At 44.5% G+C, this 144,179-nt stretch overlaps 3 protein-coding genes across 4 annotated transcripts; 2 read left to right on the forward strand and 1 right to left on the reverse strand.

The window, feature by feature from the left end:
• Positions 1-11,796: 11,796 nt before the first annotated feature.
• LOC120989509 (junctional sarcoplasmic reticulum protein 1-like) lies at positions 11,797-96,163 on the reverse strand. Of its 2 annotated transcripts, XM_040417657.1 has the most exons (5): positions 95,972-96,163; positions 64,429-64,597; positions 21,598-21,755; positions 19,927-20,000; positions 11,797-12,486 (listed from the first exon to the last, which is right to left on the reverse strand). In XM_040417657.1, the coding sequence occupies exons 3-5, from the start codon at positions 21,737-21,739 to the stop codon at positions 11,866-11,868; spliced, it is 837 nt and encodes a 278-aa protein (XP_040273591.1). In that variant the 5' UTR covers positions 21,740-21,755; positions 64,429-64,597; positions 95,972-96,163; the 3' UTR covers positions 11,797-11,865. The 2 variants fall into 2 exon arrangements, with proteins under 2 accessions (XP_040273591.1, XP_040273590.1); XM_040417656.1 differs by lacking the exon at positions 64,429-64,597.
• LOC120990922 (protein ZBED8-like) lies at positions 35,960-46,770 on the forward strand. Its single transcript, XM_040419813.1, has 3 exons — positions 35,960-37,313; positions 43,598-43,756; positions 46,592-46,770. The coding sequence occupies exons 1-3, from the start codon at positions 35,960-35,962 to the stop codon at positions 46,768-46,770; spliced, it is 1,692 nt and encodes a 563-aa protein (XP_040275747.1).
• A 129-nt stretch (positions 96,164-96,292) lies between the features above and the next one.
• Positions 96,293-106,459, forward strand: OAZ1 (ornithine decarboxylase antizyme 1). Its single transcript, XM_040417658.1, is given in 6 exon segments — positions 96,293-96,496; positions 99,771-99,828; positions 99,830-99,916; positions 101,202-101,374; positions 104,099-104,184; positions 106,024-106,459. Coding segments are annotated over 6 exon segments (654 nt in total). The 5' UTR covers positions 96,293-96,377; the 3' UTR covers positions 106,155-106,459.
• Positions 106,460-144,179: the final 37,720 nt, after the last annotated feature.

Below are 144,179 nucleotides of genomic sequence, written 5' to 3' on the forward strand. Positions count from 1 at the left end.
CCGTTCTGTTGCTGAACTTGCTGGTCACCACTGTCCATCACAAGAACTATAGAGGGGAGAGGCGGAGCAATGTCACTGAAGTCAGGACTCGGAGGTCAGTGACAGAGTGCAAGTGCAGGACTCTGGACCCCAGGAGAAGTCAGCTGCTCTGACAGGGGCCCGGGCCCCGAGTGACGAAGTACAGTGACTGCTCTCGGGCCCCGAAGCAGCTGCTTCCCTGATAGTTACGCCACTGGGAAGAGCTCATCTCCACTCCTGCCTGCCACATTAATTTTAAAAAAAAACTCAGCCGGCGGTCCGGCTGATTGTGTTCGGCCCGGCCCACCAGGCGGCCCGGCCCACCGGGCAAATGCCCTGTCTGCCCTATGGCCAGTCCGGCCCTGGCTCTAACTATAGGCCACTCACGCGGCCATTTTACAATGGGTAAGAAATCTACAGCCGTGCGCACATGCCCATTCATGCTTAATGCGGGCAGAGCCATCACGGAATCTGGCAGCTCTCCCAGAGTCACATATACAGGGTATCTTGGAGGATATATATATGGGGAGGCTGCTCCTCGTCAAAGGTACAGACCCTCTACCATAGTGGGCATAAAGTGTCGACAAACATGACGCGACACGCCACGTCTGTCACCACAAAGCCCGCAAATCACCTCTTATCTATAACCCCTGTCAGGGATCTCCTGATGGCCCAGAGCTGATATTTAATAAAATAAAGTTATATATTTGACACAACCTGGAACAGAATAAAACATTGATAATATAGATAACATATAATAACATAAGCATGTGGACGCAGTGTTCCTCTGCAGGGCACGCTTGTTCCTCATTTCCCAGGATCCATCACATCTGTGAAAATATAAAAAGAAAACCATAAGTCTTTAATATGGCTTGTTTGTGTTCATAGTCCACTATATACACACAGGATCACGACCAAAGTACATATGCAGAAACATTGTAGGGCAAACCACTTCCCTATGAATACAATCCCGGATTATAATCCATATTAAGCCCATTAGGTTTTAAACAATCCAAAGTATATATCCAATATAGCTCCTTCTTTTCAACATCAATACTCTATTGCCCCCACGCCTAGGCATGGGAATATGATCTATAATCAAGCATTTAAGATCCTTCTCAGAGTGTTTAAAATCAGAGAAATGTTTCGGAATCAGTAAATCTTGTCGTTTTTTACGAATCGTATAGCGGTGGTTGTTAAGATGCGTCTTCAAATCAGTAGACGTTTCTCCCACATACAACAACCTACATGGGCAGGTTAAGACATAAATAACAAAATTGGAGTTGCATGTGAGATGAAAGCGTATGGGATACGTGACCCCTGTCGTTGGGTGTACAAAAGATCTACCCTTGCATATCATTCTACAATTGATACAACATAGGCAGGGGAAGCTCCCCTTGCCCTGTGTAGTCAAGGTAGTTTGTGTCAGTCTAGACACATTCTTATGTATCGCATCACTCCTCCCACTGTTACATCATATCATGATGCACACATGCATTCAATTTATTGCACTTTTTCCTGTATTTTACAAGATCGTTATTATGTATGCAGTTTAGTTGTATATGGGTAGGTCCCCACATGGACCATATGCACTGTATATGTATATTGGATATTTTTATACAGATTTAACAATCTTTTTTATGCACAATATGTTGGTTGATGCAATTGTTTTATTGATAATTGTATGTAGGGATTGGGCTATATATACCCCATGTTGCACTTGTTTTCATTGCTTGAAAAAGGCTCTTTGTATGAGCTCAAACGTTGCCTACACCACATGGGTGAATAAACCACTATTTTTTTTATCTGGAGTGCTGTCCGGTTTCCTGTCTATAATATTGGGTAAGCAGCTATACCCTTGGACCTAGCACCCACCATCTTTTTTTCATTCAGTGCCGCCATCGTGTTTCATTGTATATATCAGCACCTTGTTGAATCAATGCCACGTAGAATTAAGGCAGTTCTGAAGGCAAAAGGGGGTCCAACACCGTATTAGTATGGTGTTCCTAATAATTCTTTAGGTGAGTGTATATATAGTATGCAGTAGATGGGAGTGGTAGTGGCCCTGATGAAGTGTTGTTACAGTGTACTCCCTCAAGCTTTTGCTCCCTGGTGAGTGATACAGTGGAAATGTAGTATTGAAGAATGAGCCCAGACTAAAACATATAACAGTCCTTTTACTAAGTGCAATATAGAACTTAAAGGGTTTCTGTCATGAGAAATAACGTTATGTAGCTGACTGACATTAGCGATGGGCTAATGTCAGCAGTACATAACAGTATGCTTTATAACTCCCTGCCTGCCGCCGTTCTCTTAAAATAAAGACTTTGAAAATATGCTAATGAGCCTCTAGGTGGTATTAGGGCGTTGCTTCAGCACCTAGAGGCTCGGTCTATGCACCCTTTGGCACACCCAGCTGGAGACTGGGGTACCTCAAACGGAGTGGCCTCCACTTTCTCTAGACCTAAATCCCATTGAAATCCTATGGGATCAGGTGAGTCGCCGTGTAGAGGTTTGTAACTTTGTACCCCAAAATCTCAATGACCTGATGGGTACCCTTCAAGAAGAGTGGGATGCCATGCCTCAGCAGACAATATGTCAACTTGTAAACAGCATGAGACATCATTGTCAAGCTGTAATTGATGCTCAAGACCAAATGACAAGTTATTAAGACATTGACATTTTTTTGTGGGGGTATACCCAGCACTGTTGTTGGCTTTTGTTTTAATAAATTGTTTGAGATGAGAAAACCACCATTGCATGCTTTTACTTAAATGCACTAATTTCGTGATATAATATCACTGTAGTGTGAACTTTTTACGTTTTCCATAAAATTTCACCGAAAGCCAAACAACCCTAACTTTTTGTAAATAGTGTATATATACAGTGAGGCAAAAGTCTCACACCCTTTTAACTTGTGTAATTTGTAGAAAACGGACTTCCAGTGTGTGAAAGTATGAGGGCATTAATTGGGAGGGAGGCTGCATTATTTGGTGAAGGAAACATTTTCAGCTGCCAGTTTGAAATCAGCCATATTGAATTCAGCTCTGTTTTTTTCCAATGGGAAGAGGGTTATCTAATATATCAATCTTGGCTAGAATTTATTCAGAAACAAATTAGAAATGTCAGTTTTGACCTAACTTTACCTGTTTAGGAGTAAAGCAATGTCAAAAGTTCTTTACATGTCATGTTCAATGTGTCCACCATTCTACCAGATGAATAAGTTAAAGAACTGCAGGTGATACTTCTTCACAGCACTGTAGGATCCAACATTTCAGGTGAGCCATATTGCATATACACCCAAGGCCATTGCAACTTGAATGTATTGAGACCATGAGGCTAAGTCCAGATGTGAAGGATATTTTGTGATATATGAGCAATAAATCCATGGCAAAGTATGTGCTACATGTTGATTATGTTACAGATTTGGCATGGATTTCATTTTTTGAATTGCAACAAGTAGAAACTTGAAAAGGAGCATTATCTGTAAATTTTGAAAACAAGTATTGTACTGCAAAGTGCAGCAGATTTGAGGATGCCATGTGTTTTTAATGCATCCATTAATGTACTTCAGTACTTGACATTCCCAGACTTAATTAGCAGTGACACAATGACGGATGGCAGCAGGCCCTGCAACATGTGTGCGCACTGAAGGGAGAACAGTAGAACAGTGCCGCGCTGTCAGCGATGCGGCTGCGACGGACGAGTGCAGAACCAGGGCGGGCCTCACACTCCCAGGATCAGGGTGTCACATGATCACAGTCCGGATGTTGAGAGAGACCATTAGAGGCACAGACCATCAGTGGAGTCTGTTCTAACTCACTGCCAATGCGGAGTCAAGTCCTGATGGATGACACCCATGTAAAATTAGCCCCGCCTCCAAATGTTTACATGCGCTTGAACCAGTAGTATATGGGAGTCTATTTCACTGTGGACTGGAGTCTGTCCACTCTACTGGGGACTGGAGTCCCAGGGGCCAGGGCCAGGATGCCTCCTCTACAGCGACTCAGACTGCCCCTTCCTGCCTCTGCCTAAGGCCCAGCCTGCCTAAGTGCCTCCCTGCCTCAGGCCTATTCTGTTTCACTGACCAAGGCCCTAGGCTGTTATGGTGAGTACTTGCTAGCCAGTTTACTGGTAGGATAACTGTTTAATGTATCTATAATATATGTCTGAAAACCGAAAAAGGGCATTTAAACATATACTACAAAGGTCAAGTGTGTTATTTTCTGGCTTTTTTGTCAGAAAACAAATAGTATGGTAAACTGCGCTATTCTGTTTTAAAATATTCAGAAGTACTAAAAAGCAGTATGAATGAATGTATGCATGCATGCATGTATATATAGTGAGAAACAGAAGTATTTGAACACCCTGCAATTTTGCAAGTTCTCCCACTTAGAAATCATGGAGGGGTCTGAAATTCAGGAAATCAGATTGTATGATTTTTAAAGAATTTATTTGTCTTGCACTGCTGAACATATGTATTTGAACACCCGAGAAACAGCAAGAATTCTGTCTCTCAAAGACCTGTTACTGTGCCTTTAAAAAGTCCACCTTTACTCCACTCATTAATCTAACTTAGTAGCACCTGTCTGAGCTCTTTAAAGACCCCCTGTCCACCCCATAGTCAGTCAGATGCCAACTACTACCATGGGCAAGACCAAAGTGCTGTCAAAAGACACCAGAGACAAAATTGTGGACCTCCACAAGGCTGGAAAGGGCTACGGGGCAATTGCCAAGCAGCTTGGTGAAAATAGATCAACTGTTGGGAGCAATTGTTAGAAAATGGAAGAGGCTAAAGACGACTGTCAGTCTCCCTTGGACTGGGGCTCCATGCAAGATCTCACCTCGTGGGGTATCACTGATGATAAGAAAGGTGAGGAATCAGCCCAGAACTACAAGGGAGGAGCTGGTCAATGACATGAAGAGAGCTGGGACCACAGTTTCAAAGGTCACTGTCGGTAGAACACTACGCCATCATGGTTTTAAATCATGCATTGCACGGAAGGTTCCCCTGCTCAAGTCATCACATGTCCAGGCCCATATCAAGTTTGCCAATGACCATCTGGATGATCCAGAGGAGGCATGGGAGAAAGTCATGTTGTCAGATGAGACCAAAGTAGAACTTTTTGGTCTAAACTTCACTCCTCTTGTTTGGAGGAAAAAGAAGAATGAGTTGCATGCTAAGAACACCATCCCTACTGTGAAGCATGGGGGTGGTAACATCATGCTTTGGGGGTGCTTTTCTGCGAAGGGGACAGGACGACTGCACATTATTAAGGAGAGGATGAATGGGGCCATTTATTGTGAGATTTTGAGCAACAACCTCCTTCCCTCAGTCAGAGCATTGAAGATGGGTCGTGGCTGGGTCTTCCAACATGACAACGACCCGAAGCATACAGCCAGGATAACCAAGGAGTGGCTCCGTAAGAAGCATATCAAGGTTCTGGAGTGGCTTAGCCAGTCTCCAGACCTAAATCCAATAGAACATCTTTGGAGGGAGCTGAGACTCCATGTTGCTCAGCGACCAGAAACCTGACAGATCTATAGGAGATCTGTGTGGAGTGGACCAAAATCCCTGTTGCAGTGTGTGCAAACCTGGTCAAGAGCTACAGGAAACGTTTTACCTCAGTAATTGCAAACAAAGGCTTCTATACCAAATATTAACACTGATTTTCTCAGGTGTTCAAATACTTATGAGAAACAGTTGTGGTGGTGGCTCACTCCTAATTACCTATGGTATGGTGCTACCAACCCAATGGAGAGGACACTCTACCTCTCAAGAGTATAATAGGAAATGAAGATATATATTGGGCGAGCACTCTAACATAAAGCACACATTTAATCAAGATAAAATGTCAATCAGATGGGAATAAAAACAGAAACATAAACTAGATAAAAATGCATCAATAAATTAGCAATAACCACGATGGGGCAGCTGGTACGTGTTGCTGTGAATGTCCACAGTACAGATAAGGAGCTATTCCGCCATATCAAATCCTTATGTTCAAATACTTATGTTCAGCAGTGCAAGACAAATACATTCTTTAAATATCATACAATGTAATTTCTTGAATTCTTTTTTTTTAATTCTTTCTCTCAGAGTGGGAATGCACCTACAATGTGAATTTCAGACCCCATCATTTCTAGATGGGAGAACTTGCAAAATCGCAGAGTGTTCAAATACTTCTGTTCCTCAGTCTATATATATATATATATATATATATATATATATATATATATACAGCCAGGTCCATAAATATTGGGACATTGACACAATTCTTACATTTTTGGCTCTATACACCACCACAATGGATTTGAAATGAAACGAACAAGATGTGCTTTAACTGCAGACTGCCAGCTTTAATTTGAGGGTATTTACATCCAGGTGAATGGTGTAGGAATTACAACAGTTTGCATATCTGCCTCTCACTTGTTAAGGGACTAAAAGTAATGGGACATAATAATAATCATAAATCAAACTTTCACTTTTTAATACTTGGTTTCAAATCCTTTGCAGTCAATTACAGCCTGAAGTCTGGAACGCATAGACATCACCAGACGCTGGGTTTCATCCCTGGTGATGCTCTGCAAGGCCTCTACTGCAACTGTCTTCAGTTCCTGCTTGTTCTTGGGGCATTTTCCCTTCAGTATTGTCTTCAGCAAGTGTAATGCATGCTCAATCGGATTCAGGTCAGGTGATTGACTTGGCCATTGCATAACATTCCACTTCTTTTCCTTAAAAAACTCTATGCTTTGGGTCATTGTCCATCTGCATTGTGAAGCGCCGTCCAATGAGTTCTGAAGCATTTGGCTGAATATGAGCAGATAATATTGCCCGAAACACTTCAGAATTCATCCTGCTGCTTTTGTCTACAGTCACATCATCAATAAATACAAGAGAGCCGGTTCCATTGGCAGCCATACATGCCCACGCCATGACACTACCACCATCATGCTTCACTGATGAGGTTGTATGCTTAGGATCATGAGCAGTACCTTTCCTTCTCCATACTCTTCTCTTCCCATCACTCTGGTACAAGTTAATCTTGGTCTCATCTGTCCATAGGATGTTGTTCCAGAACTTGAAGGCTTTTTTAGATGTCGTTTGGCAAACTCTAATCTGGCTTTCCTGTTTTTTAGGCTTACCAATGGTTTAAATCTTGTAGTGAACCCTCTGTATTCGCCCTGGTGAAGTCTTCTCTTGATTGTTGACTTTGACACACATACACCTACCTCCTGGAGAGTGTTCTTGATCTGGCCAACTGTTGTGAAGGGTGTTTTCTTCACCAGGGAAAGAATTCTTCGGTCATCCACCACAGTTGTTTTCCATGGTCTTCCGGGTCTTTTGGTGTTGCTGAGCTCACCAATGCGTTCCTTCTTTTTAAGAATGGTCCAAACAGTTGTTTTGGCCACGCCTAATGTTTCTGCTATCTCTTTGATGGGTTTGTTTTGTTTTTTCAGCCTAATGATGGCTTGCTTCACTAATAGTGACAGCTCTTTGGATCTCATCTTGAGAGTTGACAGCAACAGATTCCAAATGCAAATAGCACACTTGAAATGGACTCTGGACCTTTTATCTGCTCATTGTAATTGGGATAATGAGGGAATAACACACACCTGGCCATAGAACAGCTGAGAAGCAAATTGTCCCATTACTTTTGGTCCCTTAACAAGTGGGAGGCACATATGAAAACTGTTGTAATTCCTACACCGTTCACCTGATTTGGATGTAAATACCCTCAAATTAATGCTGGCAGTCAGCAGTTAAAGCACATCTTGTTTGTTTAATTTCAAATCCATTGTGATGGTTTATAGAGCCCAAAAATTTTGAATTGTGTCGATGTCCCAATATTTATGGACCTGTGTGTGTGTGTATACATATATATATATATATATATATATATATATATATACACACACACACACATCAAACTAACCCCTTGAGGACCCAAGGATTTTTCTTTTTTACTCCCTGCATTCCCAGAGCCATCATTTTTTTATTTTTACGTTCACATAGCTGTATGATGGCTTGTTTAGTACTTTATAGTGGCACCATTTAATATTGCTTACGCTGTAGCGGGAAGCTGGAAAAAATTCCAAATGGGATGGAAATGGAATAAAAAAGCTATTCCATCATAGTTTTATGGGTTTTGTTTTTACAGCGTTCCCTACTAGATAAAACTGACCTCTTCTCTTCATTCTCCAGGTCAGTACGATTACAGCGATACAAACTGAAAAGAATGGCGTGGCATTAACCAAGCAGGAAATGCTCAAACCCACATGCAGTTGTGCATATATATAGGGGAGCAAATCCTGCACTTGTGGCCCGTTGCTACTGACGATCCCCAGCAACAATGCATACAGTGAAGGATGCCCGCAGTGAACCACAAGTACCACAATAGACATCCTACACAAGATAGCAATTATGTGGATGTGGTAATCAATATAACAAAATAATAGCAAAGACAGGTGCACCTGTCTTTGCTATTATTTTGTTGTACGATTACAGCGATACCACATTTATATATTATTCCTTTTGTTTTTATACTTAAAAAAACAACTTTGAAAGTAACCTTTTTTCTTTGCATTGCTATATTCTGCCCTCCATAAATTTGTTATACATATTTTTTTGGAAGGTAAAGTGAACAAAAAATTTCTAATTGACCATTTTCCTTATTTTTCCATTACGCCATTCACTGTACGATAAATAGTATAAATGTTGTCGGACAGGACGATACTAATGATCTTTATTGATATTTTATTTATCATTGCAGTCTATGGGAGAATCGCTACTTTCCTATAAAACCTTTCCACAGGCAGGGCCTGGCAGGAACTTTGCTGTGGCAGGCTTTGGAGCCTTTAGAGGGCCATAGCAAATAAACAGCTCCCTGAATCTGAGTCTGGGAGAGCCGTTCAGGCTCCAGGAGTGTAATGCCCCTAGAAAAATACCGCTCAGATGCCAAGGTTGCAGTTGGTGGACAGCAGTAGTGTCAAATGTGACAAAATATGATGCATACACAGCTTACTGTGTTCACATCTAACCCTATGCTGTGTTTTCCATCTTGTGTTGACCAGTTAAAAAAACAAAACATTAGACAATTTCTTTTTCAGTGGGTCCTATGGTGACAGATGTCACTATAATGTTTCACTGACCTCGCCTACTTGTGTTAACCCCACCTTCTGCCAGTTTAGTCCCGCCTATAATAGGGCCACTTTTAGCTTTTTTTTCTAGGGCCTTTACATTCCCAATCTGCCCTGAGTACAGGTAGAGAGCACTGCAGCTTACATAGCAAAGATAGATAGCTATACATATAGTACCGGGGAGAGCAGTCTTATCTATGTAGTACAGCAAGGGGGCAGCACAGTACATGTTGTACAGTTAGAAAGCAGTACAGTAAATAGCTCAGGTAGAGAGTGGCACAGACTATTCAAGTCATATGGATAACATTGAAACATTTGCTCATTTTCTAATAAGCAGTAGACATGTTTTATTTAAATGATACACCAGCAAAACCAAAAAGGTTCTTATTTTTATTAGATAATTTGCTGAATTTTAAGAATGTCTAAATTAGTGTCATGTCCAGGTTCACACAGTGTCATTCATAAATAAAAAAGGAAATATATAGATATAAAAATTACTATATTCCCACTTTCACTATCTGAGGGTTAACTATATTCTGAATCTATTCAACAAAAAAATCAGCATGGGGTCTGGTTCATTGGTGATCTTGACAGACAAAATATTCATGGACAAGGCCATATAGTGTTTGTTCTTATTGTATTCTAGTTACTGAATAAAATACATTATATTACCTAAAGTACCACCCTTTAGTCACAAAAAGATAATGCTACAATAAGGATAGGGTCACACAGAGTTTTTTGGAGGAGGATTTGAGGCAGATTTTCCTGCATGTTTTTCAACCAGAGCCAGAAGTGGGTCCTTCATTTACAGTGGGGCAAAAAAGTATTTAGTCAGCCACCAATTGTGCAAGTTCTCCCACTTAAAAAGATGAGAGATGCCTTTAATTTTCATCATAGGTATACCTCAACTATGAGAGACATAATGAGAAAAAAAAAAATCCAGAAAATCACATTGTCTGATTTTTAAAGACTTTATTTGCAAATTATGGTGGAAAATAAGTATTTGGTCAATAACAAAAGTTAATCTCAATACTTTGTTATATACCCTTTGGTGGCAGTGACAGAGGTCAAATGTTTTCTGTAAGTCTTCACACGGTTTTCACACACTGTTGCTGGTATTTTGGCCCATTCCTCCATTCAGATCTCCTCTAGAGCAGTGATGTTTTGGGGCTGTCGCTGGGCAACACAGACTTTTAACTCCCTCCAAAAGTTTTCTTTGGGGTTGAGATCTATAGACTGGCTAGGCCACTCCAGGACCTTGAAATGCTTCTTACGAAGCCACTCCTTCGTTGCCCGGACTGTGTGTTTGGGATTATTGTCATGCTGAAAGACCCAGCCACGTTTCATCTTCAATGCCCTTGCTGATGGAAGGAGGTTTTCACTCAAAATCTCACAATACATGGCCCCATTCATTCTTTCCTTTACACGGATCAGTCGTACTGGTCCCTTCGCAGAAAAACAGCCCCAAAGCATGATATTTTCACCCCCATGCTTCACAGTAGGTATGGTGTTCTTTGGATGCAACTCAGCATTCTTTCTCCTCTAAAAACGACGAGTTGAGTTTTTACCAAAAGATCCTACTTTGGTTTCATCTGACCATATGACATTCTCCCAATCCTCTTATGGATCATCCAAATGCTCTCTAGCAAACTTCAGATGGGCCCGGACATGTACTGGCTTAAGCAGGGGGACACGTCTGGCAATGCAGGATTTGAGTCCCTGGCGGCGTAGTGTGTTACTGATTGTAGCCTTTGCTACTTTGGTCCCAGCTCTCTGCAGGTCATTCACTGGGTCCCCCTGTGTGGTTCTGGGATTTTTGCTCACCGTACTTGTGATCATTTTGACCCCACGGGGTGAGATCTTGCTTGGAGCCCCAGATCGAGGGAGATTATCAGTGGTCTTGTATGTCTGCTTGCCTATTGCAGATTCAGTCTTCCCAGCCTGGTGCAGGTCTACAATTTTGTTTCTGGTGTCCTTCGACAGCTCTTTGGTCTTGGCCATAGTAAAGTTTGGAGTGTGACTGTTTGAGGTTGTGGACAGGTGTCTTTTATACTGATAACAAGTTCAAACAGGTTCCATTAATACAGGTAACGAGTGGAGGACAAAGGAGCCTCTTAAAGAAGAAGTTACAGGTCTGTGAGAGCCAGAAATCTTGCTTGTTTGTAGGTGACCAAATACTTATTTTACCAAGGAGTTTACCAATTAATTCATTAGAAATCCTACAATGTGATTTCCTGTATTCTTTCCCCCCATTCTGTCTCTCATAGTTGAAGTGTACCTATGATGAAAATTACAGGCCTCTCTCATCTTTTTAAGTGGGAGAACTTGCATAATTGGTGGCTGACTAAATACTTTTTTGCCCCACTGTATATTTGCAAATCCTTTCTAATCCACTTCTGGCTTTGGCTGAAAAACCTGTAAGAAAATCTACCTCAAAACCTCCCCCAAAAAACGTAGTGGGTCATTTATTAAACAGAAATACAGCTATATTAGCTGCTTACGGGTCTAAAGAAGTGGGCGTGACATGGATGGGGAAGGGGACCATTTTCTACGCCTGGTTTAGGAATAGAAAATGATCGAAATGTAAGACAGCTAAGAAGCGGTCTTACGTTTAGAAGCAGCAGTGGATCCGCCAAAGTTATGTAGAGGCTGGCGCACAGGGCCTTATTAAGACGCTGGTCTTAATAAATGTGCTCCTAAGAAGCATTAACCATAATTTCGTGAATCATGTTTCCTCTTGTATTCCTTGTCCTGGGGATATTGCTTATTTCCCTTATATTCCTTTTCAACTTTTCTCCCCTTGTCTTGTTTGACATATTTATGTTGCTCCTCTTTTTGATTTTTGTATGGCTTTCCAAAATCCTGTTTCTTTGAGTGATCATGTTTCTTTTCATCATATTTTTTCTGGTAACTTTTTTCTTTGTATGACTTGTCTTTGGCATCTTCAAAAGACTTGATTAGTTCTTTTGGTTTCTTATGAAACGGAAATATATCCCTTCTCTGAGAATCATCCTCAGTTGCTATTTTTATCTTGCCGACTTTGGCTTCCATGTATTTGCTTTTGGGCTTTATCCCCCATTGTCCATTTAGTTTTTCACTGTCTTTTCTTTCCTCTGTTTTCTTAAAGTGTGGTGATTCTTCGTCAGTTTCAGTTGTTTCAGCTACTTCTTCTATGGTTAGTTCCTGTTCTTCAACTACAGGTGGTGGCTCTTCTTCTTCCTCTATTGGAAGGTCTGGTTCTTCAATATCAGGAGATCCTGGTTGCTCCACTTCAGGCAATTCTGCTTTCGATGAACCAAACCAGGCTTCAAAAACCCATGGCTCTGCCTGACAGAAAAAAAAAAGATAAATATCAAAATATTTCTATTTGACATAAAAGGGAACCTGTCATCAACTTTATGCTGCCCATACTAACGGCAAAATAAAGTAGAGACAGGTGAGTTGATTTCAGCGGTCTGTCATTTATAAGTTAAAAGTAAGTTGCTGCCGAGAACCAACATCACAATCGCAGACTAGGCCTGGAAAAGAGTCACGGCCACCTGAGAAGAGTCATGGTTATTCATGAATTCCTTCTCTCCCTGCCCACCTGCTGATGATTGACAGGCTTCTACCTAGTTTTCTCCCTTTCTCTCTAGGAGAGAACTGCCAATCATCAGCAGATGGAAGGGGAGAGCAGAGATTATGAATAACCATGACTCTTCTCAGGTAGATTTGACTCTTTTCAAGGCCTGTGCTGCAATGATTATGATGCTAGTTCTCAGCAAGCACTTAGTTTCAGCTCATAAACACACCGCTGAAATCAGCATTTCTGTCACTAATTTATGCTGCCCTCGGTGAGGTCAGCATAAAGTTGATGACAGGTTCCCTTTAAGTACATTAACGAGAAAAGAAGAAACAGCCCAAAATAAGAAATAATGTTAAAAACAGTTAGTGAATTTTAGTCAATAGACATGTAGATCAATATGAATAACTACTGCAAGTTCTATAACTACATTGGCAAAATGTAAATGTTGACTCATCCAGTCAAGGGCACTGTAGTAAAACTGTACATATGGATATTGGCAAGATTGAGGTCTCCTAAAGATTTAGTTTGATGTCATCATTAAATACCCTTTAATCCTACCTCTCCAAAAAAACTTCCATCCCAAATAAACCTCCAATTCAGTTTATCAAAGGTACCTCCAATATTGTTGTTAATAAAAGTGTATCTTATGGAAATGTCTCACATGCAACACTGAAAAAAATTGCCAGGAGAGGCTTGTAATGTTGTACAGTTGCCTAAAAAAAACACAAGGGGTCATTTACTAACAGAAATTCGCCTATTTTGGAGTATTTCTGATGCAGATTACGCAGCAAAGGTTATTTGCTCCACAATCTGTGACTTTTCCCCACTCATGCCAGGTCTAAAAAAGCGGGAGTGGTGTGGGTGGGGGAAGGTCATTTATCATTTTGTACCCGTGTTTAGGCATAGAAAATGGTTTAAATTTAAGCCAGCAAGGAAGGCTGCATAGATTTACACCGGCAGTGGATGTGCCGAATTTATGTAGAGGTCGGCACCTCTTCATAACTTCAGCACACCCAACGCCAGTGCACGGGGTTATTAAGACCGGCATCTAAAACTTTGGTCTTAATAAATAACCACCACAATGTCTACATTTCCAACCGCATCTCCTGACAAAACTTGTAGACTTCTGGTGGTAAACACACTTGTTAACAATACTAGAACTACTAAACAATTTCTCTTATGAACAAGAACCATTCTGCAATAAATGTAAAACTTTTGGAAAAGTGACCATCATGGTTGGGTGCATATGCTTTATATATTAGCTGATGCCTAAATATGTGACAACATATTTTTTCTAACAAATGGCGTGTATCCAAAGAATAGGCAGCACTCCAAATGTGGTAAAAGGTGATGACCCGTTTATTCCCAGGCAATGTTTCAGCCCACACACTGGGGCCTTTGTTAAGCCTTTCAGACCTGCGGTTTGCGGCTTTTACATGCGGTTGTGGCGGTGATCGGGCGTGCCATCGGGTCCCCATGCGGCTGTAGGGGGGACCCGATGGCATGGAAGGTAGCGCGATGCCTAAGGAAGGCATCGCGCTGCCTTCTGGCGACGAGCCTGTGAGATCCAGCCCCCTGGATCTCACAGGCCAGAAGATGTATGAGTAATACACACTGTATTACTCATACAGCCAATGCACTCCAATACATAAGTATTGGAATGCATTGTAAAGTATTAGACCCCCAAAAGTTCAAGTCCCAAAGTGGGACAAAAAATAAAGTGAAAAAAAAAGTTTCCCCACAAAAATTTTTAAAGTTTCAAGTAAAAATAAACAAAAACGTCATTTTCCCCAAAAGCACAACTCCCAAAACAGCTGCTAGTCAATTTTTACAGGTGCACCATAGAATCTGTTATCACATACTGCATTACAGTGTGGTACTCCGGCTGCTCTTCTGAAGATCTCTTGTCTGCAGTGGTGTCTGAATCAGTGTGTATATATACTCATAAGCACTTCCTACCTTGCTCTTGCTATATATATGCTGTGAACTGTGAATAGTAATGCTTTCTAGTGCAATGTTTTTTTTTTTCTAGTGTAATGCTTTAGTTTAAATGTCAGTCTTGTTCCTCTGTCCATGGCATCTAGGATTGCTCCAAACAACATTTCATTGTATTGTACATTGTATTACATTGTATTGTACAGTGACAATAAAGGCATCTTATCTTATCTTATCTAAGTAAAAAAAAAATTGGTAAAAAATAGGGGGGGAAAAAATAGTATACATATAAGGTATAGCCGCGTCCGTATCGACCGGTTCTATAAACATATCACATGACCTAACCCCTCAGATGAACACCGTAAAAAATAAAAACTGTGCTAAATAAACAATTTTTTTGTCACCTTACATTACAAAAAGTACAACAGCAAGCGATCAAAAAGGCGTTTGCCCACCAAAATAGTACCAATCTAACCGGCACCTCATCACGCCAAAAATGAGCCCCTACCTGAGACAATCGCCCAAAAAAAAAAAAAAACTATGGTTCAGAATATGGAGACACTAAAACATAATTTTTTAGTTTTAAAAAAGCTGTTATTGTGTAAAACTTACATAAAAAAAAAATATATACATATTTGGTATCGCCGCGTTCGTATCGACCGGCTCTATAAAAATATCACATGACCTAACCCCTCAGATGAACACCGTAAAAAATTAAAAATAAAAACTGTGCTAAATAAACTATTTTTTGTCACCTTACATCACAAAAAGTGTAATAGCAAGCGATCAAAAAGTCATATGCACCCCAAAATAGTGCCAATCAAACAGTCATCTCATCCCGCAAAAAATGAGACCCTACCTAAGATAATCGCCCCAAAACTGAAAAAACTATGGGTCTCAGAATATGGAGACACTAAAACATGATTTTTTTTTTTGTTTCAAAAATTATATTATTGTGTAAAACTTACATAAATAAAAAAAAGTATACATATTTGGTATCGCCGCGTCCGTATCGACCGGCTCTATAAAAATATCACATGACATAACCCCTCAGATGAACACCGTAAAAATATTTTAATAAAAACTGTGCTAAATAAACTATTTTTTGTCACCTTACATCACAAAAAGTGTAATAGCAAGCATCAAAAAAGTCACACGCACCCCAAAATAGTGGCAATAAAACCGTCATCTCATCACGCAAAAATCATACCCTACCCAAGGTAATCGCCCAAAAACAAAAAAAATAAATGAGTATACATATTAGGTATCGCCGCATCCGTGACAACCTGGTCTATAAAAATATCACATGATCTAACCTGTCAGATGAATGTTGTAAATAACAAAAAATAAAAACTGTGCCAAAACAGCTATTTCTTGTTATCTTGCCTCACAAAAAGTGTAATATAGAGCAACCAAAAATCATATGTACCCTAAACTAGTAACAACAATACTGCCACCCTATTCCGTAGTTTCTAAAATGGGGCCACTTTTTTGGAGTTTCTACTCTAGGAGTGCATCAGGGGGGCTTCAAATGGGACATGGTGTAAAAAAAACAGTCCAGCAAAACCTGCCTTCCAAAAACCGTATGGCATTCCTTTCCTTCTGCGCCCTGCTGTGTGCCCGTACAGCGGTTTATGACCACATATGGGGTGTTTCTGTAAACTACAGAATCTGGGCCATAAATATTGAGTTTGGTTTGGCTGTTAATCCTTGCTTTGTAACTGGAAAAAAATTATCAAAATAGAAAATCTGCGAAAAAAGTGAAATTTTGAAATTGTATCTCTATTTTCCATTAATTCTTGTGGAACACCTAAAGGGTTAACAAAGTTTGTAAAATCAGTTTTGAATACCTTGAGGGGTGTAGTTTATAGAATGGGGTCATTTTTGGGTGGTTTCTATTATGTAAGCCTCGCAAAGTGACTTCAGACCTGAACTGGTCCCTAAAAATTGGGTTTTTAAAAATTTCAGAAAAATTTTAAGATTTGCTTCTAAACTTCTAAGCCTTGTAACAGCCCCAAAAAATAAAATATCATTCCCAAAATGATCCAAACATGAAGTAGACATATGGGGAATGTAAAGTAATAACTATTTTTGGAGGTATTACTATGTATTATAGAAGTAGAGAAATTGAAACTTGGAAATTTGCAATTTTTTAAAATTTTTTGTTAAATTTAGTATTTTTTTTTATAAAGAAATTTTTTTTTTTTTTACTTCATTTTACCAGTGTCATGAAGTACAATATGTGACGAAAAAACAATCTCAGAATGGCCTGGATAAGTCAAAGCGTTTTAAAGTTATCACCACAGATTTGCAGAAAATGGCCGGGTCTTTAAGGTGAAATAGGGCTGAGTCCTTAAGGGGTTAATACAGGAGGCAGATGCCGGCAGCAGAATCACATAGCCGACACCCTGCCTCTGACAGGGAGCTGCAATCAGCTCAGTGCGGCACCTGAGGGGTTAACTGCCACTGATCTGCTGCCGGCACCCGCCTCCTGTATTAAAGGTTTATTATCATTGGTGGCGCAGTGAGCCCGCCCCCCTCCACCCTCCTAGTATTAAAATCATTGGTTGCAGTGGCCACAGGGTCCCCTCTCCTTCTCATTGGTGGCAGTGGCAGCTTCTGATCGGAGCCCCAGCAGTGTAATCCTGGGACTCCGATCGGTTACAATGGCAGCCAGGAAGCTACTGAAGCCCTGGCTGCCATAATCAGCTCCCTGCTGCTGTGTGTACTATGCACAGGGCAGCAGGGAGAGTGTGAAGTCCTATTCAGCCTGATAGAGCTCTATTAGGACCCATTCATTTTCAATGGGTCCTGAAAAAAAAAATCTGACATTGAGCTGTCTGTTTTTTTTCAGGACCCATTGAAAATGAATGGGTCCAGATCTGTTCCGCAAAAAACGGAACAGATCAGGAAAGAAACAACGGACGTGTGAATGGACCCTTAGGGTGAATAGGACAAGGGATGAAAAGATCCCAGGTTCTAGCCTCTAAGGGGGGGAAATAGTTATTAAATAAAAAGTAAAAATAAATAAATAAAGTTTAAAAAAACAAACACCAAAATATTAAGTATAAATCACCCCCTTTCCCAATTTTACATAAAAAATATATAAACAATAAATAAATAAACATATCACATATCGCCACGTCCGAAGAGTCCAAACTATATTAAAATATTAAAAAAAAAATCTATGCGGTGAATGCCGGAACAGAAAAATAAATCAATAAAAACTGTGCGATGCGCCATTTTTTAAAATGCGGAATGCATGAGGCTTTTTTGGCGTTTTCTTTTTTTCACGTGGTATCGAATGGTATCGAGTATCGCAATACTTTTTTATGGTATCGAAATTGAATAAAAAATTTGGCAACAACTCTACAAGCTACACCTGAAACAAGAGGTGAAAACCGAGAGACTGTCAGATAACCTCACGTGTTGCAAGTCTCTCAGATCTTCTAACCTCTGTCACCGGAGGGATCATGACAATAACATCACCAAAACTTATATAGTCCTTTGTGTTTGACTACCTTTGCATAACTAAAATGCTTTTACAAAAATAATAATTTGTTTATGTGTCATAGTTAAAACAAAAATCCAATGACGGAGCTGTGTGAGGGCTTGTTTTTTGGAGGACAAGCTGTAAATTTCACTGTATCATTTTAAAGTACACAATTTTTGATAATTTTTTTATTTCATTTTTTTGTGAGGCAGGATGAACAAAAAACGGTATTTCTGGAATATTTTTTTTTATAGAATTCACTATGCACTATAATTGACATGTTAACTTTATTCTATGTGGTTAAACTTGATCCAATCCCAGACAATGTAGTGGATACTCCGACTGTATAATGTATATTACATCTAGCATCTGCTGTGGATGTTGTGTAGACTCAGCCCCCGAGCCTGCACCATGTGAATATTTTAAATTATTGTGGTACAGCTCACCTACCCTGTGGGGAGGGGTTAAAACAACAATTATTTAAGGGCACGTACATATTAAAAAGGGTTTAAGTACATAAACATGAGACAAAAGCAACAAATACAATAAACATGAGTTTAACCCCTTAGTGACCAGCCTGTTTTTATTGTTGCCTTGCAAGAGCTATAGCTTTTTACTTTTTCTGTCGATGTAGTAGAATCAGTTTTTTTTTTTTGCAGGAAAAGAGTTTTTAATGGTGCCATTTTGGGGTACACATTAATTACTGATTAACTTTTATTAACTCTTTCTAGGGGGGTGGGAAAAAACAGCAATACTGTCAATGAGTTTTTACATTATAAATGCTGCAGCATTTATCTTTTGGGAAAAAATAACATGATAACTTTATTCTCTGGGTCAGTACGATTACAGCAATACCAAATATATATACGGTAGTTTTATTTTTTTTTACATTTTACTACTTTAACGCTTTTTCTTTAAAAGAAAATGTTTTTGCATCCCCACAACCCAAGGCCCATAACTTTTTTCTTTTTCTTTCTACGGAGCTTTCTGCGGATTTGATTATTGCAGGATGACTTTTCTTTAGTATCATTTTGGGGTACATAACACTTTTTGATTGCTTTTTATTCTGTTTCTTTCATGTAGTTCATCGTACAGGATAAATTACATGATAATTGCATAATGTGGGTCGTTACAGAGGTGGCAATACCAAATATGTGGAGATTTAATTTTTGCAATTTTTTCCAATGAAACTGGAAAAAAAGGTGTATTTTGTTTACTTGCAATTGTTTTAATTTTTTAACCATTTACTAGTTCCACAAGGGGGCTTTAATTAACGATCTTTTGACAGCTTCTAAAATAAATTGCACTGTTCATGCAGTGCAATGTATTTTACTGTCAGTGCCATACTAACATCCATCAGTAGGCTGTGCCAGAGGCGCTGTCTGCTGGGACATGCTGGAGGCAGGCATAGGGTATTTCCCAGGCCCCGGCCTGTGTGCACATTTGTGGTGTGCTGAAGGGGGGACAGAGGGAGTCCACTCCCGCTGTGACAGCTTACATATCGCAATCGCTATTGCTTGCAGCATCTAAGAGGTTAAACGGCCCAGATATCCATTTCTGCTGGTACGAGCGGTTACAGCAGGAGCGCGGGAGACCCGCCTAAGACCCCTAAGTGACCGTTGTAAAAATTGGTGGTCAATAAGGGGTTAATGAATGATGTACTGTAAAAAAAGGAGATAGGACTCTGCTTTTTTATGTGTTAGGTGTTATTTTTGATTTTTTTTTTTTTTTACTATAGTATGTGTTTATTATCTTCCCCTAACTATATTCTTACAAGTTCATCACTTTGATCGGGTTGAGTCCAGGCTTCAGCTTCTACATCTGCTAGGTCATCATCATCAACAGCATCTGAGGAGTAAACCACAAGTTTCATTTACTTCTGTTTACATCATTTACATTTTCCAGCTTCTGAATTGGCTACTTCCATGAAGCAGACCTCAACTTGAGGCCAGCAAAGGAAGCAATATTGACAATCACAATACATTAGTAGGTGCCTTGTATTAACTTCCTCTACATGATAAATGCCATCAGTGGCGTACACACAATCCATGGGGCCCCTGTGCGAAACTGATCCAAGGGCCCCCCCGCTCCCCCCAGTGTCCCCGCCCACCCTCAAGCCACACCTACGCACAGCCCTACCTATATATCGCGCCCATACCTCTTACATCCAGTGACGTCTCCTTTGATGTAGATGTTCTCTTTCTTCATCTTCTCCATTCAGACCGGACCACCATGATGATTTCTTTCAGCCATCTCTCATCTCTGCAGAGTTTGACAGACAGACATCTTAGTTTCCTACCCCCATCAGACCCCCAGTCAGCCCCCATGAGACCTCAGATCAGCCCAAAGACCCCCAGTCAGCCCCCATGAGACCTCAGATCAGCCCAAAGACCCCCAGTCAGCCCCCATGAGACCTCAGATCAGCCCAAAGACCCCCAGTCAGCCCCCATGAGACCTCAGATCAGCCCAAAGACCCCCAGTCAGCCCCCATGAGACCTCAGATCAGCCCAAAGACCCCCAGTCAGCCCCCATGAGACCTCAGATCAGCCCAGACCCCCAGTCAGCCCCCATCAGACCTCAGATCAGCCCAAAGACCCCCCCATCAGCCACCAGATCAATCATCAGCCGAAAGAGTCAAGACCCCTCAGATCAGCATCAACTCAGGGTGGGCCCCCAGGGGCCCTCACTACTCGAGTCAGGGGCCCAGGCCCAGCCTGAGGCGGGCTTTTCCTGCCAGGCAGTTCAAACGCCCCCCGGGTGCCTGGGGGGCTAGTGTGCCCTGCTGCTGCGGCCTGCCACTGCCCCCCCCCCCCCCCCGGTCATCTGCCAGGGGGGATGCCTGGGGGGCTGGGGGCCTAGTGTGTCCCAGAGAGACGACGAGTGCCAGGCCAGCCCAGGGTCGGGTCGGGTCCGGTACGCCCCCCCCCCGGCTTTTACTTACCGTCGAGTTACCGGCTGGCAGGGCAGGGGAACTTCAGTTCTTCTTCTGTTCTTCCGGTCAGTGCCTCGGCGGTCCTCTCTTTCGAATCGGACATCCTCTCTGAGTCACGTCCGGATCCCGTTCAGGCGCGTGTTCCCGCGAGACCTGCACAGGAGTTCACACAGGTCTCGCGGGAGTTCACGGGCCCGGCGCTGACCACAGGGAGGAAGGAGGAGGGAGGAGGGAGGAAGGAGGAGGGAGGGAGGAGGAAGAAGGAGGGCGGGGGGCAGGCGGGCCCGGGGGGAGGGCAACTTAAATGTGATGTGATTGTTGAATATGTGAATCGGACGGATGGATGCCAGACACAGCTGCAGCAGGGGCCAGGGGTCCGCAGGCGGCCGGGCCCCCCTGGGGGGCCGGACCCGGTCGCAACTGCGACCCCTATATGTACGCCACTGAATGCCATTTACTGAAGTGAGACATCCCCTTTAACAACTACCAGTCACAATCACATGGTTATCCTACCTTGCAGCACCTGAAAACCCATACTCAGAAGGGCGGCAATAGCAGCAACAGCTAGACATCTATTGAGGGTAATCCCATTCCATGGAGAAGACTCCTCTTCTCTCACAGGGCCGACACTCTTGGATTCTGACTTCTTTTTCATTGTTGCACTTTAGGCACTAAGAAAGAGAAGATATATATTTATTTGGTTATAATAGTTAGTCTATTACATTATCATAATATTACATAATCTTGATTATATGTAGAAAATACTTCCTTCATAGTTGTCAATATTGCTGATTGTCAAATCACGATATATAAATTTAAGGGCTCATTTAGACGGCCGTATGCTGTCCGCAGAAATGCGGATCCGTTTTTTGCAGACAGTTCAGCATGTCCACAAAAAAAGGGAGCATTCCGTTTTTTTGCTGATCCATAGACTTCAATAGGGCCATGTCCTGATTTTCACTGACAAGTATAGAACATGTTTCATTTTTTTGCTAAGCCGTGCAATGGAAGAAAAGGGCCCCATAGAAGTGAATGGGACAGTATCTAATCCGCAAAAAAAATGATCTGCATTTTTGCGGACAGCATACAGCCGTCTCAATGAGTCCTAAGTTGTCTAAGAGCTCTCATGGTACGTCATTTCTGTGAAACAAAACAAAAAAAATCAGCTGGGGACATTGTGGCGTATAGTCATTGGCAAAATTCATGTAAATTTTGCTGCAGATTTCACCCTAATTGTTATAAAGGGTGAAATCAGCAGTAGAAATCCCCAGCGCAATGTGACATGCTGTGGATCTAGAATCTGCACCTCATTGTTGCTACTGTAAATGCTCCATATTTTTTGCCCGGAATTCCATGGTGGAAAATCCACAGTGTATTCGCCACGTGGGAACATAACCAAAGCGGTGGTGACAATACTAGATTACAGAAATGTTACTATATATTAATATTTGCAAAATCTCAATAGCTGAATAACATCTACAGGCTATATACTGTTCTACCACAGGCAGGCTAAGCTCCATTAAAAAACAAAGGGTACAAATGACCACAATAGATGCTTTACTGTCATGTCATTTTAAGCCCCATTTTATTTTACACCAGCAAAAACTTGTGACCACTGAGTCACTGGAAGTGTCTACTGAAACACCACTGTATTTTTAGCATCTATAGACAACAGATCTTGTTTCGGTTTGGCAAGACATATAAAACTGCCCAGCTAGTCTGCACACTGCCGTTACAAGACTCAGCATTCATGTCTTATCAACCAGTGTTTTACCTTTTTGCAATGAGCCACCCTAAATGCCCCGATTACAAAAAAAAACTGATGGGGTATTCTTATCTTGAATATTTAATGCCTCACTGTACCAGGTTCCAGAGGAGGGACCCAGACCTACCTTGAGAATGGGGGTCCGTCAACCCCTGTATTGTGGCTGGTGTGAATGGAGACAGCCATGCATGTGTGGCCGCCTCTCCATTTACAGCTGCTGCTGTGAATATGCTATAAACTTCATAGATGGAAATAATCCTTTAAATCTTCCCTGCTGGTTCCATACAAGTAAACCACCACCAAATAAAAATAAATAAATCAAAGACTATGGGGGTCATTTATTAAGACCTAGGAAGCTGGCTTACATTAGTTATGGAGAGGGCACTGGAGTAGTTAGAGACGTGGCTTAGTGTAGCCGCGGCAGTGCAGACTTTGTTCCTTCTTCTGCAGGATAACCCACTGACTTTCCACTAATAGAGGGGTTGTCCAGGAGAAAGTGTTTAGAACCCAGAACTGCTAACAATTAACCCTTTTGTTGTGTATTGAGCTGTAACTTGCTCTTTGACTATATTGTTGTTGGATTTTGATGATGGGATTTCCCCCTTGCATTCAGTATCATACTAACAGTCACACTCTGTTGTCCTACAGTTATAGATGGTTGTAACACTGACCAGTTTTCGATTGTACCTTGTCCCCATATTCTCTCTCTCCTGATGAATCCTTTGAAACTCAAGGAAGAAAGGGTCAAATTAGGATACAATAGAGGCAGATTCTGATATAGGGCCACCCTTGTCAAGGCAACACCTGTATTTGTCAAAAAGGGCATATTGGGTTTGCTTAGGGATAGTTTATGTAGGTTGTCCCAATTAGCAACACACATATCTGCAGCCTACTCTACAGTTACCTGACTGCTGCATTATCCATACAGGAACCAACCATCAACCAACTCCTATCTAATGTATATGGCCATCTTTAGTGTTCACTGTCACTGCAGAGCCACTGCTAAAGGCCAATAGGGAATGAGCAGGCCTAGTGTTTGTCTTGTGTTACTTAGGCAAAACCGAGGCCTTGGAAGCCAATGAGTACCGAGAGCTGTATTGTCTGCAAGTAATTGCTTAATTGATTTCCAGATTTTCCTCAGCTCGGTTAGTTCTTCTGTGTTTGACCCTAGTTTGTTTCCTGGATTCTGCCTTTGCCTGCTATTCTCATCTTGATTTGCGCTGAACAGGTTATTGACTTTTGGCTATGATTCTTGGATTAGATGTCAGTCTGCAGATCTGGTACAACTGACTGATTAAACTATACCTGGTTTGCATGATTATGTTCTTCTCAGCCACCCACTTTCTAAAGGCCGTCTCAGAGATTACAACCGAGGGGCACACTTGCATTAAAGGCCCCCCTTTTGGTCTAGGTTGAGTACAATAGGGCTCCTTAAACTCCATCCCCTAAGTCAGTGTCAATTTGGTTGCAGTATCGCATACTGCTCTTCATCCACCTCAGGCGCTGCATGCCTCTGATCTATATTTCAGCACCCTTCTAAACACTCCTGGTTTTGCTCCATATGATCCTGTCCAGTGCATTGGAGAATATTTGGGTCACGTGCTTACCTGTCTGCGTTCCCGCGGTGAGCCTGTCTGCAATATGACGGTGCCGCAGGCTTTGCTCTGATGCTGGACCAATCAGGCTCCGCCAGTGTCAGATGTCTCTTGGGGCAGGCTAACAGACAGCTGCTGGCCACATGTGCCTGGTGTTCTAGCTAGCTGTATGTTTGCTACTCTGGATCACTGACTTTTGCCTGTTTCTTTGACATTGCCCTCTGACTGATTTTCCCTATTTGACCCCTTTGTCTACTGATTTGGTCTCTGACATTTTCTCCTTGTTTCACAATGCTGTGTATTTGTATGTGATTTTGGATCCTGATCTGGTCCTGGTTTTGCCTGTCAGTTTTTTATTTACCTCTTTTTGTCTGACTACTCTTTTCCCATTTAGATTTAGGCCCCTGCACTTAGCTAAGAAGGGACTGTCGTCCAGTTGTGGGCCATCACTTAGGACAGATCGTGCAAGTAGGTAGGGACAGTGGTGTGGGTGGAGTACAGGTCTCAATACTGAGTGAGTTTTTTCCACTGTGGTCCTATAATGCATATTGGGAACTTGTCCTTATACAGTTAAAGATCTATAGGTTAAGAATAGTTTTGTCACAAACAAGAATTTTTTTACTTTTTGTGCAAACCATGAGAAGTGGTGAAACTATTCTTAAATCAAAACTCCACATTTCAAGATGGTTTACATAAAATAGAACAACTTCGGGTATTTTCACACTTGTGTCAGAGGATTTCGGCAGGCAATCCGGACGCAAACTGATGGCATTTGTCAGACGGATCCGGATGCGGATCTGTCTGACAAATGCATTGAAATACAGGATCCGTCTCTCCAGGGTCATCCGGAAAAACAGATCCGGTATTATTATTTTTTGCATTTTTAAGGTAAGGCCACGTGATATAGACTTAGGGTCCATTCACATGTCCACAAAATGGGTCCGCATCCGTTCAGCAATTTTGCAGAACAGGTGCGGACACATTCATTTTCAGCGGGGCCGGAATGTGCTGTCCGCATCCGCAAAAAAATAGAACATGTCCTATATTCTTGTCCGTAATTGCGGATCCACAAAACACATATGGACGTGTGAATGGACCTTTAATCAGCTGTTGACTTTGGGGAAAATCCTCATGCAATCGATGGAGAATATTTTCTGCATTGTGCTATTCTTTTATTATTAATACTAGGAGTTTTCAAATAAATTTATGATAACTGGGTGTTTCCAGTTGGGAAAGTTCAATAAGTAAACCTGTGATCACTTTTAACCTCTTTGTATAAAATACGATATAATAAGCTTCTTAATTCATAATCACGAACCACAGGAAGTTCATCTTCATATTTCTTTTATTGAGTAAAAAAAATACAAATTGTTTAATAAGCGTATACACCTTGAAGGACGCTGAGAAAAACATCACTCCATCCTCCTCCCCTCTACACAATGTTTTGAGAGACATGCCCCCTTACTCATGCGTGTCTCCCGAAACGTCGCATGGAGGGGAGCAGGATGGAGTGATGTGTATCTCAGCGTCCCTTAAGGTGTATACGCTTATTGAACAATTTGTATTTTAGAAATACTCAATAAAAGAAATATGAAGGTGAACTACCCGCGGTTCATGAGCATGAATTAAGAAGCCCACTCGCCGCTGCATTGTCGATGGCAAGCAGGTTAACAGTGAGGAGAACACAGCACTCGTACAAGTGCGGCCTTCTCTTCAAAAAGCTGATCGTCGGGGGTGCCTCTGAGGATAGGTCATCAATATTACAAATGCGGACAACCCCTTTACTTTGAAAATATTGCTAGAAAGTCATACAGATCTCTCACAATGGAAAAAGGGCAATACAACTGTACACACAAAATGGCATAAATTGTCCCCATACTAGAATAAGTACAATATGACGGCCAAAAGATAGAGAACTAAAAAATAGAGAAGTTATTTTTATTGTGGTTGGGTGACGTAAAAATTTTCTGTTGATTCAGTTGAAAAGTCCAATTTTTGCAGATATTAAGAAAAAGGTAGAGGAAAAAGGTTGAGTAGCAATAGATTATAGATGGTTCAACCAGTATAAATTTCAAGAGTACATTCTGCAGTGTGCTATTAAAGTGGACCTGTCACCAAAAATGCAACGCAATCTGAAAACTCTATGTTATAGAGCAGGAGAAGCTGAGCGGATTGATGTACCATATATTTTTCTGGGAAAAGATCCAGTAAAGCTTGTAATTTTTACATTTACATCTGCAGCCCTGTGAAAAGCTATTGGTACAGGGAGGTGGGGTTATCAGTGACTGACAGTTATCTGACTATGTACACTTATACACACAATGCTATCAATCACTGATAACTCCTCATCCCTACTGTACCGATAGGTGTTCACAGAAGGGAGAAAAAGCAGAAATACAAGTTTTTAAATGACAGGTTTTACTGAATCTTTTCCCACAAAAATATATACATCAATCTGCTCAGCTTCTCCTGCTCTATAACATGGTGCTGTCAGATTGCACTGCATTTTTCAGTGACAGGTCCTCTTTAGGTTGCAAAAACAGCAGGTGCAAAGCAGAGTTCCAAGCCAGAAGAGGCTATATACAATTTGCTCTGTTTTTGTAAGATATGATAGCTATCGCCCAAATCCCTTTTTTAGAGTAAATTTTTTTTATTGATTTTCACATTTCAATAAAGATAAGCAGTACATGTATTACAAATTCACTTCAGTAAAGTTATTTACAGTTGTTAAAGCGATCTTTGAGTCTCAATCCCAGGTTACAATATAGCTTATAGAAATGAGTTTTGAAAAAAATACGAAAAAAGAGGAAGATAACAGTAACAGGTATCCAGTGTATGGATGAACAATGTTTGCCGCTATTATAAATCAACGTAGGCACTTACAGTTTTTAAGGGGAGTATTTGGGATTAGTTATCCAGCGAGCCCATGTAGTTTATTGTAGCTGGTAGGGATCGCTCGTAGAGACATGTTGTGTTTAGTTCCTGTATCACCTCCGATAGAGCAGGCGGTTCTGCCTGCTTCCAATGGCGAGTTATCATAAGTTTAGGACTAAGTAGTATGTGTCCTATAAAGTTTCTGTATTTGGGATGTATTGTCTGTATGCCAAGGGACAGTAATGCAAGTTCCGGAAGTGGAATTACAGTTTCCAGTGTTATTTCAGATACTAACGCAAATATCTGTTGCCAAAATTGGGAAAATTTGGGGCAGGTCCACAAAATGTGGTACAGAAAACCTATGTTACCACACACCTCCAACAGCAGGGAGAAGTATCTGGATAGATTTTGTTCAGTCTCTGAGGGGTAAAGTACCAATACAAGAGTGTTTTTTATCCCTGCTTCATAATGGGTAACGCATTTAAAGTTTGAGGCGAGGAATTTTATAGCGGCTGTCCATTTGTCTTCGGAGAAAGATTGTCTCAGTTCGGATTCCCATCGTTTAATGGGTGTAGATTTGACGAAAGTAGCTTTGTCTCCCAACAAGTCATATATGTGTCTTGTAGTGTGTTTTTTTAAAGAGAGAAGGGAATTGGTAAAGTCTAATAATGTCATTCTTTACAGATGGGGGGGATTGTATTATGGTTGCAAGGAAATGACGTACTCTTAGGTAGTTGTAAAGTTCCCCTTGTGGCAACATAAAGGACTGTTTAAGTGATTCAAAAGAGAGGACTGAGTTTGCTTTCATCAGTTGGGAGATATTATTAATATCTCTTGCATGCCATTCAGATAAGCTAATGTTAGATTTCGCTGTTTCTAGTGTGAGTAGTGGCTAGTTGGAATAGAGGTGACTTCGAGTCCCCCTGTGGCCCGTGAATTTGGGTCCAGAGTCTACCCGCATGATCCACTGTCAACAATTTAGCTTTTTGGAGCCTTTGGTTCCATAGAAGCTGTATTAAGTAATCTTTTAATGTGCCCTGCTCCATTGACTGGGATTCTATGTGAAACCAGGCTTTTGTGCTATCATGGGACCACCACCAATTGCTTTTTAATAATCTTCAATGTTCGGTAAGCCCACTCCTCCTGCTCTTTTTTTCTTAAACAACAGCATTTGGGCGACTCTGGGTTTAGATGAACCCTTAATATAACTACTCAATATGGCCTGTGCTTTCTTGAAGAATTTGGATGGTACGGGGATGGGAAGAGCTCGGAATATGTAGATAAGTTCGGGGAGAGTCATCATTTGGAATGATGCAACTCTGCCAACCCATGATGTTGTTTTCATTGCAAAATTTGAGAAGTCTTTGTTAATAGTTGAAAGAAGTGGCTCATAGTTCTGTTTATAATAGAGAACATAGTGATGTAAGCTTGACTCCCAAATAGGGCAGTTCAGATATTTGCCAATCTAAGTCATATTGGGACTGTAACAGTGTCACTTCGTCCCGTGGTATATTAATGGGGAGAGCTTGGGATTTGGAACTATTTTATAGTAGGATAATCATCCACATTAGGAAATTATGTCTAAAGCTTAATTTAGAGAGGTAAGAGGTTCTGTTAATGTAATGATGATATCATCTGCATAAAGTGTGATCTTGTAGGTTTGTCCCCCTATCTCGATTCCTGTAAGGTTTGGTAAATTTATGATGTGTTGTGCTAGGAGTTCTAAGGCGAGGATAAATAATAGGGGCGATAGGGGGCATCCTTGTCTGGATCTGTTGGTTATTCAGAAAGGATCAGTGATCACACCGTTGACCAAGACTCTAGCTGAGGGAGAGGAGTATAAGTTTTCAATGGCATTTATTATGTGTCCCATAAATCCTATCTTGCGAAGGGCAGAGAATGCAAAGGACCAGTAAAGGCGATCGAATGCCTTTTCTGCATCCAATGTCACTGCAAGCATTGTTAAGCCATGTATTTCAGCATAATTAAACAGAGCTATTATTCTTCCAGTGTTGTCCGAGGCTTGTCTCCCTGCTACAAACCCAGTTCTGGTCAGTCTTAATCAGGGAGGGGAGCAGAGGGGACAGTCTGCTTGCAATGAGCTTGGCAAAGATTTTTATATCAGAATTGAGTAGAGAGATGGGCCTAAAATTTTAAGGTGTGTCCGGGAGTTTACCCGGTTTTGAGAGGGTTACTATTAACGCTGTCAACATGTCTGTTGGAAAGGGGGTCCCCTCTAATGCTCGATTGAATATGTCTTGTAAGTATGGGATTAGTATAGTATGAAAATGGCAATAAAACTCATTAGAGAGCCCATCCAGGCCCGGAGATTTGCCCAGTTTCTTGATTTCCAGTTCAGTAAATGGAGCATTTAGAGACTGTAATTGTGCAGGGGTGAGGGTAGGGAGTGTGGCCTGTGCTAGAAAGTCTGCTACCAAGGTTGACTAGTTATCAGGTAAAGAGGTAACGTCTTTGAGGTTGTAGAGTCACTGGTAGTATATGCTAAATTGTTCCACGATGTCTCTTGGGTCTATCAGTTTGGCTTCAGTGTTGGAATGTATTATATGGGATATTTTGGATTTTGATTGTTGGGATTTAAGTTGTCTTGCAAGTAGTTGTCCCACTTTATTACCTTGGGAATAATGTTTAGATTTGAGCCGAAAGAGAGACTTGCTATAATTATAAAGTAGTATTCCTCTTAGTTTGTCTCGTTCTGTTTTTAGTTCATCAGAACATTGGATTGTGGGGGAGCTTTTGTTAATTTTTTCCAGATGGGGAATTTTATTTTTCTCTAAGTTTTTTCACTTAACATATTTGGGGTTATGGAATAAAAATGTGTTGTTCCTCCATACAGGAGCTCTTTGGGATGGATAAAGTTCGTTCAAGGTAATAGTAATCAGGGCATGATCAGACCACTGAATTAGTCCGATGTGACGGTCACGTACACTACACACAGGGGGAAGGATAGTGACCACTGCGCTCCACCCTCACCCCTGGCACTGCCTACTTGCCTCGCAAGTCCTAATGACAGGGGACAACTAGACGGCAGTCCCTAACTTAGCATACGTGCTGGGAAGACAGACAAGACAAATAACGGAATGTGAATGGACCGGGTCAGAACCAAGAGAGCTACGCAGTACAAAAGGTTAAGCAAAGAATGGTCAGGAGAAGCCGGGGTCAAATACCAGGAGAGTAGAGAAGTACCAGAGGAGTCCGCAAAGAGTAGTCAGGTGTGAGCCGAGGTCACAATACCAGGAGGGATGCGCAGTACAGGAGGAACAGGCAAAGGATCATCAGGGAACAGGATCAGGTGAGTATTCAGTAGTCCAACAAATAGCCAGGAACCTAGAATTAACAGGCAACCTGTGGCCAGCAGGCTGCCCGTATTTATAGTGGGGTCTGAGGGTCATGTGACGTGGCCAGCGTCACATGACCGACTGACAGACAAGTCGAGCACCGAGTGAGCAGGGCAGACCTAGGAGCAGGGAGCCTCCCAGCTAGCAAAGCCGCCCTGGGAACGAGGCCAAACACAGATCCTCGCTCCCGAAGCGAAGCAGCAGGTCTGCGGCTGATGGGAGACAGAGTGCGCCTTTGGCGCCCCGTGACATCCGATATCTGTAGAGAAGGTGTGTGGCAGAGTGGTGTGATCGACTATAAACATATCGATACGGGAATATGATAGATGAGGCGGTGAAAAGAAGGTAAAGTCCCTCTCCTGACTCTGTTGGGCTCTCCACACATCAACAAGGCCTTCAGAGTGTAGGAACAAAGCTATTCCCACTTCAGATCTCCGTGTTGGGGATGTAGAGTCCAGGGATGGGTCTAATACGGAGTTAAAATCTCTACAAAGAATAACTTTTCCTTTTTTCAGTTTATTTACATGTTGCATTATTTTGTGTAGGAAAGACAGCTGGTGCGTATTGGGCGCGTAGAGGTTAACCAATGTGTATGTAATGTTGTTAATGGAGCATACCAATATGAAGTAGCGGCCTCCAGGATCAGCTCTGGTGGTGATAGGGGTATAGGCGACCGTATTCTTAATAGCTATAAGTACCCCCCTTGACTTCTTACTGAAATGAGAATGCATAATGTTAGGGAAAAGGTGGTGGCGTACTCTCGCCGCATCACCTTGCATTAGATGGGTTTGATGAATACACAAAACATCAGCATTGGACGCAGATGCTTATTTCCAGATATAGGACTCCTTTTGAGGGCAATTGAGCCCCTTGGCGTTTAATGAGATAATTTTAAGCCCCATAGTGGTGGAAAGAAAGCTGCTGTGTAAGTTCCGTAGTACCTAAGAAGATGCTATGCTGGCACAAAATATAATCACAGAGAATTGTCTGAACAAGTTATAACCAGAACTTGGGAATGTGAACCAGAAAAAGAAAAGGAGAGAGAGATAAGAAAGATAGCAGATCAGGACGGTACTCAACCGTCTATAATGTTGTAGGGCGTAAGTCCCTTTTTGAGGCTGAGAGTGGTAGTTATAATATGGTATTCTCTAGAGGAGGGCTGGCACCTTATCAGTAAACACTAGGCTAGTTCCCAAAAGATGTAGTCCGTTGAGTGCTCTTCTGCCCAGTGTGAAGTGTTTGAATAGCAAGATGCTTGTAGAAGTCTCTTCAATATCAATATCAGTCCATATTTTTGAACTTCAGTTCGCTGCATATCCAGTTGAATTAGAAGGGTCCATCGAGGGGCCACGCTATGATTTCCTAGAGGGTAATGGAATTTTCCAGGCATGGAGTAACTCCTTTCCATCTTCAAGGGACTTGATGACTTGAACCTGGCCATTCTTGTGGAGTAGTAATTTCAAGGGGTACCTCCATTTATAAGGAACACCATGTTCCCGGAAAGCCATTGTTATGGGTTGTAGTGATCTGCGTTGGCTGAGGGTTGCCATTGACAGGTCAGTGAAGAGTTTGACAGATTGATATGGCGATGGAAGTGTTCCTTGTTTCCGGGCTACTGTCATTAATGCTTCTTTTGTATGGTCTCTTCAATTTAATGGCTTCTAGTTTATCTGCCATATCGTTATGGGCGTCTATAATAGAGTTTTGGGAGTTAGCAAACTCACCCATTTTAGTTTCAACATGGAGGATTCTATCGTCCGCTTCTTGTACTCTGGCAGTGAGTGGGTTAATCAAACCTGCGTTATCTGCATGCAGGGAGGATTTTAATGCTAGGAGCATATTCTTTAATGGTTCCTCTGATAGAGGTTTATCTGAGGTGGGGTAGTCTTGAAATGAGTCAGTGGTTGTGGTAGCAAGCCTAGTGTGCTCACTGACCTGTATTTTGTCTGAGATCTCTATTCTAGGTCTCTGCTTCTGCGGGCTGCTGGATGGGGATTCCCGCGGTGCGTTGGTCCGGGCGCCATCTTGGATTCTGTGAGCTGCGCTTGTGGGAGATCTGACATCCTCTGGTGTTGGAGGTAAGGAAGGTGTTGCGATGTCCAGCAGGGTTAGTGTACCGGAGAGTGCCTGAGATGGTGATCTCAGTGTTTGTGAGGGAGACATGTCGCATGCAGGCGCTGGTGGAGACATCACACTGTTGGGCTCTGCGCCATCTTTGGTGTTTCCTTTATCGGAGTAGTTGTCCAGATTACGACTTTTTAGTCTGGGTAACTGCCGTTTGGACTTCCCCATATTGTCAGGGAGGATGTTAGGAATTGATAGGGACTGAATGGAGCAAACAGACCAGTGATGAAAGTGGGTTTGTTAGCTTTTAGTCGCCTCAGTGCTGGACCTCTCCTCTCAAGCGGCCATCTCTCTGAGCGGCCAAGCCACGCCTCCCCCCAATCTCTTTTTTTAATATAGACACGATTGACTTTTATTGGGAAAAATAGCTATCATGTACATTCAAAGACTTGGAACAAAAGTCTGAGAAACATTAGAAAAAAATGCAAATGTAGCACTTAAAGAGGACCTGTCTCCATAAAAATGCACGTTAGAGTTGATGGAGCCAAGCAGACTGACATATAGTTTTCCGATATTTTCTGGGATTTTATATTGATAGCTTATCCCCAAGTAACCAGCTCCATTCACTATACAATTGACAAAGTTGTAGCTCCAAAGCTATTGCAGAAATGCTGATCAATGGGGATGCAGAGTGTATATAATATAATTCCGCAGTTTTCGCACTTGCCACTAAACCTAATGATAGGTGACAATTCCTAGTCTGTACAGATCACTTTTCAGCAGTCATCAACACAGGCAGGAGTACAATTACAGATATCACCTATATATAGACAACACAGGATCCACCACTCACAAAAGGTGATTGTCAAAGCTTATCTACTCTTTCCTGGTACAATGTCCTCTGCACAGGTCATGCCTAGTAAACTCTCCCTTAGAAGTCAATAAGACAGCCACTGTTCATTGTATTTATGGCTCATAGGGGCTACTGTAAAGCATGGCTCTAAATGCTGTTAACAGCTCATGCAAGATGGCCGCCTTCATAATCATGTTCATGAAAGAGAACCAAAAACATGTACAATCAGAGAATTGTTTAAACTGGCAGAAAAAAAATCTAAGTGACACTTTCCCTTTAAAGGTGATATTTCACGGCCTAATTTTCAGGCCATTTATTGGGAACAAGCTTACATAGGAACTCTCATTTACCGTAATTGGCCATACAATTGTGCTCCATTACAGCCAACAAGCGAGCAAATGCTCATTTGTTGACTGACTACATCTTTTAGGGTACGGCTACACAGGGACTTTTAATGTAATGTATTTCAATGGTGTCATAATGCGACAAGAGACCTGTGACGTGATTTTTTTTACAACTGTCGCATCGCAGTTGCAGCATGTCACATTGCAACACCATTGAATAAGCAAAAACTAAAAAACAATGTAGCAGCGCTCTGCAAACACAAGTAAATACAATAGTGCCATACACATTATAGAAAATGTACTAATGCCAAGTTATAAATGTGAGAGTTTTGGCAAATACATTTTGTACAAAATTATTTGTGCCTGTCCGCCACGTTAAGGCGATCTCTTTAGGACCGGAACCTACATTAAAGGGTTTCTACCACCACATTTTGACCTAATTAGCTGTCAGACACTAGCGATCTGCTAGTGTCTGCTCTACCTAACCATGCTATTGTAATTCCTTTCTCTGCAGCAGTTACCCTAAAAAACATAGTTTTATTGGTATGCAAATGAGCCTCTAGGTGCTATGGGGGCATCTTTTCAGCACCTAGAGGCTCCGTCCACTCACCATTTCTGCCACCCAGCGCGCTCCAGCCCGACCCTCTCCTCTAGATTGACAGCCTACTCGCGCCTGTGCTGTGTGCTTCTGTATTCGGCGCAGGCGCAGTGACTGTTGGACTGCTCCCTGCGCCGTAATCGGCGCAGTGAAGATGCCGGCGCAGGGAGACAGTCACTGCGCCTGCTCCGAATACAGAAGAACACGGCGCAGGCGCGAGTAGGCTGTCAATCTAGAGGAGAGGGGCTGGCTGGAGCGCGCTGGGCGGCAGAAATGGTGAGTGGACGGAGCCTCTAGGTGCTGAAAAGACGCCCCCATAGCACCTAGAGCAGTGGTTCTTAACCTGGGTTCGATCGAACCCCAGGGGTTCGGTGAGTCAGTCTCGCGGGTTCGGCCGCCGGCCCTGGGGGGCCGCTTTGATAGGTGGGTGCCACAAGACAGGAAAATATTTATTTCCTGTTACTCAGACACCTTTTGCGCCCGCTGCGGCTCATGATCAGAAGAGCCGAGCGAGCGCAATGATTTTGCTTCCGCCAGCCGCCGGATGTGAGCGGCATATGACGACATGACGTCATATCCGGCGGCTGCGCGGCGGCGGATCTAGTGACTGCACAGCATGGTAGTGGCGGCGGCATCCTGTCCCTCCTGCACACAGACACCGGCATCACTGAGCTAAGCTGACCTGTTGTACTACAGGTAAGAGTAAAGGGGCTTGGAGGACCTATTGTGTATTGTATTTAAGGGGTCAGCATTGTATTGGAGGGGCCAGCAGTGTATTGGGGGGGCTGGGAGGGTGGGGGTCAGCAGTGTATTGGGGTGGCAAGGATGGGGGTCAGCAGTGTATTGGGGTGGCTAGGAGGGGGGTCAGCAGTGAATTAGGGGGGCTGGGAAGGGGGTCATCATTGTATTAGGGAGCTGGGATTGTTTTGGGAGGGGGTCAGCAGTGTATTGAGGGACTGGGGGGTCAGCAGTGTATTGGGGTGGCTGGGAGGCTGGGGGTAAGTAGTGTATTAGGAGGTTGGGAGGGGGGTCAGCAGTTTATTAGGGGGTGGGAGGGGATAAGCAGTGTATTAGGGGGGTGGGAGGGTGTTCAGCAGTGTATTGGGGGTGGTGGGGAGGGGGAAGCAGTGTATTAGATAGTGGAGAGGGGGGGGGGGCAGTAGTATATTAGGCGCAGTGACTTATGGGGCTGACATAGATTTTTTTTCCAGGGCTGCTTTGTATCCCCAGTCCGGCCCTGGAGGTCAAGACACACACCCGACTCGCCCCGCTTGTCCATCATTGGCTGCAGGTGATCACGCAACATCGCTTGGCCTATCCCTTCATACTAACTATGTCGAGCAAAAAAAGAAAGTGGTCGGACGAATATGTACAATATGGATTCACATGTATAACAGAACGTGATGGGAGTCAGCGTCCTAACTGTATGATTTGCAATGCCAAGTTGAGCAATTCTAGTCTAGCACCGGCAAAACTAAGAGAACACTTCCTTAAGCTGCATGGAGATGGAAAATACAAGAACACAACGCTCGCTGAATTCAAGGTGAGGAGAGCCAGATTCGATGAAAAGGCTAGTCTGCCTGTTCTCGGCTTTGTACCCATCAACAAACCGATCCTCATAGCATCGTACGAAGTTGCTTACCTGATCGCAAAGCAGGGCAAACCCCACACCATTGGTGAAACACTCATAAAACCAGCTGTGTTGAAGATGGCGAATATCATGCTGGGAAAAGCGGCTGAAGTTAAGTTATCCCAAATTCCTCTTTCAAATGACACCATCAGCGACAGAATAGAGGACATGAGCAAAGACATCTTGGCTCAAATAGTTGCAGATCTGATTTCAAGCCCGGCAAAATTCAGCCTTCAACTCGACGAGACCACAGACGTCTCCAATCTAAGCCAGCTTGCAGTATTCATGCGCTATGTGAAAGACGACGTGATAAAGGAAGAGTTTTTATTTTGTAAGCCTCTTACAACAACAACTAAGGCAGCCGATGTGAAGAAACTTGTGGAGGACTTCTTCAAAGACAACAATCTTTCGTGGGATATGGTTTCTGCAGTTTGTTCGGATGGAGCTCCAGCCATGCTGGGAAGAAAGTCTGGTTTTGGTGCGCTAGTGAAAGCCGATGCACCACACATCATTGTTACGCATTGTATTCTGCATAGGCATGCATTGGCAACAAAAACCTTGCCTCCAAAACTGGCAGAAGTATTAAAAATTGTAGTGGAATGTGTGAACTATGTGCGAAATAGTGCTCTAAGGCACCGCATCTTCAGGGAGCTGTGTAAAGAAATGGGATCTGAATTTGAGGTACTTCTGTACCATTCCAACGTTCGGTGGTTATCCCGGGGACAGGTGTTGAATCGTGTTTTTGCCGTGCGTGTGGAATTAGCCCTGTTTTTGCAAGAGCACCAACATTGTCATGCAGATTGCTTCAAAGATTCTGAGTTCATTCTCATTTTAGAGTACATGACTGATATCTTTGCAGCTCTAAATCATCTCAATCAACAGATGCAGGGCGGTGGAGTCAACATCATCGAAGCGGAAGAAAACCTGAAGGCTTTTCAAAAAAAGCTACCGTTATGGAAACGACGAATAGAGAACGATAACTTCGCAAACTTTCCCCTGCTAGACGACTGTGTAAGTAAGATCGAAGATGTATCTGGAATCAGAGACATTTCTGTACCCACGGAACTGAAGCAAGCAATTGCCACGCACTTAGATGAGCTTGCAACGTCTCTTGATGGATACTTCCCTACAAGAGTCATATCCAGCATGGGTGAGACAGCCGTTCACATTTAGTGTTGAGACAACAGATGTCAATGATGAATACCTCAATGAAATCATTGAACTTCAGCAGAGCCAGGTTCAACAGCAACTCTTCAGAACAACAACGATCTCAACGTTTTGGTGTCAACAAATGGTAACGTACCCTGTTATTGCTAAGAAAGCTCTGGAGTTTTTCATACCGTTTGTTACAACATATCTTTGCGAGCAATCCTTTTCAAGGATGCTGGACATAAAAACGAAGAAAAGGAACAGACTGTTGCGAAAATGACATGAGAGTGGCACTTGCCAAGGTAAAGCCGCGCATTTCTGACCTGGTCTCTGAAAGACAACAGCAGAAGTCACACTGATTTGCAGTAAATATTCATTATTATGTTTTTATTTTTGTGTGAAAATCATGTTTTAATGGTTTTGTTCTTTGTTCTTAATGGTTTTGTTCTTTAATGGTTTTATTCACTTTGTGCACCTATGTATAAATATATACCTATGTTTTGAATTTGAAAAAATCTTATTTAATTTTTCCAATTAAGAAGGGTTCGGTGAATGCGCATATGAAACTGGTGGGGTTCAGTACCTCCAACAAGGTTAAGAACCACTGACCTAGAGGCTCATTTGCATACCAATAAAACTACGTTTTTTAGAGTAACCGCTGCAGAGAAAGGAATTACAATAGCATGGTGAGGTAGAGCAGACACTAGCAGATCGCTAGTGTCTGACAGCTAATTAGGTCAAAATGTGGTGGTAGAAACCCTTTATAGTATGACCTCCGATGGTGCCATACCGGCCTCCATTAAATTCAGTGAATGCAGGTTCCACGTGTATGCTGAGCCCACTTACCTCTTCTGGTGCCACAAAGGCCTCCATTACATTCAGTAATTGCAGGTTACACATGCAAGCTGAGCCCACACTATATTATATCTCTTATGGTACCACAGTGGCCCCCATTAAATTCAAGGATTGCAGGTGCAGATGTGTTTGAGCTCAGTATGAGCCTTTTTCGAACAAGCTGATAAAATTAGTTTTTTGGGTTATAAAGGAAAAATGTGGATGCTTGTATATGTTTTTGTTTGTTAAAACAACAGATTCTAATAGTTTAACATGGTAACATAGTTTATAATGCTTAACAAAAGCATCCGTCCATCCAGATAAGCTGTTATCCTGCAAGTTGATCCAGAGGAAGGCAAAAAAAACACGAGGTAGAAGACAATTTTGCTAATTTTAGGGGAAAAATTCCTTCCTGACTCCAATCAGTCAATCAGAATGATTCCCTGCATCAACAACCCTTCTCCAGAAATCTAGTAACTATAACCTGTAATATTATTACACTCCAGAAATACATCCAGGCCCCTTTTGAACTCTTTTAGTGAACTCACCATTACCACCTCCTCCATAGTCTCACTGCTCTTACTGTAAAGAATCCTAATTCATAGAAAGCATATACCATTAAAACATAACTTTTAACAGATTATTAATATATTATTATTGGGCAAAGGGTCTATAAATTCCTACCACATCTCAGTTGGAGTTCCTGAGAGGCTGTGAACAGGTGAGCCATTTGCACCAGTTCACATGCGGCGCTGGACGGCGGCCGTCTCTGCTTCTGTGCCGTGCTGGTAGAGTGATGGGACCCGGGGCCCATGTCGCCTCACTGTACAGTGGGGCTGCTGTGCGGCTGCTGGATCCCGTTGCCTGCTGGAGCGGTGTGGAGGCGTGGTGGTCGCCGCACGGCTCTGCGCCATGGTTAGAGTAGGTTCCCACTTAAACAAGAGGCAACCTTGTCGCGGTAAGTGGGCCTATGCGCTTTGATCAAACTGTATACTAATTTGTCTCTTTATAGTGCACAGCAAATGATTGATAGCATCGCTGTATAGCCATGTTTTATCATAAGAAATGCTGATTATTGAAAACAGTTGTATATCAGAAGCATAGGTATGAGGATGTGCGATTTAGAGATTCTCTCTACATATCCATATTATTATTGGGCAGACTAGATGGGCCAAATGGTTCTTATCTGCCGACACATTCTATGTTTCTATGGATAAATAAAGGGCAATAGACACAAAATAATCTTATAATAATGCCAAAATAAGACAAATATAAATTCAATGTATGCACAAAACTGAAGATGCAGTCCAATACGGTCCAAACTGACCACTCATGTGCGCCCAATAGAACAGGACCTGGGGGTCTCCAGAGCGCAGGATGGCAGCCAACATATTGTCACGGCCTCTCCCGTGACAGGGGTCAGAAGATCTAAGAGACTGGCTGCACGTGATTAGGGTTGAGCGAACCCGAACTGTGAAGTTCGGGTTCGTACCAAACTTTAGGATTTTTGGACCCTGGACCCGAACATTTCAGTAAAAGTTCGGGTTCGGTGTTCGTCGATTTCTTAGCGTTTTTTTAAAGGCTGCAGAGCAGCCAATAAACAAGCCTTTAAAGGGTTTCTATCACTTCGTATGACATAATTAGCTGTCAGACACTAGCGATCCGCTAGTGTCTGCTCTGGCCAACCATCCTAATATAACAGCTTTTGGGGCAGCCGTTTTGCTAAAAAAAGAACTTTTATAAATATGCTAATGAGCCTCTAGGTGCTATGTGGGCGTCATTAGCACCTAGAGGCTCCGTCTACCTTCATAAATAGCCACCGCCCAGCGCGTCCCTCCAGCCCGCCCATCTCCTGCTGAATGCGATCCTCCGTGTGACGCAGCGGACGAATTCTCGCGCATGCGCCGTGCGCGGCTGTATTCGGTGCATGCGCAGTGAATGTCTGACCGCTTCCCTGCTCAGACATCTCCACTGCGCCTGCGCCGATGACGTCATAGTGCTCCAAGGAACAGGCGCAGTGGAGATGTCTGAGCAGGGAAGCGGTCAGACATTCACTGCGCATGCGCCGAATACAGCCGCGCACGGCCATGCGCGAGAATTCGTCCGCTGCGTCACACGGAGGATCGCATTCAGCAGGAGATGGGCGGGCTGGAGGGACGCGCTGGGCGGTGGCTATTTATGAAGGTAGACGGAGCCTCTAGGTGCTAATGACGCCCACATAGCACCTAGAGGCTCATTAGCATATTTATAAAAGTTCTTTTTTTAGCAAAACGGCTGCCCCAAAAGCTGTTATATTAGGATGGTTGGCCAGAGCAGACAGCTAGTGTCTGACAGCTAATTATGTCATACGAAGTGATAGAAACCCTTTAACTGTGTGACCTTAGAAGCCATCATAGCCATGCCTACTAATGGCATGGCTGTGATTGGCCAGTGCAGCATGTGACCCAGCCTCTATATAAGCTGGATCAAGTGAAGAGAAGAAATTCCCACGGCGCAAAAAACAGTCTTTGACGATATAAACTTGATTTAATAATTCGGCAGGTGGTACAACTCGTTTCGGGGCAGAAGACACCCCTTCATCAGGTACAAACTGCTCATAAGCTGGAGTCACGTAGCGCTGCACGTCACTCTGCTGTGCTTAGTGTAGGGAGAGGATGCGGCTGGTGATTTCAGGGAGAGAATAGGACAGAATCTGTTAGGAGAACTCCAATTGAACTCAGCTATCTACATAGATTTAGTTGTGTGGGTGCAGTGCACAATCTTTTTACCCTGCCCTGAGCCCAGTGACAGAGAAAAAGAACTTTTATCCATCTGTTAGTTAGGTGGGCGGCGGCAGCCATTTTATTTAAGCTCAGTTCACCAGCACTGCATCTGTGCTTTTGTAACATTCAAATCCAAGCTTGAAATACTCTGGTTTTAAAAAAAACACCCTTTTTTGGCAATATCCAACATCTGGTGCCTTTGCAGGATTAGTCAGTGTGCAATTTAAGCTAGAAATACAGCTATAATTTTCTGGGTTTTTAAAAACACCCTTTTTTGGCAAAATACTTAATATTGCAGCCCTTGCTGCATCTGTGATTGTTAAAAACAAGTTTGAAATACTTCAATAATTTTCAGGCTTTGAAAAAACACCTATTTTTGGCAATAACCTTCATTTTGGGCCTCTGCCGCATTAGTCAGTGTGTAATTTAAGCTAGAAATACAGCTATAATTTTCTGGGTTTTAAAAAACACCCTTTTTGTGCAAAATACACAATTTTACAGCCATTGCTGCATCTGCACGTGTGAAATTCAAGTGTTATATACTTACAAAAGCCCCGCCTAACCCAGGAAAGTGCCCGGCAGGGGGGTGCTCGTGCGAGGGGTGGGGCCCCTAAAAGGGACACAAGGTCCAAAGCTCAACTCTGGCTGACACGCTCCGAAAGGTCCAAATCTGACTTTCTGAGACCAGAACCTGTCAAATGCTTCCGGTGTAAGGGACCAGGACATATTGCTGTTAACTGTCCGTTAAACTCAGAACCCATGCAGTGTGATATGAGTGCTATGCCAAATATGAAATCGATGTTTGCCCAAGAGGTTTGTTCTATTGGGACCCCTGAAAAGGTCTATAAAAATCTGTGTCCTGTGTCAGTAGAGGGGAGAGAGGTGCAGGCTCTCCTGGATACTGGCAGTATGATCACGTTAGTCAAAGCCAGTTTGGTAAACTCTGATAGCTTACAGACCCAGTCAGTAGGGGTCACCTGTATTCATGGGGAAACTCGCGAGTATAAAACGGCACGGGTTACCATAAGAACTGTGCTCAAACAGGTAACCTGTCAGGTAGCGATAATACCCACTCTCATGTATGACGTAATACTGGGGAGGGATTTTCCTTTTTTCTGGGAATTGTGGGAAAAAAGGGTTAAAGAGCCAACAGTGGTTACGATCTCTGGAGAAAACCTGAGCTGAGCTTCTTCATGAGGTTCTGTCATCTCCTGATAGGGCCGTTTTTCCTTTTGATGTAATGTCAGGGGACACCGAAACCACTGATGTAAGTGGGGAGCCAGAGGAGAGGGTTGACAATGTCTTAGCGGATATAAAGGTTTCACGCGACAATTTTGTCACAGCGCAGCTGAATGACCCTACTTTGGTTCGGGCCCGGGAAAATTTTAAAATAATAAATGGAGTACTGGTTTACCCAGGTGTCAAGCTTGCTTATCCCCATATCGCGATTCAAAATAACTTACTGTATCAGGTAGACAAGCAAGGTGAAGACATCGTAGAACAACCGATAGTTCCCAAGCCATTTAGGAAGATGGTCTTGGATCTAGCACATGGTCATTTATTGGGGACATCTTGGGATAGAAAAGACAAAAGAACGAATTTTAATGCGTTTCTTTTGGCCAGGGCTAGTAGCAGAGGTACGAAATTACTGTGCATCTTGTCCAGAGTGCAAATATACAGCTCCGTCCCCTAACTTTAGAAGCCCATTGGTACCCTTACCCATTGTGGAAGTGCCATTCGAACGAATAGCTATGGATCTGGTAGGCCCTATGGTGAAATCAGCTTGCGGACATCAGTACATACTGGTGATCCTAGACTACGCCACCAGTTATCCAGAAGCTATTCCATTAAGAAATATGACGGCAAAGACCATAGCCAAGGAGTTGGTCCTGGTGTTCAGTAGGGTTAGGATCCCTAAAGAGATCTTAATGGATCAGGGCACCCCATTTATGTCCAGGGTGACCAAAGAATTATGTCAGCTATTCAGGGTGAAGCATATCCGAACCTCATTCTAGCATCCGCAAACGGATGGATTGGTGGAAAGATTCAATAAAACCCTAAAAAACATGTTGAGAAAGGTGATCGCCAAGGATGGTAGGGATTGGGATTGCCGACTTCCCTATTTACGGTTTGCCATACGAGAAGTACCGCAATCGTCTACAGGGTTTTCACCCTTTGAACTTCTGTATGGCAGGCAGCCCCGAGGGCTACTCGACGTAGCTTAAGAAACGTAGGAGCAAGAATCTACCCCGTACTGCAGTATAATTGAGCATGTGTCACAGATGCAGGACCGGATCAAGGTAGTCATGCCCTTGGTTCGAGAACATATGCAGCAAGCCCAACAGGCCCAAAGTAGAATATATAACCGGGGTTCGAAACTGCGTCATTTTAGTCCAGGGGACCGGGTGCTTGTAGAGAGCAAATTCTTAGCAAAATGGCAAGGGCCCTTCACAATTATTAAAAAAGATAAGCGAGGTGAACTATAGAGTTCATCAGCCCGGGAAGAGAAAACCCGAACAGAACGATCATATTAACTTGATAAAGCCGTGGAAAGATAGGGAAGCTCTGGTGGTAAACTCGGTACCACGAAGCTACAGCGTACCTGAGGTTAGAGTTGCTGAGTCCCTGTTTCCCCATCAAAAACAGGAATCACAGGAATTCGTTATGAGAAATAACGATTTCTTCTCAGAACTCCCAGGCCTCACTCATATGATAAAACACGATATTGTCACAGAACCCAGTGTTAAGGTGAAGATTAATCCCTACCGGGTCCCCGAAGTGAGGTGCGAGGTCATTACCCAAGAGATTAACAATATGTTAGACCTAGGGGTAATAGAAGAGTCCGTAAGTGAGTGATCTAGTCCCATCGTTTTAATTCCCAAACCTGATGGGTCCATTAGATTCTGTAATGACTATCGCCAGTTAAACTCGGTCTCAAAGTTTGATGCCTACCCAATGGCGAGAGTAGACAAGCTAATAGACAAGCTGGGTAGTGTTCAGTACTTAACAACATTGGACTTAACTAAAGGGTACTTACAAATTCCGCTAACTGAAAGGGCCAAGGAAAAGACTGCTTTTTCTGCACCCAGCGGTCATTACATCAATACACTAGGTTGCCATTTAGCCTGCATGGGGCCCCGGCGACATTTCAGCGTATGATGGATAGGATCCTAAGGCACGGGTTATACATCAGCATATCTAGATGATGTAATAATTTATAGTAGCGACTGGGAGTCTCACCTACAAAAAGTGCAGGCGGTCGTGGATTCACTAAGACAGGTGGTGGGTCTCACCGCAAACCCTAAAAAGTGTGCCATCGGCTTGGAAGAAGCCAAGTATTTGGGATACACCATTGGGCGAGGTCTGATCAAACCCCAGCTAAACAAAATAGACGCAATACAAAACTGGCCTAGACCCCTAAACAAAAAGCAAGTGAGGTAGTTTTTTGGAATTGCAGGGTATTACAGAAGGTTTATCCCTAATATTGCATCTAGGGTGGCCGAGAGGGCGTTCCAATCCTTGAAACAAGCCCTGTGCTCCCAGCCATTACTGGTATGTCCGGATTTTCATAAACCATCCTCACTGCAAACTAGGGCTGCAGCTAACGATTATTTGATTATTTGATTAGTTGTCGATAATTTTATATGATTTTACTTGAAAAATGATGTTCAAAGGCCAAATTAAAACAAATTGTGAATGCCACTGTTATGGGGTATCTGTGGATGGCACTGTTATGGAGGGGTTCTGTGGATGGCACTGTTATGGAGGGGTTCTGTGGACGGCACTGTTATGGAGGGGTTCTGTGGACGGCACTGTTATGGAGGGGTTCTGTGGACGGCACTGTTATGGAGGGGTTCTGTGGACGGCACTGTTATGGAGGGGTTCTGTGGACGGCACTGTTATGAAGGGGTTCTGTGGACGGCACTGTTATGGAGGGGATCTGTGGATGGCACTGTTATGGAGGGGATCTGTGGATGGCACTGTTATGGAGGGGATCTGTGGATGGCACTGTTATGGAGGGGATCTGTGGATGGCACTGTTATGGAGGGGATCTGTGGATGGCACTGTTATGGAGGGGATCTGTGGATGGCACTGTTATGGAGGGGATCTGTGGATGACACTGTTATGGAGGGGATCTGTGGATGACACTGTTATGGAGGGGATCTGTGGATGACACTGTTATGGAGGGGATCTGTGGATGACACTGTTATGGAGGGGATCTGTGGATGACACTGTTATGGAGGGGATCTGTGGATGACACTGTTATGGAGGGGATCTGTGGATGACACTGTTATGGAGGGGATCTGTGGATGACACTGTTATGGAGGGGATCTGTGGATGACACTGTTATGGAGGGGATCTGTGGATGACACTGTTATGGAGGGGATCTGTGGATGACACTGTTATGGAGGGGATCTGTGGATGAAACTGTTATGGAGGGGATCTGTGGATGAAACTGTTATGGAGGGGATCTGTGGATGACACTGTTATGGAAGGGATCTGTGGATGACACTGTTATGGAAGGGATCTGTGGATGACACTGTTATGGAGGGGATCTGTGGATGACACTGTTATGGAGGGGATCTGTGGATGGCACTGTTATGGAGGGGATCTGTGGATGGCACTGTTATGGAGGGGATCTGTGGATGGCACTGTTATGGAGGGGATCTGTGGATGGCACTGTTATGGAGGGGATCTGTGGATGGCACTGTTATGGAGGGGATCTGTGGATGGCACTGTTATGGAGGGGATCTGTGGATGGCACTGTTATGGAGGGGATCTGTGGATGGCACTGTTATGGGGAGCGGGATCTGTGCACTGTTATGGGGAGAGGGATCTGTGGATGGCACTGTTATGGGGAGTGGGATCTGTGGATGGCACTGTTATGGGGAGTGGGATCTGTGGATGGCACTGTTATGGGGAGGGGGATCTGTGGATGGCACTGTTATGGGGAGGGGGATCTGTGGATGGCACTGTTATGGGGAGGGGGATCTGTGGATGGCACTGTTATGGGGAGGGGGATCTGTGGATGGCACTGTTATGGGGAGGGGGCTCTGTGGATGGCACTGTTATGGGGAGGGAGATCTGTGGATGACAATGTTATGGAGGGATCTATGGATGACACTATATAGCATCTTATGCTATATGTGTCATCCACAGATCTCCCCCATAGCAGTGTCATCCACAGATCCCTCTCCCCATAACAGTGCCATACACAGATCCCCTCCATAACAGTGCCATACACAGATCCCCCTCCCTATAACAGCCCTGGGCCCGCCGCTCACAGCAGTATTCCTTAACCGGCAGTAACTTTTACTTTAAATCACTGCATCTTCTTTTACCTTACAATGAAGCTCCAGTAACAGGCAGAGCAGGCGGCGGCGTAACGTCACTTACTCACGTGATGAGCCTGCTTCACCTACTTTATGAATGAAGCAGGCTGAGCATGCGCGTCACGTGAGTAAGTGACATTACGCCCCCGCCCGCTCTGCCTGTTATTGGAGCTTCATTGTAAGGTAAAAGAAGATGTGGTGATCTAAAGTTCAAGGACCCGCAGGCATAGCGCCTGACCACCCGCTCCCGCCCGCATAGCAACCAGATCGGCCGATTATTCGATAACGGGATTCGTTGACAACGAATCCCGTTATCGAATATTATCGATAACGTTGATTAATCGTTGCAGCCCTACTGCAAACAGATGCTTCGGAGGCCGGGTTAGGAGCAGTGTTATCACAAATAATTGATGGGGAAGAACGACCTGTCATATACCTAAGTCGAAAGCTGAATGACCATGAAAAGAGGTATGCCACTGTAGAGAAAGAGACTTTGGCCATTAAATGGGCCCTGGACGCTCTCAAATAATACCTACTGGGCAGAGAATTCACCCTCATCACAGACCATGCACCCCTAAAGTGGATACAGAATAACAAGGAAAAGAATAGTAGGGTTACCAGGTGGTTTCTGTCCCTCCAGACTTTTAGGTTCACAGTACAGCACCGAGCAGGCAGTCTCCAGGGAAATGTAGATGGTTTGTCTCGTACTTACTGTTTGTCAAGCCAGGGTGCCCCAACCCATAGGTTAGTGCAAAGGGGGGGCAGGGAATGTGGTGTCTCACAGGGTGAAGTAATTGAGGGTATATATGTGTCTCCCAGGTTCTTAGCATATGCTGAAGAAAGTTATTTAGGAAAGGGTTAAAAAAAACTAAGCCCGGGTCCTGATGAGCTGCAGCTGGGGAGTTGCTAGATAACTGGGCTGACAACACACTTGCTCAGAACTTCCTGGGAGTGAGAGAAGCCACATCTCACTGAGGGACCCTGAAGGTCCAGAGCCTGCAAACTGCAAGTATCACAGGTTGCTGTTCAGACAGCGTGCTTATTTTGGGTGGACTTAGGATAGCTCAGCCACGTCCTAGAGAGGGACCTATTGTTTAGTTAGAGCCTGGACAAGGCTAGGTGTTCCGTTTGTTTTATGTTTTAATGCAACCTATGAAATAAAGCTGGCAGGATGCCAGTTGAAATGCACTTCTGTCTCCTGAGGTCTCCTTGTGCGAAATAATCTGACTAATCCCACTACCTTTTCACCTCCGGAAAGGTGAGCTAAATAACGGACTATCACATCTGCTATTAAAAAAACACCTATTTTGGGCAAAAATCTTTAATTGCGGCCTAGTTTGCATCTGTACGTGTGAGATACATCCTTTACATACTGTGGTTCTATTCTGCTATTAATAAAACAACCAATTTGGGCAAAAATCTTTAATTGAGGCCTAGTCTGGATCTGTATGTGTGAGATACACACTTTAGATACTGTGGTTCTATTCTGCTATTAATAAAACACCCATTTAGGGCAAGATCCAAAATTTGAGAAATATGACGAGAACGTCAAATAAGGGACGTGGCCCAGCTCGTGGTGCTGCTAGTGGAGCTCATGTTGCAAGGAGAGGACGTGGTCGATCTGTGCCAGCTACACGCACAAGTGAAACCCCTTCCTCAGGTGCGAGTACGCGAGAGAACCTGCAGCGGTATTTGGTCAGCCTAATGCGGCTCTACGAATGGTGAGGCCAGAACAAGTACAGGCGATAGTAGATTAGGTTGCTGACAGTGCCTCCAGTTCCTTCACATTGTCTCCCACCCAGTCTCCTGCTGAAAGATCAGAGTTGGCACCTGCAGCCGATGTTCATCAGTCTTTCACCTCACCCCCTTGCAAATCAGCCAAGCAGTCTGAGCCCCAAGTCATGCAGCAGTCTCTTCTGCTTTTTGATGACTGTTAGCAGGGTTTCCCAGGTCCATCCACCTAGCCCTGCACCAGAAGTGGAAGAGATTAAGTGCACCGATGCCCAACCACTTATGTTTCAAGATGAGTACATGGAAGGACCATCGCAGCATGTCTCGGATGATGACGAAACACAGGTGCCAACTGCTGGGGCTTTCGAAAGTGTGCAGACTGACAAGGAGGGAAGGGGTGAAGACTGGATGGAAGATGATGTGGAGGACGATGAGGTCCTCGACCCCAAATGGAATCAAGGTCATGCGAGTGACCTGTGTAGTTCGGAGGAAGAAGCGGTGGTCGCACAGAGCCACCAGCACAGCAGAAGAGGGAGCAGGGTGCAAAAGCGGAGCGGCTGTCCCCTAAACAGTACGCCTGCTACTGCCCACCGCAGGAAGGGACCGAGCACACCAAAGCCAGCTCCAAGGAGTTCCCTGGCGTGGCAGTTCTACAGAGAATGTGCTGACGACAAGACACAAGTGGTTTGCACGCTGTGCAATCAGAGCCTGAAGCGAGGCATAAACGTTCTCAACCTGAGCACAACCTGCATGACCAGGCATCTAAGTGCAAAGCACGAGCTGCAGTGGAGTAGACACCTCAAAAACCAAGAAAGGTCTCTGGTTCCTCCTGCTTCCTCTTCTGCTGCAGTCTCGGCCTCTTCATCCACATCTAGAGTGACAGTGCCACCTGCCACCCCGCAAACAGAGGCTCTACCAGCAACACCACCACCTGGGTCAAAAAGCATCTCCACAATGTCCCACAGAAGCGTTCAGCTCTCCATCTCCCAAACACTGGAGCGGAAGAGGAAGTACCCCCCTACCCACCCGCGATCCCTGGCCCTGAATGCCAGCATTTCAAAATTACTGGCCTTTGAAATGCTGTCATTCCGTCTGGTGGAGACTGAGAGTTTTAAAAGCCTTATGGCGGCGGCTGTCCCACAGTATGTTGTGCCCAGCCGCCACTACTTTTTCAGGCGTGCCATCCCTTCCCTGCACAACCAAGTGGGGGGAAAAAATCAGGTGTGCAATGCGCAACGCCATCTGTGGCAAGGTGCACCTCACTACGGATATGTGGACCAGTAAGCACGGTCAGGGCCGTTATATCTCCATAACAGCACACTGAATAAATGCAGTGGCAGCTGGACCTGAGGCGGATAGCAGTTTAGTGCATGTCCTTTCACCACCGAGGATTTCCGGGGCGCCGTCTTGCGCGCTTTAGGCGTTCTCGCCTGTCAGCGCTGCAGCGTGACTTCGGCCTTCCCGCTCACCGCCTCAAATGCAATGTGCCCACACGGTGGAACTCCACCTTGCACATGCTGGCCAGATTGTGCAAGCAGCAGGCGATAGTGGAGTTTCAGCTGCAGCACGCACGGGTGAGTCGCTCTGCGGAATAGCACCACTTCACCACCAATGACTGGGCCTCCATGCGAGACCTGTGTTCCTTGTTGCGCTGTTTCGAGTACTCCACCAACATGGCCAGTGCCAATAACGCCGTTCTCAGCGTTACTATCCCACTTCTATGCCTCCTTTAAAAAACGCTGCTGGCGATGATGGAAGAGGATGTGGCACAGGAGGAGGAGGAAGAGGGATCATTTCGTAGGGTTTCCGGCCAGTCATTCATAAGTGGCTCCGAGGGTGGGTTCCTGCACCCACAAACGCCAGGTACACAATTGTCCAGCCAGGGCACAGTTCTGGAGGATGACTAGGTGGAGGATGAGGAGATGGAGGAGGAGGAACCATGTCCCCAGCAGGGTGGCACCCAGACCAGCTCATGGCCATCACTGGTGCGTGGCTGGGGGGATACAGAGGACACAGGCGATACACCTCCCACAGAGGACAGCTTTTCGTTGCCTCTGGGCAGCCTGGCACACATGAGCAATTACATGCTGCAGTGTCTCCGCAACGACCGCCGAGTTGCCCACATTCTAACTTATGCTGATTACTGGGTGGCCACGCTGCTGGATCCCCATTACAAGGACAACGTACCGTCCTTAATTCTGTCACTGGAGCATGATCGTAAGATGTGCGAGTACAAGCGCATGCTGGTAGATGCGCTGCTGGTGGCATTCTCACCTTACAGCGGGGGCACAGTGGAAGCACAAGGCGAAGGCAGAGGAGGAGGAGGAGGAAGAGGTCGCCAACGCAGCTGGGGCATCACCAGCACCTCAGAAGGCAGGGTTAGAATGGCCGAAATGTGGAAAAGCTTTGTCAGCACGCCACAACAACCAGCACCAGCTGATATGGAACGTCTTAGCAGGAGGCAGCATTTCACCAACATGGTGGAGCAGCCAGTGTATTATCTGAACGTGTGTTTAGCACGGCAGTGGGGTTTATCACAGACAAGCGCAGCCGCCTGTCCACAGCCAATGTGGAAAAGCTCACGTTAATTAAAATTAACCAGGCATGGATCTTACAGGACTTGTCCATACCTTGTGCAGAATAGACATGTATACTGGCCTTAACCAGCCATTGTTATACTACAGCGCAATTGCTCATTCTTGTATTCTGGATATTTCACACTCTTTTGGAGTGTACCCTAATAAAAATAATAAAAAAATAAAATAAAAACAAAAAAACAGTGTTGGCTACCTCGTCCTCCTCCACCGCTGCTTCTACCTACACCGCTACGTCCACCGCCTCCTCAAACTCCTACTCTATATGTACCTCCACCTCATAAATACATTTTTTTTTTTTTTTTTTTTAAGTATTTTATTTTATGTCATTTCACTAATTTGTCCGTTACATTTTCCGGTGAAATTCACAATTTTTTGGGTGTGATATACCACTGCTATACCTAGTAGACAGGTAAAAAAAATGTCACTAATTTGTCTGTTACATTCTTGGGTTGACGTTTTACAATTTTTGACGTGAATAAACCCCTGCTCTGCATAGGTGACAGGGACCGAAATTTTTTAAAATAATCTGTTCCATTGGTGGGTGACATTAACCCATTTCAGGCAATGAAAAACCCCTACTCTGCATAGGTGACAGGGACATAAATTTCTAAAATTCATCTTTAATTGGCCCTTTCCTTCGATTCTTCTGCTTTAATAACTTTTCCCAAATTTCCGCTTGATCAAAATTAAATTTCATCCATTTATCTCCCTTGGATGTGGTCTCTCTTTCTCACGCTCCCTCTCCGGCGTGGAACCCTGATTCGCCGATAACCGTGATCAACATGGTAGGCTCAGAAAAGAACATCGAAAGTTGCTAGAGAAGATATCCAAATGGATGGTGGACGTCATAGGGACGTGCGATCAGGCAGAAGTTATCTAGAGTCAACAAAGCGGCAGCAGGGCCTCTCCTGTCTAACGTTTCCTAATCCAAAATACTGCAGTGACATTCCCTGCAACTTTTAATTTTTTTTTATTGTTTTTATGTTTTTACAATACAAAAAAGGACATGCATATCATAGCTGCATGTAAAGTCAGTACATCTATCTTTACAGAATTGTATATCATCAAGTCTACATCACAATTTATAGTTTTCCAACCCCCCTCCCCATCCCAAAGGAAAAAAAAGGGGGAAACTCTCTCATCTCTCTCCATCGCCGACTCCTCCCCCCACACCCCAGACCAATTTCCATCTTAATCAGTTTTTTAACCATTCTGCCCACATACTCTCAAAACCTCCACCTTTGTAGCTATAAGTAATTTCTCAGAAGCCAACGAACATTTGACCAGGCTGAGCCACATATTTATTGTTGGTGCAGTTTTCTCTATCCATTTTCTTACACTACATCTCCTAGCTTGAAATAACAATTTAGTTATTATTGAGAATTTCCCAGTCCCCTATGTCCTCCACAAAACCCAGCACACATGCCCCAAAGGTTAAGGGGATATCCACCATATGAAGTAACTTAATATAACCAAGCACTTCATTCCAAGAATTTTTGAGAGATTGGCACTTCCACAGTAGATGCACATCCTCAACTCCAATCTCCCCACATTTTAAACATCTAAATACCTTGTTCTTATAATATTTCATAAGTTTGGCAGGGGAGTAATATAAACGATGCACGACAAAGAATTGAATAAGCCTATGTGCTGGGTTCTAGGAGGTCTTGTTTATTCAAAGAAACGGGTGGGCACTCTTATATCCGGACCGGTCCGGATATAAGAGTGCCCATCCATTTCTTTGATACAATTTCTGTTGGTGACTTGAGTGCGACATCAGATTGGGGATGGCAAGGTGCACCAATCAGAGGAAGAGCCGTCCTATATCCTTCTTTTTCAGGTCTTGTTTATTACTTGAAATATTTTACTCCACCCTTCGGAATTTATCTGTTCCACTCTCCCATTCCATTTTCCCATATTAAATTTTCACACCTTGTTTTTCCCTCATTTTTTTGACAAGATATTATACATATTTGATATTCTCCTCCTACCATTAATCATTTTTGAAATTGCCTTGACTGGTGAAGGGCGGGAGGTAGCTGTTCTTTTCCCCAACAATGATTGTTTAAGAGCCGCTCTGAGTTCAGAATAATGGAACCAATCTTTATCTACAAGACTATTTTTACATTTAAGATCTTCAAACTCCATTATTTCTCAATTACCCCATATCTGGCCAAGAGTACTGATTCCAGGTGTCTGCCAGAACCTCTTATCAATACCTAATAATTATTTTAAGTGATAATTTCCTCAAAGCAGCGTATCGTCGTGATAATCTGTCTTTTCCCATAATTTTCTAATAGCTTGCCATGTTTTATACATTAATTTCATAGTAGGGGATTTATTAAACTGGGGATGCAGGTGTATACCAGCTTCTAATATCTGGGATCTTCCAGTAGAAGTAACATTTTTATATAGGCAGCTCAAAACAGAATTATAAAATTGGGATTTACTCCACTCCAAACAGTTTTTAAACTGCCCTGCCAAAGCATATGCTTGTAGGTCAGGACCTTCCCCAGTTGGCAACTGTAACAGTTGTAATCGCATTCTTGGCCTTCTACCCCTCCAAATTAAAATCACTCAGGAGACTCTGTATTATCTTGTAATATTTCTTAGGGATTTCGATTGGGGAGTTCCATACAATATGGTTTATCATTGGAAGTAAACACATCCGAATAAGCAATATTCTACCAGACAAGGACAGGGGTAGTTTTTTCCAAATGCGTATCTTATTTCTAATTTTCGCTATTGTAGGAACTAAATTTAATTTTGTGTAGTCTTGAGGGTTAGATGATATCTGTATTCCCAAATACTGCAAATTCTCTCCCTCTTTTATAATCTTCAGGCAACCAGGGATAAAATTCCCAATTGGATCTAACGGTATACAGGCTGATTTAATCCAATTTATGGACAGGCCGGCCACCTTCCCGTAACTCTCGAATGTTGCAATTGATCGAAGCAGGGAGTCATGGGACCCTACAAACAGCATCAGGTCATCCGCATACAAAGAATTTTTTTTTCTCGTGCTGACCAAATTTAAAACCCACTATATTCTTATCCTGTCTTATCCGAGCGGCGAGAGGTTCCACTACAATAGCAAAAAGAAGCGGGGGATAATGGACACCCCTGTTGTACCCCCCTCTTGATGTCAATTGGGTTCGATATCTCTCCATTCATTGTAATTCTTGCTGTTATGTCTGTATACAGAAGCGCAACCCAAGCTATAAAATTATTCCCAAAGCCCATTTTCCTTAAAGTGGCTACCATAAAGGGCCACTCTACTGTGTCAAAAGCCTTACTCGCATCCAGTGAAACTACTAGTCGTTGACCGGTATTGGCACCTTTTATTTGCATATTTATATGATATTCTCTGATATCGATTTATCTGGCATAAAGCCTGTTTGATCGCCATGAATTACTGTAGATATCACCTTTCAATCTACTAGCTAGAATCTTCGCCAAGAGTTTATTATCAGTATTTATTAGGGATATCGGATGATACGAGTCAAGTTTCTTTGGACTTTTCCCTGTTTTCAGGATCAACGTTATCAGCGCCTCTCGTAAAGAATCGGGTAGTGTCCCACACTCCCCCGAAACCTCCCACATTTCCAGGAGCCTGTGGGACAGCACCCCACTGAAAGTTTTATAGACCTGAAAAGGGATTCCATCTAAACCTGGAGACTTATTCTTCGGTATGGAACTAAGGGCCTTGTTGATTTCCTCCAAGGAGATACCTGCTTCCAATAGTTCTCTCTGTGGGTCCGACAACTGTTTCAATGATATATTTCCCAAGAACCTTTTTTTTATCCACTATATTTCCATTTCCTTTATTTGAATATATATCCGCAAAATATTCTCTAAAGAGCTGCAATATATCCTCTTGTTCCAAGACTACCTGTCCATTGTCATTCTCTAAATGGGAAATATAATTATTACTTCTCTGTGTTTTTATTAATGATGCAAGCAGTTTCCCTGGTATGTCCCTGAGTGTAGTATTTTTTAACATAGTTTAATTTTTGGTGTTCTGCTAACAGATATAATTCATTATTATAGTTAGTCAAGTTTTCCTCCCACCTTTGTAAATTAATTTCAGTGGGATACTCCACATTCTTTTTCACTATCTCCAGCCACCCATGCTAGATACTCTATATTTTCTTTTCTGACATTTTCTTCACCATTGTTATATTTCAAGAAAATTCCCCGCATGTAAGCTTTCCCTGCATCCCATACAATCTTTGTGTCCACTGTACCCATGTTTTTATCAAAATATTCCATTATTTCAGTGCAAATCTTTTCATACCTATGCTGTGTAATTAAACTATGTAGCTGAATTCTGACCCGACCTTCTCTTACCAGTCTGTCTCCTGTAGTTCAAACCAAAAGTGGGCAATGATCTGATACTGCTTTATTTGTATAGTTAATCTTGTCAATAAAATGTGCTCCTAAGTTATTACTAAGGGCCATATCAATCCTAGACATACCTTTATGTGATTTAGAGTAGCAAGAGAATTTCCTTTTTCTAGGATTCTGTGATCGCCAGATATCCAACCACTCAAACTCATCTGTGATATTTTTCAGTGCAGATTTTAGTGCCCGATTTTTATATATATATATATATATATATATATATTTTTTTTTTTTATTGCCAATCCTACATCTATCAAAAGTTTCATCCATCACCATATTATAGTCCCCAATTACTATCCATGCTGTATCCATGGCCTATCCATGGTGGTTACAGTATCTTTGGTCAAGTGCATCTCTTGAAAACAAATAATAGCGGGGAGAAATTTTTTAATAACATTAAATATTGCCATTCGTCTCACCCCCGTACCTAATCCTCTAACATTAATGAAACGATTCGCATATTTTATGAGAGATAGAGATAGAACCCCCACACCTTTGACCCAGTGGGCACTAGCCCCTGGCTCTCTTCCATAGCATTAAACCCCCCCCCATCCCCAATCCCATCCGTTTAATTAGACAGTTTGTCCTCGATCCATGCTTTGCTATCTTCCGGGGAATAAAAAAAAACAGACTTTGTCTTGCCATTGAACGCGTAACCTAGCCGGGAACATCATTGAATAACTCCCATTCTTCCTACGCAGTTCTTTTTTAATCTCTAAAAAACGGGTTCTCTCTTGCATAGTTTCCTTGGCATAGTCTGGAAATAACATAACTGTAGCCCCATTGCAATTTAACTTTCCCTTATTCCTGGCTCTATGTAAAATTTCATCTATCCTTAGCCGACAACAACTTGACTAGAATTGCTCTAGGTCTTGTACCGGTAGGGGGGGCGGTTTGGAGAGGACTCTGTGCACTCTCTCCACAAAATCCTTTAATGTTGAGACCTCCTGTCCGAATTGCTTTATAAACCAATTCTGGACAAATGTAAACACATCCCCTCCCTCCAGAAATATCATTCAAATAACAGGGCATCTTAAGAGTCCTGTATTGTTATTTATCGTCACTACCTCCCCGAGTCGGAAGTGGGTAATTGCAGCGCGCCCCCTGCTTTCCTTCAATTCTTCAGTTTTAATAGCTTTACCCACATTTCCGCTTGATCACAATTAAATTTCATCCATTGATCTCCCTTGGATGTGGTCTCTCTTTCTCACGCTCCCTCTCCGGGGTGGAACCCTGATTCGCCGCTAACCGTGATCAACATGGTAGGCGGAGAAAAGAACATCGAAAGTTGATAGAGCAGATATCCAATTGGATCGTGATCATCACGGGGACGTGCGACATGACATGGTGGGGCAATATATTTGCACACGCCTACATGAACTGACCGATGGTTCTGCCCCCTGCAACTTCTGGGTCTCCAAATTGGGCACATGGCCTGAGCTTGCCCTTTACGCCTTGGAGGTGCTGGCCTGCCCTGCAGCCAGTGTATTGTCTGAACGTGTGTTTAGCACGACTGGAGGGGGTTATCACAGGTTATATTTCCCAATGTTTTAGGGTGTACCCTAATTTTAAAAAGATTAATTAAATTTAAAACCAAAAAGCAGTGTAGGCTACCTCCTCCTCATCCACCTACACCGCCACATCCACCGCCTCCGAAATTCACGGATTTCAGGGTTCTGAGGTTCCAGCGTATGTGCCCTCCTACCTTATGGGTCGGCTCATACAGTTAGGAGAACAGGGCCAGATTTAGGGATGCTTTAGGAGGTGACCTGCTCCCTTATTCCGGCGTACTGGCCTAGCTGCTACCTATTATCTCTTTACATTGTACGGTGGGGGGTTTCCCCCACTCCCCACCGTGACACTACAACTCCTCCCTCATAACTCTGTAAGGGGCCAACTCTTTCAGATTTAAACTTTTTTCCATTTATATAATTGAAGAACATTTTTTCTGTTCGTTTTACTCTTTGGCAATGAGTCTCTCTGTCTCCAGCTTCGCTGCTTTTATCGGTCTTTTACATATTTAATTTTTTTCCTTATAGTTTTTCAATGCTTCCTCACTACCCTTCTGTTTTAGTGATTTAAAGGGAACCTGTCATCAACTTTATGCTGACCTCACTGAGGGCAGCATAAAGTAGTGACAGAAATGCTGATTTCAGGGGTGTGTCACTCATGAGCTGCAAGTGGCTGCCGAGAACCAGCATCATAATCATTGCAGCCCAGGCCTTGAAAAGAGTCAAATCTACCTGATCATGTTTATTCATAATCTCCTGCTCTCCCCACCCATCTTCTGATGATTGGCAGTTCTCTCCTAGACATAAAGGGATAAAACTAGATAGAAGACTGTCAGTCATCAGCAGGTGCACAGGGAGAGCAAGAATTCATGAATAACCATGACTCTTCTCAGGCAGCCGTGACTCTTTTCCAGCCCCAGTCTAGAATGATTGTGATGTTGGTTCTTGGCAACCATTTACTTTTAACTTATAAATGATAGACCGCTGAAATCAACTCACCTGTCTCAACTTTATACTGCCGTTAGTATGGGCAGCATAAAGTTGATGACAGGTTCCCTTTAAATGCTTTATTTTGTCATTCATTGCTCCCTTTATATTTCTATTTATCCACATTGTTTTTTTCTTGGTCCTCACCCTTCTATTCCCATACGGTATGTAGCTCTGACAATTAGAGTTTAGGATGCCTTTAAAAATATCTCATTTTGTGTCTGAATTCCTATTCCAGAGGACATTGTCCAGTTAGTGAGGTTGATGGCCTCTATTAGCTGGTCAAATTGTGCGTTTTGGAAGTTTGTCAATTTTTCGTGCCTCCGTAAAGAAACACTCTTTTGAGTGACAATTGGAATGTTATTACTTTGTGGTCACTATTTCCCAGGTGTCCCCCAACCTGCACATCTGTTGTTCTGTCAGCTCTATTGGTTAGTACTAAGTCCAGTATGGCCGTCCCTCTAGTCGGGTCCTGAACCAGTTGGGAAATGTCTTTAGTTATTGCCAAGCATCTGTTTCCTTTATGAAATTCACAGGTTTCAATTTCCCAGTCTATATCTGGGTAGTTGAAGTCCACCATAATAATGACCTTTATTGTGATTTACCGCCTCATCCATTTCCCTTAGGGCCCATTTACATGACCGCATATTTGAGTCCGCATCCGTTCCGCAATTTTGTGGAACGGATGCGCACCCATTCATTCGCAAAAGATGAGAACAGCACATCGTGTGCAGTCCACATGCATACTTCCGTTCTGTGGCCCCGCAAAAAAGTTAAAAGATGTCCTATTCTTGTCCGCAATTGCACATGGCTGGTATCCATGTTTTGCGGATCTGCAATTTTAGATTCTCTGTAGACTCTGGTATATCAGGTGGCTTATAACAAACTCCTATCAGTATTTTATTATTGTTTTTGCCTCCATGTATTTCTACTCACAGTGACTCCACATGTTCATGTCCCTCACTTATATCTTCCTGTAGTGTGGGCTTTAGACAGGACTTTACATAAAGGCAAACCCCTTCCCAATTTTCACAATCCTTTCTAAACTGACCGTAACCCTTTTCTTATGAACTGTTCTGGTCCCTCCCTCCATTCCACCCCCCGTTCCATTACCTTGTCCCAGGTCACTATCTTCCCCTGCTATAATGGGACTACCCTCACCCCAAGTCCCTAGTTTAAACACTCTAGCCATCTTCTCCAAGAAAACAGCTGCACCTTCCCCACTGAGCAGCAGTCCATCCCTACTATACAGCCTGTAGCCGACAAAGAGGTCAGCCCGTTTACTTTTATTTTCAAGCAATCACCCACCTTTGGTACAAAAAAAATCCCTTCCATACTCATAGTATCAAAGAGTTAGATGCATTGTGACATGACTCAGGGCCTGTTTAAAAGGTTGAACATTGACTTTGGTTGAACATTGACTTATAGGATAGCTACCTTACATCTGGTGGCATTAGAGGCAGAGCTTGTTAAGAGCTTATTTGCATACCCTCTTCTCAGAACTCCAGAGCAGCATTGCCTGGTCTAAAAGACTCCTCATGTCGTTTCGTTTAGGCGCTGTCCGTAATGAGAGATAGGGTCTCCTGAATCCTTATCTACGCCTCTCACCCAGTACTATCTGCTATGCACTGATGAGGGGCAATCATCCTGAAACAGCTGTCTGCAGATGAGCGCTGGCTTATTTATCATCCAAGTCATGTTTCAAGGTTTGTTTAAAAGGTTGACCATTTACTGATGGGACAGCTACCTTACATCTGGTGGCATTAGAGGCAGAGTTTGCCAAGAGCTCATTTGCATACCCTCTTCCCAGAATTCAAGAGGAATGTTGTCTGGCCTGTAAGACTCTTCATGCCATTTAAACGCTCTCCGTAAGGAGATATAGTATCCCGTGAACTTTGCCTACATGATAAATGCAATTTGCTGAAGTGAGACAACCCCCTTCAAGGGAAATTGTCACCAGGACTGACATATACAGCTGATTAAGGCTAATTTCACACTCGCGTTTGGTGCAGATCCATCATGGATCTGCACAAACGCATCCGTTCAGATAATACAACCGCATGCATCCGTTCAGAACAGATCCGTTTGTATTATCTTTAACATAGCCAAAACGGATCAGTCTTGAACACCACTGAAAGTCAATGGGAGACCGATCCGTTTTCTATTGTGCCAGATTGTGTCAGTGAAAACCGATCCGTCCCCATTGACTTACATTGTGTTTCAGGACGGATCCGTTTGGCTCAGTTTCATCATGCGGACACCAAAACAAGCGGAATGGAGACGGAACGGAGCCAAACTGATGTATTCTGAGTGGATCCTTATCCATTCAGAATGCATTAAGGGCAAAACTGATCCGTTTTGGACCGCTTGTGAGATCCCTGAACGGATCTCACAAACAGAAACCAAAACGCCATGTGAAAGTAGCCTAAATATTCTTACTGTGCATCCTTCAATCGTTCCTAAACTGTCTTTGTCTATACTCAAAAGCATTGTATTCATGTAAAAAAAAAAATTGCTTTGAAAATGTCCCTGATGTTATGACTAAGTACCTCATGGAGTCATTAGGCTGTAGTTCTGCCTTAGGGGAGCCACGAGTTATCTCCCCGCTCTTACACCCATCTCATTCTTCAAGACCTCCCTTCTGCCTTTCCTACAATGCCCTTTTTGTTTCTGGACATAAGCGCTGGCTGAACGAAATCTCATGCTGGCACAAAAGACTTCTGTGCACTGTCATGATACAGCCATGTGCAGTAAGCGGAGGTGAATACACTTTGGCTTCAAGCGCTCACTGTGCATGGCAGTATTGTGGCAGAGCATGGAAGTCTTCTGAGCCGGCATGAGATTTCACACAGCTGCCTCTGGGGTCAGGAGACAAAAGGGATGGTGTAAGAGACGCAGAGGGGAGGTCTTGATGAATGAGATGGGTGTGAGGGCAGGGAGGTGACCATTGACTCCCCTCGGGGAGCCCCAACGACTCCAGTTTTCTTCTCGTCTTTTCATAAATTTTGCAGGGACGTCCAGTTCTTGGTAATGTCACTGTTGTGCCATGTTTTCTCCACTTGATGATGACTGTCTTCCATGGTATATCTAATACCTTGGAAATTCTTTGGTACCCTTCTCCTGACTGATACCTTTTAACAATGAGATCCCTCTGATGATTTGGAAGCGCTCTGTGGACCATGGCTTTTGCTGTGGGATGCGACTAAGAAAATTTCAGGAAAGACCAACTAGAGCAGCTGAACTGTATTTGGGGTTAATCAAAGGCACTTTAAATGATGGCAGGTGTATGCTGACTCCTATTTAACATGATTTTGAATGTGATTGCTTAATTCTGAACACAGCTACATCCCCACTTATAAGAGGGTGTGCACACTTATGCAACCACATTATTTTTGTTTTCTTCCCTCCACCTAAAAGATTTCAGTTTGTTTTTCAATTGAGTGGTACAGTTTATAGGTCACATTAACTGCCTCCGGACCGCAGAACGCAGGGACGCGTCCTGGAGGCGGTCGATTCATTCCTCCTGGACGCATATACGCGTCCTCTCGCGAGACGCAAGATTTCCTGTGAACGCGCGCGCGTTCACAGGATCGGAAGGTAAGCGAGTGGATCTCCAGCCTGACAGCGGCGATCGTTCGCTGGCAGGCTGGAGATGCGATTTTTATAACCCCTAACAGGTATATTAGACGCTGTTTTGATAAAAGCGTCTAATATACCTGCTACCTGGTCCTCTGGTGGTCCCTTTTGCTTGGATCGACCACCAGAGGACACAGGCAGCTCAGTAATAAGTAGCACCAAACACCACTACACTACACCCCCCCCTTGTCACTTATTAACCCCTTATTAACCCCTGATCACCTCATATAGACTCCCTGATCACCCCCGTCATTGATCACCCCCCCCCTCATTGATCACCCCCCTGTCATTGATCATTCCCTTGTCATTGATCATTCCCTTGTAAGGCTCCATTCAGACGTCCGTATGTTTTTTTTACGGATCCACGGATACATGGATCGGATCCGCAAAACACATACAGACGTCTGACTAGAGCCTTACAGGGGGGTGATCACCCCATATAGACTCCCTGATCACCCCCCTGTCATTGATCACCCCCCTGTAAAGCTACATTCATAGGTCCATATGTTTTTTACGGATCCACGGATACATGGATCGGATCCGCAAAACACGTACGGACATCTGAATGGAGCATGACAGGGGGTGATCAATGACAGGGGGGTGATCACCCCATATAGACACCCTGATCACCCCCCGTCATTGATCACCCCCCTGTAAGGCTCCATTCAGACATTTTTTTGGCCCAAGTTAGCGGAAATTTTTTAATTAATTTTTTTCTTACAAAGTCTCATATTCCACTAACTTGTGTCAAAAAATAAAATCTCACATGAACTCACCATACCCCTCACGGAATCCAAATGCGTAAATTTTTTTAGACATTTATATTCCAGACTTCTTCTCACGCTTTAGGGCCCCTAAAATGCCAGGGCAGTATAAATACCCCACATGTGACCCCATTTCGGAAAGTAGACCATGAAAGATTGAAATTTTTGTCCCAAGTTAGCGGAAAGGGAGACATTGTGAGAAAAAAAAAAAATCAATTTCCGCTAACTTGTGGCAAATTTTTTTTTTTTTCTATCAACTCGCCATGCCCCTCATTGAATACCTTGGGGTGTCTTCTTTCCAAAATGGGGTCACATGTGGGGTATTTATACTGCCCTGGCATTTTAGGGGCCCTAAAGCGTGAGAAGAAGTCTGGGATCCAAATGTCTAAAAATGCCCTCCTAAAAGGAATGTGGGCCCCTTTGCGCATCTAGGCTGCAAAAAAGTGTCACACATCTGGTATCGCCGTACTCAGGAGAAGTTGGGGAATGTGTTTTGGGGTGTCATTTTACATATACCCATGCTGGGTGAGATAAATATCTCGGCAAAAGACAACTTTTCCCATTTTTTTTATACAAAGTTGGCATTTGACCAAAATATTTCTCTCACCCAGCATGGGTATATGTAAAATGACACCCCAAAACACATTGCCCAACTTCTCCTGAGTACGGCAATACCACATGTGTGACACTTTTTTGCAGCCTAGGTGGGCAAAGGGGCCCACATTCCAAAGAGCACCTTTAGGATTTCACAGGTCATTTTTTACACATTTTGATTTCAAACTACTTACCACACATTAGGGCCCCTAGAATGCCAGGGCAGTATAACTACCCCACAAGTGACCCCATTTTGGAAAGAAGACATCCCAAGGTATTTCGTGATGGGCATAGTGAGTTCATGGAAGTTTTTATTTTTTGTCACAAGTTAGTGGAATATGAGACTTTGTAAGAAAAAAAAAAAAAATCATCATTTTCCGCTAACTTGTGACAAAAAATAAAAAGTTCTATGAATTCACTATGCCCATCAGCGAATACCTTAGGGTGTCTACTTTCCGAAATGGGGTCATTTGTGGGGTGTTTGTACTGTCTGGGCATTGTAGAACCTCAGGAAACATGACAGGTGCTCAGAAAGTCAGAGCTGCTTCAAAAAGCGGAAATTCACATTTTTGTACCATAGTTTGTAAACGCTATAACTTTTACCCAAACCATTTTTTTTTTACCGAAACATTTTTTTTTTATCAAAGACATGTAGAACAATAGATTTAGAGAAAAATTTATATATGGATGTCTTTTTTTGCAAAATTTTACAACTGAAAGTGAAAAATGTCATTTTTTTTGCAAAAAAATCGTTAAATTTTGATTAATAACAAAAAAAGTAAAAATGTCAGCAGCAATGAAATACCACCAAATGAAAGCTCTATTAGTGAGAAGAAAAGGAGGTAAAATTCATTTGGGTGGTAAGTTGCATGACCGAGCAATAAATGGTGAAAGTAGTGTAGTGCAGAAGTGTAAAAAGTGGTCTGGTCATTAAGGGTGTTTAAGCTAGGGGAGCTGAGGTGGTTAAAGGTGGAAAAAGTTCTGAAATGAATTATCTTTGTCTAATTTTTTTACATCACAGAAACCTGACATTTTAATAGGTGTGTGGAGACTTTTTGTATCCACTGTACCTATGGCAATGTGTCGATCACAAAAAAATCATTACATGAAAATGAGTAACAGTCTGGCTGACATACCATATGCTGCAATATTAAAGGGGTTGCCCAAGTTCAATACAAATTTTCCCCATGCCACCTAATGCTTTAGAAAGAAATTTAAACTCACCTACCTCTCCCCCAGCATTCTCAGAACCATTGGTCTTGTCCTCTTCTCACTGTTTGTATACAGGGCTGCTGCAGTGATGCAGATATATATATCTGACAGCTGAAGCCAATTACTGTCCTCAGAGGTCTCATACCATATACCACTGAGGAAACTGAATGGCTGCAGAAGTCATGTGCCATCTACCTGCACATAACCTGTGCAGATTGTACACAAACCTCGAGAGGAGGACTGGACGGTCAGAGTAGGAGAAAGAGATGAGTGTATATTTTTTTTTAGATTTATTTAATTTTAAAACATTAGGTGCCATTAGACAAATTTGCAATTAACCTGGACAACCACTTTAACAAGGCAAACCTGTCCAAGAGAAGCCATACAACTGTCTATCATTAAGAACCTATAGAGTAATTAAATTACGGTAAAGTAATCACGCAAAATAATTATGGGAATTTAAGAAAAACCACCTTCGTTTTAGAACTTGATATATGTAGAAAATTGAATACATTTCTGGTTTGAGAAGAGACCTCTGCATTAGAAGGAGTTTGTTAATTGAAGTGACTACCAGTTGTAGTGAGCTACCTTACTAAATATAGACCGAATATCTGCTTCACATAGCTTCCCGAGGCTACTCGAATGGTTCACAACTCATTTTCTGCTACCTTAGAAGGGTTTCCATATTTGTTTCATATATATTTTAAAAGTATATGTCTGGAAAGCATAGAGAGAAAAAGGTGTCCCTTACCTTTAGATTTCAGATCCACACTACATGTCCACAGCCCAACTGGCACTCAGTGCCCAGCCTAATATACAGAGACAGGTGCAAATCTCAGCCGGTGTAAAATGATGACCAATCATAGAGTAATATGAGCCATGTGGATGTAATTTTCATATGTTGCTATTGCTGGAGCTGACTGTGGAAGGGAAATCAGCCATACTTAAAGGGGTTGCCCCACACAGAATATTGCTTTATAGTTAAATCCAGCCCATTGCTCTAAACAATGTTTGTATTTATACATTTTAAAAATGCTGATATCCCCAGCTATTCCAAGAATAATGTTACAATAGTGCCACCTGCTGTTTCTAATGATCAACCTTTATATGTTCACCTCAGTAGATGTGCTGAGGTGGACGCACACAGAGGTTGGGCCTAGCTTCTCTGCTGCCTGAGGGGAACTCTAGAAAGGTGCCCACTCCCCACCAAGAAGACAACACCTAGCTAGAGAGCATACCATGTCAAGATCTCTTTGTAGGGAAGGTGTACTATGTGGTTGCCTAAGGAAGTGGTGAGAGATGTTGCTCTCATTTTACAGTGGTAGGCTAGCCAAGAGCTTGGCTGTTTTTGTCATTGCAACAGAAGTTGAATGGTGCAGAACACCAGGATGCACGCTCAACTGCTGCTACAGTCAAACTCTTCATTGCTTCCATCTTGAGGCTGTAACGCCAGCAGGTAACCTCCTGATAAACAGTGCTAGATACCACTATGTCTGTAGATATCTAAAGAAAAAAAGGTATACGAAAAACGGCTAGCATAATCAATGGATACTAAGTAGATTGTTCATAAACCTCCCATACGCAGTATATAAGGTAAAAACCAACAGCTGAGTATAAGTCATCTATATCAAATCGGCAGGGGCCCGACACCCGGCACCCCCGCCAATCAGCTGTACGAGGACACGGCACGTGCAGGGTGCACATGCAGTCTCCCTTCCTGTCTATGGCAAAGCAGCAGCTAACAGCAGCTGTGAACAGGAAGAGAGACGGCAGGCATAGCACAGTGGTTTATGCTGGATGATAAATCTTGCAGACACAGAGATTGAACTACATTTTTTTGAGTAAAAATATTCCTCTTAGCATTTTTAGCCAAGGAGGAGTATAAGATAAGAAATTGGGTGGCCATAGCGCAGGGATGCCCAACCTGCGGCCCTCCAGCTGTTGCAAAACGACAACTCCCAGCATGCCCAGACAGCCTACAGCTATCGGCCTACAGCTGGGCATGATGGGAGTTTTAGTTTTGCAACAGCTGGAGGGCCACAGGTTGAGCATCCCTGCCATAGTGTTTTTCACTAGCCATATGAAGGCTTGTTTCTTGCAGCACAAACTTTATTTTTCCATTTTGCTCTATGACAGCACCTGTGAGAACTCATTCCCCATCCTGGACAGGAAACAGGAAGCCCAAGAATTGCTTTAAAAGGGAATCTGTCACCTGCTGTTACCATTTTAAGCTGTCACCATCGCTATGTTCACTAAAGTACCTTTTTTCCAGCAGTCTTCTTATAACTTTATTTCATTTTGTGCTTTTGATATAAAAGCGCTTTTTATGTTCCCTCTCCAGTGCCCAGTGACGCCCCCCTGCAGTGCCCAAGAACGCCTCCTGATCCTGAAATAACCTCCCACAGCCCGGCAAACTGTTCCGCCTCCTCCCCACGTCATAGTCTACCTTCTAGAAATGCCCCGTCCTTCTTCCTGTCGGCGGCCAGAAAACTCGCGCAGGCGCAGTACCGCCTGCGCGATCATCAACCTCCTGAGGGCAACAGCCTCAAAAGCCTCACTGGGCATGCGCCGAGCCCAGTGATGTAACCTGAGCGCTGTTGCCCTGAGGAGGTTGATGGCGCAGGCCGCACTGCGCCTGCGCGAGTTTTCTGGCCGCAGACAGGAAGGAGGACGGGGCATTTCTAGAAGGTAGGAGGAGGAGTTCTTGGGCACTGCAGGGGGGCGTCACTGGGCACCGGAGAGGGAAAAAAACGCCCCTCTGGGCACCTTGGAGCCTCATTAGCATAACATAAAAAGCGCTTTTATATCAAAAGCACAAAACGAAATAAAGTTATAAGAAGACTGCTGGAAATAAGGTACTTTAGTGAACATAGCGATGGTGACAGCTTAAAATGGTAAAAGCAGGTGACAGATTCCCTTTAAAAGGTCTATCCTCCTTCCTCTCCTCAGTTTCCTGTCCATAGGACAGGGATTAGAGTTGAACTCCAACTAGGAGAGCAATGTAGGGGGCTGCAGTACCTCCCTCCCACGTAATACCCATAGCGCTGGAGGTTCCACTAGGAGCTGCCGCGCATTGATGATGCTTCCCTCCAGTGAACAGAAGGAGGTGATCAGGATTCCCATTACAGAGCGCATGCTGATGACAGGATATGATGCAAAGGGAGTGACCTCACCGTATATGGGTCTGCGTTCCAGTGTGGAACCGAAAGGAGGAGGCATGATTACAAGCAACCAAAAGTGTTCCAAGCAGTGAGGGATCTCCAGGCGACCACCCAGGGAAGAGTTTATGTCTGCTGGTGATCTGAGCAGCAAGTCTTCCCTAAAAGAATTCTCCAGTGTTATCATGCAGGACGAAAGAGAGGTGGATCAGTGCGCTAAACGCCAGGGGGCAAATCTGGAACAAAGCACTGGACTCATATCTAGCATGGGGAGGCGTTTTTATTTTATTTTATTACAACAGCTATTGGAAGCAATTCCAACCAGAGGTCGCACTAAATTTTTTCCAGAAGTGTAAAAATACTCCTCCTCGGCTAAAAATACTCCACAAAATTGTTTAGAGGAGTACAAATTTTGCGGTAATTCACATATATAATGCATAGGCCCACATTATGAGGCTGATATTTCTGCAGGGAAACCATTGCTAGTCTCCCATGCAGAAATAAATGTGGACAATTTTACATTTATCCAACATCATACACAAAGGCCTCTATCACACGACCGTTTTTTTTTTTTTTTTCGTTTACGGGCCATTTTTTGCGTTCCGTATACGGAACCATTAATTTCAATAGTTCCGCCAAAAAAACGGAATGTACTCCGTATGCATTCAGTTTCCGTTCCGTTGAAAGATAGAACAGGTCCTATTATTGCCCGCAAATCACGTTCCGTGGCTCCATTCAAGTCAATGGGTCCGCAAAAAAAACAGAACACATACGGAAATGCATCTGTATGTCTTCTGTATCCGTTCCGTTTTTGCGGAACCATCTATTGAAAATTTTAGGTCGAGACCAATTTTTTCTATGTAATTACTGTATACTGTATATGCCATACGGAAAAACGAAACGGAAACACAACGGATACAAAAAAAAACTGAACAACGGATCCGTGAAAAACGGACCACAAAACGATGAAAAAGCCATACGGTCATGTGAAAGAGGCCTAAACATAAGACCATTGCTGCCATACACAGCGCCCACCTGAGGCTGCCATACACAGCGCCCACCTGAGGCTGCCATACACAGCGGCCACCTGACGCTGCCATACACAGCGGCCACCTGACGCGGCCACCTGACGCAGCCATACACAGCGGCCACCTGACGCAGCCATACACAGCGGCCACCTGATCGGAGCCCCAGCAGTGTAATCCTGGGGCTCCGATCGGTTACCATGGCAGCCATGACGCTACTGATGCCCTGGCTGCCATGGTAAGCTCCCTGCTGCTGTGTGCACTATGCACAAGGCAGCAGGGAGAGTGTACAGTTCTATTCAGCCTAATAGAGCTTTATTAGGGTGAATAGGACAAGGGATTAAAAGAGCCAGGTTATAGCACCTAAGTTGGAAATTTTTTATTTTTTTTGTAACTTTTTATTTAATAACTAACACCAAAATATTAAGTTTGAATCACCCCCTTTCCCAAATTTACATATAAAATATATAAACAATAAATAAGTAAACATATTACATATCGCCACGTCCAAAAAAGTGCAAACTATTAAAATATTTTAAAAAAATCTCCTATGTGGTGAACGCTGTAACAGAAAAAAAAAAAAACTGTGCCATTCGCCATTTTTTTGTCACCTTGTCCCCCCAAAAAATAGGATCGGACTGTTCGATAATGGGCCAGACGTTCCATAAAATGCGGAATGCACCCTGCTTTTTTGGTTTTATTTTTTTCGCGTGGTAATGAGTATCTCAATACTTTTTCATGGTATCGAAATCAAATAAAATTTTTGGTATTGCAACAACCCTAGTGCTCACCTGAGGCTGGCATACACAGCGCCCACCTGACACTACTATTCTAAACATATTACAAATAGAGTTGAGCGGACATCTGGATGTTCGGGTTCGACAGGTTCGGCCGAACTTCACAAAAAAGTTTGAGTTCGGGACCCGAACTTGACCCCGAACCCGAACCCCATTGAAGTCAATGGGGACCCGAACTTTTGAGCATTAAAATGGCTCTAAAAATGTCATGGAAAGGGCTAGAGAGCTGCAAATTGCATCAAAATGTGGTTAAGAGCATGGCAAGTGCTCTGCAAACAAGCGTGGATAAGGAAATAACTTAACATAAAATACGTAAAAATAAAAAATTATAATCTTGACCTAGGCGGACAAGGTTCATATGGAGTAGGAGGTTGAGGAGGCGGTGGATGTGGCGGTGTAGGTGGAAGCAGCGGTGGAGGAGGTGGAAGCGGCGCTGGAGGAGGAGGAGGTAGCCTACACTGTTTTTTGGTTTAAAATTTATTTATATTTTTTTAAATTAGGGTACACCCCAAAACACTGGGAGGCCACATCCAAAGGAGGTCAATGGATGAAATTAAATGTAATCGAGCAGAAATGTGGGACAAAGTATTGAAGCATAAGCTTCCAAGTTAAGGAGGGGGCGCGTGGAAATTACCCACTCATTTTGGGAATGATATTTTATTTTTTGGGTATGTTACAAGTAGGGGTGCACCGAAATTCCGGCGGCCGAAAATATCGGCCGAAAATGGGCCTAATCCATTTCGGCCGATATTGGTACATATCGGCAGAAAATATGGGGTTTGGGATTTGTCATCCGCGCCGGGCGGGCGGTTTACTTTAAGTCACTGCATCTTTATTTTACCTTACAATCGTGACGCTCCAGTAACAAGTCTGCAGGCAGAGCGGAGGGCGGCGTCACGTCACTTACTCACGTGACGCGCCTGCTCCGCCTCATTCATTCATAAAGTGGGCGGAGCAGGTGCGTCACGTGAGTAAGTGACGTTACGCCGCCCTCCGCTCTGCCTGCAGAGTTGTTACTGGAGCGTCACGATTGTAAGGTAAAATAAAGATGCAGTGAGTGATTAGTCTGCTGTGAGCAGCAGGGCCGGGGCTGTTATGGGTAGGGGGATTGGTCTATGGCACTGCTATGGGGAGGGGGGATCTGTGCACTGTTATGGGGAAAGGGATCTGTGCACTGTTATGCCCATAACAGTGCACATATCCCCTTCCCCATAACAGTGCACATATCCCCTTCCCCATAACAGTGCACATATCCCCCTCTCCATAACAGCGCCACCCACAGATCCCCCTCTCCATAACAGCACCACCCACAGATCCCCCCTCTCCATAACAGCGCCACCCACAGATCCACCTCTCCATAACAGCGCCACCCACAGATCCCCCTCTCCATAACAGCGCCACCCACAGATCCACCTCTCCATAACAGCGCCACCCACAGATCCACCTCTCCATAACAGCGCCACCCACAGATCCCCCTCTCCATAACAGCGCCACCCACAGATCCCCCTCTCCATAACAGCGCCACCCACAGATCCCCCTCTCCATAACAGCGCCACCCACAGATCCCCCTCTCCATAACAGCGCCACCCACAGATGAATTTCATTCATGAAAAAGAATTATTAATAAAATCATTAAAAAAAAAGTATTTTAAAAGTATTTGGGCAAAAAGGCAGTTTCGGTTTTCGGTCAAGGGCATCCTGAATTTTCGGTTTCGGACCAGAATTTTCATTTCGGTGCACCCCTAGTTACAAGGCTTAGAAGTTTAGAAGCAAATCTTGAAATTTTTCAGAAATTTTCAAAAACCTAATTTTTAGGGACCACTACAGCTCTGAAGTCACTTTGCGAGGCTTACATAATAGAAACCACCCAAAAATGACCCTATTCTACACCCCTCAAGGTATTCAAAACTGATTTTACAGGTGTTGCACAAGAGTTATTGGCAAATGGGGATTAAATTTGAGAATTTCATTTTTTTTGCCTAATTTTCCATTTTAACCCATTTTTTCCACTAACAAAGCAAGGGTTAACAGCCAAACAAGACTGTATCTTTATTGCCCTGACTCTGCCGTTTACAGAAACACCCAATATGTGGCCGTAAACTACTGTACGGCCACACAGCGGGGCGTAGAGTGAACCCACCCTCGGAGCCATTTGTGAATGACTGGCCGGAAACCCTATGAAATGATCCCTCTTCCTCCTCCTCCTCCTGTGCCACATCCTCTTCCATCATCGCCAGCAGCGTTTTTTCAAGGAGGCATAGAAGTGGGATAGTAACGCTGAGAACGGCGTTATCAGCATTGGCCATGTTGGTGGAGTACTCGAAACAGCGCAACAAGGAACACAGGTCTCGCATGGAGGCCCAGTCATTGGTGGTGAAGTGGTGCTATTCCGCAGAGCGACTCACCCGTGCGTGCTGCAGGTGAAACTCCACTATCGCCTGCTGCTCGCACAATCTGGCCAGCATGTGCAAGGTGGAGTTCCACCTTGTGGGCACGTCGCATATGAGGCGGTGAGCAAGAAGACCAAAGTTACGCTGCAGCACTGACAGGCGAGCAGCAGCAGGGTGAGAACGCCAAAAGCGCGCACAGACGGCCCGCACTTTATGCAGCAGCTCTGACATATAGGGGTAATTTTTAAGGAATCTCTGCACCACCAAATTTAGCACATGCGCCAGGCAAGGGATGTGATTCAAACCGGCTAGTCCCAGAGCTGCTACGAGATTTCGCCCATTATCGCACACCACCAGGCCGGGCTTGAGGCTCACTGGCACCAACCACTCATCGGTCTGTTGTTCAAGGCCCGTCCACAGCTCCTGCGCGGTGTGGGGCTTGTCCCCCAAACAGATACGTTTTAAAACTGCCTGCTGTCGTTTACCCCTGGCTGTGCTGAAGTTGGTGTTGAAGATGTTACGCTGACCGGATGAGGAAGCGGAGTAGGAGGAGGAAGCAACAGGAGGCAAACTGAAGTGCCCTGCAATCCTCAGTGGTGGAAGGACATGTGCCAAACTGCTATCCACCTCAGGCCCAGCCGCCACTGCATTTACCCAGTGTGCTGTTAGGGAGCTATAACGTCCCTGACCGTGCTTACTGGTCCACGTATCCGTAGTGAGGTGCACCTTGCCACAGATGGCGTTGGGCAGTGCACACCTGATTTTGTCCCCCGCTTGGTTGTACAGGGAAGGGATGGCACGCCTGGAAAAGTAGTGGCGGCTGGGCACAACGTACTGTGGGACAGCCACCGCCATAAGGCTTTTAAAGCTCTCCGTCTCCACCAGACCAAATGACAGCATTTCAAAGGCCAGTAATTTTGAAATGCTGGCATTCAGGGCCAGGGATCGCGGGTGGGTAGGGGGGAGTACTTCCTCTTTCGCTACAGTGTTTGGGAGATGGAGAGCTGAACGCTTCCGTGGGACATTGTGGAGATGCTCGGTGACCCAGGTGGTGGTGTTGCTGGCAGATTGTCTGTTTGCGGGATGACAGGTGGCACTGTCACTTAAGAGGTGGATGAAGAGGACGAGACTGCAGCAGAAGAGGAAGCAGGAGGAGCCTGAGACCTTTTTTGGGTTTTTGAGGTGTCTACTACACTGCAGCTCGTGCTTTGCACTTAGATGCCTGGTCATGCAGGTTGTGCTCAGGTTGAGAACGTTTATGCCTCGCTTCAGGCTCTGATTGCACAGCGTGCAAACCACTCGTGTCTTGACATCAGCACATTGTCTGAAGAACTGCCACGCCAGGGAACTCCTTGGAGCTGGCTTTGGTGTGCTCGGTCCCTTCCTGTGGTGGGCAGTAGCAGGCGTACTGTTTAGGGGATGGCCACTCTGCTTTCGCACCCTGCTCCCTCTTCTGCTGTGCTGGTGGCTCTGTGCGACTAGGGCCTCTTCCTCTGAACTACACAGGTCACTCGCATGACCTTGATTCCATGTAGGGTCGAGGACCTCATCGTCCTCCACATCATCTTCCACCCAGTCTTCACCCCTGCCCTCCTTGTCGGTCTGCACACTTTCGAAAGCCCCAGCAGTTGGCACCTGTGTTTCGTCATCATCTGAGACTTACTGTGATGCTCCTCCCATGTACTCATCTTGAAACATAAGTGGTTGGGCATCGGTGCACTCAATCTCTTTCACTTCTGGGGCAGAGTGATCAAAAAGCAGAAAAGACTGCTACATGACTTGGGGCTCAGACTGCTTGGCTGATTTGCAAGGGGGTGAGGTGAAAGACTGATGGACATCGGCTGCAGGTGCCAACTCTGATCTTTCAGCAGGAGAATGGGTGGGAGACAATGTGAAGGAACTGGAGGCAACCCAATCTACTATCGCCTGTACTTGTTCTGGCCTCACCATTTGTAGAGCCGCATTAGGCTTGACCAAATACCGCTGAAGGTTCTGTCGCCTACTCGCACCTGAGGAAGGTGTTTCACTTGTGCGTGTAGCTGGCACAGATCGACCATGTCCTCTCCCTGCAACAGGAGCTCCACCAGCAGGGCCACGTCCCTTATTTGACGCTGTCCTCATATTTCTAAAATTTAGGATCTTGCCCAAAATGGGTTTTTTTAATACCAGAATAGAAGAACAGTATCTAAAGAGTGCATCTCACATGTACAGATGCAGACAAGGCCACAAATTAAGATTTTTGCCCTAAATGGGTGTTTTTATTAATACCAGAATAGCACAGCAGTAGCATGAAGCTTTTCAGACACAGTGCTAGTGGGGGAGTAGAATAAAGATGTAGCAGAGCTGTATAGGAAGCCATTCAGCCAAAGTGATGTTAGGGGACTGGAGTAGCCACATGTAGCTGAGCTGTATATGCATCTATACAGATACATAGTGTAAGTTTTATACACAACTAGAGTACAGCTATAATGGAAACAAATCTGCATCAGTGCTGGTGGGTGGGGGATGGTCGTGTTTTATGGGAGACAAAAGTACAGATTAGAACTCTACTAGCTGACAATCTTTTGAACTAATGTATAATATGGAATTATATTTTTTGATAAACAAAATGGGTTTGTAAGAGATCAGACAGATTTTGTGTGTAAAACTGCAGAACAGCCACATGTTCCTGTACACTGAGCTCACTTATCACAGCGCTCTGATTCCCCAGCAGGGGGAGGGGACTCACCCACACTGCAGGCTGCCAGACTGATGACTCATAGTCTTCACATGAACTAGCACGCAAGGACTGAGTTCTCAGTGTGATATCATAAGGAGGTGTGGCCGGCCTTCACTCTAGCTGCCTAAGCCCGCCCAGCCTTAGCTGCAGAAAACCAGGAAGTGAACAGCAGAGTGACTGCAGGTGAGGATGAATTTGCAAGATGAGAATACCCCTTTAAGGATTACATGACTACATTTTAGATATGAAGACTGCTGTGAGCGGGGCCAGGTGTGTTGGGGGTCACTATTTATACAGGTGTTATGGGGGGAGGGATCTGTGGATGACACATATATAGCGTCTGGAGGAAAGAAGGGAATTCTTTACGGTAAGAGCAGGGAGTCTATGGAACTCTCTGCCTGAGGAGGTGGTGATGGTGAGAACAATGGAATTCAAGAGGGGCCTGGATATATTTCTGGAGTGTAATAATATTACAGGCTATAGCTACTAGAGATGGGTCGTTGACCCAGGGAGTTATTCTGATTGCCTGATTGGAGTCGGGAAGGAATTTTTTTTTCACTTAAAGTGGGGAAAATTGGCTTCTACCTCACAGTTTTTTTTTTTTGCCTTCCTCTGGATCAACTTGCAGGATAACAGACTGAACTAGATGGACAAATGTCTTTCTTCGGCCTTATGTACTATGTTACTATGTAAAATCAAAACTATATACACTACCTTGTGATGGTGAATTTTTATTTGGGTCCGCCATGCGTGCTCATGATCCCATTGATGCCGGTAGCCCGTATACGCTCTTCTGGGTTCCTAGCTTAATGGGAAAAGGAATCAATTGATTCGTCTCTCCGACTTATGACTTCAGGAGGAAGAGCATAGTATCTATGAAAAGAACACTGCAATCCTCCGGGAGCAGATTGAGACTGAACAAATTCTCCAATAATCCTGAATTCGCGAGAAAAGAGCAGGCACTTCAACAAACAGTCAAACACTTCACGGCTCAACTGAAAGAGCGTAAGCACTACCAATATAGGCAAGATACAACTGATTTTAAAAAGGGTAACAAATTTGGTTATAGTGCAAAACAGAGCAAAGCTCTTGAGCTTGAAACAGAACCACCCTCCTTTGAAAGGAAGTCAAAGTGATTTGAATAGGCAATCAATAACACAACCAACCACATCAACTACCTTTCGGGGTAGATTTGAAGGTAGATGTAGGAGAGGCAGAGGATCTTGCTCCCAAGGCAATTTTTTAGGGAAAGGCCCTCCAGTATACGATTACCTACTCTGGGAAAGGAAGTAAAAAGGAGAGGAACATCTGACACACTTATCAGGTGCAGCTCTAGTTCCGACAAAACCCAGATTATTAATTTTTCCAGTAGACCCCTGAGCTTTGATGAATTTAGGGTACTGAAAAAAGGTCTGTCCTTTGTGCCCACTAACGTATTCAACTTATTTGAGTGGGTCAAGGACCTCTATTTGTTTGTGGAAGCTTAAATGATGAAAATATTTTGCCACACACAATAGACTCCAATGTGCTGAAACGGGCATAGAAGAAGAGGACCTAGCTGATGTGCAGGTTCTGGCTGATTTATGGGAAGAGGGCAATAGAGATGAGGGGGAAAGACCATTAACTAATTTGAAGCCCCCATCATCTAAGAATCCCCCATAGGAGATAATACTGCTATGGATGTCTTCCTGAAGGTGGTCACGGATAGCGCTGAAACGATTCATCAAGTAATTCGACACAAAAAAATCATTGATGGATTCGTTTGTATCATGTGACCACAGAGCGGGAGTGAAGCGCTTGCTATCACTCACCGCTCCGTGGTCACCAGCTGGCCCACACCGCGCTGCACTGTACTGTATCCTGACACATCGTCAGGTCAAAGTGCACGTAAGCGCGGACTATGACCTGACGCTGTGTGAGAAGAAGATGAAGGAGCTGTAGAGCGCGCCCCTACAGGAAAGGTAAGTACTGGCGCTGGTGACATGGCTAGGAAGGGGACATAGTGGCACTGAGGGGGGGCAGCTGGTGGCACTGAGGGGGGGCAGCTGGTGGCACTGAGGGGAGAAGCTGATGGCACTGAGGGGGGAAGCTGATGGCACTGAGGGGGGAAGCTGATGAGTTTCTATAAAGAAAAACTCTTAATTAGTTTTTTTATTACGGTGCTCAATTAATCGTTGGATTAAAATCGATAGAATACTCAATTCCAAAAATAGCCGATAGCAGCAGCCCTAGTCACGGACCAGTTAAGATTCTTGGTGGGACAAAAATTTGGGAATAACAATATGACTTGCTCAGAGATGGAAGGACTGCTAGCTTTAGAAAAGGATGCATATATATAGGGCTGAAATGATGATTCGATTGAATCGAATAATTCGACAAAAAAAATCCTCGATGCAAGACTCGTTTGTGTCATGTGACCACGGAGCGGGAGTGAAGCGCTTGCTATTACTTACCGCTCCGTGGTCACCCGCCAGCCCGTACCGCGCTACACTTTCAGCCCTGACACATCATCAGGACATAGTGCACGTAGGCGTGCACTATGACCTGACGCTGTGTGACGTCAGGACAGCAGTGCGTGGAGAAGAAGACTGAGGAGCTGGCACTTAGGGGGTAGCTGAAGGCATTGGGGGAACGGAGCTGATGGCATAGGGGGAGCTGATGGCACTGGGGGATAGTGGGGCTGATCACACGGGGGAACGAAGGGTGTTGGGGAATGATGGCAGGGGGTCTGATGAGTTTTTATAAAGGAAAATAGTCTATTAATTAATTTTTTCTTATTAGAGTACTCAATTAATCGCTAAAATAATCGGTAGAATACTCGATTGCTAAAATAAAAGTTTACCGCAGCCCTACATCCATAGTAAGCAAACCCTCCGACAAAGGGGGAAATGTGGTCATTCTGGATTAGGCACATTATACTGAAATGTGCTTGAATATTCTGAATGACCTATCACGCTACAACACCCTTCCTAATAATCCCTTTAATGTCCCATCGGAAAGAGTTGAGCGGCATGCTCAGCCAAGCACTTCAACCTAGGCTCATTAATAAATCTGAATTTGAATTTCTGCTACCTCCGCACCCTGAAGGTGTTTCTATGGGCTACCAAAGGTGCATAAGGGACTTGATCCACTGAAAGGGAGGCCCATTGTATTGGATACCAACAGTTTGACGCATCCCATCAGCGTCTATGTGGATCAGGTCCATAGGCCCTTCGTCACCTCACTACCCTCTTATGTGTGGGATTCCATGGAGGTCAGCAAGAAGATGGATGGCCTCCATGTTGATGATGATACCATGTTAGCTAGTCTTGATGTGGAGGCTCTCTATAGCTCCATACCACATGGGAAGGGATGTGAGGTGGTGGCATAATTTCTGCAAGAACGTGGTATGCACCTTTGGCCCCATACCAGGTTCGTGCTACAACTATTGAGATTTATATTGGAACATATTACGTTCCTCTTTAACAACGAGGTTTATCATCAGACAAAGGGTGTGGCCATGGGTAGCCCCCATGCCTCTACATACGCCAATTTACATCTGAGAGGTTGGGAACGTGAAGTCGTCTTTGGGGAGGGGATGTCCAAATGGACCATCGTCGATTTTGCTTTGGCTCAGATATATCGACGATGTCCTGATATTGTGGAAGGGGGTTGCAGTATCTTTCGATTTCTTTGTTCACGTCCTCAATGTGAATGGTTAGGGGGTTATTTTTAACTTTTAGAAATTCATTCTACAATGATCACCTTCTTAGATTTGACCATCTATAAAGGGACGAATGGAGATATGGCACTCGCCTTTTCCGCAAAAAGACAGCCACCAATAGTTTGCTGGGTTTGCAAAGTTGTCATCCCCTGCCCCTGAGACAGGGTATCCCAAAGGGGCAATACTTGCGACTATGTTGCAATTGCTCGGCCATGGAGGATTTTCGGTTGGCAGCCACTGATCTCAAGCAGAGATTTCAGCAGAAGGGCTATGCTACCACGGTCCTTAACCAAGCATATCAGCATGCCCTGAGTTGTACAAGGGAATGCCTGCTTAATCTGCGACCACGACCTGACAGGACTGAAATAATTTGCATCATTGGCAACTTTGATGAGGCACATGGCCCAGTGAGGGAGATATTGTCTCAATTCTGGGGGATACTGCAAGCTGATCCTGATGTGGGTCATTTGGTGGGGAGTGTCCCGGCCATCTCCTATAGCCTTGGTAGGAACATCATGGTCCACAGCTTCCATCAACCCCCCACTCCTGGCTCCCAGTGGCTTAGGAATCCATTGACTGGCACTTTCCGCTGTGGGAAATGCATAAAAAAGGTAGGACATTTTGCAGCACAAACCCCCTGTTTGTGTATGACATTAGAACATTTATTAATGTCAGAACTACAGGTCTTGTCTACCTAACCACTTGTGAATGTGGGGCCCAATATGCAGGCAAAACATTGAGGGAGTTTAGAAGGAGAATCGGGGAACATTTAAAGGACATCAGGAATAAAGCTGACACTCCCATTGCACGTCATATAGAAGAATCACATGCCGGTGGTCCTGAACTGCTAAGTTTTCAGGGGATTGAAGTGATTAGACCCTCACATAGAGGGGGAACTGGATAAGCGCCTCTTACAAAAAGAGGCGCAATGGATCTTCTGCCTTGGTACAGTGCGTCCAGATGGGTTGAATGAACATATCTCATTTACATGTTTCCTGTAGGGGACACTTCCCTTATTGGGACATAAGTGGTAGTCGCATCCACCTGTAGAGATATAACGATCTATGTCTCAGGCACTGATGTCCCCCATGTCAGGGGGTTGCTTTTGGAAATAGCCAGTGGCTTTTGATAATGATTACAGGACTTTTTGTGTCACAGCTGGTGACCAGGGACATACGTTCAATCCAGACATCTGCCCTCTGTTTATACTAATGGACTGTTGCCTTTTATGTAAATAGCTGGTTTTGTGGTCCCCCCGATAACACTGATATGACCAGCAGCAATGTACTACGTAACTCCTAACAACTGTACCCCTGCCATGTTTCATATTTGCAGTTCAGCCTACATATCCCCTCCCCTTCTTGTCTATCTCAAATGGAAACATTGATACAATTTGTATTATGGATACTAAGCACACCCCTAATACATTACCTTCAAGCGTTATCGATCCTTTCAGGGCTTGGATGAGGGGTATAAAATAGGGATGTGCTACTTAATATCACAATCTCTCTTATCTCTACAGACGGCATCTTCACCAGACCATGCCCGTCATCCTAATACCACTGTCACCACTATGCTGCCGGTTGTCGTCCACCTGAGGTCCCTCGTTTATGTTAGGGAATAGTGTATATTCATCCTAACTTTATTGGCCCCCATCTATTGAGGAGGCAGTGGATTACATCGTGGGGAGTGTCGTCTCGATAATCCCTTTCCACGCGACTCGCTGCTTCTTGGTTCGGCCCAAAAATGGGAGGGGTTACCATTTCAAATACCTGTGATTTTGGCCGCTGCTCCACGGCCGTTCTAGTGCCACATTGTAGGTGGCATGTGCATCGTTGCTGCTGCAAGCTACACTGTCATTCTTCGCAATCTCTAGCTTTAGGGCTCCTGATGCGGGAAACGCATCGAGCGAAGTAGCAAGTTAGATGGCTACATAGTATCAGCATATTGCAACATTTAGTTAGTCTTCAGTCTGGAGATTTTAGTGGGGTTATACTGTTTGTAGTGAGAAATATCATGTAGCAACCATGCTTAGAACAAGAAGGTTGATTTGATTGAATTGAACTCTATTTGATTCTACCCCTTCCTCCAGAGCTGATTTATATACAGGGCACAGGCGGTCACCGTCAGGCCTAAATAAGAGAGGCATTTAGTGTCAGGAGTCTGTTTAAAAATTATCTAACTAACCTACTCTCTAGACTCCACAGGGCCATTGTCACGGATGATGTTGCAGATAGCTGGAACTTATGAATAAATGTCCGACTGGCTTGATCCCAAACTAAGGAGCATATAGGTGAGCCCTATAAAACCCTAAGAGCTCTTCCTGACTGCTATGCACATGCAAGGGTCTCAATGGTTGACGATTGCATGCCCACGTACCGAAGACTGTGTGACACCTGAAAACCCTATAATAGTGAGGGGACACGACCACCGGCTCCCTGCACTTAATACGGACGGAGTCAGGGTCACCTAGAATCAAGCCAGCAAGGAAACACAATACATGAAGAGACTTATCTGAGCAAACAGCAGCAGCAGCCTCCAGCAGTGAACACTTCATCCAGAAAGTAGTATAAACCACAAAGTGAGGCAGTATTGGAGGGAATATAAAGGGAGACAATTAGTCTAAATAGGTGACACCGGGGAGAAGGAAAGGAGATGACAAAGTGAAACCAAAACAAAGAACGTTGTGCAAGAGGTAGAGTAGGACGTCTGCCAGACCTTCTCACAGAACTGGCGGTGACAGTACCCCTCCCTCTACGGGTGGACTCCGGACACTCAGAGCCCACCTTCTCAGGATGAGACCTATGGAAAGCCTTGATGAGACGAGTGGCCTTAATGTCCGCCACTGGGACCCACATCCTCTCCTCAGGACCATAACCCTCCCAATGAACGAGGTACTGGAGAGAACCGCGGATAATGCGAGAATCCACAATCCTAGAGACCTGAAATTCAAGATTACCATCAACAAACGCTTGCGCCAACGTCTTAGCATTGGGTAACCCCGGAAAGGGAATGAAATGCGCCATTTTGCTAAAACGGTCCACTACCACCAGAATCACAGTCTTCCCCGAGAAACGAGGCAGGTCCGTAATGAAGTCCATGGACAGATGCGTCCAAGGACTGGAAGGAATGGGTAACGGGAGGAGAGGACCCGATGGCCGTGAATGAGGGACCTTGGCATGAGCGCAGGTCTCGCAGGCTGCCACAAAACCCTCAGCCGGCCACCAGAATCTCCGAGCAATGAGATCCACTGTGGCTCTACTTCCCGGGTGCCCAGCAAGGACAGTATCGTGGTGCTCCTTAAAAACCTTGTGTCATAAAGCGAGAGGCACAAACAACCTCCCAGGAGGACAAAGATCAGGAGCCTCTGCCTGGGCTGCCTGAACCTCTGCCTCCAAATCAGGATAAAGAGCAGAGACGACAACCCCTTCAGCCAAAATGGGACCCGGGTCTTCAAAGTTCCCCCCTCCCGGAAAACAACGTGACAGGGCATCAGCCTTCACATTTTTAACCCCAGGGCGGAACGTAACAACAAAATTAAACCTAGAAAAGAACAAAGACCATCTGGCCTGTCTCGGGTTCAGACGCTTGGCCGATTCCAAGTATGCCAGATTCTTATGGTCGGTAAACACGGTAATAGGGTGTCTGGCTCCCTCTAACCAATGGCGCCATTCCTCAAAAAAATTTGATGGCCAACTCCCTATCTCCCACATCATAATTTCTCTGCAGAGGAGAGTTTCCTTGAGAAAAAGGCACACGGTCGCCATTTGGCAGGAGAGGGACCCTGAGATAAGAGCGCACCCACACCCACCTCAGAAGCGTCCACCTCAACAATAAAAGGTAGAGAGAGAGAGAGACATCAGGTTGTACCAAAATGGGAGAGGAAGCAAAACTCTTTGATACTAGAAAAGGCTTTAAGCGCATCTACCGACCACGAGGAAAAATCTACCCCCTTTTTAGTCATATCAGTGAGTGGCTTAACAACAGAGGAATAATTCAAAATGAACTTAATTGGCAAAACCCAAAAACCGCATCAGCGCCTTCTGATTCTCAGGAAGCTCCCAATCAAGTACAGCGCGGACCTTCTCAGGGTCCATGCGAAAACCAGAAGCGGAGAGAAGAAAAACAAGAAATTAAATCTCCGGAACCACAAACACACATTTTTCCAGTTTAGAGTACAATTTATTCTCCCGCAGAATCAGCAAGACCTGACAGGTAGGTTGTCCCGATGAGTCTTCAAATCAGGAGAAAAAAAATCAAAATGTCATCTAGATACACCAGAACAAATTTCCCCATTAAATGATAAAAAAATGCTGTTCACAAAATGTTGGAAGCCGGCCGGAGCATTCATCAAACCAAAGGGCATAACCAAATTCTCGAAATGACCGTCAGGGGTATTGAAGGCCGTCTTCCATTCGTCCCCCTTCCCTGACCCTGACTAGGTTGTATGCCCCTCTTAAATCCAACTTAGAAAAAACTTTAGCCCCAACAATCTGGTTAAACAGGTCTGGGATCAGAGGAAGCGGATATGGGTCACGAATTGTGATACGGTTCAGCTCCCTGTAATCCAGACAAGGTCTTAAAGAACCATCTTTTTTCTTAAAAAAAAACAAAAAAAAACCAGCGGCAACAGGTGACTTTGAGGGTCGGATGTGTCCCTTTCTCAGGCTCTCAGAGATATAAGTACGCATAGCGACTCTTTCAGGTTGGGAGAGATTGTATAAACGTGATTTTGGCAGCTTGGCTCCTGGGATGAGATTAATAGGGCAGTCGTACTCCCGGTGAGGGGGCAACTCCTGGACACCACTCCGAAAAATTCTGAGAGAAAAGATGGTACAGTCTTGGTAGAAACCTCTGAAAGAGACGCCGTGAGGCAATTCTCTCTGCAAAACTCACTCCAACCATTTATTTGCCTCGCTTGCCAATCAATGGTGGGGTTATTTTTAGTGAGCCAGGGTAGCCCCAACACTAGAGGAGTAGGTAATCCGCTTAGGACGAAACATGACATATCCTCAACATGAGCGTCACCCACAATCAAACGTATATTGTGAACTATGCCCTTTAACGATCTTTGAGAAAGTGGAGCGGAATCGATAGCAAAAACAGGTATATCCTTTTCCAAAGTGCATACCTGGAAACCATGCGTTATTGCAAATTGATTATCAATGAGATTGACAGCTGCTCCACTATCTACAAAAATCTCACAAACAATGTTCTTGCTGTCTAGCGCCACCCTGGCAGGTAGGAGAAAACCTTCAATTTCCGCATCAACCTTGTCAATAGTAGCTAATGGAAAGTTTTTAGCGTTTTTTTAATTTTTTTTTTTTTTTTTTTTTTATTACCCTCAGAAAACTCCATGAATCTCCTAAAGGGACAAACATTAGCCAAATGATTTATACCCCAACAGAAACAAACCCTCCTCTGAGAGCTGAATCCTCTACTATCAGAGGCAAGCAAACCTAGCTGCATGGCCTCCTCCTCAGAGGGGATTGAGAGAGACTGAGACCCCTGAGCACTAAATGAGACAGCCCCACTGTCCTTGGGCTGAATATGACAGGAAGGAGTAGTCTCCTCTCTCTCTCTCTCTAAGACGCCTGTCAATACGAACAGCTAGATACATGGCAGATTCTAACGAGGAATTATTTATAATGTAATTTGAGACTGGCACTCCCCCGTATGAGTTAGATATCAGTCATAGTAGTATTCTCTGAATTGTTCACAATATTTAATATATCACATAGAATACAAACATATACTCAAACCAATCTCAATCCAAGGCTAAATAATTGCTGCAGCAAATCTCAACAATGTATAAAATAGATAAAAAATAAAAAGTACATCTAAAAAGTCCAATAAAATGTATCCAAAAAACGTCCAGAAAAAAAGGGGGAACCAAAATTCCTAGATGGGAAAAAGTTGAACAGTTCTGAACAGATCCCAAAAATATAATATAGTTTGTCTAGTCAATGTCCTCCTTATGTCTATATCAGTCTCTTTGACCATATATTGGGCTTGTTCTCTTATATATAGTGTGATGACAAGTCGTTCTCCAATAATCGGTAAGTATCAGACATCAATACAAAGAGCATCCGGTTTTTACTCACGGTAACTTTGTACCTTCCGCGATCCAAATGTTCGGCATCTCACTTTGCTCGTGCGCCACTGCTGCCTCTCGATCGCTATACCAAAATCTCGAGTCTGATCATGTGACCTGGATTTGTACTCGCGCGAGAGGTGGACTTGTACTAACCGATTTAGGTGGTTAATCTTCTGAACTTTTCTTTCTAATTTGGAGCGCTCCAATTATTTATATATGTGTCGGAGTATTGGCGCATGGGCTTCCGATGAGGATGTCCTGTTGGGAATGTACTTGGTAGCACCAAACGCGTTTCGGGGTACCACTGAGGAAGAGGAAAGAGATCCCCAAAACGCGTTTGGTGCTACCAAGTACATTCCCAACAGGACATCCTCATCGGAAGCCCGTGCACCAATACTCCGACACATATATAAAAAATTGGAGCGACATGCTGCATTATCTGCATAATGCAGGCATTTCCGAATGGCCTCAAAACAGGAACGTGTCATGGCCATACAGTAGAGTGGGGTCTGGTAGATGACGTCCCCACTCCAGTACTGCCTGACACTGGGTTTTTTGACTAGGCCCATGTGCAGCACGGGGCCCCAAAACCTCCTCATCTCGGCTGCACTGACCGGAGTCCAGTCACCGGACCTAGCCAAAAAGGAGCCTGGGTGTTGAGCAATGAACTGTTGGGCGAACAAGTTCGTTTGCTCCACCATCAGATTCACAAAGTGGTCACTGAAAAAATAACTAAAAAAGTCATATTCAGTGAAGCTCACTGTGGGAATCTGGATTCCTGATTGGTCAACAAAGTCAGGAATCACCGGCTCAAAATCCTTTTGGGGTACACCAGACAAGTTCACCGGTAGGGGGCTCAGGTGGACTTATCTGGTGGGCCGTAAAACTAGTATGAGCCCCAGGACGGCTCATACTAGTGTGTGCCACAGGGTCCCTGGCATGGGGGTCCCGTTGCTCCGCCTTGGGGGCTCATTATCATCACTGGATGATGAGGAGGAAAGTGGGGTCATCCTCATCCTCACTGGGGCTCTTGGAGTCGGAGGCAAGCAGGACGTATGCCTCCTCGGCCGAGAACGTCTGGCGGGCCAGAGGAGTGTGTGTGTGTGTGTAAAACTTTAGTGTGTGTGTGGGGACGGGTGTTCACGTTCACTACCCTAAACCTAACTGAACAAAAAATATATAAAAATGAGAGCCTCAAAAATAAAAAAATAAAAGAAAATTAAAATGATTCAAACTCGCTGATCAGCGGTCCGAAGCTGATCAGCGGTGGGGTGGGCGATGCGCTAACAGTGGCTGGATGCTAAGAGTGCCGGCCACAGTCGGTGCACGGCAAAAAAAAAAAAAAAGCGCTTGCGCCCCTAAAAAATGTGTGTGGACCCTCGCCCGCCGTCCAGCCAATAGGTAGCGATCCTGAGAGGTGATGTCACCTCCACCTCTCAGGATCTAAGGATGGTGATTGGTGGTGTATTATTACACCACCGATCACCATCCTATTCCGGGTTATCAGGTCACCGGAGACCCGAATGACCCGGAAACGCAGCAAACCGCAGGTCTGAATTGCCCTGCGGTTTGCTGCGATCGCCGATACGAGGGGGGGGGGTCACAGGACCCCCCTCGGCATTGTCACAGTGCCTGCTGTCTGCAAGAGGCTAAACCACCCCCTTTCCCTATTTTACATATAAAATATATAAACAATAAATAAACATATTACATATCGCCACGCCCAAAAAAGTGCAAACTATTAAAATATGTAATAAATCTCCTATGTGGTGAACGCCGTAACAGAGAAAATAAAAACAGCGTGATTCGCCAATTTTTAGTCACCTTGTCCCTCAAAAAATAGTATCGGACTGTTCGATTATGGGCCGGACGTTCCATAAAATGCGGAATGCACGCTGCTTTTTTGGCGTTTTTCTTTTTTTCACGTCGTATCGAATGGTATCGAGTATCGCAATACTTTATGGTAATGAAATCGAATCAACCCTATCAGGAACAACCAGTTCATTGATGAAATTGCCTGCACACTTGACCTCTAGACAGGTACAGGGGCAGACCTCTCATGCCCAGGAGCCCGAGTTTTCCCATTGGGTCTCTATTTCCTAAATGAAGGGCCCAGTTCTGTAAATTAAGCATTATAGCTTCTGGGTTACACGGACATACAGTATACACCTATCTTTTGGAAGACATCCTGGTGAATGGGAAGATTCCCTTTCTGGAACATCCTTGGAAAGGGAGAAGAGTTCAGCAGTTGGAGGAGGTGAAGAGTGTGTGCGCAGGAACAGTGATAGTTGGTCAGAGCGCTTTCACAGTCCTTACCTCCTGCAGCTTAAAGGGGTTGTCTCATCTCATTAATCAATAGTTCCTTGCAGTGTGATTGATTTTGCCATTCTGTTTTCCATTTTTCCTCTGTGAACTCTTTTTTCCCCAGCTAAGACCCCCAAATTTCCTGCTCGTTTTTAGGGGTTACGGACACTGCTGTAATGCTATCAGCTGTGGCCGCACAGGCGCATGGAAAGAGCTTTGGCCGGCTGCTCTGGTGGCCGGGATTTGCAGGAGCGAGCGCGCACATATTCAGGCGCATGCACAGTGACTTCCAGCCCCAGCCACATCGCCTGTGCTCTGTCACATTCTCACGCACAGGCAGGGGGGTGGTATTGCATTATCCCTGCCCTGCTCACCTGTGCCTTCAATCAAATGTAGCAATCAAGGCCCTGAGAGGCATGTGGAAGCCAGGAAAGACCGAGGTGAGTTTTTTTTTCACAAAACAGTATTTTCCAGATCTGCAAGTGTTAAATTCAAGTTTAATATATACAGCTTTCATATTCTGTTAGCAAAAAAAGACTTTTTTTGGCAATCTACAACATCTGTATTAGGCCTCATGCACACGACCGTTGTGCCGTTTTCCGTTTTTTTTTTCGCGGACCCATTGACTTTCAATGGGTCCGAGAAAAAAAAAAAAAACGAAAATGCACGGTTTTGCAGCCGCATCCGTGTTTCCTGTCCGTCAAAAAAATATGACCTGTCCTATTTTTTTGACGGACAACGGTTCACGGACCCATTCAAGTCAATGGGTCCGTGAAAGAACACGGATGCACACAAGATTGGCATCCGCGTCCGTGGCCGTAGGTTACTTTCATACAGACGGATCCGAAGATCCGTCTGCATAAAAGCTTTTTCAGAGATGAGTTTTCACTTCGTGAAAACTCATATCCGACAGTATATTCTAACAGAGGCGTTCCCATAGTGATGGGGACGCTTCTAGTTAGAATATACTACGAACTGTGTACATGACTGCCCCCTGCACACTGGCCACCAATGATATTACAATAGAGGGGGGGCCGCACACTGGCCACCAATGATATTACAATAGAGGGGGGGCCGCACACTGGCCACCAATGATATTACAATAGAGGGGGGGCCGCACACTGGCCACCAATGATATTGGTGGCCGCTGATCTCTTACAGGGGGCTATGCGGCACCTGAAGGGTTAATTGTGCTGATCACAGCCCCCTGTAAGAGATCAGGTGCTGCCAGGCAGGAGAGGGCAGTCATGTACACAGTTCGTAGTATATTCTAACTAGAAGCGTCCCCATCACTATGGGAACGCCTCTGTGTTAGAATATACTGTCGGATCTGAGTTTCACGATGTAACTCAAATCCGATGGTATATTCTAACATAGAGGCGTTCCCATGGTGATGGGGACGCTTCAAGTTAAAATATACCATCGGATTGGAGAAAACTCCATCCTATGGTATATTAACTCCTGACTTTACATTGAAAGTCAATGGGGAACGGATCCGTTTGAAATTGCACCATATTGTGTCAACGTCAAACGGATCCGTCCCCATTGACTTGCATTGTAATTCAGGACGGATCCGTTTGGCTCCGCACGGCCAGGCGGACACCAAAACGACTTTTTTTTCATGTCCGTGGATCCTCCAAAAATCAAGGAAGACCCACGGACGAAAAAACGGTCACGGATCACGGAAAAACTGAACTCGTTCATTCAGAGATTTTAAATACCACCATTTGGTGCACCAATATTGAATTCAGGCCTACACTGGTTCAGGCCTTGTGAGATACCCCGTCTACATACAGGGGTTTGAATTAGGCATTTGAAATACAGCCTTTTTGTGCAAAGATATATTTACTTCAGGCCTACACTGGTTCAGGGCGTGTGTGATCCCCCTATACATACAGGGGTTTGAATTAGGCATTTGAAATACAGAAATTTTGGGCAAAAAAATCTTTTATTGAGGCCTAGTCTGGTTCAGGCCATGTGAGATACACCCTTTACATACTGTCGTTCTATTCTACTATTAATTAAACACCCATTTAGGGCAAGATACAAAATTTAAAAAATATGAGGAGAGCGTCAAATAATGGACGTGGCCCAGGTCGTGGTGCTGCTGGTGGAGCTCCTGTTGCAGGGAGAGGACGTGGTCGATCTGAGGGTTCTATAAGTCCAGGATTGATGCCAGAGGTAACGTTTTTATTAACTGTAAGCATGCTAGGGAGCTGTGGGAAGGGTTAAAAATGTGAAATGCTGGTGACAGACTCCCTTTAAGTTATTTCCCTATCCACATTTGTTTGCAGAGCAGTTGCCATGCTCTTAAGCACATTTTACTGCCTTTTACATCCCTCTAGCCTTTTCAAGGACTATTTTAGAGCCATTTTAATGCAAAAAAGTGACAATTTTAGTGCCCTAAATTGAAAAAATTCTTATTTTCAATTGTCGGGTGACATTTTACAATTTTTGGCGTATACAAACCCCTGCTGTGCCTGTGTGACAGGGGCCTAAATCTCTCAAAATCCTCTGTTCTATTGCTGGGTGACATGAACCCCCTTTTGCCGTGAATGAACCCCTGCTGTGCCTGGGTGACAGGGGCCTCGTTCTCCTAAAATCCTCTGTTCTATTGCTGGGTGACATGAACCCCCTTTTGCCGTGAATGAACCCCTGCTGTGCCTGGGTGACAGGGGTCTAAATCTCTCAAAATCCTCTGTTCTATTGCTGGGTGACATGAACCCCCTTTTGCCGTGAATGAACCCCTGCTGTGCCTGGGTGACATGAACCCCCTTTTGCCGTGAATGAACCCCTGCTCTGCATTGCTGACGGGGAACTAAATTTTGTGAAAACATCTGTTACTGATCGGAAGATGCGCGGCTACAAGCGCACGCTGATGATGGCATTCCCACCTGACAGCGGGGGCACAGTGGAAGCACAAGGCGAAGGCAGAGGAGGAGGAAGAGGTCGCCAACGCAGCTGGGGCACCGCCAGCACCTGAGAAGGCAGGGTTAGCATGGCCAAAATGTGGAAAAGCTTTGTCAGCCTTGGAGGTGCTGACCTGCCTTGCAGCCAGTGTATAGTGTGAACGTGTGTTTAGCACGGCAGAGAGCATTATCACAGGCCACAGTCAATGTGGACAAGCTTACGTTTATTAAAATGAACCAGGCATGGATCCCACAGGACTTGTTCGTACCTTGTGCAGAATAGACATTTATACCAGCCTCAACCATCCATTCTTGTACTCAAGTGCGTTTTTTATTTTGTTATATGTCCCAATATTTTGGGGGATACCCCAATTTAAAAATAAAAAATAACACAAATCACAGTTGGCTACCTATTCCTCCTTCACCGCCTCTTCCACCTACACCGCCACGTCAACCTACACCGCCACATCCACCCATCCACTGCCTCCTCAACCTCCTACTCCTAGATCCAGATTGTTATTTTTAATTTTTCTGTATTTTATGTTATTTTAAGTTATTTCCCTATCCACATTTGTTTGCAGAACAGTTGCCATGCTCTTAAGCATATTGTGATGCCTTTTGCAGCCCTCTAGCCCTTTCCAGGAGTATTTTAGAGCCCTTTTAGTGCCCAAAAGTTCGGGTTCCCATTGACTTCAATGGGGTTCGGGGTCAAGTTCGGGTCCCGAACCTGATCTTTTTTTTCAAGTTCGGTCGAACTCGTCGAACCAGAACATCCAGGTGTCCGCTCAACTCTATTTAAGACCACTTGAAAAATGGCAAAAAATCATATTTAGCATGGCTGGATCTTAACAAGGTTCCAAGTAGAGCTTCAACATGCAACAAGAAGAAATGGGAGTGAGACAAAACATTTTATGAGCATTAAATTTAATGAAAACAACGAATAATCTGAAACAGGCTGTTTTTCAGCTGATCAAAAGTTTAGGACCACACCTCCAAAAAAAAAACTAAACCCCCCCCAAAACAGAAATCCAACTTCCAAACATGAACTCAGTAATGAGTAGCTCCGCCGTTATTGTTGATCACTTCAAAAATTCGTTTCGACATGCTTGATGCAAGCGTTTCCATGAGGTGAGTGGGAACATTTCTCCAAGTGGTGAAGACGGCCGCACAAAGGCCATCTACTGTCTGGAACTGTTGTCCATTTTTGTAAACTTCCCTTGCCATCCATCCTTCCTCAAAGGTTCTCAATTGGATTTAGATCAGGGGAACACACAGGATGGGCCAAAAGAGTGATGTTATTCTCCTGGAAGAAGTCCCTTGTCCTGCGGGCATTGTGTACTGTAGCGTTGTCCTGTTGAAAAACCCAATCGTTACCACACAGACGAGGGCCCTCAGTAATGAGGAATGCTCTCTGCAACATCTGGACATAGCCAGCGGCCGTTTGACGCCCCTGAAGCTCCATTGTTCCACAGAAGGAAAATGCACCCCAGACCATTATGGAGCCCCCTCCACTGTGGCGCGTAGAAAACATCTCAGGTGGGATCTGCTTGTCATGCCAGCAACGTTGGAATCCATCAGGACCATCAAGGTTAAATTTTTTATCATCAGAGAATAAAACTTTTTTCCACCTTTGAATGTCCCATGTTTGGTACTCTCTTGCAAAGTCCAAACGAGCAGTTCTGTGGCGTTCAAGGAGACGAGGTCTTTGAAGACGTTTTTTGTTTTTGAAGCCCTTCAGTCTCAGATGCCGTCTGATGGTTATGGGGCTGCAGTCAGCACCAGTAAGGGCCTTAATTTGGGTCGAGGCTCGTCCAGTGTCTTGACGGACAGCCAATTGGATCCTCCGGCTCAGTGCTGGTGAAATTTTTGTTGGGTCTTCCACTTGACTTTTTTGTTCCAGAACCCTCAGGATCCTTTAAAAAATTCCAAATGACTGTCTTACTGCGTCCCACCTCAACAGCGATGGTGCGCTATGAGAGACCCTGCTTATGCAGTTCAACAACCCGACCACGTTCAAAAAGGGAGAGTTTTTTTGCCTTTGCCATCACAACGTGTGACTACCTGACAGAAAATGACAAGGAATCCACATCTTTGCACAAATTTGGTCTTTTAAAGGCATGTGGTCCAAAAATTTGGATCAGCTGAAAAACAGCCTGTTTCAGTTTAATCGTTATTTTCAATTAATTGAATGCTCAAAAAATGTTTTTAGTCTTGTCGCCATTTGCGACTGTACCCCCGCGCTCCTGCGCAGCCCAAGTTCTCTTGTCTTCAGTAGCACAGTGGAGAAGGTAGGAGTCCCTCCCTCTCCACTGTGACGCGGCCGCTACTACCACCAATGGGGAGATAGCAGGGGAGATAGCAGAGGAGGAGCTGTCGCCACTGCGCCACCAATGAATGTAAAACATAAGTATAGGCAGCGGTATCACAGACCCGGCCTCTATAACAGGGCATGCGATACGCGGCAATTAACCCCTCAGGTGCCACAGATCGCATGCCCTGTTATTGAGGCCGGGTGCCGGGTCTGTGATACCGCTGCAGACAATTGTATAAAGGAGTTAGAGGACCTTTCATGGGTCCAAAGAATATGAACTTAGTAGCAGGCTGCATAGAGCGGCGCCCAGGGATCTAAGTGCACTTACTATTATTCCTGGGCGCCGCTCCGTTCGTCCGCTGTGGCCCCCGGTATTTTCAACATTCAGAGCAAGGAGGAGGAGACGCCAGTGTCTCTCCTTCTCCCTGACAGCAGCGCTGTCCAATCGCAGCTCAGAGCCAGGGAGTTTTTTTTTTTCTCCCTGGCTCTGAACTCTGAGCTGTGATTGGACAGCGCTGCTGTCATGGAGACGGAGAGACACTGGCGTCTCCTCCTCCTTGCTCTGAATGTTGAAAATACTGGGGGTCACAGCGGATGAACGGAGCGGCGCCCAGGAATAATAGTAAGTGCACTTAGATCACTGGGCGCCGCTCTATGCAGCCTGCTACTAAGTTCATATTCTTTGGACCTATTAAAGGTCCTCTTTAATTACATTCATTGGTGGTGCAGTGCGCCCCCCCAAAGCCTCTCGCCCCCCCCCCCCATTATCACTTGCCACAAGTCGTCGTCTCCCCCCCCCCCCATTGTTATATGGTGGCCACAGGGTCCCATCCCCTCCAGTGGTGGCAGTGGCACAGGGTCCCATCCCCTCCAGTGGTGGCAGTGGCAGATTACACTTCTGGGGCTCAGATCGTTACCATGGCAGCCAGGACGCTACTGAAGTCCTGGCTGCCATGTTCAGCTCCCTGCTGCTGTGTGCACAGAGCAGCAGGGAGATGTGTGAGATCCTGGATGTCCCTGGATGTGAGAGGCATGTGGTGCTGTTTTCTCCTATATGTAGTGCTGGCTCACTACTGTGACCTGCGTCTCATCTTTTCAAAGTCCTTTTTTTTTTTTATTATATTCACCCTGATAGAGAGCTATCAGGGTGAATAGCACAAGGGATGAAAAGATCCAGGTTTTAGTCCCTAAGGGAAGAAATAGTTATTAAATAAAAAGTTAAAAAAAAACACCAAAATACTAAAAGTTGAAATGGCCCCCTTCCCAGTTTTACATAAAAAATTTACAAACAATAAAGAATAAACATGTTACATATCGCCACGTCCCAAAAAATGTGAGCTATTAAAATATTTAAAAATATTTCTGCTCGGTGAAGGCCGTAACAGAAAAAAAAAAAACTCTAAACCACGCAATTCGCCATTTTTAGTCACCTTGTCCCCCAGAAGATGTCCCTGGATGTGAGAGGTATGTGGTGCTGTTTTCTCCTATATGTAGTGCTGGCTCACTACTGTGATCTGCGTCTCATCTTCTCAAAGTCCTTTTTTTTTTTTATTATATGCATTTTAAATTTGGCGACTAAAAAATGGAATTTGGCTCCTAAATTTTTTAGTTTAGGAGCCAATGGCTCCTGGTCATTTTTTTTAGTCTGGAGCACTGAATGTGCTCTGAATGTGCTCTGAATTAGGGTCGGTACGATGGCTAGACGAGGGTAGTCATCCGCCTAGGGCGCCACTTTGCCTCCCATAAAGGGGGGGCGCACTAATGGCCGTCTAAATGCACACGCCTCAGGCCGCTAGGCCTCAAGCCTGTGAGGTATTAGAACAGCGCAAGAAGCCGCAATGACATCAATGCAACCTCCTGTGCTGAGTCTCCCATGATGACATAATCACGTGAGACCCAGAGCAGGAGCAGTGATGTCATTGGGACGGCATGCATCAGGACACAGTAACACAAGCCACAGATAAAACTATGGTCTACATCTCACACAGTGGCGGGGGGATGAGTAGGGCCTGTGGTTGCTGGGGTACGGAGACACATAGGAGCATGTGATGTGTCAGGTGACTGGCAACGGGAGTGGCGTCCTAGCAGCGGCTTCGGGTCCTAGTCATGTGATCACTAGGCCGAGCACATGATCGCTGGAGATGCCGGCCTACTGCGGAGACCAGGAAATGAGCCAGGCATGCGCAGTAGCATGCTGGCGACGCTGTTCACCTCATTCAATTTGTCTGTTTGTTCCTTGGACTCAGCTGCGATGTAAGTACTAGTTTATACATGGATTCTTGTCACATATGTAGGTTGTTGGTAATGAGGTCACTGTGGATATCACTGGTGGAATTGTCTAAGGGGGGGGGGTTATTTCTGGTACCTTAGGACAGCCCCCCAACCAATCCTGTTTGAATAGGATGTATATATATGTATTAGTGTTCACTTGTAACATTATTTAGCTTGAAAAAGACTTTGGTGTCGAAACGTTGCTATTTTTTTCGGTGTTAATAAACACAAGATTGGACTCAAGACTGGGAGTGCTGCGGTTTTTCATCTCTTTTTTGGGGGGATGAGAGGGAGGCGTTTTTTGTATCCTAAATGTCCACACTTCTGGTGGCTGAGGAAGGGGCCAAGAGTGGGTCCCGAAACGCGTATGGTCGACACCTGTCTATCCAAGAAGGACTTTATTAAATCCTTTACTGGACTGTTTCTTATTTCCCCTCTTTGGTTAGCCAAACGAATACTTTACTTGAAAGGATCCAATCTGTGACAAACTTATTTGAAAGGACCTGCCCTTAAGCTCATGTCACATGACACGGTATGTGATACACCACAGGTCCTACGATTGATGAGGAGACAAACACATTTTCTTACCTGCTCCGCTCGTTTTGAAAAGAAACGAATACGAAAATCGTCTGGAGAGGTAATTGTGGTATCGGCAGTCCAGGCCTAGTGGGACGCCACGGAGAGCCGGACTACACTTATGATAATAATTTTACCTAAAGCAAGACATTATATCTGCTTTCCTATATATACACCTGAATGTGCCTGCAGCAATATTATTGTCTCAAGTGTTTTGTATCAGCAGTGATTACCTCCGGTTCCTTGTTTGAATGACCGTTCTCTAGTTTAAACGGTTTTATGTGTTTTAGTAGTTTTTATAAATAAATTGATACTTTACTGTAATCTGCGATCTGGATATGAGTGCTTGGTCCATACTATTAGCTGGTTTGATACATTTTCTCTGTTCATGTGGTGGATCAATAGGACTTCGTAGCACCTTCTGTGTTATTGTGGGGTGAGCCACTATATCCGTTTTTCATTTCATTATATATACTTGCCACTACTGGGGAGGAATGGAGGAGCATTATATACTGGCACTACGGGGGAACATTATATACATAATGGTACTATGGGGGGGGGGGTCGGGGGGAGCATTATATATTGAATGAGTGGGGGCACTACAGGGGGACATTAGAGCCACTGGGAGCATTATGGTTATATAATTACTACTAGGGGTACTGTAGGGGCGTTATTATTTGACACAATATGGAGGGCATTGGTACTAATAGGGGCTATCTTGGGAAGTATTATCACTATTGGGGGCACTATTACTAATGTGGACAGTCTGGGTGTATAGTATAGTGTTTGTGGACATAGGGGAGCACAGCAGGCACAGTATTAGGAGTAGCTTCAAGAGGTTCTCCGGGTTTTTTCATATTGATGAACTATCCTCAAGATAGCTCGTTAATATCAGATCGACTGGGGTCCGACACCCCCGATGATCAGCTGTTTGAGGAGACGGTGCATGCAAAGCACACGTGCCGTCTCCCTTCTCGCTCTGCTATGTCTATGGGACAGCAGCAGTGAACTGCACGCACCGTCTCCTCAAACAGCTGATCGGCAGGGGTTCCAGGTGTCGAACTGTGTTTTTAGCACATAAATTAAAAGATTTGGGGCCCCCCTTTTGATTTTGCCCAGGGCCACATTTTGTCTAAAACCGGCCCTGGTCCTAACATTAAGGGCCCTTGCACACGGCCGTATGCCCTCCGAGATATACGGTCGGTGAGCAGGCCATATGTCCCGGAGCGGCGTTGATCGTGCGCACAGGAGCACACAGCATCATAGATTACGATGATGCTGTGCACAATAGGTCACCCGCAGGACTAGTGTATGTGTGCTCCCGTCAATGCGGCTCCGGGACATATGACCCGCTCACGGACCGTATGTCTCGGAGGGCATACGGTCGTGTGCAAGGGCCCTAATGCTGAGAGCGCCAGGTGGTTATGTACCTGGCCAGTGTCTGTGACCCCTGCAGGGTCTATGGCCAGTTCCGGCCTGCTATGTATACACACACACTACTACGGTCAGCACCGATACTAGCGTAGGGAGCGCTGAGAGTACTGCGCCAGAGGAACACTTATGGTTCATAGCATGAAAGTTCAATTTTTCCTGCATATTTATAAACTTCAAAAGTTTTCTCTTATGAAATAGTGCAAAAACTATCTGAAAATAGACATCATATTATGAAATAATATACAATATACACTTTCTGCATCAATATTGTAAACACAATAATGAAAATCTATACCTCAGTAAAAAAAAAAAAAAAGAAGTTGGGCATTTATGGTGGACAGAGGGATACTTGGGGGGTCTGGGTTATATACCAAGCACTCAGGAAGCATCACGTGTCCTCTTCATCTTACCACGTGACTCTTACGTCATCACACAGCAATTCTGGATATGACCTTCACTACTAGCATAGGGTTCTTTTCCGCAGACGTCATCTTACCACGTGACTACGCTACCATAGCAACAATTACGTCATCTATTGCTTTACACAGGTACACCACTGACTGAGGGGTGCTACCCATTTCCAAGTGTCTATTCACTTACTTTTTGCCGTTACTGCCAATTATGTGTCGCGGACTTCCGGTGTTAGCACAGTAGCTGAAATTCCGTATTTGTGCGCGGTCTCACCATTTTTCGGTGACGTCACTAGCCTATCGTCCCGTGCGCGCGCTGTTGCCAGGCCAAAGAAGGGGCGTGGAGAGGAGTCACGTGACTTTTCCTCCCGCAGCTCTTCCCAGCGCAGTCGTCGACCAATGAGCTTTAGAGGCAGGGAGCGCGCGACCAGAGGCGGCGCAGTGGACGAGTATAGGCATTGGCTAACGCTGTTGACAGGGTGTGGGCGGGGCTACAGCCGAATACTAAAAGGTGCTATGCTAGGCGGTTGTTCGCCATTTTGAGAGACTCCGAGGGAAGACCGAGGGTTTTCTGGTTCTGTGACCAGAGAGGCCGGATGGTGAAATCCTCCCTCCAACGAATACTCAATAGCCATTGCTTTGCCAGAGAGAAGGAAGGAAATAAAAGAAGCAGCACCATGCCTCTTCTGAGTATGCCCAGTAAAAGTAGTGAAAGGTAGGACGTGTCCTCGCCGCCCGTCATGTTGTTTTTTTGCTGCTGTCGTAGACCTGATTGCCTAATAAAGCTGTCGTGAGTTGCCGCCCGGGCCTGACGTAAACAAGGGGCAAGTGTCGCCTCCTGCAGGTAGTGGTGTGGATGTGTGCTAGGACAGGGCCGTGCTTTTACCTGTAGGCGGCCTATCAGCAGTGCCATCTGCTTCCTCAGCCCATCCAAGGGCTCGGGCTCAGTCCGGTTATTGCTCCCTGGCTTGTGGTAATGCAGGGAGTGTGAAACTGTTCTAGAAATGCAGTGGCCACCGACCTTAACCATGCAAAGGGTTAATGGTATTGCTGAATATGGTTGTCTTCTTCTAGGGCTTGACTCACTCGGTAGGTGTCTGGCCCTTTAACTGGTGTTGGGTGGATGCAGGCTTTGGGGCCTGCAATGATTGTGCGCTTTTGTGATGACGTCTCCTTGTGGCCATGGCCTGTAAGTGCTGCAGTGGTGCGTACTGTCTGCACCTGGAGGAGGACCTAAGGAATCGGCAAAATGGAGGCCTGTGGGCATCTGCGGAGGTGCAGGGACAGACGCTGCTGGCACTTCTCCGATCTGGGCGTTGGTGAATGGCATTGCGTTAGAAGCAGTTCCCTGGGGCTGAGGGAGGGAAGGCTGCACAAGTCTTAGAAATGAATAGAACGGGCGCCCCCATTCTTGTGATCCCTCAGGACCCCCACTGATCTGATCTGATAGTTGTGTCCTGTAAGCTTATGACCAAAGTATCCCTTTAAGGTAAATTCACAGTACAGGTTGGAGGGTTTCCTGACTTGTACCTCTAATATATGCTCTATCATACGTGGTGGGGGTTGGGTTACCTCTTCTTACAGAGTAATGTATCATATTCCATACAGAAGTAAAGGGTACACATCCAGAAGGACAAACCCCCCTGAACCTGTTGTAAATAGGTCTGTGGATATATTGTGGTTCACTGTGTGAAGGGTCCAGCTTTCCTGCACATCTGCACTTCCATGGTTTTCTCTTAGGAAAGAGTGCAAAAATGATCTGGATATAGACATTTCTAAGACTCAAAATGCCTCAACTAATGAAACCTAGAAGACGGGCTCGAATATACAGAGAGGGACCAGACAATTTCTGGGTCATTAGTGTAAATGCAGAAATGAGAAGCTATATATCGGATCAAAGGAGGCCAGCCGGACACAAAGTGACCCTCCTCTGTCGGTGCAGGTGTACACAGGGTCCAGATACTGATGACCTGTCAGATCGTGGTGGTCTACACGTGCCCAAAGCAAATCTTTGGATGATTGTGTAATCTCGATCAGTCTGCACAGCAAAAAAATAGAAAATGTTTAATTCGATTTCCCCCCCCCCCCCCCCCCCCCACTCCGTAGTGATTCTGTGCTTCTGTTCCACACTGCAGCTCCTGGTTGTAGACCCATTCAAGTGAATGGGTTTGCATCCGTGATGCAGGGTGCACATACAGGAACGGCCTGATACTAAGGCCTTATCGTCATCTAAGGTTGGTTAGGAGCCTCCTAGGTTCTGGTGAAAAATGCAGGCCAATGGCACAGCAGGTTGTCTAGCAGTACTAGTGCAGACAAAAACTGTCTTAGTCGCCCTTACCAGCCAGTAGGGTTATTATGGTCGTCCTCAGACTTTGGCTTTTGATAATAGGAGGTCTGTCTCCTTAACCCTTTGACGACTGACAAAGGGACGTATTTGACCCATGTTTTTAATTGCCTGTATCATCTGATTAAGAACTTAAGCCTTTTTTTTATTCAATTTTTTTCAAAATATTAGTTCTTAACAAATGGATCTAGCTTTATTCAAATAAATTATTAAAGGGAAAAAATATAATTTTATATTCTTGACGGTAATCTTATGGTCCTCAAAGGGTTAAAGGGGTTTTCTGGGGGTTTTGAACGGTCATCAGTATCTTATCGGTGGGGGTCTGACACATTGGTCCCCCAAGGATCAGATGTTTCAGAAGGCACCAGTGCTTGTAGTAACGCCATGGCCTTCTTCCCGCTCACCAAGCACAGCCCTGTACAATGATGGCAGCTGTGGTTGGTATCTCGGCCCCACTTACTGAGCTGCGCCTAGGTCATGTGACTGATTAACATGTGACTTACTGAGCTGTGCCTGGCGGTGCGGAGCCAAACGCATCCGTCCTGACTTACAATGGAAGTCAATGGGGACGGATCCGTTTACATTGACACAATATTGGTGCAATTGTAAACGGATCCGTCCCCCACTGACTTTCAATGTAAAGTCAGGACGTATCCGTTTGATTTACGCTTGGGCAAAAAAAGTCTAAGTGTATGCCGACGGATCCGTACTGAACGGATACCATCAATTGCGTTTATAGGTGCGGATCCGTCTGCAGATACCAGACGGATCCGCACCTAGGGCAGGTGTGAAAGTAGCCTAATAACTTCAGCTCATCGGAGCCAATACATTCTAATACTGTACGGAGTGCTTGCTCCATACAGTATTTAAATTTAAGTATTATGCGAATTGAATTTGGATGTTTCATTCGAAGTAGATTCTCTCATCCCTAGTCTTGTAGTGTAACTGCTTGGGCTACTTTCACACCTGCGTTTAGGTGCGGGTCCCTCTGGTATCTGCACAGACGGATCCGCACCTATATGCAAACGCTTAGATCCGTTCAGAACGGATCCGTTTGCATTACCATGAACAAAAAAAAATATATATTTTTTTGTTCATGATAATGCAAACGGATCCGTTTTGACTTTACATTGAAAGTCAATGGGGGACGGATCCGTTTGAAAATTGAGCCATATTGTGTCAACTTCAAACGGATCTGTCCCCATTGACTTACATTGTAAGTCTGGACGCATCCGTTTGCCTCCGCACGGCCAGGCGGACACCTGAACGCTGCAAGCAGCCTGCTGAGCGGAGGACAAACGGTGCCAGACTGATGCATTCTGAGCGGATCTGCATCCACTCAGAATGCATTGGGGTTGTACGGATCAGTTCGGGGCTGCTTGTTAGAGCCTTCAAACGGAGCTCACCAGCGGAGCCCCGAACGCTAGTGTGAAAGTAGTCTTAGTTCATTTGAATGGTAGTTGTAATAACACTACACCGCTGTTGCAAGGGAGATGACCAGCAGTGTAATGTAATGATCAGATATTGGTGACCTGTACTGAGCAGATATATATTGCTTGCACACCTCTTAGTTGTAGCAAACATCTATTATTATAGCGGTAGTAACAGTCTTTTGTAACAAGTGTTTTTTTTTTTTTTGTTCTAGTTCCAGGGTTTCTTTCAATTGCTGTAGTAACCTGGGTCCCGGGCCTCGGTGGTGTTCCTGATGTCCCTCACCCACCCCTGAAGATCCCAGGTGGGCGAGGGAATAGTCAAAGGGATCACAATCTTACAGCTAACTTATTTTATTCTGTAAGTATTAATGCTCCTCAGGAAATGATAACTTGTTGCGCTATCCATTTATGTAAAGGGAACTGGTCTAATTCAGTGCAATCTGCAGGCATCATGTTATAGAGCTGGAGGAGTGGAGCAGGTTCATATAGATTTATGGGAAAAGATTCGGTAAAACTCGTATTTCTGACGATTCCTGCAGGCAGTTGCGGCAAAAGCTCTGAAAACATTCCTTTATTCACTGCCTGCGTGCTTCTCTAGACTTGCTTCAAGTCAAGGTAACCATGCCCCCTTCCCTGCCTCTTCACTGTGACAGGTTCCCTTTTAAAGGGGTTGTTTCATCATAGACAGTGGGGGCATATAGCTAGGATATGCCCCCATTGTCTTATAGGTGTGGGTCCCACCGCTGGTACCTGCACCTATATTGAGAATGGAGCCCCGTAAGGTGGTGGCTGGACTTGCTCCCCATAGAAGTGAATGGGAGCGTACCGCACATGCGCAGCCCCAGCTCCCATTAGTTTCTATGGCTCCGAAGTAAATAGTCGGCCCCATAGAAAATGAATGGAGGGCACATGCGCAGTGCACACTCCTTCACTTGCGGGGCTCCGTTCTCGATATAGGTGCAGGTCCCACTGCCGGGACCCGCACCTATAAAGTGGGGGAATAGCCTAGTGATATGTCCCCATTGTTCATGAGACAACCCCTTTAACTTCTCTCTCCTCTTTCTGACTTTAGCTGGGGAGGTGTTATCAGTCACATTCTATCTGGAGAATTCTATCAATCACTGATACCACTTCCATGTGTACAGCTATCAGTGACTGACAGCTATGTATGTATACACACCTACAGAGAATGCTATCACTGATAACAGCTCCCCATGTACAACTATCAGCGACTGACAGCTATCTATGTATACACACTTAGGCTCATGCACAGCAAAAGGAACGGACACGGAAAGAAAATACGTTTGTGCATGAGCCCTTACACAGAGAATGCCTTCAATCTCTAACACCTCCCTGTGTACAAAGATCAAGAAGAGCAAAGGTTTAAATGTATAAATTACAAGTTGCACAAAATCTCTTCCCATAAAACTCTATCAATCTGCTCAGCTCCTCCTGCTCTATAACCTGCTTGTCTGCAGATTACACTGCAGTTTGTGGTGACTGGTTCCTAGTAAACAGTATATGAAGTTGGAAAATCTGTGTATGTAAATGAAAACTGTTTAGATGTACAGTACCTACTGAATCTTGAGTGATTAACACATGCCTGCAGTCTTCTATGTTAATCTCCTGTTTGCTTTGTGTAGGATAATAGGCTGATTATTACAGAAGATCTTGCGTCCAATAACCGGACCCGAGTTCTTAACGTCCAATCCAGGCTAACAGATGGCAAGAAAGTGGACTGGAGAGCCGTGTTAAACAATAATAACCTCTATGTAGAAATCCCGACCGGCACACTCCCAGATGGGAGCAAAGATAGGTAAGTTTTCAACTTCATTCCCTGGTTTACAACAATACCACATATAAGATCTGACGTGCATATTTATCCCAAACGTGAATATAAAGATATTGGAGTTGGAATATGGCGCTGTAAAGAATTTCTAAATTTTTTTATTTCTACATAAATGTGGTATCCCATCAGCACAGGGACACAGCTATGGGACAGTCAATGGCCTTGTTCGTGTGGTGTTCTCTCCGCTTGGCCACTGAATTCCAATATCTTGCGTGCATGGATGGATCCGGAGCAGAGGCTCTTATAACCATGTAGCATCCAGCAGCAGGAGCAATCGGATAAATAAAACCTACGTTTATTTCCAATCCACTTGGCTTGTAAATCATCAGTATAATGCAAACAAAAACTGTCCGGGTCCTCAAGGCTTTAAAGGGGTTCTGCCCTTTCATTTAACTGATGATCTATCCTCTGGATAGATCATCAGCTTCTGATCGGCGGTGGTCCGACACCCGGGACCCCTGCCGATCAGAAGCTGATCTATCCAGAGGATAGATCATCAGTTAAATGAAAGTGCAGAACCCCTTTAATAAAGCAGCAGATGTCCTTGGCTAACCGTCCCTATGTCATAAATTTATTACGACTGATGCATGCTTGAGGGTGCCTTAAGACGCATGCAATTTACTGGCTCATCTTCCTATTCGGCTTTGTGACATGATTTATCAAGAATATAGGGAATTATGAAAGGTAAGGTATTCTGTCTTCTAGAAGCGGGTTGCACAGATGGGTTTTGTCTGAAGGGATTATCTAATAAAGACAGAATTAAGCTGCTGGGGATGTTGAGGATGCCCCTCCTGCGTAATGAAGGCTTACATGAAGGTCATGCTGACCGCACCTCCCATTATCCACAGTAGGCTGTATGGGGGCTGTCGGTCTGTGAAAATGAACAACCCTATGATTACCATTGTTAAAGCAGTTGTGACTGTACCCTAACTGTATGGAAAGTATGATGTTCCAGATTCCTCTAGGTCTTCAGTGACTTAAAACTGCTTACTGTAAGGTGATGCTTAAAGAGGACCTGTCTCCTCTCCTGACATGCTTGTTTTAATAGCTTCATGCATTCCCCTTGTAATGACAGAGCCATAAGAATAGAGGCTCCAGAACTATTTTTCGGCCATTCCTTTATTTCTACTAGAAGTTATGAATGAATTGCTAGCAGTCAGCAGTAAGGGTACAGAGGGGAGGAAACAAGTTGGGGGTGTGTCCCTGCACAGTCTGACAATGGCAGCTCTGATTGGATAGTGAGGCTGTGCAGGGACACTAGGGTGTTTCATTTTTCCAGAGATGTGATTTTTCACATGACTTTGTTTACGATCCAAGTCTCAGTGATGTTTAAGATATATATGCCAAATTTCAAGAGTATTGGATAATTAGGGGTTGCACACATTGATCACTTTTATTACGACTCACTCCTTTTCCTAGGAGGTTGGTCTAAAAAACAGTTTCAGGATCCCAGGGGCTCTGCATCAAACAAGGTGGATGGCAAAGGCAATATATGCACCTAAAATTGTCCTTCACTAAACAGTTGAATATTCCTCAGCGAGAATTGAAAGGAATGAAACGGGTTGCACATTTTGTCAGCCTCATATGTTTGCTTTTTGCACGAGGCAAGTGTAAGTCGATGGGCTCCAAAGAATGATTTGGATAGGCTACAGTTTCTGAGCACTTATGCAGATGTCAAAGTGCTCTCACAGTTGCTAAGACACCTTTTGGTATTTGTCAGAAGCAAACGTAGGATTGGCTCATTTGGACGAACGTATTACTCGGGCTGTTAAGGAACATATGACAAAATTTAGAAAGCAAACCTGTTAAGAAAAAAGATGAAACTATCAGAGGGTAAAAACCTAGTCTTTTTAAGGAAAAGACCTGAGCCATTTAGCTACCAATAAAACAAAGATGTTCTTTGAATTGTTTGGGATCCACGACGTGACAGAATACTGCAGTGATTCTCTAAGAAGCCATGTAAACCCTCTTAAGGTGGTCAATGATGCCGCAGAAAGAGGAATTGCTCTGATAAAGTTTAATGAATCAGTCAGGGACGAAAAACAATTGTTGAGGGTAGGCAAGCATCACAGAAAAGTCGTTACCAAGCTAACAAAAGAAGGGATTGCATCGTTCAAAGTTGATTAATATAACATGTTTTGCCTATCATACTACCTATTAATCTTAGTGTCTAGTTTTAATATTTTAAGTTTGATTTCTAGCTTTCCCAATAAAAGTAGTTAACATTGAAAAATCTTATCTTATTTTTTGCTTACTTTTACAAAACTGAAAGTGTGCAACCTCTAAATATTATCCATTCCTGAAATTTGGCATATATGTCTTACATCACTGACTTACAAGGGGCGTAAGTGAAGTCTGCAAAAATTGAACTTTTTTTTTTTTTCTTTAATTTTGTAATGGAAAAAAAAAAATGGGGAATGCATGAAGCTATTAAATCAGGCATGTTGGGAGTGGTGAAAGGTCCTCTTTAAGAGACATAAGGGGAAATTTTACCACTTGCCCCTACGCCATGGGAAATGATTGACAAATGACACTTTTATGCCGTCGGTTTCTGAAAGGGTGAAGCAGTCGGTCCTGGGCTCCACATGCAGCTCTTATAAATCAGATGCAAAGTTCTTATTTGAAGCATGATTTTGATTCTACTTTCATATATATTTATAGTTGAAATGTGTGTTTTGTTTTTTCTTCTAGCTTTGCTGTTCTGTTGGAATTTGCAGAGGAGCAACTCCAAGTCGATCACGTCTTCCTCTGTTTCCACAAGAACAGGGATGATAGAGGTGAATATTCTAAATAACCATACATTTATGCACACAAGTGGCACCATAAACAGGTTCTCTCATTTCATAGTGATGTATTGTGACTTTCCTCTGTGTACTTTGCCATGCCTTTTTCTTAGTTTGAGAATAAAGGGGGGGGGGGGGGAACATGTTGAACTTCATAAATTTGTCTGCAGCAAATCCAACCCACAGGACTTTAAAAAATTGACTGTGTATAGAAAGATCAAAGCCAACATTCCTGCAATAGGAATAAATCTCTGGGTTAACGGTCTGAGGGAACTTGTTCACTGACAAATGATCAGTCATGAGCTCTTCCTAACTGTACAATATTTGTGGCAGTACTTCTATATAGGCCGTATCCCTTTTACAGTTTTCCCAGCTGTGTGCATGTTTTTTTTTTTTTCTCCCAGTGTGGTATTTTAGTTACAGATGTATGTACCAGGCTTACAGAATGAGGCATGCATGGCAAGTGGAACTGCCAGTAATTTGCGCTAACAGTAGGTGTACAGGGACATAATACACCTATAATCAGCACTAACCACTGGCACGCCAATTCTCTTCTCCCTGCTCTCAGAAGCGCAAGGAATAGAGGAAAAGGAGCAGAACTGCATTATCGGCAGTCGTGGGCAGAGATTGTTTAAGGAAATGTCACCAAATCATATCTGCCAGTTAATCTCCTATTTTCGGATTAGTTTTGTGTTTTAATCTTCTGACCATTATTATGGGGGCCATCTTGTATGAGCTGTTAACATTTAGTAAGCTTTAAAAAATAAAATAAATTATCTGCACCATGGGCCATAGATGCAATGGACAGGAGGGGACTGACTTCTATAGGAGAGTTTTCTAGGCATGACCTGTGACATTGTATAAGGAAAGAATAGATGAGCTCTGACAATTGCCCATTGTGAATGGATCTGGTCTTATCTAATACACAGAGATGATCATCTTGAAGGCAGGGCTAGAATGAGTTAACTGCAGTAAAGTAATCTGTCTAAACAAGTAGACACCAATAGGGAATAAGCGTAAAATCCTGCTGTTATGCACTGGCCCCTATGCCTATGGAAGTCTTCAGCATTCAGTATGAGTGCTATCTGTGGAGAACATGGACAGCACAGGTCTAGTCACTGACATGTGAAGAATGAAGCTGCAACCTAAAACTATTCCACTTTTCCAAGTCCTTAGATTATTTGGTTACCGAGGTTAACTTTCCACTTTACGAAGTCTTTTAATATGCACTTCTGATACCCACTAAAATGTCACTTTCTTGCATTACATAGTTCTTTGTCTGCCGGGTCTATTCAGATCTGTGTAAATGCATGCTTCCTGCTGAAACAACCCCATGGATGGATTTTCTGGACTTCTCAGGGTAGACTTGCATGCAGCACACGGGGTGTAAATTTGGATAAAATCTACTGTAACTGATGTAGTTTTTGCTGCAAATGGTAAAATGTGACATAAATTGACATGCAATGTAGATTTGGTCAACAGGGTTGTCTCATCTGAGAAATGGGTAGCATATAGCTAGGATATGCCAATGTCAGTTGCTGGTCCCACCTGAGAGCCCCATTGTGAGTGGAGGGCAGCCGTATATGCACAGCATCCCTCATCCCTTTCTATGGGACTCCTGAAAATAGCCGACTGAGCAGGTGCTACTATTTTCAGGAGTCCCTTAGTGTATGGAGACCTTTTTTATCGAGGTGCAGGTCCCACATCTGACTGATGCTGTATCTTATTGACACGTCAGTCCCAGGTGGAACAACCCCTTTAAATGTCATTTACTTTGCTTCTGTGTCCTGATATTGGAGTCTAACTTGCTCATGGATTTACTTTTATTTTCAGCTGCACTCCTCCGGACTTTCAGCTTCTTGGGCTTTGAGATTGTGAGACCTGGACATCCTCTTGTCCCTAAGCGACCCGATGCTTGCTTCATGGCTTACACATTTGAAAGAGATTCTTCTGATGAAGATTAGAAACCTGCAATGTTCTGCAACTTTTTAGAGCTATTTTTTTTTCTTTTCGTTAGTCTGAGTTGTGAAATGTTGTCAACATCTTTTCTTTTTACTGATGTAGTTACTGGACCTGGGTGGAGCAGGTAGTAGGGGGAAAGATGTTGAAGTTTTTCAGACAGATCTTTTCTGAGTAATTTTTTGCATGTTTGATGTTGAATAAATGCGCACTCCAGATTACTGCTACATCAGTGGAGGTTTAATGTGTATTTTTTGTGATATAAAAGTTTTGCTCTAATTCTAAATAAAACATTTATATTTGTTTTCTGTTTAGGAGACACCTTTAATTTACATAGCTTATCTACATATAGGTAATATACACAATGATTGTAATTAGCTCTTATTTTTTTTTTATACACCTTGTCCCTTCAAAAAACTTAACAATGATTTAAAAAGTACATACTACTACTTTGTTCTGCAAAAAAGCCCTCATACAGCTCTTTAGACTAAAAATAAATTTTTGAACTCAAGGACACGCACCATACAAGTATGACGCAGATGTCTGACTTAAGGACCAGCGCTGTACATGTACAGTGCAAGGTCTGTGGGGCCCTGGGGAAGGATCCCAGGGGAATTGTGGCACCATGCCGGCTCTTCCCAGTAAGCAGCTATGCCAGCTATGCTGAACCGCCCCAATTGCTGCTATTGGCTGTATTCTTCAGGCATGCGCATCGCAGCTTCGGCTTCAGGGGTTGTCATTTGGAGGTGACTGGTGCTGAACAAGTCAATGCCTGTCTCCTAGGTCAAGCAGGGGACTCCAGTGTTTTGGGTCCCCTGCCAGCCCTGCTATTGGCTGGAACAACACTCCAGCCAATAGCAGTGCTATAGCAGCACAGGAAGAGGCAGAACTTCCCTGCAAGCAGCCATTCTAGCTGGTGACTGCATGCAGAGTTTGTGTTGCTTGCTGTGAATTGTGGTGCACCACTATATATATATATATATATATATATATATATCTTTTTTTGCAGCTGTTCCAGATCCCTAAACCACCCTCTGTTTTCCAGCTCTGCACCACTTTTTCTGTGTGCTAGCTGTGACCGCCAAGTGCTGTTCAGTGTGTACCTGCCTGATCAGCACTTGGATTATTTGTGCTGTTTTTTTTTTTTATTAAAAAGTAGTTAGGGTTTTATATATTAAAATTTTTAGCCAGTGTAACTGTAGTGAATTTTTATACTAGTTTTTGCACACACTATCTGTGCTGCAGAGCACTGTTCAGTATAATTGCACATTTTTACATTTTTTTTTTTTTTTTTTTACATTTTTGGTTTTTGTAACCACTGACTACTAATCAGTAGTGTCCATTACTGATCGTGTCTGCTCAGTTTGTACTACAAGTTTTTTATTTTAATTTTGCAGAAGACTTTTTATTTTTTCTCTACATTTCAAATTTATTACAAGCCCCTTCACGTGTGAAAACAAACACCCCTCAAACTAAATAAAGGTTTACACATTTCACACCCCAATAAAATAAAAATGGCCTGTCCATCCCAAGTGTACTCAAATGAAGAGGCATACACCAAGCTTGCCTCCAATTATGGAGTCTGCCAGTGAGTGAGAAGAGGCTGCCACTTTCCTCTACCCCCCCCCCCCCTTCCCAATCTGCTGTCTATAAGGTGCCCCAGGGTAGCAGAGGAGGTAGCGCCCCCCCCAGAGTGACCCATTATGGACCCAACCCCTTGACAAATATCAGCCCCAAATTCCTGAGTTTGTGGGCAACACTGAGCTAGAGTTTTCAAAATCTTCTTTGAAGATTTAGTAAAGTTAATGCTGGCCCAAACCAATTTATATGCCCAACAATTTATTTCCCAGAACCCTACTTCGCCATACGCTAGACCCCAGTAGATGCAGCAGAGATGAAGTTTTGGGGACTTGTGCTGCATATGAGCATAGTAAAACAAAAAACATTATTGAAGTTTGTACATTTTCGGAGACCATGACCCGGAAGCGATTTGAGTCAATTAGGAAATTCCTACACTACAATGACAAAAGTTAGGCCTGTCTGACCACTTCAGCACTAAGTTTGCTGAGGTGTACAACCTAGAAAAAAAGTATGTGTAGATGAGTCATTATTACTGTTCAGAGGGAGGATTAGATTCTGCCAGTACCTGCTTAGCAAACCGGCAAGGTATGGCAAAAAAATATATATACAAACTCAGTTGCTCTGCGTTTACGAAGGGAAAGATTCCAGAATGCCCCCGTCCTGGGAGTTGGGGTACTTTCACACTAGCGGCAGGATGGATCTGACAGGCTGTTCACCCTGTCGAATCCGTCCTGCTGCTATTTCGCCGGACCGCAGCTCTGTCCCTATTAAAGGGGTTATCCCATCATAATGATCACTGTTAAATCTGTTAATGATTTGACAGTGATCATTTTTGTAAATATACTTTATTAACAAATTCCCACCGATTAGGAGAAAATTCATCCCCACTTACCTTATTGTTGTGACTCGGTCTCCCCTGGTTACGACCACCGCTCTTCCGCAAAATCCCGATGGTCGCGCTTGCCCAGAAGACTTCTTCTTTTCTCCCGGCCGGGCAACTCGCTGTCCTGAACGCGCACGCTGCCGCGCATGCGCGACGGTGACTTCTTCCCGGCCAGAATAGTACAGAGCTGCGAACGCGCACGCCGGCTCTGTACTATACTGGCCAGAAATAAGTCACATTGCGCATGCGCGGCAGCGTGCTCGTTCAGTCCAGCGTGCGGCCCGGCCGGGAGAAGACTTCAATCAAGATGAAGCCTGCCCCCAGCCAGAATCCAGGAAGTGAACGCGCGGTGGCAGCAGGTAAGTATGAAACTGCTAAGTGGGATAACCCCTTTAACTATAATGGGGGCGGAGATGCAGCTCCGCCCCTGTCCTCATTATAGTCAATGGGGACAGAGCGGCAGCAGGACAGATCCGACAGGGTGAACAGCCTGTCTGATCCGTCCTGCCGCTAGTGTGAAAATAGCCTTAGTGGGAAGATTGTGTGGGGCTTACGGCGCCCACTGCTGGATAAGGGTTACCACCTCTATGTGGATAACTATTATACCAGCATACACCTATTCAGGTCCCTAACTGCCAGAGGTACTGTGGCTTGCAGCACAGCGTGCAAAAAAAGGCCTCCCTAGATCACTGGTAGTGCAACCACAGAATGGGTGAAAGTAGGGCTCTCCGCAATGAGAACATGCTGATGGTTAAGTACAAGGACAAGAGGGATGTCCTTGTACTGACCACCATTCACACTAATTCCTGCTCCTGTACAAGGTACCACTACCCCCAAACCAGTTTGTATCCTGGACTACAACAGGCACATGGAAGGGGTGGATCTTGCAGATCAACTTATGAAGCCCCACAGTGCTACACGAAAAATGAAAGTGTGGTACAAAAAGCTGGTCGTACAGATGGCAATGTGCAGTGCGTATGTGCTATTTCTTTCTGCAGGCCACAGAGGAACTTTCCTTCAGTTCCAAGAGGTGGTAATCAAGGCCCTAATTTTTCAAAGCCAGGCCTGGGAGGGTCCCAGTAGGGACACCAAACGCTAGATAATAGGGCCACAAAAGTCCTTTTAAGGACTGGTATAGGTGTGATATACTTATAATATACTTTCTAACATAGAAATTATATTATAGTGTATTTGTATTGTGTAGCAGATGTGTGCTGTCCTGCTGCGATACCGCAGCTAGATAGAGGGACAAACGCTATTGGAGTAATTAATTGCAATGGGTGTGATATAACTGTTGCCCCAAAATAACTGCTTGAGGGCTGCGATATACCTTCTTCCACAAAATACTGATGGGTGCTATTGCTATATACCTTCTTCCACCAAATACTGATTGAGCACTGCAATACACCTGCTTTTACAAAATACGAATTGAGGGGTGCCAAATGCCTGTTTCCACCAAATACTGATTGAGGGCTGCGATACACCTGCTTCCACAAAATACTGATTGAGGGGTGCTATATACCTGTTTCCGCCAAATACTGATTGAAGGGTGTCATACTGATTGAAGGGTGTCATACCTTTTTCCACAAAATACTGATTGAGGGGTGCTATTGCTATATACCTTCCACCAAATACTGATTGAGGGCTGAGATACACCTGCTTCCACAAAATACTGATTGAGGGGTGCTATATACCTGTTTTCGCCAAATACTGATTGAGGGGTACTATATACCTGTTTCTGCCAAATACTGATTGAGGGGTGCCATATACCTTCTTCCGCTAAATACTGATTGAGGGGTGCTATTGCTATATACCTTCTTCCACCAAATATTCTTGCCATCGGATGAGGAAGAGGAGGTAGCAGCGGTCGCAACCCAACGGTCTGATGACAGTACCCAGATCAGCCCAAGGAGGGTGGTCCCCGCTGTTGCTACCTACTCTGAGATCTCTAATGTCAGTGGTGGTGAAAGTGACGATGACGTGTCGATGGACGTCACGTGGGTGCCCACAAGAGAGGGAGAGGAGGGGAGTTCAGAGGGAGACATGGAGCAGCAGATAGGGAGGAGAAGCAGGCAGCACTCGTAGTGCACAGGAGGCAAAAAGCAGACTGCAAATGTATCTGGAGCGAGCCATCCACCATGCACAATCACATCTTGCGAACCCAGGATGCCGGCATATGGCTTTTTTTTAACGTGTCAGCTGCTGATAACAGTGTCGCCATCTACAGCCTGTGCTGTCAACGCATACGTCGCGGTAATCCTAACACTCACCTAGGTACAACCGCCTTAAGAATGCACCTGGCCTCCCATCACCGAGCCCAGTGGGAGCAACCCACAAAGCCACACTCCCAGCGCTCCATGTCCTGCCTCTTCTCCTCTCTCCGCCCATTTGTCCTCTACTCCACCTTCCACCGTGCTGTCGTCGCGTTTATCTGGCACAAGGCACGCTTCCGTGGCCCAAATGTTCGAGCATATAAAAATGATGACGCCGGATAATCCTCTTGCCCAACGGCTGACCGCTGGCTTGTTGGAACTGCTAGCCCACCAACTACTGCCATATAAATTGGTGAACTCGGAGGCCTTTAGAAAATTTCTGGCCATTGGCACACCGCAATGGAAGGTTCCCGGAAGGAAATATTTCTCCCTGAACTATATGGCCACGTTCAGCGGCAAGTTAATATATCTCTGGCACACAGTGTCGGTGCCAAGATACATCTGACCACAGGCACGTGGTCTAGCAAACACGGACAGGGAAAGAACATAACTTTTACTAGGTGAACCTTCTGATGGCCGTCAAGCATGTAACAAGGGGCACCCGTGTGGATTTGGTGTTACCGCCATGGATTGCATGCACAAAGTAAAGTTGAGGCACACAATTTTCAGTATTTGCAATTTCAAAGGGGAATTTATTCATTCAAATCATGTAGTAATTTCATCCGTTTGCCCAATATGTATATCATAATATGAACAGTATTCTTAAACCGGACGTTTCGGTCGCGCAGGACCTTCATCTGCGGTTTTATCTATAACACAATAATCGACATGAGCTGGATTTATAACTACTGTAACAATCAAGCTAGATACATACAGGGATAAATATTTTTAATATACAGTGTGTAAGTCCTAAGGAATAGGTGCTATATAACAAAACAGGATGATTATACATGGAGTCTGAAGTCCACAGAGGCCATGGGTGGGAATACTTGTAATTCTTATTACATATTGGCCATATAATACATGTCTATGGTATACCTGATGCTAGATCAAAGGTAATGCTTCATATATCCATATAGTATCCCCCAATTTCATATTAAATGCATGTTGGGATTATGTAAGCTGCCACCTGGTAAGTAATGAGCATCTGGAATTGGTTTCAGCCACATTTATGCCCAAGTATACATTCTGAATGCTGGTCACATATATTAGTTGCAGCAAAAACGTTGTGTAAATCATCATTATGGAAAACGATAGCATTAATTGAACACTCTAATACACATAATGGTTTTCACCCCTAGCGGCCCGCTTTATAATCTTCTAAAGTGGTCCAGTGCACAATATCAATGACCTGTAAGGAATAAAAGTCTTATTAAAACTAGTTAGTATCGGCGATACCAGGTGTGTGGGCTTGTAGGGCGCTGGATGCGTGGCGTCTGGATCGCACTGCCGCTATTTAGGAATCTATGGGCTTGATGGTGGTTCCGGTCACGTGATCGGAAGTCACATGGCGACTGGGACGAACGTGTGCGTTCCAATAGTGACGTCACATGTGCGCTGCGTTCCACTGTTATGTACTATAGGCATAGCGCTGGTTCTAGTCTAAGGGAAGGAGGTTAATGTTCATTGCGATTTTATATGGGCGCTGCATACTATAATCTGTATATGGAGACTATCTGAATCTAATTTAAGAAAGGGGGGGTGAAATAGGTGGCTAAACTAATGCAGTATGATCAAGTTTTAAATAAATACAAAGTGGAAGTATCTGATAGAGGTATATGATATATATAATATAATAGGTATTAGTGCATTATAACAAGGGGAATGAAAGGCAAGTAAGTAAGATGGAAGGGAAACTGTAACCAGGGACAGGTAGTGGGGTAGAGAAAGGGGAGGAAAAAGGATGGGGGAAGGGGGGAGCATCTCACCCACACCCGTTGCGGACAAGAAATTATTCTCAGCGAGTCTGTGGAAGAAAGGAATAATATTTAGATCATCATCTTAACGTTTATCACAATGCAGTCAAGTATTAATCAAAAAATCAGGTATTAATAAAAAAATCACATTTACGGTTTAGACCATTAGGTGAAAGTGTCCCTAATTTGTGGATCCAAAAGGCCTCCCTTTGTTTCAGGAGGAGTGTCCGATTACCGCCTCTCCTGGGTCGATCCACTTGTTCCAGAATTTGGAACCGAAGTTGTGAGATTTGGTGTTTCCTGTCCGAGAAGAGATGTGGTATTGGCAAAAAATTATGTCCAAGTCTAATGGTTGAATGGTTTCTCCAACATATGCGAGCCCCACGGGCATTTTATCAAGTAAACCACATAACTCGACTCACAGGTATAAAATCCTTGGATTGCAAAGATCGGTCCGGTACGTGGATGCGTTACGTACTCTCCTTTTATCACACTTGAGCACTGTGCGCAATGTAAGCAGGGATATGTGCCGTGTCGTCTGCTCCGTAAATGAGTCTGTACTAGTGGTTTAGTGAGACTCCCTATATCCGCCTTGACCAATTTGTCCCTGATGTTGGGGGGTCTTTTATAACAGGTTAATAGGGGTTGTTTGAACTCTTCTATCCCAGGATAGGCTTTAGCCAGTAAGGGCCAATGTTGTTTAAAGGCCTGTTGTATCTTTGGCATTAGAGGGTGATATGTGGTTATACATGCTATCCTCTTTTGGTTGGTAGGATGTGGCCTACGAGTCTCATTGAGACTATTTAGGGCCCTTTTTAGAGTAGTCTCGGGATAGCCCCTATTTGAAATTTTTTCGGTCATCATGTCGAGGTGCTTGATTTTGATTGTATCGTCAGTGACGATCCGATCAACTCTTGTGTATTGTGATCGTGGTAGGGAGTCCTTTGTGGCTCGGGGGTGGCAACTCCTATAATGTAAAAGACTGTTGCGATCAGTGGGTTTACTATAGAGGTCTATTGATAGTGCTCCTGTTTGGTCAATTTTTATGAGTGTGTCCAGAAAAATGATCTCATCTTTGCTGGTGTGTGAGGTGAAGCCTAGCTCGCTGTATACCTGATTGAGATTCTCTACAAATTTGTGTATAGTGGATATCGGTCCTCTCCAGATACAAAAGACATCATCAATAAAACGGTACCATACATCCGCGTATTGGCAGAACAAAGGGTTTGTGTAAACAGAATCCTCCTCAAATGCTATCATGAAGGCTTTTGCATAAGGCGGGGCCACATTGGACCCCATATCGGTGCCCCTTCTCTGGCCATAGTAGGTGTCACCGAAAAGAAAGAAGTTTTTCTTGAGTATTATCTCAAGTAACGCGAGGCAAAATTCCTGCTGAACGGCCATTAAACTGGAGTTATTTTGTAGAAGTCTTGCTGTTGCTTCTATGCCCTTGTCCTGCGCTATAGATGTATATAGGCTATTTACGTCTAGAGTGAGTAGGGTACTGTCTGGTTTTAGTGTTATTTCTTTCAGTTTTTTATGAAGTCGGATCTGTCCAGTATAAAGGATCTATACGGCATACATATTAGGACATCATCAGACATCATCCACAACTCCATCCTCCGTCAGGCAAAACTCCATCAGACCTCAGACAAAACTCCGTCCTCCCTCAGACATCAGCCAAAACTCCATCAGACATCAGCCAAAACTCCATCAGACATCAGCCAAAACTCCGTCAGACATCAGCCAAAACTCCATCACACATCAGCCAAAACTCAGTCGTCCCTCATCCAAAACTCCGTCGTCCCTCAGACATCAGCCAAAACTCCATCAGACCTCAGACATCAGCCAAAACTCCATCGTCCCTCATCCAAAACTCCGTTGTCCCTCATCCAAAACTCAGTCGTCCCTCAGCCAAAACTCCGTCTTCCCTCAGCCAAAACTCCGTCGTCCCTCAGCCAAAACTCCGTCAGACATCAGCCAAAACTCCGTCGTCCCTCAGCCAAAACTCCGTCAGACATCAGCCAAAACTCCGTCAGACATCAGCCAAAACTCCGTCAGACATCAGCCAAAACTCCATCCTCCCTAACTCAAAATATGCCCTACTACACACACTCTTCACCTGACAGAGCTGCTAGCTGCTGGAAAGGCAAAGGACCTGTGATGATGTCATGACCATGTGACGAGTCACGTGTGTGGGAGGGGTCAGATGTGCACAGCAGCTGGTAGAGTGTACAGAACTGTAGCCATCAAATAGAGCTCTGTACTAGAGATGTGTGTGTAACCTGCATGTAGCAGTGTTGTGTATTGTGTAGCAGGGCTGTATGTGTGACCTGCATGTCGCAGAGCGGTGTACTGTGTAGCAGAGCTGTATGTGTAAACTGCATGTAGCAGACCTGTGTACTGTGTAGCAGAGCTGTATGTGTAACCTGCATGTAGCAGTGCTGTGTACTGTGTAGCAGAGCTGTATGTGTAACTTGTATGTAGCAGAGCTGTGTACTGTGTAGCAGAGCTGTATGTGTACCCTGCATGTAGCAGAGCTGTGTACTGTGTAGCAGAGCTGTATTTGTAACCTGCATGTAGCACAGCTGTGTACTGTGTAGCAGAGCTGTATTTGTAACCTGCATGTAGCACAGCTGTATGTGTAACCTGCATGTAGCAAAACTGTGTACTGTGTAGCAGAGCTGTATGTGTAACCTGCATGTAGCAGTGCTGTGTACTGTGTAGCAGAGCTGTATGTGTAACCTGCATGTAGCAGGGCTGTGTACTGTGTAGCAGAGCTGTATGTGTAACCTGCATGTAGCAGAGCTGTATGTGTAACCTGCATGTAGCAGAGCTGTATGTGTATCCTGCATGTAGCAGAGCTGTGTACTGTGTAGCAGAGCTGTATGTGTAACCTGCATGTAGCAGAGCTGTATGTGTAACCTGCATGTAGCAGTGCTGTGTACTGTGTTGCAGAGCTGTATGTGTAACCTGCATGTAGCAGAGCTGTATTTGTAACCTGCATGTAGCAGAGCTGTGTACTGTGTAGCAGAGCTGTATGTGTAACCTGCATGTAGCAGAGCTGTATGTGTAACCTGCATGTAGCAGAGCTGTGTACTGTGTAGCAGAGCTGTATGTGTAACCTGCATGTAGCAGAGCTGTGTACTGTGTAGCAGAGCTGTATGTGTAACCTGCATGTAGGAGAGTTGTATGTGTAACCTGCATGTAGCAGAGCTGTGTACTGTGTAGCTGAGCTGTATGTGTAACCTGAATGTAGCAGAGCTGTGTACTGTGTAGCAGAGCTGTATGTGTAACCTGCATGTAGCAGAGCTGTGTACTGTGTAGCAGAGCTGTATGTGTAACCTGCATGTAGCAGAGCTGGTTACTGTGTAGTAGAGCTGTATGTGTAACCTGGATGTAGCAGTGCTGTGTACTGTGTAGCAGATCTGTATGTGTACCCTGCATGTAGCAGAGCTGTGTACTGTGTAGCAGTGCTGTATGTGTAACCTGCATGTAGCAGAGCTGTATGTGTAACCTGCATGTAGGAGAGTTGTATGTGTAACCTGCATGTAGCAGAGCTGTGTACTGTGTAGCAGAGCTGTATGTGTAACCTGCATGTAGCAGTGCTGTGTACTGTGTAGCAGATCTGTATGTGTACCCTGCATGTAGCAGAGCTGTGTACTGTGTAGCAGAGCTGTATGTGTAACCTGCATGTAGCAGAGCTGTATGTGTAACCTCCATGTAGGAGAGCTGAATGTGTAACCTGCATGTAGCAGGGCTGTGTACTGTGTAGCAGAGCTGTATATGTAACCTGAATGTAGCAGAGCTGTGTACTGTGTAGCAGGGCTGTATGTGTAACCTGCATGTAGCAGAGATGTGTACTGTGTAGCAGAGCTCTATGTGTAAACTGCATGTAGCAGAGCTTTATGTGTAACCTGCATGTAGCAGAGCTGTGTACTGTGTAGCAGAGCTGTATGTGTTACCTGCATGTAGCATTGCTGTTTACTGTGTAGCAGAGCTGTATGTGTAACTTGCATGTAGCAGAGCTGTGTACTGTGTAGTAGAGCTATATGTGTAACCTGCAGGTAGCAGTGCTGTGTACTGTGTAGCAGAGATGTGTACTGTGTTACAGAGATGTGTGTGTAACCTGCATGTAGCAGAGCTGTGTACTGTGTTACAGAGATGTGTGTGTAACCTGGGAACTATAAAAAAGTGTAAAAAAAATAATAATAATTAGATCACCCCCCTTTTCCCAAAATGAAAATAAAAGAACTGAAAAAATACACATCATGGGTGTCGCAATGTATAAAATCACCCATTGTATAAAAATATATTCCCCATACGGCAAACAGCAAAACAGAAAAAAAAAGAGTCCAAATGTCCGATTCGTCGTTTTTGGTCGCTTCATTTGCTACAATTTTTTTTTATAAAAAGTGATCAAAAAGTCTTAAACACCCCAGAATGGTATGAGTGAAAAGTTCAGATTGCCCTGCAAAAAATGAGCCCCATCCAGCTCCGTAAACATAATTACAAAAAAGTTATAGGGGTTAAAATAAAAAATAAATAAATCAGATTTTGGAAATCTCCTGTCACTCCGAGTTACTCAGAATTGGTAGCCCTAATTAATAAATACATGCAACATGAATGTATATATGCCGCTTCACACAAAACTAGATCACAAGTGTTAGGCCTCTTACACATAAACGTTGTTGGTCGATTCCGTGCATTAGGGACAGCAATTTGCAGTCCCCAATGCACGGGCAACGTGCGTGCAGCGGCTGGGACAGATCCAGACTTATTCAACTTGAATGGGTCAGTGAGCATGTTCTACTTTTTTGCTGTGCGGTGGGACGGCCTGAAACACCACGGAAGCACTCTGTAGTGCTTCTATGGGGATCCGATCCGTGTTTCCGTTCCGTTCAAGTGAATGGGTCGACATCACGGATGCGGGATGCACACGGCTGGTGCCCTGTGTATTGCGGAACCGCCGTATGTGGTCCACAATACAACCACAGGCACACAGCGGCCATGTGCAAGAGGCCTTAGGCCTCTTTCACACTTGCGTTGTCCGGATCCGGCGTGTACTCCACTTGCCGGAATTACACGCCGATCCGGAAAAACGCAAGTGTACTGAAAGCATTTGAAGACGGAACCGTCTTCCAAATGCGTTCAGTGTTACTATGGCACCCAGGACGCTATTAAAGTCCTGGTTGCCATAGTAGTAGTGGGGAGCGGGGGAGCGGTATACTTACAGTCCGTGCGGCTCCCGGGGCGCTCCAGAGTGACGTCAGAGCGCCCCATGCGCATGGATGACGTGATCCATGTGATCACATGATCCATGCGCTTGGGGCGCCCTGACGTCACTCTGGAGCGCCCGGGGAGCCGCACGGACGGTAAGTACACTGCTCCCCCGCTCCCCGCTACACTTTACCATGGCTGCCAGGACTTTAGCGTCCCGGCAGCCATGGTAACCACTCTGAAAAAGCTAAATGTCGGCTCCGGCAATGCGCCGAAACGACGTTTAGCTTAAGGCCGGATCCGGATCAATGCCTTTCAATGGGCATTAATTCCGGATCCGGCCTTGCGGCAAGTGTTCCGGATTTTTGGCCGGAGCAAAAAGCGCAGCATGCTGCGGTATTTTCTCCGGCCAAAAAACGTTCCGTTCCGGAACTGAAGACATCCTGATGCATCCTGAACGGATTACTCTCCATTCAGAATGCATTAGGATAATCCTGATCAGGATTCTTCCGGCATAGAGCCCCGACGACGGAACTCTATGCCGGAAGACAAGAACGCAAGTGTGAAAGAGCCCTTACAAAGATGGGATTTATGGTGCACATCCTCTTATGCTTCCCATATTCCACAGATTTATATCACACAGCTACTTACAGTTGTGCTGATAAGTTTACATACCCTTGCAGAACTTATGATTTCTTAAAGGGGTATTCTCATCTTCACTTTTTTATACTTGCCTTTCTTGAGCGCGACGTTCACTTCCTGGATTCTTCTCCCGGCCGGGCCGTGCTTGCGCAGAAGACTGAAGATTTTCTCCCGGCCGGGGCGCTCAATGTCCTGAACGCGCACGCCGCCGCGCATGTGCCATGGTGACTTATTCCTGGCCTGTATAGTATAGAGTCGGTGTGCGCGTTCGCGGCTCTTTACTATACTGGCCAGGAAGAAGTCATCATGGCGCATGCGCGGCGTCATGCGTGTTCAGGACATTGCGCGGCCCGGTGGGATTCAACAGGAGAGGTGGCCGTAACCAGGGGAGACCAAAGACAACATCAGGTAAGAGGTGACTTATTTTCTAAAAAAGGGTGGGAATTGGGTAATAAAATGTATTTAGAAAAATGATCACTGTCAAATCATTAACAGATTTAACAGTGATCAATATGATGGGAATACCCCTTTAACCATTGTTCAGAGAATATGAATGATAACACGGACACTTGTCTCTCGCTCATGGTTAGTGGTCGGCTGAAGCCATTTATGTCAAACAACTGTGTTTACTCTTTATAAATCATAATCACAACACAAACTCCCCAAATGACCCTGATCAGAAGTTTACACACCCCAGTTCTTAATACCATGTATTGCCCCCTTTAACATCAATGACAGCTTGAAGTCTTTTGTGGTAGTTGTGGATGAGGCTCTTTATTTTCTCAGATGGTAAAACTGCCGATTCTTCCTGTTGAAAAAAAAAAAGCAATTCCACCACAGTTTTACAGGATTTTTATTTACGACATTCGATGTGCGATAAAACTGACTTACTTTTATTCTACAGGTCAGATCGAATCCGGCGATACCTTATATGTATAGTTTTTCTTGCGTTTTAATAGTGATAAAAAAATAAAATAAAAATCTGATTAATTTTTTTGTCGCCATATTTTGAGCCCTATAACTTTTTAGCAATTATGTGTACGGAGCTGGGTGGGGGCTCATTATTTGAGGGGCAATCTGAACTTTTCACTGATACCATTCTGGGGTGTTTAAGACTTTTTGATCACTTTTTATTTAAATTTTTGTAGCAAATGAAGCGACCAAAAACGGCGAATCGGACATTTGGACTCTTTTTTTTTCTGTTTTGCTGTTTGCCGTATGGGGAATATATTTTTATACAATGGGTGTTTATACACATTGTGAAACCCATGATGTGTATTTTTTTAGTTCTTTTATTTTCATTTTGGGAAAAGGGGGGTGATCTGAATTTTTATGTTTTTTTTTTTACACTTTTTTATAGTTCCCAGGTTACACACACATCTCTGTAACACAGTACACAGCCCTGCTACATGCGGCTAGACACACTGCTCTATATACACAGTACACAGCTCTGCTACATGCAGGTTACACATACAGCTCTTCTACACAGTACACAGCTCTGCTACATGCAGGGTACACATACAGATCTGCTACACAGTACACAGCACTGCTACATGCAGGTTACACATACAGCTCTGCTACACAGTACACAGCTCTGCTACAGCCAGGGTACACATACAGCTCTGCTACATGCAGGTTACACATACAGCTCTGCTACACAGTACACAGCTCTGCTACATCCAGGGTACACATACAGCTCTGCTACATGCAGGTTACACATACAGCTCTGCTACACAATACACAGCACTGCTACATGCAGGTTACACATACAGCTCTGCTACACAGTACACAGCACTGCTACATGCAGGTTACACATACAGCTGCTACATGCAGATTACACATACATCTCTGCTACACAGTACACAGCTCTGCTACATGCAGGTTACAAATAAAACTCTGCTACATGCAGGTTACACATACAGCTCTGCTACACAGTACACAGCACTGCTACATGCAGGTTACACATACAGCTCTGCTACATGCAGGTTACACATACAGCTCTGCTACACAGTACACAGCTCTGCTACATGCAGGTTACACCAACAGCTCTGCTTCATGCAGGTTACACATACAGCTCTGCTGCATGCAGGTTACACATACAGCTCTGCTACACAGTACACAGCCCTGCTACATGCAGGTTACACATACAGCTCTGCTACACAGTACACAGCACTGCTACATGCAGGTTACACATACAGCTCTGCTACACAGTACACAGCTCTGCTACATGCAGGTTACACATACAGCTCTGCTACATGCAGGTTACAAATACAGCTCTGCTACACAGTACACAGCTGTGCTACATGCAGGTTACACATACAGCTCTGCTACATGCAGGTTACAAATACAGCTCTGCTACACAGTACACAGCTCTGCTACATGCAGGGTACACATACAGCTCTGCTACACAGTACACAGCTCTGCTACATGCAAGTTACACATACAGCTCTGCTACACAGTACACAGCACTGCTACATGCAGGTTACACATACAGCTCTGCTACACAGTACACAGCTCTGATACATGCAGGTTACACATACAGCTCTGCTACACAGTACACCGCTCTGCTACATGCAGGTTACACATACAGCTCTGCTACACAACACTGCTACATGCAGGTTACACACACATCTCTAGTACAGAGCTCTATTTGATGGCTACAGTTCTATACACTCTACCAGCTGCTGTGCACATCTGACCCCTCCCACACACGTGACTCGTCACATGGTCATGACATCATCATAGGTCCTTTGCCTCTCCAGCAGCTAGCAGCTCTGTCAGGTGAAGAGTGTGTGTAGTAGGGCATATTTTGAGTTAGGGAGGACGAAGTTTTGGCTGATGTCTGACGGAGTTTTGGCTGATGTCTGACAGAGTTTTGGCTGATGTCTGACGGAGTTTTGGCTGATGCAAGAAGTAGTGTAGAGGCAGCACTATGCGGTATCCAGATAATGCGTCTATGTCAATGCAACAGCCTAGCCGTAGGCCCTTGATCCATCAGGCCATGAAAAACACATATAGAAAAGAAGATGGCTTCGGCAGCATTCCGCAATATCAAAACGATCCTTTATTCGTACCTCCAGACACAATTGGCAACGTTTCGACTGTACACCAGTCTTTGTCAAGCCTAATGACATACATTCTGGTAGGCATATATATACCCCCCACATAAAAGACACACCCCGTTACATCATCAGTACAAATCACTGCACAATAGTATACACATGTTGATATTACAACTCACAGTTAATGATATGTCCACCCCGCTCGTGTTGTTCACCTCGGCGTTCCAATATCTGTAATGCGCAGCCGCATCTCAATGTATTTGCATATCGGAAGTGTCATACGTTGCCATGACTCCCGGCGGCGCACGTGTCTCCAGCCAATGTGCTGCAGGACGCACTCACTGACGTCACAGCTTGTGCGTCCACCCCATGACCCACACTCAAGTGCGCACAACAGTGCGTCAATAGCGTTAGTCACGTGGGGTACGTAGCTAATGAAGACCCGGCGCGAACACCGGCGCCATGGCAACGATGACGCCACGGTCACCACTACTTATTACATGTGTGATCTGTATCTAAAGTGGCCGGGTCTATATATTACAGAACCTCCGCTCACAGCGATAATCACATGACTATAGAGGGAAATTAATCCTGACCCCACATATACACGCACATAACAGCTAATGGAAAAATGCATAACTTCATAAGTGTGGTGCACAATAATCACACATAACCATCATCTGGATGGTGTATCCCATATATACATCACATATGGACCATCAACATGGTCCTTTGACATATAGACTAAAGACTGTTGCACCAGGGATGTGCCACATATATATTTAAAAACATGATGTCACTATACTGAGAGGACAAAACAGTGACAATCATCAATCGATGGATGCGACATTAAACTCTAAATTCAGGCCAAAAGGTTGGAGGGACCTGAGGGTATGGATCCATTTAAGTTCCTTCTTCCTCAGGATTCCCTTCCTGTCCCCACCCCTTCTCAAGTATCCTACACTGTCAATAACTCGAAATCTCAATTGATTAATGGAATGTTTACAGTCAATGAAGTGTTTTGCAACCGGTTTGTCAAGTGCACCTGTTCTAATTGTGCTTTTGTGTTTGTTAATTCTTTCCCTCAATTCCATCGTGGTCTCCCCCACATAGATCAAACTGCATGGGCACTGTATCATGTACACCACATCCGTGGATTTACATGTAAAATGACCTTTGATCTTAAACCGTTTACCACTATAGGGATGTGTAAAACCATCACCTTTCATGATGCCACCGCAGTTGCAACATGAAAGGCAAGGGAAATTACCATTCCTCAGTGGTGCTAGCCTTTTCTGTCTTTCGATGTCCTTCCCCCCTATATCCGCCTTCACCAATCTATCGCGTAGGTTAGGGCTCCGTTTGTATGCCATCATTGGGGGAACTGAAAATTCAGTGACTGTAGGCAATCCTTTCTGTAGGATCCGCCATTCCTGTCGTAGGATGTTGGCTATATTGCCGCTATCACCCCCATAGATGGATACAAATGGAATGCGGGGGGTCTCCTGTTTTTGGGATTTCCTTACCAGAGTGGCACTACGTTCCATGGATGTAATCCTATGCTTAGTACGGTTGATCAATTTGATGGGATATCCTCTCCTGCTGAACTTATTACACATCTCATCTACCCTAATACCAAAGAGGGTGTCATCCGATACGATACGGCGTACCCTAAGTAGCTGACTCCACGGGAGGGAGCTCACCATGTTCTGAGGGTGACTACTGTCATACATTAACAAGGTATTCCTGTCTGTAGGTTTTTGGAAGAGATCAGTACAGATCCTTCCATTGTGCACCTGAATTCGGACGTCAAGGAACTGCAGCTCACGGGCAGAATGCATCACGGTGAACTGCAGGTCCCGGACCCCAGAATTCAGGTGCGCATGAAACTCATCCAGTTCAGGCACGGTGCCAGTCCAAATCAAGAAAATGTCGTCGATGTAGCGCCACCAGCACAGGACTCTCTCAAAAAATATGGAGCGATACACCAGCCGATCCTCGACCTCCGCCATGAAGATGTTTGCGTAGGTGGGGGCCACATTGGACCCCATCGCCACACCCCGCTTTTGCTGGTAGAAGGTGTCACCGAAGAGAAAGTAATTCCTCCTCAGGACAATCTCCAAGAGGGCGAGGATCAGCCGGCGCGCCCCAAGAGAGAGCCCCGTGCCGGCCAGGGCCACATCGACGACATTTAAACCATAGGAGTGATCAATGGATGTATACAGGGATACAACATCAAAACTCACAAGTAAAAATTCCGCCGGCAAGTCAAGTGAATTCAGTTTAGTCAAGAAATGGCCAGTATCCCTGACATAGGTACGAATAAAGGATCGTTTTGATATTGCGGAATGCTGCCGAAGCCATCTTCTTTTCTATAGGAGTTTTGGCTGATGTCTGACAGAGTTTTGGCTGATGTCTGACGGAGTTTTGGCTGATGTCTGACGGAGTTTTGGCTGAGGGACGACGGAGTTTTGGCTGATGTCTGACGGAGTTTTGGCTGATGTCTGACAGAGTTTTGGCTGAGGGACGACGGAGTTTTGGCTGAGGGACGACGGAGTTTTGGCTGATGTCTGACGGAGTTTTGGCTGAGGGACGACTGAGTTTTGGCTGATGTCTGACGGAGTTTTGGCTGAGGGACGACAGAGTTTTGGCTGAGGGACGACGGAGTTTTCCCTGAGGGAGGACGGAGTTTTGTATGAGGGAGGACGGAGTTTTGTCTGAGGTCTGATGGAGTTTTGCCTGACGGAGGATGGAGTTGTGGATGATGTCTGATGATGTCCTAATATGTATGCCGTAGATCTAGATGTCTTGATTAGTGGTGTGAGGATTTTATCCATATAAATGTCTAAAGGGGAGAGTATAGAGTCGGTTGATGCAACGATTGGGCGTCCCGGGGGATTGATAAGACTTTTGTGGATCTTTGGTAGCGTATAGAATACTGGAGTGATGGGATTATGTTTAACCAGAAAACTGGCCGTTTTGGGATCTATAGTCCCTGACTTGGAGTATAAATCTATCGTATTGGCAATTAGTGCCTGTATCTGCATGGTGGGATCTCTCGGCAGTATTTCATACGTGTCGGTGTCTGAAAGTTGTCTCATGATTTCTGTCATGTAGTCTCCCTTATCCATGATGACCAGGGCTCCCCCTTTGTCTGCGGGTCATATGATAATATTTTTGTTGCGTTGTAGTGCTTCAACTGCTAGCCTCTCACTGGGGGACATGTTATTTGTGTGTTTAAACTGGCCCTGCGTATTTTCCATTAATATTTTCTGTACTGATTTCTGAGATAAAGAGATGTATGTCTCCACTGGGTGTTTATTTTTAGGCGGCATGTAGGAACTCTCAACAGATAGGGGTCCCGGTGGGGTGATTATGTCCGGTTGTGGCAATGGAGTTTCCTCAAAGTGAGTTTTGAGTCTTAATGTTCGGGTTGCATGCAGGCCTGCCTCTTCTCATCCTCCGTCTCCTCGGCTGACTCCTCCTTTTCCATTGCTACCGCCTCTTCCTCTGCACCCCCCAAGCTCCCAGAACCTATTCGACGTGCCAGGTGAGACTTTGCCATACTGTGCTGCGGCTGTTGTGCCTGGAAGCTAAGAGCCACAGCGGTCCTGCACTCCTTTCAGCTCTGCGGTCACAGGCCAATCAGTGGCTAACCCCGCTCAATTTGACAGTTGGTAAAGTGGTGTGCGACAACGGTGCCAATCGGCGCACTGAAACAGGGCAAAATGAACTTAGTCGTGCAGCGATTCGTTGCTAAATACCCCGCGATTCAGGACGCCTTGCGGCAGGCCAGGAAAATCACTGGCCATTTTAGATCTTACACGGCCATGGCTCGCCTTGCTGACGTTCAGCGGCGACACCACTTGCCTTTCAGACGTCCGATTTGTGACTGCCCGATGCACTGGAACTCCACCTGGTATATGCTTGATAGGCTGCTCCAGCAGAAACGTTAACAACTACCTGTACAAACTTTGCGGCAGGACAGGTTCTGGGGAGCTTGCTTTTTTTCACCACGCCAGTGGCTGCTCATGCGCGACACATTGAGACTTCTGCGGCCATTTGATGAGATCACCAAACTGGTCAGTCGCAGCCAGGGCACCATCAGTGACATCGTACCTTACGCCTTCTTTCTGGAGCGTGAATTACGTTGTGTCATTGATCAAGCCATCGAGGAGCAGGAGCTGGAAGATGAGGAAGTCGCAATACTGAATGAATTCCCAGGGGCTACTTCATCTGAGACAAGTCAGCAGGAGGATGGTGGCTGGGGGGGAGGAGGAGCAAGAAGAGCAGGCTTTAAACTTTTCGGGGGATCCCTGGTGTTGTGTGTGGCTGGGGGGAGGAGACCGAGGGCGACATTCTCCTGGGCGATGAGCAGGAGCCAGAGCACTCCAGCGCTTCCAATTTAGTGCAAATGGGGACCTTCATGCTCCAGTGTTTGAAGAGGTACCCCTGTATAAAAAGTATAATGGTCAAGGACCTGTACTGGGTGGCAACATACTTAGACCCCCGGTACAAACACAAAATGGCGGACATGTTACGAGCATCGTAGAGGGCTGTCAGAATGCAGCATTTCCAGGCCTTGCTTCGAGAGATGCTGCATTCTGCTGTCGCGGGCACTGGCAGAGGAATTTCCACCCACAGCGAAACAGGTGCGGGTACCAATCCTACCGCGCCTGCAAAAAGAGAGCGGTTTGAAGATGTGTTGGTCACTTCGGATATGAGATCATTCTTGCAGCCAACCCATCGACAGCCACCCACCGGATCCAGCCTCAGGGAACGCCTAGACCGACAGGTGTCCGGCTACATCGGGTTAACGGCTGATGTGGACGCTCTGAGAAGCGAGGAACCCCTTGACTACTGGGTTTGCAGGCTTGACCTGTGGCCAGAGCTGGCACAATTTGCCATGGAACTCTTGGCTTGCCCCTTGTCGAGTGTCCTGTCCGAAAGGACGTTCAGCGCAGCAGGGGGGATCGTGACCGATAAGCGCACTTGCCTAGCTCATTTTTAAAAATGAATGAGGCATGGATCTCAGAGGAATTCAACACCTGTGATGACCGCGTGTAATTGAATTTCTGCATGCCAGCCCACACATATCCACCACCCCTCAGAACAAAGAATGGTCCTTGCCTTAGGTATATACAGCGGCATAAAAGGCCTTTTATGTCAGGTTAATGCCTACTTTTTGGGGCCTGTACTAGCCGACAGTTACATATTTATCCTGTGACCGCCTAATGTATCTCCAGCCAGGGGAAATGGGGAACAAAATGTGGGGTGCATTTTGTCCTGTTACCCCTTGTGAAAGTGAAAAATGTGGGTGTAAAGCAACTTTTAATGGAAAAAAACCGAAATTAGACTTACCGGTAATTCAGTTTCCACGAGATCACCACGACGGCCACTAGGAGATTGACCTTTGACCTCTGTAGGGGCTGGAACAGAGAGAGGGTTTAAATCCCCCCCTCCCACCACCAGCACCAGTATGTCCAAAATTACAGAGACAGAAAAAAAGGTGGTGAGAAAAAAATAAATAAATAGATAAGCCAGGAGGCTATTACTTCATAACCTCCCAACTAAGGAACAAATTAAGGGTAGGGAATATACAGTGGCGGAAATAATTATTTGACCCCTCACTGATTTTGTAAGTTTGTCCAATGACAAAGAAATGAAAAGTCTCAGAACAGTATCATTTCAATGGTAGGTTTATTGTAACAGTGGCAGATAGCACATCAAAAGGAAAATCGAAAAAATAACTTTAAATAAAAGATAGCAACTGATTTGCATTTCATTGAGTGCAATAAGTATTTGAACCCCTACCAACCATTAAGAGTTCTGGCTCCCACAGAGTGGTTAGACACTTCTACTCAATTAGTCACCCTCATTAAGGACACCTGTCTTAACTAGTCACCTGTATAAAAGACACCTGTCCACAGAATCAATCAATCAAGCAGACTCCAAACTCTCCAACATGGGAAAGACCAAAGAGCTGTCCAAGGATGTCAGAGACAAAATTGTAGACCTGCACAAGGCTGGAATGGGCTACAAAACCATTAGCAAGAAGCTGGGAGAGAAGGTGACAACTGTTGGTGCGATTGTTCGAAAATGGAAGGAGCACAAAATGACCATCAATCGACCTCGCTCTGGGGCTCCACGCAAGATCTCACCTCGTGGGGTGTCAATGGTTCTGAGAAAGGTGAAAAAGCATCCTAGAACTACACGGGAGGAGTTAGTTAATGACCTCAAATTAGCAGGGACCACAGTCACCAAGAAAACCATTGGAAACACATTACACCGCAATGGATTAAAATCCTGCAGGGCTCGCAAGGTCCCCCTGCTCAGGAAGGCACATGTGCAGGCCCGTCTGAAGTTTGCCAATGAACACCTGAATGATTCAGAGAGTGACTGGGAGAAGGTGCTGTGGTCTGATGAGACCAAAATAGAGCTCTTTGGCATTAACTCAACTCGCTGTGTTTGGAGGAAGAAAAATGCTGCCTATGACCCCCAAAACACCGTCCCCACCGTCAAGCATGGGGGTGGAAACATTTTGCTTTGGGGGTGTTTTTCTGCTAAGGGCACAGGACAACTTATTCGCATAAACGGGAAAATGGACGGAGCCATGTATCGTGAAATCCTGAGCGACAACCTCCTTCCCTCTGCCAGGAAACTGAAAATGGGTCGTGGATGGGTGTTCCAGCACGACAATGACCCAAAACATACAGCAAAGGCAACAAAGGAGTGGCTCAAGAAGAAGCACATTAAGGTCATGGAGTGGCCTAGTCAGTCTCCGGACCTTAATCCAATCGAAAACCTATGGAGGGAGCTCAAGCTCAGAGTTGCACAGAGACAGCCTCGAAACCTTAGGGATTTAGAGATGATCTGCAAAGAGGAGTGGACCAACATTCCTCCTAAAATGTGCGCAAACTTGGTCATCAATTACAAGAAACGTTTGACCTCTGTGCTTGCAAACAAGGGTTTTTCCACCAAGTATTAAGTCTTTTTTTGTTAGAGGGTTCAAATACTTATTTCACTCAATGAAATGCAAATCAGTTGCTATCTTTTATTTAAAGTTATTTTTTCGATTTTCCTTTTGATGTGCTATCTGCCACTGTTACAATAAACCTACCATTGAAATGATACTGTTCTGAGACTTTTCATTTCTTTGTCATTGGACAAACTTACAAAATCAGTGAGGGGTCAAATAATTATTTCCGCCACTGTATGTGCCATCGTGGTGATCTCGTGGAAACTGATTACCGGTAAGTCTAATTCCGGCTTTCCACCTCATTACCACGACGGCCACTAGGAGATATAAAAAATTATAAACTAGGAGGGGGCGACCGCCTGAAGGACTTTACGTCCAAAAGACAAGTCTGAACTACTAGACAAGTCTAGTCTATAATGTTTCGTAAAGGTGTGAATGCTGGACCATGTGGCAGATTTACAGATGTCTTCTAGAGAAGCCCCAGCCCGTTCGGCCTGGGAGGAGGACATAGCTCGGGTAGAGTGGGCTCTTAGATTTGAGGGGCAAGGAAGGCCCTGGATTTCATAACAGAGAGAAATAGAGTCTCTGATCCATCGTGCTAGAGAAGACCTGGAGGCTTTTTGACCCTTGTTCTTACCTGAGAATAAGACAAATAGATTATTGGTTTTACGAAGTTCTTTTGTAACCTCAAGATATCGTAGAACGGAGCGTCTTACATCTAGAGAATGGAAACTGGATTCTCTACTGTTAGAGGGATTACTACAAAAGGAAGGCAAAACTATCTCCTGGTTTCGGTGGAAATTGGATACCATTTTAGGAAGAAAACCGGGATCTAGCCTAAGAATAATTCTATCATCGGTGATACGGAGATAGGGTTCTTGTATGGATATGGCTTGAATTTCGCCTAGCCTCCTTGCGGACGTGATGGCAACAAGAAAAGCGGTCTTCAGTGGTGTTTAGTGGAACAATCTGACAGGGGCTCGAAAGGGGCGAGTGTCAGGCCTGTGAGCACTGTATTGAGGTCCCAGTTGGGGATCCGGGATTTTAGAGAAGGACGGAGCCGAGAGGCTGTTTTCATAAATCTTCTGATCCAGCGGTGGTTGGCTAAGTCTTGATCGAAGAAACAAGCTAGGGCTGAGACCTGTACCTTTAAGGTGGAAGGTCTAAGACCTAGCTCAAGACCTTGCTGGAGGAAGTCCAGGATTTTCTGAAAATTAGGTGGCTCTAAGTTCGGGGCAGGGTTACTGATCCAGGAGCAAAACCTCTTCCAAATCTTCAGATAGATCAAGAAGGTAACTTTTTTCCTACTTGCTTTCAGGGTAGATATTACCTGATCAGAAAGACCCTGTGATTTCAACATCTGGATCTCAGGATCCAAGCTGGCAATTTGAGGAAACTCGGGTTTGGGTGTAAGATTGGCCCTTGATGAAGTAGGTCCCTCCTGGAAGGGAGAGGCCACATGGTTCTCTACTGATAGGTTCTTTAGGGAAGGGAACCAGCTCCTCTTCGGCCAGTAAGGGGCTATTAATATTAGGGTTGTATCTTCTTGGTTGAACTTCTGGATTATCCTGGGAAGTAGAGGCAGGGGTGGAAACGCATAACAGAGGTTCCAATCCCATTGTATCGTGAGTGCGTCCAGCGCCCAAGGATTGTCTCGTGGATTCAAGGAACAGAATGTTGGTACTTTTGTGTTCTTCTTTGAGACGAACAGGTCTACCTGAGGGGTGCCTCATTTGTCTATTATTATCTGGAACACGTCCTGGTTTAGAGACCATTCGGTGTGGTCTATTTGTTGTCGGTTGAGGTAATCTGCTTCTACGTTTAGTGCTCCCTTCAGGTGAATCGCGGAGACAGATCTTACATGGGACTCCGCCCAATTGAAGATCTTCCCTACCATGAACATCAGCTTTTCTGATCTCGTCCCTCCTTGGTGAGAGAGGTACGCTACTGTTGTAGTATTGTCGGAAAGGACATTCACATGCCGGCCCTCGAGTAGGTCCTCTGCTGCTCTCAGAGCTTTCCAAACCGCTTTCAGCTCTCTGAAGTTGGAGGATTGAGCGCGAGTTGTTGACAGCCAGGAACCCTGAAAGTAATGATCTCCCACTTTTGCTCCCCATCCTTTTTCACTTGCGTCTGAAAGGACTTGTATGTAAGGAGTCTTCTCCCAAGGAACTCCTAAGGACAGGTTGTTTGTGCTCTTCCACCAGTCTAGGGAGACTTTTACTGTTGGAGGGATCAGCACCCTGTGATTTAAGGAAGTCTGCTGCCTGTCCCAGACTCTGAGAATCCACGACTGGAGAGATCGGAAGTGGGATTGACTCCATGGGACAGAAGGAATGCAGGACGAGAGGAGACCCAGAAGGCTCATGGCTTCCCTTATGGGACAAGACCTCCTGTTCTGAAACCGTCAGATTTTCAACTGAAGGTTTCTGATCTTGTCTGGTGGGAGAAAAGTATGTTGAACCCGGGAATCCAGGATGACCCCTAGAAACTGGAGTGTACTGGAAGGTAGCAGATTTGACTTCTTCTGGTTCACCAACCACCCTAGATCCTGAATGAGAGACAGGAAGGTTAGTAAGTCTGTTTTGAGCTGGTTCTCTGAATTTCCAATCAGGAGAAAGTCGTCCAGTTATGGTATGACCACCAGGCCCTTGCGTCTCAGGAAGGCCACCATTTCTACCACCAGTTTCGTGAAGACTCTGGGAGCAGATGATATCCCAAAGGGAAGGGCCGTGAACTGGAAGTGACGGGTTACCCCCTTGTGATCTTGGATGGCGAATCTTAAAAATTTCTAAGAATTTGGGTAGATTGGGACGTTGTAGTAGGCGTCCCGTAGGTCCACTGTACACATCAGAGCGTCTCTCCCCATCAGGGGTATCAGGGATTTTAGGGCTTCCATCCTGAATTTCCGATACACTATAAACTTGTTCAGGGCCTTTAAATTTATGATGGTGTGAAATGAATCTTCTTTCTTTTCTACCAGGAAGAGATTTGAGTAGAACCCCTGTCCTAGCTGTGTTGATGGTACCTGGATTATCACATCCATTTCCAAAAGGTTCTGGATTCCCTGCAGGATCTTCTTGCGTACAGTGGAGGAGCTCGGGTTGGTAACAATGAAGCGGTCTGGGGGAGATGAAGAAAATTCGATCTGGTATCCGGATTTTATGATGTCCCGGACCCAAGGGTTCGGAGTAATGGACTCCCAAGGAGCCAGAAAATTCTTCAATCTCCCCCCGACCTTGGAGTCATTGTTTGTCTGAAGATTTGTTTAGAGAGGAGGGAGGGGTACCTCTCCCCCTGCCACCCTTCGGATAGCTCCAACGTCCCAACTTTCCTTTATCCCTATAGGACCTATTCTGACTGGTAGGGGCACGAAAGGGATATTTTCTTTTATAGGGTCTTTCCTCCGGGAAGCCCTTTTTCTTATCCGCTGCTTTCTCTAGGATACGGTCCAAAACAGGGCCAAAGACATACTTCCCTGAAAATGGAATGGAGCACAACTTAATCTTTGAGGTGTTGTCCCCTGACCAGCATTTCATCCACAGGGCCCGGCGGGCCGCGTTAGAGAGGCCGGCGTCTTTAGCAGCAAATCTGACAGATTCTGCCGAGGCATCTGCCATAAATGCCGTGGCGGACTTTAGTAAGGGGAGAGACCTTAAGATTTCTTCTCTAGGGGTGTTATCCCTACTGTGAGACTCCAAGTCGCTCAACCACAACCCCATGGACCTAGCCACCGAGGTGGCAGCAATATTAGCTTTTAGGTTAAACATAGCGGCTTCCCAGGATTTTTTTAACAGGCTATCCGCTTTCCTATCCATGGGGTCGCATAACTGGGAGGCGTCTTCAAAGGGCAAGGCAGTCTTTTTATTGACCTTTGCCACTTGAACGTCAATTTTTGGTGTTTCTTTGAAAATTTTGCATTCATTAGGATCGAACAATAGACGATTCTTGAAGGACCTGAATACTCCCACGCGTTTCTCTGGATTTGACCACTCATCAAGCACCATGTCGCGTATATTTCCATTGATCGGGAAAACCCGTTTTGTTTTTTTACGCAGAGTCTCCCGAACATCTCATCCTGAACGGAATGAGCTCTAGGGGTTTCTTCTACTCCCATAGTGGCCCGGACTGCCCTTAGTAGGTCTGGCATTTCATCCGAGGAAAAACAAAACCTTCTGTCTGATTCAGAAACTTCTATATCAGAGGAAGCATCCTCGTCCTCCCAAGGTCTGGAGGACGAAGCGTTTTCCGCTATCTCCTCTGAATCTGAGGGAAAAAAGGACGGTCCCCTCTGTCTTTTAGATGGAGGCAGGTCCTTAGGTAAGGAGGAGAGCTGGGATAAGGAGGATTTTACTTCCTCGTGTATCATAGATTTTAACTCCTCAATAAAAGAAGGCTGTTCTTCACGCACAACGCTAGAGATACAATCTTTGCATAATCTCTTGCGGTAATCATCCGGAAGTCATTTAAGACAGGACACACACTTAGCCGGCTTCCTGACCTTCTGAGCCTCCTTAGGGACCTGGGGGAAAATAGCCCCAGTCAGCTACTGAACATACACAATTGGTATAGAAGCATGAAAGCCCCAAGCCAGCGCAGTGGAGGAGGAAGAAAAGGAAACCTGGTACAGTGCAAAAAAACTGTTACAGGGAAGATAAGCGCTTTTCCCATTGGGGAACTTACGGCAGGCGGCACGGAAGGGTCTCCTGGGGAGCGGGGTTCGGTCGACATGTCGGCAGACTCGGCACATACAACGCTTGTTGCTCGGCACTTCCATGTGCTGTACCAATATTTTTAAAAGGAGACGCGTCCTAAAATATGTCACTTCCTCCGTCCACCGGAAGTGACGTCTGCCGCCTTACCTGAAGCGCTATGGCGCGCACCCGGCTACAGCCCCGGAGGCCCGGCGGGAGATCGCTACCAGGGAGCAGGCTCACGTATAGTAACGGAGCGAGGCCTCCCCCAACACCCCTGCCCAGCATTAGTACGAGGACCGCAGGAGGGCAAGGGAACACCAGGTAAGGTGTTACGGAACGGCATCAGCTTCATCTCCCTAGGCAGGGAGACTCTCTCTGCCCCTGTCATCTATAGGGACAGGAAACACTGGTGCTGGTGGTGGGAGGGGGGGATTTAAACCCTCTCTCTGTTGCTGCCCCTACAGAGGTCAGGGGTCAATCTCCTAGTGGCCGTCGTGGTGATGAGGTGGAAAATTATAATTTTTCATTTTCACAGCCAAGCGTTTCCTAATTCTGTGAAACGCCCGATGGGTCCAAGTGCTCACTACATACCTTGAAATATTCCTTGAGGGGTGTAGTTTCCAGAATGGGGTCACTTTTTGGAAGTTTCCACTTTAGGGCCACCTCAGGGTGTCTTCATATGCGACATAGCTCCCAATGAACATTCCAGATAAATCCACTCTTCAAAAGTCATATGGCGCTCCTTCCACTCTGAAGCCTGCTGTGCGCCCATACATCAGTTTTTGAGCACATATGGGGTGTTGGCATATTCAGGGGAAAATGGGGAACAAAATGTGGGGTGCATTTTGTCCTATTATCCCTTGTGAAAGTGAAAAATGTGGATGTAAAGCAACTTTTTCTGGAAAAAAATGTAATTTTTCATTTTCACAGCCAATCGTTCCCTAATTATGTGACACGCCTGATTGGGCAAAGTGCTCACTACACACTTTGAAATATTCCTTGAGGGGTGTAGTTTCTGGAATGGGGTCACTTTTTGGGGGTTTCCACTGTAGGGCCCCCTCAGGGTGTCTTCATATGCGACATAGCTCCCAATTAACATTCCAGCTAAATCCGCTCTCCAAAAGCCATATGGTGCTCCTTCCACTCTGAAGCATGCTGTGCACCCATACATCAGTTTTTGAGAACACGTGGTGTTTCTGTAAACTCCTGATTAAGGGTAATAGATTTTGAGTTTTGTTTGGCTGTTAACTATTGATGTGTTGCATAAAAAATGGATTACATTTGAAAATCTGCTAAAAAAAAAGTGAAATTTTAAAATTTCATTCCCATTTTCATTTAATTCTCGTGGGGCACCTAAAGGGTTAACAAAGTTTTTAAAATCAGTTTTGAATACCTTGAGGGGTGTATTTTCTAAAATGGGGTGATTTATGGGTGGTTTCTAATATGTAAGCCCCAGAAAGTGACTTCATAACTGAACTGGTCCTGAAAAAATTGGAGTTTGGAAATGTTCTTAAAATTTTTATTTCTAAATTTGCTTCTAAACTTCTAAGCCTTCTAATGTCCCAAAAAAATTAAATGTAATTTTCAAAATGATCCAAACATGAAGTAGACATATGGGGAATGTAAAGTAATAACTATTTTTGGAGGTATTACTATCTATTATAAGAGTATAGAAATTGAAATTTGCAAATTTTTCCAAATCTTTGGTAAATTTTGTATTTTTGTTTATAAATAAGAATGAAATTTTTTTGACTAAATTTTACCACTGTCATGAAGTACAATATGTGATGAGAAAACAATCTCAGAATTACTTGGATGAGTAAAAGCGTTTTCAAGTTATTACCACATAAATTGACACATTTCAGATTTGCTAAAAATGACCTGGACCTGGACCAGGTGAAAAATGGCAGGGTCCTTAAAAGGTTAAGTAATAAAACAAAATAAAAACAATAAATGTTTGGAATCATCTGCTTGAGCTGCAGAATAAGGATGCCATGTCTTAGCGCACAGTGAACACAGTCAACCCCAAAAGCCTTTGTGGGGTAAAATTTTAAAGACTCATAATTCCACCGAGATTTTTTTTCCCATTAAAAACAAAAATGCATCTCGTTCTGCAAAAAATAAGCCCTCATATGGCTTGGAACATAAGGAGTAAAATTCTAAAATGCAAAAATGAAAAGGGGCATTAAGGAGGTATTCTGGTGTTAATTATTAAATCTAGTTACTTAGAGAACAGGATGTTGGAACTTTTTTTTTTTTTTGCTTGCCGACCATTTATTATATCGTACAGTAGTAATTAAAGGAAACTGGTATGGCCCATTTTAGTCCTGTAAGATGTAGCTACAGTATAAGAGAGCCGGATAAGACTAAACATGGTGTCATTTACATGACCTACCTTTATCTGCTGAGATATTTAACAGGTGAATAGTAGTGTATTGAGGAGCAGAAGATATACAGTCTATACGGTATTACTACCTGCAGCAGTATCTTAACTTCATGCCTGTCAGTATCTATGTAGAAGCAGATGTGTGTGTTTTTTTTAACCGCCTCCGGACCGCCTAACACACGGATGTGTCCTGGAGGCGGTCGATTCATTCCTCCTGGACGCATCCGTGCGTCATCTCGCGAGATGCAAGATTTCGGTCAGAGCCGGCTGGCAAAAGTTAGAGGAGTATTTCGTCAGCAACCTGCCAGCCAATGATCGTCGCTGGCAGGTTGCTGATTTTTAAAAAAAATCGAATCACAAGCCATCTAACACCTTATATTTATAAATATAAGGTGTTAAATGGCTTCTCTGCTCCTCTGCTGGTCCTTTTGGTCGGTTGGTTCCAGCAGAGGAGCAGACATCACAGTGAGTACCCACCAACACCACACTTAGCCCCCAGATCACCCCCCATCACCCCAATTAACCCCTTGATCACCCCTTGATCGCCCCTGTCAATCACCTAGTGAAAGGGAAAAAAGTGATCAGTGTAAACTGTCCCTTTTTTTTCCCACTTGTATTGACTGATAGGTTTTAGGATAGTTTAGGCCCCTTGGTTAGGTAGTTAGCGTCGGTTAGCGCCCAGCTCACCGCACCGCAGTCACTGATTCGCTGATTAGCGTATCGCTAATCAGCTTTTGTACTTTTATAGTATCTGTAAGTGATCAAAACTGATCACAGTCAGATCTATAATAGTATTAGTGTCACCTTAGCTCGCCCTCCACCCAAAACGCAGTGTTTGCCCGATCAGGCCCGATCGGTCGCCCACACGTGCGTTCACCCACGCCCGCCCCGCCGCAGCGACAAAATTTTTTTTTTTTTTTAGCACTGCACAATCACTTTACAAGCGCTGTGGCGAGCACCAGAAGGGCAGTTGAAGCTGGTACGGTGGCACGTGCAATAGTTAACCCGTCGCAGCCACCGCACAGACAGGCCCGTAGAGCCCCTAGAGTCCCTGAGGTGCTGGCAAACCCTGATTGGCAGTCCCCAACTTCAGCCGCACCTGTAGTTCCCCCTTTCACCGCCCAGTCTGGAGTTCGGGTTGAGACAGCTCAGATCGGTTCGGCACTGGGATTTTTTTGAGCTGTTCTTGACTGCGGAGCTCTTGGACTTAGTCGTGGCAGAAACAAATCGGTATGCCACTAAATTTATAGCCGCCAACCCGGGAAGCTTTTATGCCCAGCCTTTCCAGTGGAAACCAGTCCAAGTTTCCGAAATTAAAATTTTTCTGGGCCTTCTCCTCAACATGGGTCTAACCAAAAAGCATGAATTGCAGTCATATTGGTCCACAATTCATCACATGCCCATGTTCTCTGCTGCTATGTCCAGGACACGATTTGAGACCATCCTGCGTTTCCTGCACTTTAGCGACAACAGCACCTCCCGTCCCAGAGGCCACCCAGCTTTTGACCGGCTTCACAAAATTCGGCCCCTCATAGACCACTTCAACAACAAATTTGCAGATTTGTATACCCCTGAGCAAAACATCTGCGTAGACGAGTCCCTTATACATTTTACCGGGCGCCTTGGCTTCAAACAATACATCCCAAGCAAGCGCGGCTGGTATGGGGTCAAATTGTATAAGCTCTGTGAAAGGGCCACAGGCTATACCCACAAATTTCAGATCTATGAGGGAAAAGATCAGACCCTGGAGCCGGTCGGTTGCCCTGACTACCTGGGGAGCAGTGGGAAGACAGTCTGGGACTTGGTGTCACCCTTATTTGGCAAGCGGTACCATCTTTATGTGGACAATTTTTACACAAGTGTGCCCCTCTTCAGGCATTTGTTCCTAGAACAAATTGGCTGCTGTGGCACCGCGCGACCTAGTCGCCGGGGCTTCCCCCAACGGCTCGTTACCACCCGTCTTGCAAGGGGGGAGAGGGCTGCCTTGTGTAATGAGACAAGCGTGACGTTTACATGCTCTCCTCCATTTACGCAGACACGACAATACAAATTGAACGGGCAACCAGTGTCATTGAAAAGCCCCTCTCAGTCCACGACTATAACCTTCACATGGGAGGGGTGGACTTTAATGACCAGATGTTGGCTCCCTATTTAGTTTCCCGACGCACCAGACGCTGGTATAAGAAGGTGTCTGTATATTTGATTAAATTGGCTGCATATAATAGTTTTGTTCTCTACAGTAAGGCTGGGAGAACAGGATCCTTCTTCAAATTTCAGGAAGAGATCATCGAGAACCTCCTGTATCCAAGAGGTTCCGTGGCCCCATCCACCAGTGTAGTGAGCCATCTACATGAGCGACATTTCCCCAATGTCGTTGCTGGTACCTCAACCCAACCGTCACCCCGAAAAAGATGTTGTGTCTGTAGCAGGAGTGGAATAAGGCGTGACACCCGCTATTTCTGTCCTGACTGCCCTGACCACCCTGCCCTATGCTTAGGGGAGTGTTTCCGGAAGTACCACACACAGGTACACTTAGCATAGGGATTGCATCTCACAGGACAGGCACACAGGGCTATTAGGGCCCTTACACTCACAGCTGCTGCAAACCTCTCCTTTCACCTGGGATAAAGTGCATAATGTACTTCGCCACATCTTTGGGCGATTTGCGCTTTGCACATTGTCCCATGGGGAAGGAGAGGTTTGTCCTATAAAGGTAAAAAAATAAAAAATAAAAAAATTATCGGTAAGCAAAAAAGTTAACGTTCAGTTCAAAAAGTTAAATAAAGTTTATATGTTCCATTCAAATTTTATTATAAAGTTAATAAATTTATTGCGTTGTGGCCTGGTTTTTTCTTTTTTGTTTAGTTTTTTTTACCTTCCAGGTGGACCAACCGATCGACTAGCTGCAGCACTGATGTGCATTCTGACAGAAGCATTGCGCTGCTGTCAGATTACACAAAAGTCAGTGTATGCGGCGCTGCAAGACGAGATTTCTCCTCTGCAGTAAAAGATAAGTTTGCCGAGGCATATGAGCTGAGGAGGCGGCGGTGTTCATATACTTTGGCAAACACTTTGTATATAAAAAAAAATTATAAAAATCCCGGCAATGATTTATTCATTCACATCGATTGATGTGAATGGAGAAATCTGGTTTGCCAGGGCATACGGGCTAAGTGGGTATGTATGTTGGGCGGAGCTCCTATGTCCTGGCAGACGCCTTTCCCCTCCTTTTTTTTTTTGGGCAGAGATTTTTTCATCCACATTGATCGATGCGAATGAAGAAATCTGTGCCGTTCATTTTTTATTTCAGCCCAGAGGCTGAACGGAAAAAAAAATATCTCATTACCCATATGCTCAATATAAGGAGAATAGCAGAAACTCCTAATGCTGGCCATACATGTAATGATTGCGGAGACCCTCAAATGCCAGGGCAGTACAAACACCCCACAAATGACCCCATTTTGGAAAGAAGACACCCCAAGGTATTCGCTGAGGGGCATATTGAGTCCATGAAAGATTGACATTTTTGTACCAAGTTAGCGGAAATGGAGACTTTGTGAAAAAAAAAAATTTAAAAAAAATTTCCACTAACTTGTGGCAAAATTTTTTTTTTTTCAATGAACTCGCCATGCCCCTCATTGAATACCTTGGGGTGTCTTCTTTCCAAAATGGGGTCACATGTGGGGTATTTATACTGCCCTGGCATTTTAGGGGCACCAATGCGTGAGAAGTAGTTTGAAATCAAAATCTGTAAAAAATGGCCGGTGAAATCCGAAAGGTGCTCTTTGGAATGTGGGCCCCTTTGCCCACCTAGGCTGCAAAAAAGTGTCACACATCTGGTATCGCCGTACTCAGAAGAAGTTGTGCAATGTGTTTTGGGGTGTCTTTTTACATATACCCATGCTGGGTGAGAGAAATATCTCGGCAAAAGACAACTTTTCCCATTTTTTTATACAAAGTTGGCATTTGACCGAGATATTTATCTCACCCAGCATGTAAAATAACACCCCAAAACACATTGCCCAACTTCTCCTGAGTACGGAAATACCAGATGTGTGACACTTTTTTGCAACCTAGGTGGGCAAAGGGGCCCACATTCCAAAGAGCACCTTTCGGATTTCACCGGCCATTTTTTACAGATTTTGATTTCAAACTACTTCTCACGCATTCGGGCCCCTAAAATGCCAGGGCAGTATAACTACCACACAAGTGAACCCATTTTGGAAAGAAGACACCCCCAGGTATTTCGTGATGGGCATAGTCAGTTCATGGAAGTTTTTATTTTTTGTCACAAGTTAGTGGAATATGAGACTTTGTAAGGAAAAGAAAAAAAAAAGAAAAAAAAAAGAAAAAAATCATCATTTTCCGCTAACTTGTGACAAAAAATAAAAAGTTCTATGAACTCACTATGCCCATCAGCGAATACCTTAGGGTGTCTACTTTCCGAAATGGGGTCATTTGTAGGGTTTTTCTACTGTCTGGGCATTGTAGAACCTCAGGAAACATGACAGGTGCTCAGAAAGTGAGAGCTGCTTCAAAAAGCAGAAATTCACATTTTTGTACCATAGTTTGTAAACGCTATAACTTTTACCCAAACCATTTTTTTTTTACCCAAACATTTTTTTTTTATCAAAGACATGTAGAACAATAAATTTAGAGAAAAATTTATATATGGATGTCGTTCTTTTTGCAAAATTTTACAACTGAAAGTGAAAAATTTAATTTTTTGCAAAAAAAAAAATCGGTAAATTTCGATTAATAACAAAAAAAGTAAAAATGTCAGCAGCAATGAAATACCACCAAATGAAAGCTATATTAGTGAGAAGAAAAGGAGGTAAAATTTATTTGGGTGGTAAGTTGCATGACCGAGCAATAAACGGTGAAAGTAGTGTAGTGCAGAAGTGTAAAAAGTGGCCTGGTCATTAAGAGTGTTTAAGCTAGGGGGGCTGAAGTGGTTAATGCAGGACTTTTAACATGACAACATCTAGAGACAGAGGTAAAGAGATAAAATATCCCAGGGCGCAAGAATCCAATCCAGATAGTGGTAGTAAATAGAAAACGTATTTATTGCAGAAGTACAACGCGTTTCAGGGAGTAGTTCCCCTTCATCAGGTACATACCACTGCATAATCGTGACTCGAATCGTGACTCCATCACATGTATTGACAAGCTTTTACTAGAGTTGTGCCTACAGATAGCACAACCACAAAAGGTGAGCCCTGTACTGGAACCATTTATTTTATCTGTCTACCAACGGTATTACCCTATGGTGCGCCCTGCTTTGTTTTTAACAGCATAAAGTAAATCCTGTGGATCCAACATCTAGAGACAGGCAGCCATGCATATACTAAGTAATGTAGTTACTGTAATAGAAATAAATGAAATTGAGGGGCACTCAATACCAGTAATATATGGACCACTATAAGTTGCATAAATAACCTTTAATTCTATTAATATATATCCAACAATAAAAACACTTAAATGGACCAATGGCCTGCACAAAAAAAACAATAAAATAGCTATAAAAAATCAATAGCAAGCGCGAACAGCTGCCCCCCTATATCGGGGTATAGATTAATTAGTGGTCCACAGAAAGTTTGCTTCTCTATAGATCAATACTCAATTTATGAGTATGGTATTCCTCCAAATAGGTATAGGTATCTGGAATATTCAGCTGCACTGTCCCGCTTAATATGATGTAGACTTATTAAAGTCCCGACTTCATTAATAAACCATTACCATCATCATTTGGATCCTCCTCATTTGATCCTAAACTGTGGCAAAATGGCACGTAATCAATTTGGTACTGTATTGAGTGGTATACGCTAATATCGGGCTATGCGCCCGCCACATGAATGAGAATACATTCACCCAGCTGGGTGATTTTGTAATTTTGCGTATTTGTACTTTACCACTCCACTCGTATACTGTCTGTGGTCATTCGTGATTATCCTGTGCCGTCATGGAGTTGTTCCTCCTCTTTGAGCTGCCAGGACCTGCGCGGCGTCCCACGTGGTACAGCCGTTTTCCTCGTGGCATCCCACGTGACGGAGGCAGAGAGCGTCTTCTAAGTCCTAGAATCCAGATGCTCCACTGTAATGGCAATAACTGTTGGTATTCACCCATCTAGACTTCCGCCAGACGCAACTGTCATAGAGCCGCAATTATGGAGTAGAAGTTCTCACTGTACTTCACTATCAGTGAAGCAAGACATCATTAGGCTGAAAAAACAAAACAAATCCATCAGAGAGATAGCAAAAACATTAGGCGTGGCCAAAACAACTGGTTGGAACATTCTTAAAAAGAAGGAACGCACCGGTGAGCTCAGCAACACCAAAAGACCCGGAAGACCACGGAAAACAACTGTGGTGGATGACCGAAGAATTCTTTCCCTGGTGAAGAAAACACCCTTCACAACAGTTGGCCAGATCAAGAACACTCTCCAGGAGGTAGGTGTATGTGTGTCAAGGTCAATAATCAAGAGAAGACTTCACCAGAGTGAATACAGAGGGTTCACCACAAGATGTAAACCATTGGTGAGCCTCAAAAACAGGAAGGCCAGATTAGAGTTTGCCAAACGGCATCTAAAAAAGCCTTCACAGTTCTGGAACAACATCCTATGGACAGATGAGACCAAGATCAACTTGTACCAGAGTGATGGGAAGAGAAGAGTATGGAGAAGGAAAGGAACTGCTCATGATCCTAAGCATACCACCTCATCAGTGAAGCATGGTGGTGGTAGTGTCATGGCGTGGGCATGTATGGCTGCCAATGGTCTTGTATTTATTGATGATGTGACTGCTGACAAAAGCAGCAGGATGAATTCTGAAGTGTTTCAGGCAATATTATCTGCTCATATTCAGCCAAATGCTTCAGAACTCATTGGACGGCGCTTCACAGTGCAGATGGACAATGACCCAAAGCATACTGCAAAAGCAACCAAAGAGTTTTTTAAGGGAAAGAAGTGGAATGTTATGCAACGGCCAAGTCAATAACCTGACCTGAATCCGATTGAGCATGCATTTCACTTGCTGTAGACAAAACTGAAGGGAAAATGCCCCAAGAACAAGCAGGAACTGATGACAGTTGCAGTAGAGGCCTGGCAGAGCATCACCAGGGATGAAACCCAGCGTCTGGTGATGTCTATGCATTCCAGACTTCAGGCTGTAAGTGACTGCAAAGGATTTGCAACCAAGTATTAAAAAGTGAAAGTTTGATTTATGATTATTATAATGTCCCATTACTTTTGGCCCCTTAACAAGTGGGAGGCACATATGCAAACTGTTGTAATTCCTACACTGTTCACCTGATTTGGATGTAAATATCCTCAAATTAAAGCTGACAGTCTGCAGTTAAAGCACATCTTGTTCGTTTAATTTCAAATCCATTATGGTGGTGTATAGAGTCAAAAATGTTAGGACTGTGTCGATGTCCAATATTTATGGACCTGACTGTATATCACATGAATTTGTCCTGCATGCTGACCAAGCATATGTATGGACATGTAAGTAGGCTTGAGGAAATCAACCTTTTTAATCATAGATCCGAAGTTGATTTGGTCAAATACTTCATTGTTAATGCTGTTTCTGTACAGCATTAAAATGTATTGGCTCCCTGGAGCCAAAGTTCTCACTGAGACTTGTATTCATATCTGCATCTTTAAAAACAATTTTAAAATGGCAATCTGAAGTGGGCTTTGGTACTGGCTGGTACCTTGGTACCAAAGCCCACTTCAGATTGCTATTTTGATTTTTTTTTTTATATACAGATAATACAGTAGTAATTCACCAAAGTCTCAGGCGGGACGGTTTGGCTCCACTGAGCCAATACATTTTAATGCTTAGGCAAATCGACTACAGATCTTTGGTCCAAAAGGTCGATTCGCTCAAGCCAACACCTACTGAATGTCAGGGACCTTATGGTGTGAAGATGCCATAGATACATTACACAGGACTGATACATGGACTATACCATTCTACTGCATATAGGGGTCAACTGCCAGATATAAGAAAGGAATGTAGAATTTTAAATACACGTATATTAGGAAATTGTATGATTTCCTATTATATACACAAATTAAAAAAACTAACTGAAGTACCCCTTTAAGGCTAAAATTAGTCATGTTAAAAAATGCACGTATCTCCCCGAGTTGTGTGCTAGCTAGAATAACTTCAAAAATAGAACATGTCCTATACTTGTCCCCATAATGAAGGGAGAGAGGACCTCTGTATAATAATTGGAATTTACAGAAATGTAACCCCCGCTTATCAAATATTTATGGCATACACTATCAATGTGATGGAAATACTCTTTAAGGTTTATTGTGGCATTTGGGAGAGTTACTCTACTAATGTGGACCTTGGACCAAAAAAGATTGTGCCCCACTGCTCTAGAAGAACCTAACAGGAACTGGGAGCTATGAAATTCATAAGCTCATTCCTTTACATACAA

This window comes from Bufo bufo, chromosome 2 (genome assembly GCF_905171765.1).
Source record: "Bufo bufo chromosome 2, aBufBuf1.1, whole genome shotgun sequence".
NCBI classification, from domain to species: Eukaryota; Metazoa; Chordata; class Amphibia; order Anura; family Bufonidae; genus Bufo; species Bufo bufo.

Coding starts and splice junctions, on each gene's coding strand:
- LOC120990922 (XM_040419813.1), top strand. CDS start 35,960: ATGATTTGCAATGCCAAGTTGAGCAATTCTAGTCTAGCACCGGCAAAA. Junction 37,314..43,597: donor AAGAGTCATATCCAGCATGG/GTGAGACAGCCG, acceptor ATTTCTTCTCAG/AACTCCCAGGCCTCACTCAT. Junction 43,757..46,591: donor GGTAATAGAAGAGTCCGTAA/GTGAGTGATCTA, acceptor TAATCGTTGCAG/CCCTACTGCAAACAGATGCT.
- LOC120989509 (XM_040417656.1), bottom strand. CDS start 21,739: ATGAAAAAGAAGTCAGAATCCAAGAGTGTCGGCCCTGTGAGAGAAGAG. Junction 20,001..21,597: donor GGGTTTTCAGGTGCTGCAAG/GTAGGATAACCA, acceptor TTTACTCCTCAG/ATGCTGTTGATGATGATGAC. Junction 12,487..19,926: donor CCGATCAAAGTGATGAACTT/GTAAGAATATAG, acceptor TTTTTCTGTCAG/GCAGAGCCATGGGTTTTTGA.